The sequence below is a fragment of the Passer domesticus genome, chromosome 3 (genome assembly GCF_036417665.1).
Source record: "Passer domesticus isolate bPasDom1 chromosome 3, bPasDom1.hap1, whole genome shotgun sequence".
In the NCBI taxonomy this organism is placed as follows: domain Eukaryota; kingdom Metazoa; phylum Chordata; class Aves; order Passeriformes; family Passeridae; genus Passer; species Passer domesticus.
The window spans coordinates 109539365-109682161 of NC_087476.1; the positions used below are offsets into that span (position 1 = coordinate 109539365).

The 142797-nt window shown below is 43.3% G+C and overlaps 3 protein-coding genes and 1 long non-coding RNA gene across 10 annotated transcripts; 3 read left to right on the top strand and 1 right to left on the bottom strand.

Annotated features, from left to right (window-relative positions):
- The first annotated feature begins 1016 nt into the window (after window positions 1-1016).
- GPCPD1 (glycerophosphocholine phosphodiesterase 1) lies at window positions 1017-44175 on the top strand. 6 transcript variants are annotated; one of them, XM_064415038.1, is made up of 21 exons: window positions 2384-2404; window positions 9431-9516; window positions 13005-13089; window positions 14012-14105; window positions 20400-20475; window positions 22300-22341; window positions 23517-23640; window positions 26157-26400; window positions 27440-27602; window positions 27694-27826; window positions 28043-28097; window positions 29675-29767; window positions 30824-30901; window positions 31735-31774; window positions 32521-32582; window positions 33465-33530; window positions 34365-34501; window positions 35331-35466; window positions 35784-35944; window positions 38690-38790; window positions 42250-42377. In XM_064415038.1, exons 2-20 carry the CDS (start codon window positions 9468-9470, stop codon window positions 38742-38744), a joined length of 1893 nt encoding a protein of 630 aa, XP_064271108.1. In that variant the 5' UTR covers window positions 2384-2404; window positions 9431-9467; the 3' UTR covers window positions 38745-38790; window positions 42250-42377. The 6 variants fall into 6 exon arrangements, with proteins under 6 accessions (XP_064271111.1, XP_064271110.1, XP_064271108.1 ...); XM_064415041.1 differs by lacking the exons at window positions 2384-2404; window positions 38690-38790 and adding an exon at window positions 1017-1199 and having other exon boundaries at window positions 42250-44175; XM_064415040.1 differs by lacking the exons at window positions 2384-2404; window positions 38690-38790 and adding an exon at window positions 1634-1793 and having other exon boundaries at window positions 42250-44175.
- A 3927-nt stretch (window positions 44176-48102) lies between these two features.
- MAL (mal, T cell differentiation protein) lies at window positions 48103-53099 on the top strand. The gene is made up of 4 exons (XM_064415043.1): window positions 48103-48325; window positions 51589-51759; window positions 51898-52026; window positions 52255-53099. Exons 1-4 carry the CDS (start codon window positions 48239-48241, stop codon window positions 52327-52329), a joined length of 462 nt encoding a protein of 153 aa, XP_064271113.1. The 5' UTR covers window positions 48103-48238; the 3' UTR covers window positions 52330-53099.
- Window positions 53100-56285: 3186 nt separating this feature from the next.
- MRPS5 (mitochondrial ribosomal protein S5) lies at window positions 56286-83370 on the bottom strand. Of its 2 annotated transcripts, XM_064415044.1 has the most exons (11): window positions 83238-83370; window positions 82302-82439; window positions 72017-72142; window positions 71492-71725; window positions 69066-69100; window positions 61836-61926; window positions 61095-61141; window positions 60380-60437; window positions 59505-59567; window positions 58248-58384; window positions 56286-56847 (listed from the first exon to the last, which is right to left on the bottom strand). In XM_064415044.1, the coding sequence occupies exons 1-11, from the start codon at window positions 83302-83304 to the stop codon at window positions 56623-56625; spliced, it is 1221 nt and encodes a 406-aa protein (XP_064271114.1). In that variant the 5' UTR covers window positions 83305-83370; the 3' UTR covers window positions 56286-56622. The 2 variants fall into 2 exon arrangements, with proteins under 2 accessions (XP_064271114.1, XP_064271115.1); XM_064415045.1 differs by lacking the exons at window positions 82302-82439; window positions 83238-83370 and adding an exon at window positions 81698-81823.
- Window positions 83371-116492: 33122 nt separating this feature from the next.
- Window positions 116493-120546, top strand: LOC135298235 (uncharacterized). Its single transcript, XR_010360252.1, has 3 exons — window positions 116493-116592; window positions 117565-117608; window positions 119943-120546. It is a non-coding gene; the product is annotated as an uncharacterized LOC135298235 (long non-coding RNA).
- The last annotated feature ends 22251 nt before the right edge of the window (window positions 120547-142797 follow it).

Consider the following 142797-nt stretch of genomic DNA (forward strand, 5'->3'; position numbering starts at 1 on the left):
ATTTGGACCATTTGGATTAGGACAGTATGAGACAATAAGAACAAAGGGTTACGGACAGTCCAAGTACCTTTTTTCAGGGCAAAATAAACCCCAAAAAGGACACACATTAACCCTTAAAAGCAATAGCCTGTTGCATATTCATACAATTCATACAAGATGCATAAATTCCATTCAAACAGAGTATTCTGTCCAGTCAGTGTCAACTTCCTCTTAATCCTAACGGCATCATCAGGGCTGAGCAGGGCAGGAAGAAGTTAGTTTCTTCTGATAAGGGAGGAACAAATTCTTTTTCTCTGAAAGATTTAGGTGTCCTGTGGCTGCTGTCTGTGCGAGTCCTCTCCTTTAAAAAAGTATCTTACATAGCATAGCTTCTATTTTAACATTATGTTATAACCTAAAACTATATTTAACACACTAAGAAAATACAGCATTACTTTTTAACATAACACATATAATATTCATGTTAATATTTGCAAAAAGCCAATCATAAAATACACATTTTTTCCACAACAGGGACAGATGGCCACCATCAAATTGTTCCACAACAGGGACAGGTGGCCACCATCAAAACAAGGGAGACCAAAGCCCTTAAGGAAAGCCATAGCACCTGCTCCTTTATACCACAAAAAATCCATTGTGTCCTTGGTGCCATGGGCTAACAGCCAGCTTCAACCACGGAAGATAGTTTCCAGCTTTAGGAAGGGGAACTCCCAATCCTTACAGCAACACTTAACTGTCCCAGGCTGGACACAGAGGACACAAACAGAGGGAAGGGTGACCTCAGAGAGTATGGGGATGGCAGAAAAAACCCAACTCGCCTCAGCAAAGCCGCTCTCCCGCCCTGACCATCCCGGCCGGGGCCGCTCTCCCGCCCTCGCCATCCCGGCGCTCCCGTCCCTCAGCGCCGCGGCTTTCAAGGGAGCGGCGCGCGCCCTCCCGCCCCTCCAGCCCGGCCCTGATTGGCTGCGGCGGGAGGGGCGGGGCCGGGCCGCAGGGTGACGCGTCAGCCGGGCGGGTCACGTGGCCGCGCCCTCCCCGGTGCGCTCGGCGCTGCTGGATCCGGCTGCCGGCACCGCCGCCCCTGCCCTGCCCTGCCGTGCCCGCGCTGCCAGCGCCCGGCCAGCGCCAGCGAGAGCCCGGCCAGCGCCGCTCGCAGCCCCGCACCAAGGGCTGAGCAGCCGGCTGCAGTGCTCGGCCAGGTCAGTGCACGCCGCCTGCCGAGGGGGGCGCGGGGCTAGCGGGAGTGCTGTAGGGGCTTTATGGTGGCGACGGCGGCAAGGAGCGGTCGGTGCGTGCTCCCGGGGAGGTCTTGGAGGCTGGAGGAGCTCGGGTGGCGCTGCGGTGCCGGGAGAGCGCTGGGGGAGCGGCGCCGTGCTCTCTGCGGAAGGCACCGGGGGGACGGCGCGGGAAGGCGGCGGCGCTCTCTCGGGAGAGGCGGGCAGGGCAGAGCTGCCCCGCCGTGCGCAGGCGGCCGTAAGCCGCCCCCGAGCCCGCCGTGCCGCCGGGAGCCCCCGCGCCGCGCACTCCGCACGCCGCCCTCGGCCCCGCCCCGCGCCCGCCCCCCGGCGCTTCCCGCGCTCCCATTGGCCACGGCGGGAGGGGCGGGGCCGCGGGAGCTGTCACGTGGTCGGCGGGGGGCAGCTGGAACCGGTTGGGGCCGCGCCGCCCCCTCCCCACCCCCGTCAGGCGGCCCCGGGCGGCGGCCCCGGCAGGAGGGGCGGGGAGCCCGGGCACTGCTGTCCGCAGCTCCGCACAAAGCCAGCCAGCCCCGGAGCGCCGCTCCTTTCCGCCAGGTTAGTCGGCGCCGCCGGCCGCGTGTGGCGGCGGGACCGCGCGGTGGCGGCGGGGGCGGCTGAGCAGGGTCCGTCCGAGCCCTGCGCGGAGCGGGCGCTGAGGGCGCGGGGCCGCGCTCCCCGCAGGATCGGTGTGTTATCCGAGAGGACGAGCGGGCGAGGAGCGCGGCGGCCGGGCACCGGGACGTCCCCTCGGGCTCCCCGAGAGGCGGGCAGAGCGCGGCTCCGTGCCCCGGGGCGGGGGCGCCGTGCCGGGCGGGCTGCGGGCGCGTCGCGCTCCCCGGCCGGGCCCCGGCTGCCCCCGGTGCGTGGCTTGGCGGGCCGGGGAGCGCGGGGCCTGCGGCTCTGTTTGTTTACGTCGCCGCCTGAAGCGCTGGCCTGGGGCGGTCCCGCGGCTGCCGCATTATGCAAGCGGCCGGGCCGGGGCGGGCCGGGGACGTGGCGCGCCGCCTCCCTCCGGCCGGGCTCCGCCGTGCGGGGCGCCCGGAGCCCGCGGTCCGTGTCGGAGCGGGCGGGCCGGGCTCTGCCGGGCGTGGGGGTGTGCGCCGCGCTGCCGTCCTTTGTCTCGGCTCTGCGCTAAAGGAACGCAGCGGCGGTGCTGCCGGCTCGAGGTTTGATGTTATTGATCGCGTAGGAAATAGTGAGGCTGCTCTAGATTAAGCTGAACTTTAAAAATTAATCTGCTACCTGCACCCTAACCATGTACAGGTTCATTCTTCCATTTTTCCTTTTCTTTTTCCTTTTAAGTTAATAGCTTGTCTTGTTAGTATTAGCGTTTTAATTTATCAGAGCACGCAGTGTTAGATGCTGGTTAACCTTCAACATATTTTAAATGTTAACGGTAGGGTGAAGTAGTTGATAAGTGGAATTATTTTTGTCATATATATTTCCATTCTAGCGCTGTTTCCTGTACAATAACTATATAAGATGTTAAAAAAATAGGAGATTGTCACTGGTCTTGAATAGGCACTGGTAGCCCAAGCTGCCATGTAATTAGTCTTTCGGTAAGGCATGTAGCCCCTCAACAGAATGGATCCAGGCTTTGGAAACCTGTTAAAAAGTGGTTTGTTGAGAGCTGTGGGGAGCATTATACATGTTGTTTGTCCAAGTCATTCCTAAGTGAGGAATGTTGGTGTGATACAGAGAGCTAAATTACTTGCTGTCTAAGAGCTTGTCAGCCGTACGTTAATAGCACGCAACATTTCACGAAAGAGGAATCAGACTGATGCTGCTCTGTCTCACAAACGTGCCCCAGCTGTTTCCTGTCTGTTTCAAGAACTTTGCAAAACTGTGGCATTGCTGAGGCGGAAGAATCTGTCACATGAACAGGTATTTGCCAAATGCTGAAACAATCAACTTATTGTTACTTAAAACCAAGCAGATACATTGTGGGTGAACGGAGAGAATCATGGCTGATGTGGCCCTGCACGTGGGGAGCTAAATTGATACTGAAAATACAATCCTCAAGATATTTTTCTCACTTGCTGTATTTTAGTGTGATGCAGTTTCAGAGGTGTCACTTGGGCTTTGCTGTTTTCTAAATGTCAGCGTAAGGCTGTTGGTAAAATTTCAGCCTTTGAATCAGAACAGCATGTCCAGATCTTCTGTGCAAGTTTGTTTGCTGTCCAGTGTTAGCACTGCAATGCAGAAGGAGAGACCTGCTGACTTCGTCCTTGCTCCTGCAGTCAAGGTGCACTGGGGGGAAAGGAGGGGGCAGGAAGAACCCTCTTTGTCTTTGGTTGAACATGAAGGAGTCGATGCTGTAATGCTGTTTCTAAAAATTCTCTCCCAGTTGTTAAAGGGAATGCCCTGACAAATATATCCTCTGACGCTGTTCTAAAACCCAGGTGTCGTCAGCTACTGTTACATAATTTTCTTGCATGTCTAATTTGTTGCTTTAGATCTATGCTGTAGTATCTGATACTTCATTAGGACCAACCACAAGCAACAAAATCTGTTCCTCATACTACAAGATTAACCAGATACCACTCGGTATCTTTGCAATATCACAGAGTGTGACTGAGGCTCACGTCCCTTTGTTCAGCACAGCAGTAGATCTGGTGCGTGCTGGATTTTCTGTTGCTGTGTGCAGCACATCTTTTAAGAAGGGAAAATCTGAGCACAGTACCTTCTCCAGCAGTGCTGGGCTGTGTTCAAATTCATGGTTCATGAGGGAGGCTGTAAGAGGTCAGAGGCTGTGTCAGCCCCAGTGCTGCCAGTGTGTCCTCCCAGCTGTCAGATGACTTGGCTGGGGCTGTGGCACCTTTCCCCTGCTTCAGCGTGGAGTTGGACTCTCCTGGGTGTTGATACAGCTCGTGAGTCTCTTCTCTTAAGGTGGAAAGTGTCAGCTCAACATGACAAAAAACCAAAAAATACTCCAGCCTTCTAGTCCTTGCTTATTTTATCTTTATATGCAGTAAATTGAGAGCTATTTTCAAATAATTGGGCATGTGTATCTTTAGGATTGTGCACTTCCAGGACTGTGGAGCACGATCTGTGATGAAATGTGTGCTGGCATTATGAAAGAGCCTGTTTGTGCACAGAAGGTGCTGGTGGGTTGACCTTGGCTGTGTGCCACTTGCCCACCAAGCAGCTCTGTCACTCCTCTGCTGAGGGGGAGAAAGGTGGAAAAGGCTCAGGGGTCAAGGTAGAGGCAGTTAATACATCAAAAATAATTTATGCAGATGATTTTATTCTCTGCTTCCCCATTAGGGAAGCAGAGCTTCCATATAGACAGGAGCTGCTCTGGAAGACAAATGTCTTAAATGACAAACACCCTCCTTTCTTTTAGGTAGGTTTTTTTTTTTTTAAATTTAATTTTTTTTATTTAATTTTTTTTTATTTGTCAATCTCTGAGCTGATGTCATATGATAAGGAATGTCCCTTTGGCCAGGTTGGGTCACCTGTCCTGGCTGTGTCTCCTCCCGGGATGTTGGCCACCCGCAGCCTCCTGGTGACAGTGAGGAATGTTGGAGAGACAGCAGTGATGCTGTGTGAGCACAGCCCAAACTCTGCGTGTTATCCACACCTTTCTAGCTGCCAGTACAAAGCATAGCTCTGTGAGGGCTGTTGTAGGGAAAATTAACTCCATCTCAGCCAGGCCCAGTACAATGGGCTTCATTTTTCTGCAGCTAACTAAGCAAATTCGGTAATAGAGCAGGCAGAAGTAATCTGACACTAAATATCAGATGTCTGAAAGTACTAAAATGCATTCCAGGAAATTCGTGGCACCTGTGTACTTAGTTGTCTAATTACCTTTGAAAAATCCCATTAAGTACCTATAAAATGTATTATTTAAAAAAAAAACCCTACCCATTAAAATGATACTTTGTGAGCTGTATTTTTTCATCTCATTGTAAAAATCTGTGCTGCATATTATCCTGTCATTTTTAAATATAATGTTACCCAAGAGAGTTTTGGGTTGGTAGCTTTCCATCAGAATTTTTTACTTTTAGTTTATTAGATAGAGATTGGTGGCTTTTTGTGGGGAGAGAAGGGGAGAAATGTGACACTTTGGTGTGAGTCTGATACATTTTTACTTTCTTACCAGCATGTTGCCAAAGTCTGATTGTCCTTAATGGATATGCTAAGTGTAACCAGCCATTCTGCAGCCCTTACAGTCAACTTAGAGTTGATAAAATCAGCCTTTCATTCAGGTCAGTGCAGTTGCTTGAAGTGTTCCCTGCCTAATTTTGAAAGCCCTCTGTCCATGCAACAAAATTCAAGGCCTTCAGGCTTGTAAGTCTCCACAGTTTTTTAAAAAAAATCCCATTGTACTTCAAGCCTGCCCTTGGACCACTAGAATCAAAGCCCCAAAACCTGTTCAAGTTGCTATTAAAAATATTGGTTGTAATGAGTAGAGAGCAGGTAACCTGGCTGCAGGGCTGCTGTGAATTTTTATGACTCTGGAATTTGTTTAGTGTTTGTTATATTCCATGATTGCTCCAGATTACCTGGTGTGTATTTAGCTAATCCTGAAAAAACATATAAGATACGGTACAGCAAGCAGCCAGCACCTCTTAAATCATATTGGAAAGGTTGGGGAAATTAAGGGTGGGGCAGAATAATCCACTAAAGCTGAAGGCTTGTGAAGGGTTTTAATATATCACCAGACCTGTAAGCCTTCAAGGTTCACATGAACATCAAGATTTGAATTAATAAATCAAGTCCCTGTCCTGGTATATTTCTACCTACAACAAAAAAATATCGTGGTCTTCCCCATCCATGATGACATTTATTACCTCATTTTAGAGAAAATCTATGATACTTTGTGACATTTTAATAGTTGATTGTATTATGTCGTCTTTTTTTCCTTATCTGCATTTTCTAGAAGTTCTCTTTTAGAATCAGGGAGAGGAGAGTTTGGATTTCCTATTCTTTTCTTCCTATTAATGTTGGGGTTTTTTGTGTGTTTTTTTAAAGTGCTGATAAGTCTCCACCTGTGTGATATATCTTTCCCATGAGGAGAACTGAGGCTCAAGTGTTCACTGCTTTCTTGCAGGTGGTTGTAGTCTATAAAAGCTAACCAAAGGAAGAGGAGCAATTGTTTGCACCCAGGTTAGCACCTGGATGCCTGTTCCTGCAGCAGATGTGAATTCAGCTTTATTACTTTTGGACTCAGAGGTTGTTTAAAAAGGGTTGTTGCACAAGGATTCCTAGTTTGTAAATCGCCTCAATCGATTTTATTAATATTTGCTGATTAGGAAATGTTTGTCATTTTTAATGTAGCTCTTCTAATTTGCTTCAGTTCCCCAAGCAGTTATGACGTGACCCCTCTGAGCTGAAAATTCTTTGCATTCACCTAAAAGTCCATCATTACAGGAGTGGGGAGGAAAAGAGGATTTTGTTAATTCTTTGCCAGCTTCTTTGGCTAAGCAGTGCTGAAAATCTGAAGGAAGGAACATCCTGTTTCAAAGATGCCTGACACTTAGAGGTCAGAGGATTTGATTGTTTGAGCTTGTCATTCCTCTTTGGGAATTAAATTATTATCTCTTTTCAGGAACCATCAGTAACTAGACAGCTAAACTGAGGTTGTTTGGGGTTTTTTTTCCTCCCACCACAGTAAAATGTTTTTGTTTCATGTCTTGAAAACTTAGACTGCTTTTATAAGTGCATTATAATATACCACATAGGTTTAATTCCTTAACAAAAAGCAGACCTGGTTTTTCTTTCCTGTGTGTTTGTATTCAGTGCTCTGCTAGAAAATATATTTTTTTCAGAATGAGGGGTAGTACTTTGACCCTAAATATAAGAGCAATACCTGTACCTGCAGTTCTGCTAGAAAAAAAACAGGTTCTTGCTTGGTGAAGTGGAATTTTTCTTTTCTTTGTATACATCCCTTGGGTAGGCTGAGTAGGTTTTTGAGATAAAATGCATTTTGGGTAGAATTTTGACAATTTTGCAAAGCCAGTTTATCAAAACCTCCTTACAACTGGCTACTCCTATATAGAAAATTAAAATTATATTACTAGGCAGTTTAGAAAAGCCCACACCTGTCTGTAAAGTAGGTACATAGAATTTTTGCAAGATTGGCTAAAAGCTTTATAGACTTAGGAGGATTTTGGATGATTCTCTAGGAACAGTTGGGTAGTTAGTTAATTTGCAGTAATAGGACACATGCTGGTTTTTGTGAAGTTTAAATTTGAGTCATTGCATTGGCTCTGGATACAGCTTTTTTTTTTTTTTAAGCCAAAAACATATTCTTGCTTTGGGGAACTGGGTGCACACATCAACTTTCGTTTTCCTGCTTGACTTCCGCAAGGCATTTTTGCCTACTTCGTTTCCCCTTTGGCTCCTCTGCTCCTTCAGTTACAGGCTGTCCAAACAGGCTTGTGGTGAGCACAGCCAAGCCCCTGACTGCTTGGTGGCATCGTAAATGCACACTAGTAATTTATATTCTCTGCATTACACTGAGATTTTTTTTTGGTCACATTAGACCAGTTTCGTGAGTCCAGTCTTAGCTTCAGCACTGAAACGTGCTGTGCTTCTCTGTCTATAAATAAACAAGTGCTAGAATGTGTCACTTAACATACACAGGTGAGAAAGTTCCTAAAGGGCATGCCCTTCGTGGAATTCCTGTTTATCAGCTGTGCTTATTTCTAGTTTCAGTAGTCTGGGGTTTTATCGTTTGGGTTTTTATTGTTATAAAATTTGTGAAAGACAAATGCAGAATTGGAATATGTGACCGGAAACCTTTATATGTCTACTGGGTTTTTTTTTGTTCTCATTTTATTACTGAAAAGTCATCTTCCTTGACAGGGAGAGGGAAAATAAGGGAGGAGGAAAAGGAATGTAAAGTAAAGGCAGCTGTAGTTACAGTAGCAATAGAGGAGGAGAGTTAGAATTGAGAGGAGGAGGAGGAAAAAATCAAGAAGAAACAATTCTGAAGGTCGAATACCTGTAATAACATTCTAAATGCCCACAAAGAATGAGGTTTGATGATGAGCTTCTTTTTCCCCTCCTATTTAGTATCTGTCTTTTGCTTTCAAGACATATTTAACTGTCCTGTGCCCTTTGAAGGCAAGGACTTCCTCTTGTAGTAGTAGAGCTAATGAAAGGCAAATTTTTCTTCAGTGTTGTTAGTTCTTTCTGATATTGTTACTAAAAGATTGCTGACCAAGATTGTACTGAAATAAAGTGCTATTTATCCTGTTCAAGAACAGCAATAGTAACATTCTACCTCCTGGTTAAAAAAAAAAAAAGAAAACCAAACAAAACACACACAGAACAAAAATACTCCCACAGCATTGTAAAGAACTGGATTGAAAGCATTGCAAAATTTATTCTGCACATAATTAGTACAATTATTTTGTAGCCCATGTCCAGATAGATATACTTGGGTGGTGACAGTCTAGCAACATCCATATGTGGACTTTACTATGACTGCTGCTTTTGTAAATAATATTAAGGATGTGCTATATCAATAGTGTTTCTGCTGTAATGGTGAAAATGGGGTTCTGCCAGGTTTTTTTTTCAGTTGAGGTATTGTGCATTGGAGGAGAAAATTGAGGCAGTCTTCCTGCTGTCCTGGCTAAAGGCAGTCTTTCCTGCTGTGCTGCTTTGAAGGCTGCTTGGTGCTTCCTTCCAGTGGCTCCCGGTGCTCTCTGTGAAAGCCTGGAAGTAGGGGAGCAGAGTCTGCAGGGATGGACAAGTGACAGCAGAGAGCTGTCATCTCTTATGGTGGTTCCCCTTTTCCTTCAAGGTGGTTGTGCTTCTCTGTGGAAACTTTCTTGTGCCTTGTAGAGGATGCTGAAGAATAGCACAGATGAGGCAGAAGTTACTGTTTGCCAAGGATCCTAACCTTAAATCTCTTAAAACCTTCCAGTGGTCTCCTTGGAAGCAAAATTAGTCAGAAAGAGTTTTGAAAAAATCTCTGCTGAAGACTGATAAATGCTGCAGGATACTGATACTTGCATATGGTATTTCATTTAGTGGTCTTTTTCTTATGCCAGTGTTGCAGCTGGATCTGGGTCTGCAGCTACTTTTAAAGAGCTTTCTGCTTCTACTGCTCACTCAAACAGTAATAGCACAAGTGGCTTGCTTCCCTGTAAGTGGTGGGATTTCTGTTTCCTCTTACTTAGAGCAGCAACAAATGTAGTGATTGTTCCTCAAATTAGTTCTCTTTCTTCCCACTACAGGAGATTTCAACGATCCCAAGACAAAAGTTCTGCAGAAATGACCTCTTGTCAAGTCACTTTTGAAGTAACAGGATCATCAGCACCAGGTATTCAAATCATACATTCTCCTTTTTGTATGATTGGTGTAGCAGAAAACGTAATGAAGGAGTGTTCAAAGGCTGTCTTGTCTGTTTTCCTCAGAGACAAAAGAATGTATTAGATCAAATATCAAGGTGATAAATCATTGTAAAATGTATTAAGACATTTCAGCAATTAATTTGAAAATGACATTTGGGAAATAAATTTTATCTCTTTCTCCAAACAAAAATTTCATAATATGCTAGGGATTTTGATGCTAACTGAAATGGTTATCATTAGTTTAAAATCTTCTCTTTTTAGTACATTTATATTCCATGGAAACAAGCATTTGTATTCTGGCCCACGATACTTAGGTACACATTGATTTGTTTTTTCGTTTTTTTATTCTCTCTGCATCCCTGTTGAAAGTTCTCACAAGATGTGACCTCTATCAGAAGTTACAGACAGAAAGAATATGCAGCTTAATTCAGTATTCTGTCTATGCAAAAAAAAAAATACAAAAAAAAGCCAAAAAAAACAAAAAAAAAAAAACCCCACCCCAACAAAAAAACCCCTTCTGTTATCCAAATGAGGAACACAAGGTATCACATCAGGTAGAACATAAAAATCTGGTATTGATAAATTGTGCATATTACATTGACCTTCATCTTCAGGAACCTGGAAAGGAGTTGTATTTAACCACAGCTGGTAACTGAGGTCCACAAAACTGCTCCCAGTCGTGTTCCTTCCCAGCTTCTTCCTTCCCAGCCCCCTCTCTGGTGGGGAGAGAACAGAAAAGGCCTTGATGCTGTGAGCACTGCCCAGAAATAACTGAAATATCCCTCTGTTATCAGCACTGCTTCCAGGACAAATTCAAAACACAGCCCCTGCTAGCTGAACAAAATTAACTCTACCCCAGCCAACAACCAGCACAGAAGTTACACCAAAAAAGTAATTGATTGTTGCCTAACAGAAGCAGATGAATGTGGGAGCAGATTGGCAAAATTCCTGTGCCAGGCCAATACCAGATGGCAGAAGTGTCTCCTGTAGTTGGCAGGGGAGAGAATGATAAAGATACTGTTCAGGTTTTGACATCTGCCCTGTGTTAGACCTCTCCTGTGTTTCTCCCTCGTGGTTTGGCATTTGGGAACTGAAAACTGGTACTCAATGTAGTCATAAAGATGTTAGTAAGGAGCAGAGGTTTTTACAGCATTCTGGAGAAAAGTGTAAAAGTTTAGAGTAAATTGACCTTAGCTCAATACCTGTGTAGCTGTACCATAGAGTATGGCAAGCTGTGCTCTTCGTCCTGCTTACACTGTTGCTTCCACAGCAACACTGTCACTAGCAAAGCTGACTTTGGATGTATAACTTCTTCCTGTGCTAATAGTATCTGCAGTGAAAAGTAGGATTAATGAGAAGCACATCCTGCCTCAGTGGCTGTTCACAAAGAATTATCTGGAAATACAGCATCAAGAGATGACACAAAAGGGTGCTTCTGCTTATGACAATGTTGATATTGTTGGAGCTTTTGTTATTATTGTTGGATTAGTGAGGCTGTTGCAAGCTTTGAGTTGGAGCAGAAGGCTTAGATTAACCTTCTTTGCTGTATCTGAAGGAGCTGTGCCAGGAGCAGCCTTGAATTCCATGACAAGGAGAGGGGAGAAGCTGAGGACCCCTGAGCTTGAAATGCAAACCCAGCCCAAACCCCACTGTGCTCAGAATTGCCTATGGAGAGGCAGTTTGCCACACATTTTACTTTGGCTTTACTGGGACAATTAAGGCAGTGTTTTATAAATCCTAATTTGGCCTCAGTGCAGTGGTTGAAGGGAGTTTAGAGTGGCTGCACACCCAATTCAGGCATTGCCTTTTGTGTGTGGTGCCTTACTGAGTGAGAGGTGGTCACTGATGTTCACAGGTCTGTTTAAAATAGGAGCCCAGAGAACTCTTCCAGCTGGCACCTGGAATAGTTAAGAGGAATATAATTACATGGCACTTCAAAGCTTGGCTGTGTGTACACAAAGATGTATTAAGTACTGCTGTTTTAAAGAGATGTTAAAAGAATTTTAGCTTCTTTTTAATAGCTCTACTCAAAAATTCTACCTGTGTGATGTTCAGGTGGTCTTCCCTCCACACTTTATCTCCTCCCTGCAAAAACAAATCATCACGTGCCTCAGGATAGGGTGGAAAGGGAAAGGTGACATAGGCAATTGCATACTAAATATACTCATAATGTAGATTTTTGTCTGCATTTGTATGCTTACAGTGAGCATCCAGAAAGCTCAGGCTTCTTTTTTTTTAATGAATTGCAGCAAAAGATTAAAAAAAAAACCCAACTGCTGAAGTTCAAGGTGTTATGTAAAATGATTTCAGTAATCTGCTTTCTGTCTTCTGTAGATTTTTTCCAGTGCCTGGGTCTGCAGAAGTTTCTTTCATAAGCAGGCCTGTGGTATCCCTTGTTGGTTTAACTGGAGAAAAGGGGCACAATTTTAGAGACAAAAGGGCATCCTCAAAACTGTAACTGTGTACTTTGAAGTGTCAGCTGTGATTTGTGGCTTAGGGACAGGCAGTGTACACTTGCTGCATACAGCTGGTCTACTTTGTATCTTGGGATTATTGTGTCCCCCACACTGCTCATTTTGAGAACAGGAAATAAGTCAGAGATGCTTCTATCATTCTTTTGTGGTGCCTAACTGTACTTTAAAACTCCATATTTTCTCATTCTGCAACAGCTTTTTTTTATGTCTAAAAATCTTGTTGAAACCCTGTGAGAACAAAATACTAATTTGTTCTTTCCATTAGTATTTATCATTGTTGTTCTTACAGTCAGATAGATATACAGGTTTTATATTAAAAACAAGGGTAAGTTGCAATGGTCACTTGGGATATCCCAACATTAAATATACTGAGACTTTTGGGTTCTGTATATATGTATGCATTAAGATAAGCGTGACAATTTCATGTGGGTTTTTTGTGTAACAATGTTACATTTTGATATCCAATAAAAACTGAAAGTGTAGCAGCAAAATGAACTTTATTCCTCTTGGGAATCAAATTAGTTGGGTATGTTGCCTTGGGAATAATGCTAGCAATCTCCTGTTTGTCTGTGCTTTCTAAATTGTTGGTATGACTTTGAGGGAATATGGACGTGCATTAAAAAATACAGAGTATCTAGGGAAATAACCATGTCACCTTGAGATGAAACATTTTGCTGTGAAAATTTGCCTGCTGCATTCCCAGAGATGTTTTGAACACTATTCCTTAAGAATGGTTTGGAAGCCAACCCTTTTAGGGGCTGGGGTTGTCATTAGTCCCTCTCTCAGGGCCTTGGGATGGTGAAGAAAATGCTGTTGTAGTTTTGGGTGGGGTAAGATTCCTTTCTGGACAGGAGGGATTTTAGATGAGTGATACTGATATATATATTTAAAATACTTGAAAGTTTGACTGTGGCTGTACTTTTTAATGCAATCCAGTCTGAAGTAATGATGATTGTGGGTTTTTTTCTGTTTGGATTTTTTAGGAGAGGTTTTTGCAATATGTGGGAGCTGCAGTGCTTTGGGAAATTGGAATCCCCAGCTTGCAGTGGTCCTCCAGGGTCTGGATACGTAAGTTGGTTTTCATTTTTGGTTTTTTTAGGGGGATTTTTTTTTCTTCTGTTTTGAATTTTTTTTCACTTGTTCCGTTTGAAGTAGCTGGAGTTCTGGAGCAACAAATTAATTCTGTCTTTGAGTTTGTAAACTGCACGTACTATTAGTAGAACTCCAGAATTTCTTGTGTTGCCCTTGAGCACTTTGGAATATGTTTAAGAAAATATGAAACCTGGGTGTGCTTTTCTATTACAGATGGTGCTTCTGCTGTTGTAGCTGGGATTTCAGTAGTTTAGCTTTAGATATTTGGAGTAAGAAACTGCTCTGGGACAATTCTCAGTGCCATGGCTGTGCAGCAAGTTATAGGAGATATATAGGATAAAAAGAAAATAAAGACTATAAAAAAGTTATTATTGTGCAGCTAGAAAGTGATAGGGTGGAGATTATTTAAACTGAGAGTTACATTGAAATTCTTAAGGGGGGGGAATATGTGTGTAAGCATGAGTGTACATAAAGAAAGTTTAAATGCAGTGGAAGAATTTAGTGTTTTCTTAAAATTGTGCCAGTTTATAGCAGCTCTGTGGTGAAGGAAAATAAGGTTTGCAGGCTGTGTCTAATTCTGTCAGTCACTGGCTGTGTCATCTTGGATGGGTCTCTGAATCACTTCACCATGTTTTCCCCATCTGTTCAACGGGGATGAGAATTCTTGTTCTCTTAAATCACTTCAGATCTGTCGATCAAAAAGTTCAGTTTCAATTCTAAGGACATCTCCTGTTCTCTGCATGTTTGGCTGGGGTACTTTGTAATAACTTTCCTTGCAACAATACACTAGACTTTTATTTTAGAATATTACTTATATATGTGTCTGAGGTGGCTGTTAGGCTGTATTTTAGAACTTTTTTTTTGTTTGTTTGTTTTTTTTTTCTTTTTTTCTCCACAGTGTGTCTGAGGTAAAATGGACAGCTACTGTAGAGCTTCCTAGAGGAGTTCCTGTTCAGTATCGGTATTTTAAAGGATACTTTCTAGAACCTAAGGTATGTACAACCTTGGCTCATGCCTAGTAAAAATTCCCATACTTGAATAAAAAAAGGACTGCCTGAGATGAGATTTTTTTAGAAATAGGTCTTGAATTGCTACATGTGAAACACTAAAACATTTGTGGAAATACTCACAGTTCACTTCTAGAAATACATAGCCATATGCTCTTAACTGTAATTATATTCTCTTCTTTTAGCAGTGTTAGTGTTCTAAAAATTTCAGTGGTAAAGAAATCCCTGACATTATTATAAAGCTTAAATAATATGGTGAAGTTCTCATAGTTACAATATAGTTGCATATAGTCTTCAGCATGGATGTCAAATGATCTATGGAAGGAATGTGATAGTATGTGATACCTGTCCTATATGATAGGACAGAAGCAAGTGATAGTAGGAGAAAAATGGTCAGTGTAGGAGGTGCATTAAAATTTTAAAAGTTTTTAAAATCACTGCAGATTTGTTTTTGTGAAGCATGAGAAGTATTAACCAGATTTTGTGCTGCATAATCAACATAAATTAATCTCTTGAAGTGAAAAGGTGAAACAAGGGATGAGGCATCCCATTGTTTTGTGTATTTTTGTATATAGGAATTTGCACAACTTGGAGGGTAAAAACAGAGTCAAGAGACAGATAATGTTTTTACAGGTATTGATGTCAAAGCTGCATATGACTTTAAAGTTACATGAATTAGAGTTTAATGTATGTGGCAATGTACTGGTTTGTAAGCATTGCACTAGGGCAGGGGGAAGTTCTTCAGATGGGAAGAGGCTACATCCAGGAAAAAGCTGGGCTAAGTTGGGAAAATTGAACTCTTGAACTGTTTTTCATAATAACAAGTAATAACCTTAAGAAATTTAATGCTGCCTTTGCTGTATTTCTTATTCTATTAATATCCTGTAACTATTCACCCTGGGCTTTAGTTCCTCATTGAAACTGGGGTTATGAAGGCTGTAACTAAATGTGCAAAGGACTTACAGAACCATCTCATCAATATCTTGTAAAAATTTCAATTACTGTCAAGAGCATGTAAATTTTTGTCAGCCTTTTTTTAACTTGAAAAAACTTACATTTGATGGAGGTATCATTTCAGTGAAGGATACTAATTTCAGATGAAACACAGTTCTGTTTTTTTCATTACAGCATGTGAAATAGTCTAGTCAGAAACTGGTGTTTAAATTGGTACTTTGAGGCAAAGGAAGGGAAGGCCAGTAATAGATTTATTTTGCTGTGGTCAAACTGAGGTCAAAAGTAGGTTAATTCTTAGAGCTCAACAGCTCTGATGGGACTCTTACTTTTTTTTTTTTTTTTTGCAAATGCCCAGAAGTTTAAATGTAAGCATAAGTAGCACACTCAAAAAGCAGAGTTAGTGAGCAGAGGCTGAGCCACAGTTAAAAGACAATACAATTTCTGTTTTACCATTTGCAAAAGTTTACCCTCTGTGTTGGTGAGTGTGTTTCTTTGAGTAGGTGCTCTGTGTCGTGCACACTTTTGCACCGTGTGATGCAGGGCCTGCCAAGGTAAGTATGAATTTTATGCAATACCAGCATAAAGGGCTTCTAAGTGTAAAGAGCAGGAAAAAAGGAAACCACCCTACAAAACAAAGCATGTGAATTCCTGGGGTGCAGGGTTGTCAGCTTAGTGGTGTCTGACCTTTTAAATGCACAGGACTTCTTATAAACTAAAGTCTTTTGAAGGAAAGAAATCCAGGTACAATGTCGTTTTCTTCCTCTTTTTGTAAATCTCTTGCTGAACAATGAAAAAGTGCCCAGAATGCCGTGTACAGTATAGTGCAAGTGAGAGAGTACATGGAGAATTTTAGCATTAAGGAAATGCTGATAAGGAAAAGATACTTTTAAGTTAAATTATTCTGCATGTTTTTATTTCAGAATTTTTTTCATTAGGCATTGCATGTGATTAATCTAAATTTGACAAGCTGGCAATATATGATCTCTGACACTTAATTTTTTGTATCAATTTTATGTGTAGTGGAACAACAGTGCAATCTTAACTCTATGTTCAAGTCTGAGTGTATGAATTTGACATCACATAATTAGTAAATCGTGCTGAGGACAGATCCACCTGAAGTTTGCAACTTCTACAGCAACTGCATCTGTGAAGATGCTTGAGTTGGATGTGGTGGCAAAGATGGGGCTGATACATGTTTACACAGAGAAATGGTAGTTCCTAGATTACCCACAGTAGTGCTACAGCCTAGATGTAAAGAGAAAAGAGATCAGATAATGGACATTTTGCTAAAAAAAAGTCTTTTTCTCACTTCCCTTTAAGAAGGTCATAATTTGATCTTAAATTTTTTTTACTTGAGGGAAAGTATGATGTAATGGAAAGTCTTGTTTGTAGTGAAGCATATTGGTGTTAACATAGTTGTGGTTGTGTAATTAGAGCAAGGGTTTTTTTAAAATAATCAGTATATTGAAATTCATAGAATTGTTGCATGAATATAAATATATATACAAAGAACATTTTCCTATAAAATTTGTGTCAGGTTTTGGCTCCTGGATATCAAGAGATTTTACTGTGTTGCAGACATTTTGATCTTAAGCATTTAAAAAGAAAAATAAATACACACACTTGGATGAAATGAGACAGTAACTTAAACTATTTTTGTTGAGGTTGTTCTTTCATTGAACATAGTCTGGGACCAGTGAGCTCCCTGTGAGGGTCTTCGTGGGCTTTATTCTACACTCACTTTCTGTTTGTGGCAGTGGGTTGTGAGGGGGTTTGTGTGAGGCACACCAAAACTCCCTTGGCTGGAATTTGTCTTCTGTGTATTTTACATTTTAGAAGAATAATTTTACATGCATTGTTTGCATGATGCATATTGGAAAGCCTTAGTAAGGAACACACCTTAATCTTTTCAACTGTGTTCTGTATTTGCTTTTAAAACTGTAAATAAGCATGCAAGTTCAGGGTTAGTTCTTTCAAGGCAAGTGTGAAATAACTAAGCTGTCTGTGTATGTAGCAGGACTTTAAAAACTGGATTGGAGGACATTTTTCACACTTTCTGCTTAATTACAGAGGATTCAAATGAGAGATTTACTTTTATAAAGTGCAATTAAATTTAGTGCCTGGACTGTAGTAATAAAGTTGAAACTTAGACCTAGACTCAGTAATTAATGCCTTAGAAAAGCTTTTTGTAGATTAAGAACCCTTGGTTGTCATGATAGTAACAAAGGCATTATAATCTGCTGAGATAGCAGATTGTGTGTGAAACTGTTATTGGAAGTACCAGAGCTATAAAATGTCTCCTGAGCTCAGCATTTCCTGCCAGGTGACTTTTATGTGCTGCTGCCTTGCAAGTGGGATGCGATGGCTGAATGGCTTTAATTATTCAGTTTAGTGCTTAATTATTGTCTTCTACATGGTACAGAAATCCAGAGAGATTTTGGTCAGAAATGCAGCTTTAGCAATTAAGCCTAATTTAGCTGTTTCATATTATTGAAGTAGATTATTATTCTTGAAACATAGTTTTAATTAGTGAAGTGCACTTGGATAAATGTGTTTGTGTGGCGTTTTTAAGATTTGGTTTGGATTTTCCCCCACTCTAATGCCTATCTATTGTGTTGCCTTAAAGCAGGAACCCAGGAACTGATCTCCTAAATTACCATTTTAAACATCCACAGAAGTGTTTGCATTATTTAATTGTACTGAGTACCCAGGCACTTGGTGCAGATGGTGCATCTGCTTTCAACCTCCAGAACCATTATGCTAGATAGGCATTTTTCCCTTCATTTCAAAAGTGTCTAATGACTGCTGGGGAGGGAGGCCCCAGCTTCTCATAATGGAAGAAGACTTGATTTTTAAAGAAAGTTCTTGAATGTCCTTTAGAAACTTGAAAATTGAATCAGATGTTCAGCTAATCAAGATCAAGCAACATAACATTCGTGTTGGCTTTAAAAAAAATAAAAGTGTCTGTATTAGTAGAAAAAGATCCACACTGACACTTACCTCAGTGTACTGCCCATGGGATGCTTGATGTGACATTTGAATGGATGCCCTTTTAAGACTGTCATCTAGAATCTCTCCGTTTAGGCAACGTTGCCATACTGTTAATATTGATGAGACATCATTTAGTTCTGCTGCTCAGCTGGGCTGCTTTTCAGATGTGGTCAGTATATGCCGTGGAAATGACATTACTGTTTTGACCTCATTGTAACAATGGCTTCGGTTACATGTAATTAAAACGTTTTTTAAAAGCCTGTAAACTCAGAGAGGGTCTGAGTAGAAATTGAGAGGGTTCTTAGTGATGTCTGTGCCTGTTCTCTAATCAATTGCCCTTTTTTTCCAGGTAGCTTTGCTTGGCTCTTGTTAGTGTGGAAAGTGTTGAGGGTTCCTGGGATTAAATGCACAATCAGTCCATTGTATTCCTTTCAGGAGAGGAAATTGTGCTGAATGTATCTGGCCTGGTGTCCTTATTGTTGGGATAATGTCATTCAAATTTATTCATCATTTTAGAACCTAACTTTAGAATGGACAGTTACAGTAGTGTAAGAAATAAATTGGTATTTTCATACAATGCACTGGGGGTTTTACAAGGAAAAACCTTTGCTTACCTTCTGAAGGAAACAGCTTGGTCCATGTTAGGAAGATTTGCATTTCCCAGGTTCACAAACTAAAGCTGTACGTGTGTTCATGAGATCTTGCATGCCTGCATGGTGGGAGTAAATGGCAGCCTCCCTGCTGACAAACATGGCTTGCAGCTTTAGAAACTGTCATTGTGACAGGCAAATGTCACTGTGCTGTGAAAGGAGGGGAAAGAAACTTTTCATCATTTACTTTTCTAGAAATCCTAAGCATGGTCACTGTGACAGCAGTGACAAGTTGGGAACTAAAACTGCCCCATAACAGGAATCAACTGGAAGCAGTAATATAATTTTATTTATGTTTTGTATGCATTTTGTCTTTAAAACGTAACTAAGCATATGTGTTTTATTCTGACATGATCTTTAAGTGTGGATGCCTCTGAACTCATTAGGAACATTGCTTTAGCTGAGGCTCACAGAACAAAGCCATCCTACTGAACACTTCTTAAATATTTGGTGTTTGCTATTAACTCACCTTGCTTGGGAGATTAAATATGCTCAGTGTATGTCAAGAAATCCTATCTGCATGTAGAGAATTTATTGGGTGAGCTGTAATGGAACAAAGCATTGTGGTGCTGTGTAATTATACTGCTGAGTTTGAACCTTGTCTGGATGTCCCTGTGGGGCTGAAATCTGTTTAAACAAGAACCTGAACTGCTGGGATGAGCTGGCGTTGGAGTTTCCATGTCTTTGGCAATAGTAGCAAATTTTTTTGGAAATAAGTTACTTGGGCTCCAAAACATCAAAATGACAAATTGCAGCTGTTTGGTAGTGGTTTTTACATCTGAGAGTAACATCTGTGCCATGCTAGGAGAAACTTCTCAGGGTGACTGAACTGGTAACCAGGCATGTTCTCTGTTGTTAAATTGTGGTTACCTAAAACCTTTTATCTAGAAAGCTTTTTCAAAGTTAAATTGTTCTGAAAGAAGAGTTTGTGTTACTTTTCTGGTTATCTGAGTCTTGGCTATGTTTGTCAACAAATGTATTTTTTTGGTGGACAGTATTTTTTTTAAATGAAAGTATCTAATTTATCCTGCTCCAGTTGGAATAGACTGCAGGGTCTTCATTGCTGGCTGATTGGGTCAATTATTTATGTTTTAATTAGATGATAAATAATTTGCTTTCCAGTACCACAACTAAAATAACTGTGTTTTATAGTCTTTGAATTTAGTAAGGTAAATTTTGAAGGAGAACTCACCCCTGCAACTGCTATGTGCATGAGTAGGTGCTGAGTGCTGTTTGGAATTAGAGATGTGGGTTTTTCATAAACTGTTGCTGTAGATTGAGAACAAAGTGAGCACTCTTAATGAATTCAGAGATTTTTTTTTTTTTGGTATTAGAAGGAAACTAAAGTAGTCCAGCAGAGTATCTGTTAGCAGTAAAGGTTTAATGATTCCATGTAACTTCTCTGCCATGTCAGACTGTCACAAGTTTTGTCATATGTATTCACAACACATCAAACAGAGTCATCAGCAGTTGCAGGGGTAAGAAGCCTCATCTGTTTTCTTTCTTTCTTTCTTTCTTCTTCAGTCTTTTTCTCTCTCTGTTCCTCTCCCTTTCTTCTTCTCCTTCTTCTTTTACTTCCTTAAATCTCTTAAGTTTAGTTCACAACCATCCCAAACAGTTTCATGGGTACAAAGTCAGATCTAACAAAAGAAATTATTGCAGACATTTAACTTTTAAATTACAGACTATCGATGGTCCCTGCGAAGTCATAGTTCACACGTGGGAGACTCATCTACAACCACGATCAATTACCCCTTTAGGTATGGGCATCAACTGCATCTGTTTGAGGCATATGCATAAGATTGCTGATATGCTGCACACTGGTTTAGAGGGATTGATACCTGTAGTTTTAAAATACTTAAATTTATTAATGTGTGGGAGGTATAGACTTTTTTTTTTGCAAAACATGGGCCTTACTCTCAAAATATATATGTATATATATGTAAGTGGCTTCAAAATGGGAGTGGATGTGAAATTCTTTGCTGTCATCCTTAAGATTATGTGGGTTGGTTTTTTATTGATTTGAAATTTTAATAATTTTCTGTAAGCTTAATTCTTTGAGACTAAGGATCCATATGATCTCTTTAAAGAAAATGCGGGGAGGGTATGATATTCACTGGTATGATATTGATGGTTTTTTATTTAAGTACTATTTAATTAGTAAAATTTTAAACGAAAAATGTTCAATTAGGCTCCTGTAAGTAAATGGATTAATGAAGGTAGAAACATGAATGCACTTATTTACCCGGCAATTTAGCAGAAATGTATTTTGCTGGAAGAAAGGGTGGCATGCAGACTTGCATATGAGTTACTAATGCTTTTCTGAACAGGGAAAAAGTTTGGGTTTTAAGAGTGACTGAAATAACCTTTGAATGTAGCTTGTAGTTTAGATCTCTTATGCTGCTATGGCATGTTTTATGCACTGTCTTTTCTAGCACATAAAAAATACTATTTTCTCCACACTTAGCAGTTCACATTTGTTAAGAAACTTTCTAATTATTTGAAAAAATGTATTTTAGAAAGAAGGCGGTATCAAAGAATCTGTTAGTCATTAATAGTACCATGATCATGTTCTGTTCTCCCTTTGCCTTTTTTTTTAAATTTCAGTTGAGTCAGTAGTGTTTCTATTCATGTAAGAAGGTTATTTCTGTATTTGTCAGTAGCTGATAAGAGAAGCAGCCTATCCTCTGCTAGGGCCTAGACTTTATCTCTAAATTTAGGTTACTTCATTCAAAGTAGAGATTTTTTTTTTTTTACCCCAGGTAATACTGAATTCTTCATAAACAGTTTTTAAGAAAATGCAGCAATGCACAGTATGTTAGCACTGAGTCATTTTGATCCTAAATTGTTGCTTGTGGTTATTAAGAAATTAGATTAGGAGCCAAATGATTCTTAGGGAAAAAAAAGGGATTAACCACTGGAGAGGCAAAATTATGTGAAGCTTTGTGTTTTGAGAAGTGGATGGTTTGTTTAGACTATCTTTTCTGTTAATACTGATGAATTTACTTAGTGCCTTAGGATTTCAGTTCTTAAAGCTTTGGAAAGAGTAAGGATAAAAGTAAGTGTGCAGTGAGCGTTTTCAGTATTTCGTGCTAGGTTGGTTTCTGTCATGTGGGCAGAATAAGCATTTTAATTGTGACTGACTTGATTTAAAAGCTTTGAATGTGCAGCAGCAGGACAACTTTCTTGTATGTTTGCAAGAAAATTTAATGTCTTTGACACTATTTTGACACGTAAAGCATCTTAGATAATAGTGGGATGTAGTTATCAGCAAAATACTGCAGCAAGCCAGAAAATAGTGCAACCTTTTTACTCAGTTCAGATTCTTAGAAGCGAAATGTGGTGTTTTGTGTGTTGGTTGGTTTTTTTGTGCAGAAAGTGAGAAAACAAACATAAATTGAGATCAATCTTTAGAGAAGGTTGCAAAAAACATGCTGCTTTGTCTGTTTCAGTTCTCCTGCATTTTTTTAGATACACTTTTTAGAAGTGAAGTGGAGAAGTAGAATTAATTTAATTTGGCAATGATTTTTAAATGTGAATACTAATTACTTTTTTCCATTCTTTTCCATTCCTTTTAATTCTAGAAAATGAAATTACTGTCGATGATGGAAACTTTGGAATCTGTAGTAAGTGAGCTATATTAACCTTTATTCTTTACCTTTATTCTCTATGAATTTATTTTAAGCAAGGTTAAGTCTTGTAACTGAAAAATGTTTGAAATGATAGGTTTTGAGAAGAATTGCCTATGATAGTTTTCTATGCTTTTACAGATATTTTTGTAACTAGCATTTGTGAATTCACACTCAGGCTGTTACCCCTTCTAACGTTAATAAAAGAGTGCTAGGAAGAGTTGAAGTCTTGTCACTCTGATGGTGTTAAAGGTTGAAATTTGGGAACTATAAATCATGAGCATGCATTTTTTGAAAGTACAGAATAGGCTTAGCTTTTTCTTAATACCTAGCTTTAGAAAAATTCTCATGCCTGCACAAACATAATCACTCACGCTGAATGTTCCCACTCTGCCTCTTCAGTCAGAGATGCAGCTGCCAAAGGGTTCTTGTAAGCCCACACCTCATGTTCTTGTGTGTGCACCAATGTCTCACTTCTGACAGTTCTGACCCACCTCTCACTTAATGTTCAATCCTCTAAAGTAGCTCCTTATCATACCTCATAAATCTTGTCTTCAAGCTTTTCCATTTTCCCCTCATATCCTCATCAAATGATGGGTTTGGCTCTTTAGGAACTCTTTAAAACTGTAGGGTTTGCTTCAGCACCTGCTTTGCAGCTTGTGTTTCTGGTCCTCCTGCTTGCAGGCTTTCCTTGTTTTGATGGTCAGGTGAGGATTCTCCACACTTTTCATCACAGCTGTTGCTGTAGCCTGTCCTGCAGACTTGCACTGCTTTACTGGCACTGATTATGATGAGCTAATGGACACTTGTATCTCATCAGAAACAGGGAGCCTCTGACTGCATTGGAGCCCTCAGAGTTCCTGTCAGTATTATTCCATGTGCTGAGAGATCCCAGGACAAGGGAATGTTCCTCAGTGCTGTCCTGCAGATAGTTTATACATGATCATTGTTGCTGTTTAATGCCATTAAAAACCAGCAGACAACTGCAGTTCTTGGTGGCTGTTCTGGGTAGTTCAGAAAGTCTGGGGAAAGGCTGCACCCAGCTTCTTGCATTACTGTAGATCACGGCTGGTGATAAGGAGGATTATCTGGAAGGTGATGGCAAGAGGAACTGCCTAGATGTCCCTAAAATGAGTTACTAAAATGTCTTCTCTTTGTTTGCCTTTTGATAGATAGTATTGAAACTGTGGATGCTGGGTGGCTGACATGTCAGACAGAAATAAGGCTACGTCTGCATTATTCCGAGAAATCCCCTGTACTGATTTCTAAGAAGAAATTTAAAACATCAAGGTTTAGGTAAGAGCCTGCTCATCTCAGTATGCAATTTACCTCATGTTAATTGTCAACACCAGGGATATATATTTTTTTTACTTAATTGATGTAGCCTTTAAGTTAATTTTGGGTTACTAATAGCCCAATTTCCAAGTGTTAAAGCACAAATATTTACTCCATAATTGTCTTGGTGTTTCTTGCTTTTTGGCTGGAAGTGTAGTGTTCTTAGGTTCTTACTAGGATCTTCTTAATTTCTTACAACTCAGATTGGTGCTGTTCTCTGCAGAGATGCCTCAAAAAGCAGGCGTTTTTATAACTCCACAGTTAATTGTCAGAAATGGGTGTCTTAGCCCTGGTGTTTAGAGCACTCCACTGTTGCACACAGTGAATAAGGATTTGGCTGGGTGGTTGGCCTGGATGTTGTGGTCAGCAGCTTGATGTCCCAAGTGAAAACCAGGGATGAGGGGTGTCCCTAAGGGGTTGGTGGTGTTTGTGACATGGAAAATAGGGTTGAGTGTCCCTTCAGTAGTTTGCTGATGACAGCAGCCTGAGGGGTGCAGTCGCACTGGAGGAAAGGGATGCCATCCAGAGGAAGCTTCACAGGCTTAGGAGTTCAGATCTCACCAAGGCCAAGTGCAAGGTTCTCCACTTGAACTGGAGCAATCCCAAGTGCAGGCCCAGTGGAGAATGGATTGAGAGCACCCTGAGGAGAAGGACTTGGGAGTGTTGGTGATGAGAAGCTCGATGTGACCCAGCACTGCACGCTTGCAGCCCAGAAGGCCAAGTGCATTGTGAGCTGCAGCAGCAGCAGCAGTGGGGCCAGCAGGGTGAGGGAGGGGATTCTGGCCCCCTGCTCTGCTCTGGTGAGACCCCATCTGGAGAACTGCATCCAGCTCTGGGACCCGCAGGATAAGAAGTACATGGAGCTGTGACAGTGAGTCCAGAGGAGGGAGACCATGGAGGTGCTCAGAGGGCTGGAACACTTCTGCTGAGGACACAGGATTAGAAATTCTGTCTTCTTCAGCCTAGAGAAGAGAAGACTCTGGGAAGACCTTTGCAGCAGTCCCTAAAGAGGGCTGAAGAGGGGCTTTGGACAAGGGCCTGGTGTGATAGGACAAGGGAGAACTGTTTTAAACTGAAAGAGGACAGGGTTAGATTAGATATGAGGAAAACATCCTTTAGTGTGTGGATGGTGAGGCACTGGCACAAGTTGTCCAGATTTGTAGGTGCTGAGACCCAAGAAGTGTTCAAGGCAAAGTTGAATGGGGCTTGGAGGAACCTGGTTGAGTGGGTGTCCCTGCCTGTGGTGGGGGGGGGTTAGAACTAAATGATCTTTAAGATCCCTTCCAAACCAAACCATTCCATGGATCTGTTATACTTGATTTATTTCTTTCCTTCAAGTTTTGATTTGATTCCCCCTCCCACCAATTCCAGATTTGCTGATGAGGGGAAGATTTATTTAATAGGATGCTCTTCACTGAGATTTAATACTTACATTGTGTTCTGTACAGTTTTGCCTGTTTTCCTTGCATGTTATAGCAGGTAGAGCAATTTCTGAAGCCAGCTTCTTGTCCAAGTTAAATGGTTGAAATAAAACTCAATAAGCTAGTTGCATTCACTAAATACTCTGTCCTAAAATGTTGGATCTGTCCAGTAGTTTCTGTGACTGTCACTTGCTATGGCAGTGTCATTTTTCAAGTTTCCGGAGTATCTGTGTTGTAACTTCTTTTATTTTTTTTTATGAGGATATATTTCAATGTGGACTTGCTGTAATAGATTTCCATTATTGTAATTATTTCTTTGAGATATGACTTCAGTTTTACTGGTGACTTGGCATCTATAAATGATAATCCTATATCTCATCTGCTGTGTCTGTGATGCAGGAAGGGATTTGGTTTACTCATGTATGCTTACTTCACTGACATAACTAATTTTGTCTGGGAGGTTTGCTCTCTATGATAAAGGACTTTGAGTCTTATAGAGGTTTATGCTTCTCAGTTCAGGATTTTTCAGAAATCCATTCAGTTTACATGCTCATTTAGGATTTTTCAAGGGACGTAATTGCATCAGCCTATATTACTTATGTCTATTAGAGTATATTTGTCTGCTTTATCAGAGAGACATAGCAGCAGCCACCAATGTTCCAGTCTTGATCTTGATGATGACTGCTGTTTTCAGTGCTTTTCCTTAGCCTGTTGGCATTATGGGTGTCATCCTGTACAGGAAGGCTGTCTATTTGGCAGCCCAAATAGTCTAGTGGAGTGTAGCTTTTCAGACCACTAGTAGAGTTTTCCAATTTACCCAGGTTCAACTTCTAGCAGTGACTTGAGCACTGCAATCTGACTAAAATAGGATTTATACAATGGCTGCAAACTCTTGCTCGTGTGAGGACACTGTATACAGTCCTGTTCTGTGAGTGGTGGAGTTGAGAAGAATTCTTGTGTCATACGAGCTTCTGCTCAGGCTTGTTCCTAAATCTTTATCTTTTGTAAAGGCACTGCAGTGACTTAACCATTTGTTTTGTGTTTCTGGTCGAGTAGAGTAAAATTGACCCTAGAAGGGCTAGAGAAGGATGATGATGAAGAAGGCCAAGAGAAGACATCCCCTACTGTCCCTCAGAAAATGGCAAACACGGTGGAGTTCTCCTGGATCAGTGACAGCGACTACATATGTCGGCGCACTCAGCCAGACTGTGGCTATATTTTGCAGCCAGACCGATGGATAGAATACACAATACAAACCATGGAGCCTGATAACTTGGAATTAATATTTGATTTTTTTGAGGTATGTCTCTTTACCCCTAAGAAGCAACTGCAGTCTGCCTTTTGGAGCTCAGTTGTTGTGAAGATTCCACTGTTGAAACAGAGCTACTGCCTGATGTTCTTTATCTTTTGTTTACGCAAAGTGTGAGACTTGACTCCCAGCCCATTGGTAGAAAGGTTTTTGTGAGCCTTCTTGATGTGGCACAGGAGGTTTTTCAGTTCTGCTTTTATTTAGAAGTCAGTACAAATTAGACTTGAATCTGTGCGTCTGCAGTATTGCATGCTGTTAGGTTGGCTTGATATTAATCCTTTATCAGAGCTAAGTTATGCTTCTCCTGCTTCAGACTGTACAATGTGTGTATGGATTGGTTATATCACAACTATCGAATCTAAATTTTTATATTAGAAGCAAAAGACATTTTTTTGAACTAACTCATGCAGATTAAAACTGGATTCTCACTACTGTGTCTGTTATTTTGCACTGTTTTTTCCCCTGAAGGGTCTTAGTATTTGAAGTTCTTTTTAAAAGAAAGCAACTTGCACAGAATACAGCAGAATAAAGTTTTTTAAGCATTCTCTTTTTGGTCTGAAAATGCCTTCAAGATCACTTAGTCATAATTGTAAAGTGTCTACATAGTTCCTGAACTTGACTGTGGTCAAGTGCACATTCTGTATATTAGTTCTTCCCTGCAAATGCATACTGCATTTTTTAGCATTTTAAGCATAAATATTCTTCCAGTTCATTTTTGTTCTAAACAGAACTTGGGCATTTTAGAAGACAGACTATTCCATGCATGCTATTTTGATGTGAAAAGCTTATGAGATGTAAGGGGTGTCAAAGAAAAATGTGAATTTTGTAGATTTCTGTTAAGATTTTCATTTTCCTGATAGTAATTCGTAACTCACTGTTACATTAAACAATTTTAGCTGAAAATAGTGTTTTATGTAACACACAAGAAAACTTGTGTTGTGTCCTGAGGAGCAAGCCAGAAGAGTTTGTGTAGAATTCTCATTCACAACTAACAGTGGGGGCTTTGGGTTTTTGTTTGTTTTGTTTTCAGGAAGATTTAGGTGAGAAGGTGGTACAAGATGACGTGCTCCCAGGTCACGTAGGCTCTGCCTGCCTCCTGTCATCCACAATCGCAGAATTCGGAAGGAGTTCTGGAGTTCTTACACTGGCTATCATGAGCAGAAATCCAAGGAAGACAATTGGAAAAGTTAGAGGTACGGTTGATGGCAACAACAGATGCAGATAACTTTCCTCAAAGCTGTCTGCTGTTTACTGACATGTGAAGCATTGCTGTTGTTCTTGCAGTGGACTACATCATCATCAAACCCATCCAGGGATATGCTTGTGATATGCAGGCTTCATATGCAAAGTACTGGAAACCAAGAACAACTCTGGATGTTGGACACAGGGGAGCAGGGAATTCTACAACAACAACTAAGTAAGTTTGTTTGCATTTTAAACTGAGGAAATTGTTTTGTGTTACTGACATCAGTTGAGGAAGTGGACAGTTTACAAAGCTGCAACCCATAGTTATTTACTTCAGTATCAAGTTGTGGGTATTCCCTAAAACTAAAACTTCTGATTTGTGTTTCTGTTGTTTTAATTCTGTGCTATAGTGCGTCTAACAAACCCTTTTTCTTGGCTGTTGTTTCAGGCTTGCTAGAGTTCGAGAGAACACCATTGCATCCCTGAGGAGTGCTGCTAGTCATGTATGTGCACACATTTTCATACACACAGCACCTGTCTAGTGCAAACTAGGTTGGCTTGTACACTTAATTTGCATGATTCAATACAGTGAATGATAATTGGACTGATGCAAATTAGATAAAATCACTATGGAAATGGCCTGAGTTATGGGAAGTTAATAGTAGGTTAGACTCTGATTCTCAAGTCCCTTTAAAAAATCAAAACTTCCCTTTAGTGTATTCTGCTGGTATTCTAATACAGGGAGAATTTTAATCTCAACCCTGTACAGACAGTTTGAACAAATGAATCAAATTTTGCCACTGCTAGAATCTGTCAGCATCCTCTCATGTGGCAAAGGTCTTGCTCAGGGACTGCTGTGTACTGAAACTTGCTGTCTGAAATTGTGACTTGGGAGCTGAGCTGGTGGAATAAACCAATCCTTGTTTTGGTGCTTGCTGCAGTGAAGACTTGAAATCTTAAGGTAGAACTTCCTGTTTGGGAGATAATAGCTCTATGTGCCTAAATTCTGTGATGGAGGTGATCACCTTTATTCCTTCCAATAATCTTGATCACTGAATAAAACCGTGGCTGCTAAATGACGGTTTTGAACAGTAGTTCTTAATCCTCAAATGGACACTACAGGTTTATAGACAGGCTTTTAGAATGCTCACAAGAAATATGCATTGAGGCAGAAATTTCCTGTGAAGTCATAAGCAGCATCACCACAGAATTGCCTTCATCTATTTGCAGATTGAAAAGGCTGACAAGCCACCACTTTAAAAATATTTCTGCTGAGAAAAGGGCTGAAAAAAACCCCATGTCCTATTTTCTCTCTGTGCTGATTGAAAAAGTGGGTGTCAGGGTGATAATTTGATGAATGGTATTCTTGGAGGCCTTCAAAGGAGTGACTTGCAGAAAGTCAATATAAGTAAAAAAATCCAAAACTTTTCCTGTCTTACTCTTTCTTTCTGGCCTTCCCTCTTTTCCAGAAGACTGTACTTCGAGCTTTTGGATCTTTCTTCCTTTTTTAAAGCCTAACAGAAAATCATTTACAGCTGAAAAGGGCAGGAGAGTGCTGGATGCAGCTATTTCTGCTCTCACAGATTATAACACACTGCTGCTGTGTTACTCACTAGTGACTCCAGAAGTTTGTTCCTGTATGGAATATCTCCCTAAAGCCTTGGCCATGTGGAGCCATCACTTGTCTCTTGGTGTGGTGGTGGGAAGGAGGGAGGAAGATGCCTCAAAATTATCTGTGTTTAAAACATTTGTGTCTAAAAATATTGTCTTGGCCTTTCTCTGTAATCAGGTTCACAAGACTTGAATCTTATTAGAGGGTTTTACAAGATTAAGCAAGATATATATATGTGTGTGTGTGTCTGTATTATGGTAATTAGGATAATTTGCCATATATTTTTTTCATCTTTAATAATCTATTGCTGAACATGATTTAACTGGTAGCAGCTAGGTGTATTCAACTTCTGCTTGATGTCCAGGACCTGTGAATACTTGACAATACTTGCATGCAGTTCTATAGTCCTTGTGTATAAGTAGTTAATGGGCTTTTGTTTTGTTCTGTGTGATTTTCAATTTTCTGTAGGGAGCAGCATTTGTGGAATTTGATGTACATCTTTCTAAAGATCATGTGCCTATAGTATACCACGATCTCACGTGTTGCATGTCCATGAAAAAGGTAAAGAAGATAATAGCTGTATTTTATGTATAGATATGCCTATTCTAGAAATTTAAAATGTTAAGCTCTCATAGAAATAATTCTGGACTCTCAAGGGATAGAATGACAATAAATATGCAGCATTACTAGTGTACAGAGCAGGGAAGTTGAGTTTTTTCCTTTGATGTTGTAGCAACAGCATTTCATATGCATGGTTTGGCACTCTTCAAGCTCACATTGTAATTACTATTTAGCTTTTTTCTGACCTAAGATTTGGAAGAAAAAAAGCAAACAGCTCTGCTATATTCTGTGGTGCCTATGGGGCTCTCTTATACTGAGGCCTGAATGTTTGCATTCTGTCCTGTTCTGCTTATCTTCCCTCCTGGTGCTGGCAGTGAATCCAGAGAGAGATTGCATAGCACTTTTTGGCACTGGGTCTTGTGTTTTCAAACTCCCACACTCATTGCAGTATTGCACTTTATAGGAAGCTTGGTTTAGAACAGCTGTGGAAATGGACCTTGACTGAGGGGAATGAATATTCAGTGTATCTTCACTCAGCATTGTCCTGCTCAGTAAAAATTTCTTAGTGAAGAGGGGAAGTGAGAAATGGACAGAATTTTTTGACACCAGATCTTTATTTTGGGAGTGGTCTGTGTGTGTGAATTTTACCCCAGGATATTTATCTTTTTTTATTAATTTCTGAGACATTGGATAAACAGCAGTAAAGTGAACTGCCTTGGAATATTTTTTACTGCATTTCTTTACTTGTAAACATCTTTCCTGAATACATTAACCAATCAAGTTTTTACAGAATAATTATGCTAACATTTTGGGAGGCAAGAACTTTAAAGCTCTGACTTGCATGAAAGACAAAACACTAAGTTTCTTTCAAACTGTTTTATGCTTTTAGGTGCCAGTGTTCTTGTAAAAACTGATCATCTTATTAATAAGATATCACTTGTATCTTTATCAATATAATATGAAACATTAATTGCCTTTATGGCTACTATATGAAAAGTGTGTAGGCTTTTTTGTTGTTTTCAGTGATGCTTAATTATGTGTTGGTTCTCTTCAAAGAAACTGGACACGGAGCCTTCAGAACTGTTTGAGATTGCAGTCAAAGAACTCACATTTGATCAGCTGCAGTTATTAAAGGTATTGTTTCCTTGCCTAGTACAATATGCCATGTGTCGAATTTTATGAAGCTTGGAGGTTTTGGGAGTGACTACAGATAGTTTGGGAGAGTACAGTTTTAAAAACTGTACAAACAGAACAATTAGGTAATTCCAAGAAAAATACTTTTGCACCGTTTTTACAGCTTGGATAAATGTTACTACTTTTATCCTCTCGAAATATGGTATCTAATTTTCAAATGATAAAGGGACCGTGTTGAACTGCTCTACCTTCCAAACAGAAGTGCCCTGTCTAGGTAAAAAAGGGATGAGTAGGCTACTGAAGACCCTGCTGAGATACCTGCCCTCAGTCAAGGAAACCATCTGGCTGGTCCAAGTACCATATGATTCTTTTTACTTAAAATTACTTGGCCTGCTCCCTTTTGTGAAGAGAGCATTTGAATGGAGCAAAGGAGTTGGCTGTGTCTGGCCTGATTCTAGCTCAGTATGTGTGACTGTAATATAAAACAGGTCAGCCCTTTGCACTGCATTGAAACACAGAGGAGGGATTAATGTTCAGACTTCTTCACATCTTGATATTGAATTATAGTTTGTATGGGTTTACCCTTAACACGATTCCTGAATTTTCAGTGAGCATGTTTTCAGTTTGGTTTTGAGCTTTTCTTGAAATCGTTAAAACAAAGTTTGAAAGAAAATTGTGATATGTACAATATGGTCTTTTATTCTTTTACAAATTACTGTAACTATGTCTGTAATAGACTTTTAAATTGTAAAATTATTTACAAGCAAAATGAGTTACGTTTTACATGTAGGAAGATGTGGGTAGAGTGTTAATGTTGCTCTTATGCTCTTCAGCTGGCTCACGTGACGGCCCTGAAAGTAAAAGATCACAATGGTATGTACTAGTTTGGAAGAGTGTTGGGATTGATTTGTTGCCATGTAATTATATAAATTCTGTGGTTGCAGTTGCTTATTGTAATCACATTTGTCCTGAACATTTCTAAATGCTTACGTAGTTAATTTTGTGCATGCTGTGGAGGCCTTTACTGGGAAGGAAATATCTGAACAGAAGTTACTCCCTTGGGAAGCAGGGACAGAAGGGTAGAAGGCAAATATATAGATCAATATGTGTTTCTGAATAATCATAACAAAATTGCCACTGATGTTTCTATCTTATGCCTCTCCAACTGTACCGTCAGCTCTTCAGACTTGCTGGCAAGAACTTTGGTAACTGCTGTAGGATGTCTTATCAGTGCTGTAAATTTTTGGCCTTAATTATCCCCTTTGTAGGGACAGCAAATTATCTCACACATCCTACCTGTATAAGAAAATATTTTTTAAACAAATAAGCATTGATAGCTGAGGCTTATTGTGGATATAATTCTCTGAGTGAAATGGTGAGGGATGGGAGAAGCCATTCTGATATATAATGGCAAGGTTTTAAATTCCAAACCAGGAATTGCCAACACCATCATTGGAGTATGTCAGTGTTAGAGGAAAAGGTGTAGGTAATCAAAAGGGAGACCTGATTTCATTATTCACTCCCAAAGGCCTTACGATTTTGGGCCAGTCTTTTCTTGCTGGCATTACTGGGATTATGCTTCTGTTTGTTTTAATTCAATATTTTATCTTTCTTTCCAGCATCTTTTAAAGAAGAAGAGAACTTTGCTTTTGAGATGCAGCCATTTCCTTCTCTGCAGACAGTAAGTAGTGAATATGGAGCAAGATGACTGGGGAACATGAAAACCTGTGTTTTACTTTCAGCTTTGCACACGTAGCAAGGGGGATATTGATTTTTGGGTTTAGACCTCTGGTATCAATACTGGAACTGAGAACAGGGGTTTTATTGTTAGACACTGGAGGGTTTTCAGTGCTTACAGGTCTGTGTGTATTTCAAGCTTCTGAATTTGTGAGCCCAAGTTGTGTAGCTCAGGGTGCACTCAGTTTTACAGCTGCCCCAACATGTGGGCATTGCCTGTTAATGCATTGGCAGTTGTTTCTAATTGTGAAAGAAACCACACCTGGACTTTGGCAGTTCCTCACAGTGTCTTGGCCATCTTTCAGAGCCAGACACTGAGAAATGTTGAGTGAATTTCCAGTGAGTTTCCATTTAGGACTGGTTTGTGTTAGCTCCACCTCTTGAAATCACCTTGCAAAATTCTTTACAGGAATTTCACATGAAAGAACTTTTGTTATCATGGTAATGGCAAGCTCCTGGATTTCATGCTTAAGATGCATTTTGCATTCAAAATAACTTTCTGGAGAAATAAAAAAAAATTTTTCTTTAGGAGTACAAATGGGGCGTTTCTTACATGTGTTAAGGTGAATTGACTCACATCTGTATGTTTGTCAAAATCTTGTCCTTAAGATTGTATCCACTTTTATATATTCATTAGATTTAAACTGGAGTAGAAAAGAGTGTATATGTGTGTTGTATAAATGTTAAAAACCGAGGGTTTTGAATTTTACTGTTAGACACCATTAGAATTAAACTCCAATGTATTCTCCCAGCAATTACCTTCTCAGTGCTTTGTTGTGGGGTCCTCCTTTGCTGTGGTGTCACTTGATAGTAAAATTTTTTTTAGGTCCTGGAGTCTGTTCCTACAGATGTTGGGTTCGACATAGAAGTAAAATGGATCTCCCAGCAAAGGGTGAGTAAACATACATGTGATTTACTTTGTTTGTTTGACGTTCTTATGGCTAAAGCTTGTAATTTGATGTGACAATTTATGAGCTGCAAAGGCATAATTTTTGTGGGGATTTGTGCCTTTTTAAAAAAAAAATACTGCATTATCTTTAAACTGGGAGTATAGGAGTACCACTCCAACAAATTAACAATTTTATTCTTAAAATGATAAAATTTATAGGATTGAGTTCAGACTGCTTTTGGCAGGAGATTCTTTTTAGAGTCAACAGCTCACAACAGGACAGGCAGGAAAGTGCCAAGAAGTTCAGCCTTTCCTGGCCCTGTGCAGGAGCAGCTACAACATGGTACAGTAATGCAAGCAGCTGCTTCCTTCTAGTCAGCAGGGTTGCAGACTCAGCTGGATTGTGCAGCAGTCAGTCCAGAGGGAAATGGTTGTAAAGGCTGGGATTGGAAGCCTGGAGTGGGGGAAGGAAGCTCAGGACAGTGGTAGGTGGGAGTCAGTATGCTAGAAATAACAACAGAGAGTAGCTGCTGTAATTACTGGTCTTCAGGGAATTTGTGTTTTTGTAGCTGTAATAGGCATTCCTAGGAATGCATTCCTTGGATGGGGAGACAGGGAGTTTTTCAGTGAATTTCATTGCTGCAAGAATTCAGCTGCACCTCTCAGGCTGTCAGTCCTGGAGAGCTGGAAGCAGCACTGAACAGACTGAGGGATTGATTCTGCATTCAAACTGGCTAGCTGAGTTCTCACTTTGCTCAGGTTGATTGAGAGACCATTGCTGGTTAAAATAATTTTAGTAAGCATTAAGTGACTCAAACTTGTGCTTTCTTTTTCCAGGATGGACAGTGGGATGGCAACTTGTCAACTTACTTTGATATGAACACTTACCTAGATATTATTCTGAAAACTGTTTTGATGAATGCTGGACAAAGAAGAATTGTGTTTTCTTCTTTTCATGCAGATATTTGTACAATGTAAGTTAAGAAGAGAGAAATAATGTACTTTGTTTCTGAAATTTATTTTATTTGGTAAAATTTACTTTGTATTTAAAAATACACACCAGGAAATAAATAACAGGTGTTTTCCGTAGACATAAAGTTTGGATATGGTTCCCAAAATAGTTGGGAACTGAAATGAGACCACTTTGCTATCTGGAATGAGCCTGAAAAATAAAAATAGGTGAACAAAGTCATAGTGGATATTTTTGTCAAGCGCCTTTCTGGATGCATCACTCTTGCTTAGCACAACAAAAAAGATCAGGGTTTCTTCTGGTATCCCAAAGTCTTTTCCAGTCATACTTGAGGGCTATGTAAGCCTAACTTAGGAACAAATAATCTTCTTACAGTATTCAGCTTGAAAAATGCATTAGTAAAGTTAGGGGTTTATTATTAAACATGGTGTATTAACCATGTTTATAAATTCCTGTCATGGATCTTCATGATCATGAATCTGTGCACTGAAGAAGAAAATTACAGAATTAAATGGCCTTTGGGAAATTATATATAAACATATTGAGGATGTAAGGCTGAGTTCAACATCAAGTGTAGCTTCCCCTAGCATGTTGTGTTAATTTCCAGTAGTGGCAAAAGGACTCAGTTGAGCAGTCTGTCAGCACAGTTTGATGCTAAACTGCAAGACCATCTCCTTGCACCAGTTAGGAATTAGAAGACAGGACACAGGACTAGAACATACAGGAAAGAGAGGAATTCCCCTTGAAACAGTGAGATCAAATCAAATGAGTGAAAGTTGTTTTTTCACTTTTTTTTTCTTCCATTTGTTACTTGTGGACTTTTTTCCTGGCAGGATCCGGCACAAGCAAAACAAGTATCCTGTGTTATTTCTCACCCAAGGGGAATCTAAACTCTTTCCAGAGCTGATGGATCTCAGATGTCGCACAACTCCAATTGCCATTAACTTTGCACAGTTTGAGAACTTGCTGGTAAGCTGACAAGTTAAAATCAAACTGAATTATTACTGCTTCTTTTAAATCTATCATTTTTGGCAATAATGCTTTAAATTATGACTAACCTCACAAAAGAAATACACTAATATTGGGTAACTGCCAAAAAAAGTCCATTGTTTGAAATGGTTTTTAATACAATGTTTTAAAAATAGCACTGTAAATAAACACTCTAATTGTATTAAATATTTTTTATTATCATGGATGAAACAGTAAGGAGCTGCCGGTGTTAAAAGATTAAAAAAGCTGATGTAAATGTCTCAGGAACATGGATTTTAATTGATTTTGTGTTTCAGGGAATTAGTGTGCATACTGAAGACCTGCTGAGGAACCCAGCATTTGTTACACGGGCCATATCCAAAGGCCTGGTGATCTTTACATGGGGCGATGATGCAAATGAGCCGGATAACAGGAAGAAGCTGAGAGAATATGGTGTTCATGGGTTAATATATGACAGGTACTTAGCTGTGGCTTTTTAAAAGAATCATCATAATCACCACCATCATCAAGCTTAGAAACTGTTGTAAATTGATTCTGGTGAAATTTCATGGTGCTTCTTGGTTGACTGGGTGCAGAAAGTACCAGGACCCCATAAACCTGGGCCAAGAATAAGTCTAACACCAGTTCCCACTCTTTCAGCTGTATCTATGAAGCAAAATAACTTTTGTTTTTCCTGAGATCAACATATATGTAATTTGGTCCTTTAAAGAATCAGTGTATGGCATACATGTTTAAGATGCTACTAATATTCATGATAGTAATTTTGAAGTTACGTATGTGATACAATGAGGAAAATGTTATTGAATTGTTTGACTGGAAGTTTCAGCATTCTACATTGAGCTGTGGAAATAGTTAACATTCTCCTGTGTTCCAAAGCTGTGAATTCACATTTTTCCTATTAAAATTACCTTGGAGTGACTCCAGGGCAAACTACCAAATTAGTAATTTCAGAAAGTAGCTGTTACATCCAAAAATTCAGGCAGAAACATCAGAATACTGTGTTAAATATTTTAACAAAAGTGTTGTTGCATTATCTGGTTGCTTACAACAACTCAAAGTTTTTAAGTCTTTTGTCTTTGAAGATGAGAAATTCATCATTATGAGATGAAGTTTAATTTGAGAAGCTGTATTAAACTAGAATTTCCAATAGATAAGAAAGTAATTGGGAAAACATTAAGTGTAACTGAAGTTTGAAATTACAGAAGGCTTTCAAACCTTCTGCTTTAGCAAGAGTATTGCTTTGAATATTGTTTTACCTAAAAAAAACCCCAAAAAACAAGCAAACAAAAAACACAGAGGAAGGGGGAATCAATAATTGTCAAAGCCTTCATTTTATAACATGAAAATGGAGAGTCAATTTAATCAACTCTAGGGGCAGGAAATCAAATATGTTTGCTCCTTGGGGTTCTGGGCTCTCAGTGTAAAAAAAAAATAGTTAACTCTTTTCAATCTGTTCTTGACTGCTGAGAGTCCTTTCAGGGTGGTGAGTCCACTGCTGCTCAGTTTGCCAGAGGTGCCACTTCTTGTGCTGTACAGAATGTCTCCCATTCATTAGCAGTAAAAAAAAAGGAATAACTAGGTTTTTACACTGGGGCTCAGCTTCAGACTGAGGACATGGATACATAAGCCCTCTTTCCTGCTACAGCAGTGCTGTGTGCTGCACCTCTGCTACAGCTCAGGATTGGGGCCCAGTTTAGTCGCTGAAAAATACCTCTGGACTAGAATGTAGGTGAAAGAATCCTCTAACTACGTGATGTGCAATCATAGGGTAATGAAATTTTATGCTGTGGTAAGCATAAATTAAAGTGATACATTATTGATGTGGTGTTTTAATCAAACACCACTGCATAAAGCGTTTGTGAAATGTTCATCTCATGTCTACTAATCCAGTCTTCCAGAGCTGTTAATTACTCCTTGTGCAGTAAATATTCACTACTGAGGTAAAACAGTAAAGCAGGGGACAGCCTAATTTCTGACTTCACGTTGCCTTTATTGCTTTAGATGCTCCATGCTGCTTAAATGTTGTGGCATTTATGTTGAGGCTGCAAGTCAGCTACTCATCCCCTTATGTGTCCTGTTGTACTCTTTGGTGTGCTTTAAGTTGCAGTAGGACAGTAGAACACCTTTTATCTCTCTTTCTGATAACCAGCCAATTTGTATGAAGGCTGAATTCCCTTGTGGATTTCACTGAACAAAAAATTTCTTAATCTTCCTTCGTTGTTTACATGATCTGGATCCTTAACAGTGTTCATCTCTCCTCTCTCTGCTGCTCCTCTGTCACTTCCACTTCAACATCTTCCCATTTTTTGGAGAGGAACTCCAAAATTAGTATTAACTCCAAAGCTGTTATTGCAGGCTTGTTAAGTGTAATTTCTAAATGTAATTTCCCTTTTTTTTTCTGTAGGCCAAAACAAACAATGGGATGTCCCTTTGCAATTCTTAATTACTTTTCAAGTTTTACTAATTGTGTGAGTAAAATTAAATTTACTCTTAATGCAGGTTAGGGATATGACAATTTCTGAAAGTTGCATCAGATGTCTCAAGGTGGGCATTTTGAAATGCAGGTGGTACCTGCAAGTCCTGGAATGTAGGGATGTAAAACCCAGCAGCAAATGTTTCACTCACAGCTGGAGCTGCTGGGTAAAGAGCCAGTCTCTCAGATCACTTGAGACTTGAAGTTGTTATTTAGAGTTTAAATAGATATGGTGTCATCATCCATATCCTGTGCTGTTTGGAATTCAGAAATAAATGTAAAACTAAATTTAAAAAGCAGAACTCAAGAGAGATGTACATGACTGTTCCAAGGACTAAGTGATAAGTAGGGACTGCAATAATCTGTTTTAGTGTAAAGCCAGTTAATGCTGTTGTTTTGTCTTCAAATTCCAGAATATTTCCAGGGCTGAATTAAGATGGTGCTTCTTCCATGGTTTCTGTATTTTTGTTCTCTGGATTTATGGCCAAGTCCAGATATCTATCAAATATGGTATTTTGTGTTGCTGTTTACTAGGCATTTACTTACACCATGTTAAGTGCTAATTGTCTGAATAATTTAGGAAGTGAATAGAGGAATTGTAGTGAATTTTAGGTTGCTTGTATGTGGTCCTGAGTTACTGTGTGCAGTAGTTATTTCTGAGATTATGAACTGTGTGCATAGAGATTATTTCTGTAAGCTATTTTTTCCAAACTTTAATCATCCATGTAGAATTGACCAAAACACTATAGCCAGTTGTGAAGATGGCAGAAAAACTGTGTCCTGAATACCAAAAGTTGGTGATACCAAGCACTGGGCAAATAAAAATGCAGGTAGGGGGTCTGGCTTTGCTTTGCATGGAGAAAAGCTGCAAGACTAAATCTGGGAAGCTTACAAATGCCAAAAATTTTAAAAGGCTGATCTCACTGGGGCGGAGGAAAGAACACAAATGTATTCCCTCCCCCCATCCAGGCCTTTCTCCACTTGGGCTGCAAATTATCACAGCCAGAGTCATTAATCCAAACAGATGTTCTGGGATGCTGGGGTGATATTCTCCATTTTTCTATGTTCAGCTACCATTCATCTCAGGGTTTAACCAAATTATTTGAATTAAAAAGGCAGCCTCTACAGAAAGGTGCCATGTCTGCCTTCAGGCTTTTATTTGGGCTCTTAAACAAGAAAATACTTTATGTGCATGACTGGGTATCTTCTGTCTGCACAGAAATCATGTCCTTAAAATGCTTTATTAGTCTGATGTTTCAGTTTTAATTAAAGAAGAAATTTCAACCTATTGTGAAATTCTCTGGCTTGGTTAAAATGCTGATTTTTAAAGCAGGATTTCTGAGGTGATTTATCTGGTGTTTTTCTCCTGGGTAGGCTTTGGAGACAGTCCAGAAATATTTCTGTATTTAAAGATACTTAACTGAGTAAGAACAATGCAGCCTTGTGTTTTTACACCTGCTGGCTGTATATTGAATACCAATGTGGAGAGGGGGTGGGTGCTAGCTTACACTTGCATCATCTTTTCTCATTCACTTTACATTATCTGAATTTTGTTTGTTGAATACTACACAGAGCTGCATAAAAATACTAAATCACTGTTTCCCAAACATGGATGCTGAGAGCTTTCCCATGACAGCTTTGTCCAAACACTGGAGTTCCTTAGGCTGCATGTTGCATTTGCAGGCAAAAGCTGTGCTTGACTGGTATTAGTAACTTCCCAACACTTACACAAATTTAGCTGGCAATCAAATCAGAAGCATTTTAAACACTTCTCAAAAGCACAAGACTGCTGAAATCTGGGCTGCCCTGTTTGCCTGAAACTGCATGTTACTTAAATAACAGCATGGATATGTGGAGGAAGTGTAGAATGAGTTGATTTATAATCTACGCAGTGACTGAATTAAGATGTTGTGCAATGACAGTTTAAGTCTTCCCCATTTTGTAAATTGCAAAGTAAACTCGAAGTTTTCCTCGAGATCTAAAGAAAAGTGAAAAGCTTTAATCAAAAGCTTCAGAAAATCTTTTGAGCATGAAAACAGTATTTCAGTGCTGCTGCCTCTTGTCTTGTATGTGTTGTCAGAGGAGCCAAACATCAGTTTTACACCCACTGCAGAGCCCTGCAACGTCCTGCAAGTCTTTTGTAGAAGGTGCTTACTTTATAAAGTAATGTTTAAAGGACTTCTCAGTCTTCTGCAGGGCTTGCTTGTTAGCAGGAGGTTGGATGGAGAAACTTTGGTGCATAGTTGCTTACAAATTATTGTCCTGTTGAAGAATGGAGGATAGGGAGATGAGAGTTTATTCCTTATCTTTACAGTGGTGTTGGAAATAATTGGAGATGCACTGGAGCTCTGTTGCTGCAAACTGATCGTGTACTTTTGTGGACCCAAACAAAAAGTAGGGAAATTCTGAAGTTCTGCTTTGAGTTGTCTTCTCTGCCTTTGGTTTAAAAAAAACCAAATACCCACATTGGAGTGGACTGGCTCTAGTGGACAACTTAAAAGGAGCTTGGAGGGTTGAATTCATCCAGAATCTCAATTGAAAAGAATTTAGAATGGAGCAGGAATTGAAGAGTTTATATTTGTTGCAGTAAAGAACTAGTAATAAAGTACTTGCCAGAAGGTGCTTAGAACATGCTTAGCCATGTTCTAGGAATAAGGGGCTTAGAAGAACCATTCTTTTGCTCTCTAACTCAGTTAGAGTCTAACTGATGGGAAAGATTTCAGATTCTTAGTTTCTAACGTATTTTATATAGAATACTATGCTCAAGTTTCAGTGTTCTGTCTGGAATTCACAGGGAAATTCATATGGTGTCAGCTGACTCAACTGAAGAAAGCACAGGAAGGTAGAGCTGTTATTTTGCAGAAAACTTCCATTGGGCAAATTTGGGTCATATTTTAGGCCTGTATTGGATTACAAATGTGTGCAAGTAATTCAAGTGCTATGCCTTCTGTTTTGGATTTCATCAAACTGGACAGCATCTATCCTCACTTCTAGGAGTTCCTTCACAGAAATTGTCCTTGACCTTACTGTGATCCATATCAATATTTCCTGTGGAAGTGTTTCCTCACTTGAATCTCATTACTGTACCCATCTTTGAGCTGCATGTTGGTTTTGGTGTCTTGGAGTTGCCAGCAGTTCACAAGTTGTCCTGTCAGGGTAAAAAGGGCACCTTGCACTCTCTCACTTGAGCACTACATTGTTTTGTTAGTGGCATTGGTTCCTTTTGGGCATAACTTGAAAATGTGTGAGAGACAAAGGATGATGAAATAAAAACAAACTACTTTCTTGAAGGAATCATAGTGAAGTATGATCATTCTTAAAGACTAAGGCAGAAGCCATGGTAACTTCTTGCAGAAGTTTTCATTTGAAGGAGAAAAACCTGAAGACCTGCAATACCTGGAACTGTGTGTGTGCAACAACTAAAAGTGAGAGCAGCTAGGTTCCAGGATTAAAATTTTGAATATAAACATGCAGATATTAAAAATTACTGTTGGGAAATCAAGGTATATACTTATTACAATATGTGTTGTTCCAATGTTAGGTTACAGGAGCACCAATGCTTTTTCTTTGTAATGAATTACACCAGAATAGTGTTTGAGTTGTGCTCAGTGCTTGCACTGTCTCTCCAAGTGTGGTTTGGATTTGGACAATCTGGTATGATGCTGACATTTCAAATCTGCAGCTTTGTTTACATGTGTGAAAACAAGAAAGTGAGTAGAAGATAGACTGTTTAATGTAGTGTAGATGGTTAAACCTGCATTAGGTGTGCAGAGAGGTTAAATTTTCTATTTTTCACTCTTCATTTAATATTGTGGTAATGATGGTAATTTAATAAAGAAAAAATACTGAACTGGGGGAGGTGAAATACTTCTTGAAACAGTAAGTATACACTCAATGCAGTATTATGTGCAAGCAGTATATTACAGTCTGTTCAGATAATCTCAGGGCTCTGAAATTTCTTATGCTTTGAACTTTGAATCGTGGAACACTGCTCTTGTTTCACTGCTTTGTGCCACCTGTAAAATAACATTTGTCAAGAGATTCAGTGAGTATATGCCAGTAGGTTTTTAGTTCATATCCAGTGAAACACTAACCAGTCTGTGCAAAGGGAATACCATTTTGTATTGTGACATAAGCAGCAAAACTTAGGGTAATAACCCCAAACAAACTGACTTTGGAACCTAATTTTGCTCTGTTAAGGAAAAAACCCCAGGTGCTTGATCTGGTGTACATTTCTGTGGACTGCTAGTTTATACTGATCAGTGTTTTTTCTTTTCTCATTTATTCAGAATATATGACACAAATCCTGAACAACCAAATGTGTTCCAGGTGGAGCAGCTGGAGCGTCTCAAGAAGGAGCTGCCAGAGTTGAAAAGCTGTGTGTCCCCCTCAGTTGGCCACTTCAAACACATGGCTCCATGTAAATGCCATCATTGTCACTCCGAAGAGAAAGTTGTAGATAACTTGAAGAGTGTTCAGATGCAGAAGGACTAATTGTAGGCAGAATGCTGTTTTGTATCTATAGAATTTTCACCATTGGAATAGTTCTGTCTATGCTTTCAGGTTGGTTTGGTTTAATTTTAAGTCTTCAGATAGCAATAACTGTGTTCCTCCTTCCTAACAGTACTTAGTAAAATTTCAAACAATGTTAAAATATTCAGCCAGTTACAGTTATTGTTCCAAATTACATGTACAATTTTAACTTATTCCTCACATCCTATCAAGTCTTGAAAAAGAAAATTATTATTATATTATTTTGCTTTTTAAAAAACCAAAAATTAATTAAGTAGTCTCAGTAGTGAAAGCTCAGAAGCTAAACTGTAGAGAAATTACAATAATCTCATATTGAATATGCTGAAAATTTGTTTTGATTTTGATTTTACTTACAGGCTGACAAGCTGTAGCATTTATCTGACAGCAGGAAGTTGAGTGGTTTTAAGATACATATAAATGGATCTGGCCTAGAAAAAGATCTGAACAAATTGGTACCTCATGTATATGTATTTGCACTGGTAGATCCACCTGTACAAAGCTTTGTGCCATTTTAAAATATTTTATTTTTTAGCAAACTGCAGCTCCTTTTTCCCCATTTCATTGGACTTTGAGGCTGCTGCCTTTGTTTCCTCAGCCCCCAGTTCAGGGGCACAGCAATCAGGGGGGAAGCACAAGTACAGGTTTTTCATTAATCACACACAGGCCTGCTAAACTTTAAAAATGTTGCTAATAATCATAACAGAATTACAGAAACATCTTCAGTGGTCGAGAATCTTTTTTGCACAGTAACCTTAATGAAGAGTATGTACCCTGCACAAACTCTACAAAATGCATGCTTTATCTATTAAGCATGAATTTTAGGTGTTTGCTGAGGTCCTTGCATCTTTATGGTGCTAGTTATGTGTGAAGGGTGCAAGGACCAACTCAACAACTTAATCTCCTTTGCCTGAGAAACCACAAGCCTGTTATTCACAAACATTTGGAGAAGAGGCTACACCATACGTGGTACGTATGTATACCATACGTGGTTTGTCTTACTTATAATGCAAGCTAATGGCTTTTGTATTTTGCAAAATTTTTGGCTTTTACCATGGAGCAAGAATCACAAATGTACTGGATTCAGATAATCAGTATTCTGTTGGCTGGTATCTGTCCTCTGTAATTTATTACAAAGTCATAGTTTAGAGTTCTTAATAGATAAGTATGCATGTCCCTTCTCCTTATGTTGCAGGTCATGCCAACACAACAGCTGTAACTTTCTACTGAAATGTTAATGTATAATACGAATGGAAAATATTTATTTTTTTTTCTCTTGTAAATCAACAATGAAAACAATAGTATGTACTATATTCTTTATATACAGTCATTGCTACATATAGAACTGATTGTACAAAGAGTAAAGCCATTGCAAATAAGTGCTTGAGCCTGCACTGCTGAGCAGTTTGAAACAGCTTGTTTTGACTTGTGCATTTTAGTATTTAAAGTTTGTTTGTCCTGCACAAACAGCACAATAGTATTAGGTATCTGGAAGCCTTCTTTTATTAAAAAAAAAAAAATCAAATGAAAGCGCAAAACAACCCTAAACCAAAACTGGAAGTGTGTGAGCTGTGTTTTTCAGAAGGGGAGGGGGCACTGAACCAGAATCTTGGCATCAGGAAACCTGTGGCTGTTACTTGATATATTCCTCATTATGTGATAAATTCTGTAATTTCTTTTCTTAATTTTTTCTCCTCATTTGTGTACGCTGTGGGGTCCTTGACAGGTCTTGAGGGCTTTGCCAATTCTTACTCAGCTGCTAGCAGAGTTTGTGTCACTGCTTGTGAACGCTGGGCAGCACATCCTCAGAGATGCTGAGACACCTGTTCTGTGCAGAGGGGGTTTGAAAGCTGTGCCCTCTCAGACTAATCCCAGTGAGATGCTCAGGCACCCTTAAAATCTTGTTTCCCAGCCTTCAGTGCTCAGGGAATAGCACTTCCCAGTTCTGTTTGAGGGGAGTGGGGGTGAAAATAAATCCACCCACTGTGATGATTTTACAGGACAGTTTTTGAGCAGTGTTAGTATTGGTGTTTTCTTGCTGACTCCTTTTTTTCTGAGTAAGTTGTGTCAGCAGCTTCCTCCAAACCTGAGGAGCTTCACCAGCTCTCCTGCTGTGCCAGTTCTTGGAGCTGAGCTCACAGCTTGGGCAGGCTGAGCAGCTGTCACTCTCCACTGGCGTTGCAGAGGGGATAGAAGGAACCAGAGAGCAGGAATTCGGGATCTGGCAGGGGAAAGTGCCCCCTCCTGCTCTGGAGTCCTCGTTGGAAACCAGTGTGGTCCAGGGCAGAGATGGCTTTGCTCCAGCCAAGGGACTGCTGCAGAATTTTATTCCAGAGATGTGGGAGCTGTAGTAGGGGAGACAGAATTGCTCTCTTGATTTTGGAACATTTCCTTCTGGCCCACCCAGAGACTTTAGGATTGGTTGCTGAATGACACTCCCACACTATGCCTGTACTTGTGTGTGTGGATATATATATGTATGTAGTGTGGGAGCTGGTCATGACAGAGCTGGTGTGTTATGATACACAGTTGGATGCTACCTCCAGAATGTCTCCAAATAACCGGGCCTTCATGTATTTTCAGCCACACAGATCTTGTACCTTAACTAAACATGCAGCAAAAGTCTTGGTCACAGCAGCTGCCAGCTGAGGAAACGCTTGCTGACTCCACATTTGTCTCACACCTCTGGAATTACACCCCACATCCTGGAGTTTTGCACTTTCCTTCTCAGCTGTATCCATCATGTCAATCTCCCAGAGCCCAACTTTGAAGCTTTAAACAGCAGCTGCTTCCATACTGTTCCTGGGGAAAAAAGCCAGCCCTGGCCTTCCCCTCATCTTGCACCTGTAAACTGCACCACACGCAGGTCTTTGCTCTTGCTTTCCACTGTGTGTGCCATCAGATTCTCTCACAGAATCTGTGTCCAAAACTGAAAAAATTCCAGCAGCTGCTCCCTCAGAGAAGGTCCTGGAAGAAAGAGGCAGTGCTGAACTACACCTTTCTTTTATAACTTATAAACTGCACTGAGGTGATTCCCTTCTTCAGGATCCAGACCTGAAGCCCTCCCCTACTTGCTCCCACTAAAGTGCCAGGACAAAAAAGATGTTGGCATTTACCTTCCCACTGTCACCATTCAGAACTGCACCCTCTATCCCTGTGTACTTCCTAGACAATTAAATGTCCTGTGATGCTGCCTCAGAAACCCAAAGGGCAGATCTGGAGCCAAAAGTGTCTAGACCCTACTGGCAAAATGTGCCAGGACAAAAAGAAATACATTTATTTTGGCAGGCAGGCAGCTCTCCCTGGTGCTCCTGGTGCAGATAAGAGGCTCCCCAGGGAAGGTAAATGCTAGCAGCTGCTTTTTTCATGGCACGTCCTGTGTGGGAGCAATCCCCTCCCAGGAGCCCTGCCCAAAATTTGAGTGCTGCCTCCAGTGCTGAATACAGCCACCAGGGACTGCTCTAACACAGAAGTTCTCTCCAAGGAGCTGCTGCTGGATTGTGCCTCCCTGGGGCAGCATCTCCTGCACCACCGGCAATGGGGTGAGGTGCTTTCCTTAGCAGGTAAAGGCATCCTCATCCTCTTTCTGGAGCTCACCTCCAGTGTTTGGATACCAGCTCCAAAACTCTGTGTGTCCAGGGATCTCTTTCAGAGAAGCTTTTCCAGAACAGAAAACTCTGGTTTATACCTCCTTAGGGAATCCTGTAATGTCATCCTTTTCTTTCAGGTGGCCAGTAGCTGACAAGGATGAATAAATGTCTGCTTTATTTAAATTGACAATGATTGGATGAAAATATAAAAAGAGAAAAATGCAAAAAGGCAAAACTACAATCTGATCAGAGTTATTTACTACACAGTAGAGCTGCTAATACAGTGTTCTGTTTATTGCACCAATAACATAGCCAGCTTAATAATTTTTAAATAGAGGTTGATGTCACTCACCCATGTCAGTGACCATGGGCAAGTCTCTCACTCAGCCTGCACCTCAAGGAGATGTGCTGGGAAAACTTCTGTAGTATGAAGAGGTTGATTGTCCTGCAAAGTTTAGATTCTGTGTTGTCTTTAGCAGAACGTGTTGGAGTCAGATCTTACCAGCTCTTTGGTTTCTGCTCAAAACTTCCATCTCTCACTTCCCTACCAGGCTCTTCCACATCCCTGTTGATGATCCTCAGTCAGGAGGAGCACCCTCATGTGGGGTCTCATTTAAGAGAGTTTGGTCAAGCTGGCTCAGCATTCTTCACCACTGAACCCAGGGTTCTACTAAACCCCCTGGTTTTTAATCCATCCCCAAAAAATTTTAAATAAGACAAAGAAGGGGTTATTCAAACCTGTCCCAGCTCTTCCAAATAGATCAACTCTAGTGCCCCTGCCCTTCATAATGCAGTTGCTTGTTCCTCACACCAGTCCTGTGGTTCCAGGAACAGGAGAGCTTCATCTCCATCCCTTACAGAGACAGTGAGACCCCTCTGGAGCTGTGTCTGTGTCTCCAGCTCCAATCCCTACATTCCCGCTGCTTCCAGCTCTCCCTCTTTGCTGACTGATTTCTAGGTTTGCCTCATATCCAAGTTTTCATCCATTACATGTGGCTGTGTCACTTTAGGGCAAATGGAATCTCACTGGAGAAGGGGGAAGTCAGGTGGATGCAGCAAAAACACTCTCCCACCTTTGAATAAGTCATGAAGGTCTGCACAAACTCTGCATTTAAGTGAGAAAAGGCCTCCAGAAGAAAAAGAAAATTGGCATTATCTATTTAGATGGTTTTGCTTCAATAGACTGGAAATAATAGAGTTCAAGGTCTGGGTAAGAGGCTTCCATCCCACCCCTTCACTGCCCCACCAGCCCTGTAGTTCTGTGCTTGCTCTGCCATGTAACCCTGCCCCTCACTTAATCTGCTTATTAAAAACATTTCCCCAGTTTTTCTGATGTTGCAGCCTCCTCCACTCATCTGCCCCACTGCTTTCTCCAAGGGACAGGTTTTACCCTGCCTTCCTTTCTCAAGGAAAGTCCTTTCTTTGCACTTTTTGGCCTCAGCTTCTGGAGTTCTGTGGTTTTTGCTGTGTGCCCAAGTGTGTTAAAAAGGAGTAAATATTCCATATGAAGAAGAAGGGGAATGACTTGCCCCCATGGACTGCAGACAAAGAGATAAAATTTAAAAAGTGAAACTGCCTGGGAAGCCTCATCATTTTAGGTCATTTGTGTCACCTTGGCACTTCCAATCTCCTGCAGAGATGATGGAGGTGCAGTTTGATTGCCCTCATCCCTGGATGTCTGTGGGACATTTCTGGGCCCCGCTGCCTGCCCCGTGTCACATCCTGGCCTGCCCTGGCCACCAGCCACCCCTCAGGGCTGCGGGGCCAGGCTGGCTCACTGTGCAGGTCCAAGGGGACTCGAGGCTGTGCAGGTGCATGGGCACAGGTGTCCCCTGCTGCCCGCAGCTGTCACCCCAGTGCCACTGGGCCCTGCCTGGCAGGCTCGGCCGTGCGGGGACAGCCGAACTCTGCTCCAGCGCCCCGGGGCTGCCCCTGCATCTCCCATGTGACTGCAGGTCACAGGGCTCGGCCACACCTGTGCCACTCACTGCTGTCTTCACCTGTCAGCAGGAAGCAGGGCGGAAAGGAACCAGAGCAGGAAGGGGAGAAAAGAGGAAGAAACGAGAGCAGGAAGGGCAGGAAAGGAGGGAGAGAGAGAGGGAGAGGTAAGGAGGCTGCATTCACAGAGCGCCGACGAGCACCGTGCCAGAGGCTTCCAATGTCCTCCTCAGCTTCCAGCAGCACTTTGCCCAGCGGCCTGGCCGTCCTGACGACCTTCCCAGATGTGCTCTTCATCCCCGAAATCGTGAGTGCTGGCTTGTCCCTGGGGGAGGGCCGTGGCTGCGGCTGGGGGCTCAGCACAGGTTGTGCTGCAGGTGTCCGAGGGGTGACACTTGTCCCCAGACACGGCTCAGGAATGTGGCTCAGGTCCCTGAGCCACAAGGGGCTGGAGGGCATCTCATCCTCGCAGAAAACCACGGGCTCTGAAGCTCTCCTTCAGTCTGCAGTGGGATTTTCTGGAGCCTTTGAAAAAGGCTTTGATTTCCTGCCTGAAAAAACAGCAGGGATTGCCGGTGGGTTTAACCAGGCTGCCGAACGGGGATGGTTAATTACCCGGCGGTAATTAACCCTCAGCACAGGCAGAGGGGGAGCTGCTGGCTTGGAGCAGGGGCTTAGGGCAGCCGCGGGAATTGCGCTGCTCCATCGCGGCATTCCCGAGCCGCGGGTGCGGAGCTGCCGGGCCCTGGGGTGTGGGCGAGCGAAAGGTGGGCAAAGGGTGAGCAAACACCTCGTAACTTCGTTCCACATCGTAACTTCATTGAGCAGGAGGAGATCGCAATCTTTAATGGATTTGGCGCATGTGGTTGAAAGCTGAGCATGGCTTGTGGGATACAAAGTCTCAGCCTGAACTTTTCCCCCCTGTCCTCTGCCCCACTCGTGGAACGTGCTCCTCTCACAAGAGCTTGGGAGGTTTTTTCCCAGATTCCCAGCGCTTTGGTCCAGCTTTGAAAGCTCTGGCTGAGTATTGTGAGGATGGCGTTCAGATTATTCCCTGCTAAAAACTTCAGCTTTGCCATCTGGCACCAGATCCTTTCCTGTCACCCAGCTTGGTCCGCGCTCCTGGGATTGACGGCGTTTCCTTGGTTCTCCTGGTGACAGCAATGTAGCAAAGAGGATGTGGGAAAGGCTTTGCTTCAGCCGCTCCTCTGTGCTCTGCAGGCCTGGTCCCTGCCCCAGAGCAATGCCAGGTTTCCTGCAGCCACAGGAAGGAGGCTGTTGGGTGCCTGTGGGGGTTTTGGCTGGGCTGACACTTGCCAGCCACCCCTGCCACTGAGCTGTGTCAATCCCGCTGGCCTCAGAGGGCTCATTCCCCTTGAGCTGTTTGTTTGTGATCCCTGTCTCCAGGGGATTTGGCAGGGCAGCTGCTGAAGCGAGCACCCTGTCCTTTGGTTTGGGTAAGATCTGGAAATGTGCATCCTGAAGGCCCAGGAACCGCCCAGGAAGGAGGAATGCTGCATGACTGGATTTCTCCATCTCCAGGCAGATTCTGGGCTGTGCTGCTGTGTGACCTCTGCTGTGTACAAAGGAGGTGGCTGCTTGAATCAGAGGGATAGAGAGTTTCTCATTCCTTAGTGGAATCTCAGATTGCCTACCATGGGCCAAGATAGTAACATAACAAAATAAAACAAAATTGGCATTTTAAATGCTGAGGGGGTTGTGAAATTTTCATAAGATCCTGCCTGCAGCTCAGATGATGGCCACATTTGCATGGGCTGATCAAAAACTACCATTTTTAATCTGTGGGGCTCAGTTTAATTATTGTAATCCATTTAATTTGAATAACTTTCTGCACATATGAATACCCAGACCTATGGAAAACCTGAAACAAGCTGAAAGCAGATAAGTTTTCTTTGTAAAAGCTGGTTAAAGGATGAAATTTTTTTCTTAGACTGCTGTCCACATCCTGCTGTGAGTTATTGAAAGCCTCTCAATCCTTCCTTCCTTTTTATGAATCTTCACCATAAAACCAAAGTCAATAATCAAACCACGTCAAACAGAATTTTCTGAGTGGGTCAGCACAGCTGCAGGAAGGAGAGATGGCGAGTGGTAGGAAGTGAGTTGTGGTGCTTCTTTCCCCAACTTTGTATCTCACCATAACTTGTGCTGGATTTTAATGGAGCAGCCGTAACGCTTTCCCCCAGGATTTTTAGCTGCAACTCGCTCATTGTGTCAGCACATGAGTGATTGAAAGGACTGGATTAGTGCTCAAGGCTCAGCCTTTGGTTGTTACAAGAGGGCCCAGAAGAGCAGCACTCTGGAAGACCCATTTTCACTCAGGTCTTTGCCACATCTCAACCACATAATTGATGTAACGTGTCAATTTGCATAATGGCACCAACAAACTTTCCTACAACTGTGGGGTGACAAAAATGATGTAACATTTTCTGAGTTACCATAAATCAGAGACTTCCTTTCCACTTGCAAAATGATTGGAAGGAAATGGAAATGGAAATGGAAATGGAAATGGAAATGGAAGAGTATGAGCTGGCACTTGGATGCTGACTGGGATACACTGGCCATACAAGGATAAGAATGACCTCAGAGTCAGCAAGGCTCTCCTGCCTCTGGACATTTGCCTGAATCCCAGAGTGGCTGGTGGTGAGGGATAGGTCCCCAGAACAGCACAGGTCCACAGAGTGTGGGCTCAGCTGTGGAGCTCCTTATCACAGGACACTGCACAGACTGAACTTTGCACAGGTCCAAGGAACAGCTGGGCTGATCTGTGGCACAGAACAGCTCCTGAGGGCATTGCAGTGCAAAGGCATCACTTGCACTCCAGGCACTCCACAACACTGAGCATAATGCTCCCATCCTCTTGTGCAGGAGTTTGCTGGTGAAGGGATGGAGCCTAGCCATGGCTGTCCCTCTGTACCACCAGGAAACCCATGGCAAGCTCCCAAGGCTGGCTGAGAAGGTCCCACCTGCTCCCACACCAGCACCTGGGACAAGGCACAGCTCTGGTGTAGGCAATGAAGGATGACCCAAAGAGCAGCACTACAAGCTTCCTTTCCCAAGCAGGAGCTGGGGGCCTCAGACTCTTTTCCTCTCCCCAGGTTTGGGGGAGTCAAACCTCTCCTCAGCCTGTTCTCTCCTTTCAGAGTGACATTTGCATGTGACCTTTGGGAGGGCAGGTGTCTGTGCTGCTTGTGCAGGTGAGCTGGGTTTGACATTGCCCTGGCAGAGATCTGACACTCTGGGTGTGAAGCAAACACAAATCTCCTAAATCAGCCTCCCTGTTCACTAAAGCCAGCCCTCAGAAGGGTCTGAGCCAGCCTCCTAAGCACACTGGTGTAGGGAGGGTGTGAGTGGCAGTGGCACCAGTGAGGAATTTTTTCGGGTCAGGATCAGTGACAGAGACTCCCAGCTGAATGCCCATTTTCGAGTGGAGGCTGGGAAGAACTCATGGGATGCTGCCATGTGCAGTGCCAGAGGTGTGAGTGGCTTTTGGCTCTGCTCTGGACAAGTCACCTTACCCCACACTCACCCTGTCCCCCACTTTACTTGCAGATCTTTGGGGGCCTTGTGTGGATCCTGGTGGCATCCTCAAGGGTCCCAGACTCCATGCTGCAGGGCTGGGTGATGTTTGTCTCCGTGTTCTGCTTCGTCATGTCCATCTCCCTCCTGTGCCTCTACCTCTGCGGGGCTCACGGCGGCAGCGGCAGCTGCTGGGTCACCTTGGTACGTGCCTGTGGCAAACCCTGGGGGTGGGTTTGTCACCAGCAGGGTGCTGCTGCTGCTCTCCAGACTGCAGCCCGGGGATGGCTGTAGGGGCAGTGTGACTCCCCCCGAGGTGACTGTGTGATCCTTGTTCCTCAGGATGTCATCTGCCACTGCACGGCAGCGCTGTTCTACCTCAGCGCCGCGGTGCTGGAAGCCTACATGACCTATTCCCTCAGCTTCTTCCCGACCCTGGCACAGCAGTACAGGGAGAACATTGCTGCCGTGGTGAGTGCCTGGCAGGAGGGCAAGGAATGGCAGCAGGTGGCTCTGGGGTGGCCTCAAGTGCAAATCTGTATTTGCACCAGCAGTTTGGGGAGGGGGGACAGAAACTGGTTGCCATCTCAGCGTGCACGGGTGTCCCCAGACATGTGGCATGTCACGAGGCGTGGGCTCGGTGCTGGAGTGGCACCGTGCCACAGAACACTGACGGGCTGGTGTGTTTTTCCATCCCAGGTATTTGCATTCGTGGCCACCCTGCTTTACGTGATCCACAAGGTGTTCTCGCTCCTGCGGTGGAAATCGTCCTGAGAGCCTGAACAACCCCAGGAACAATGGCTGCCATCTCCGGGCTGGGTTTGGGGTTTGGGTTTTAATGTATAGCCTAGAAACAAGCAGCTTTTTATGTGGGATCTTGGTGATGAAGACAAGGAGCCTGCCAGAGAAAGGAATATCCTGGCACAATCTGTTTCCCTTCAGTAGTTTACAGGCTGGGTACAGTTTGATGCTGGGGCCAAAAAAAAAAAAAAAAAAAAAGCCATCCAGCTTTAAAAAACCATAATGTAGTTGGGTTCAAAGGGCTAAAATATCCCTGGACTTCACCTTTATGTGTCCAGGGTTGTTACTGGAATTACAGGAAATGTGAACAAGCACCAAGAGGCACAAGTGTGAAACTGTGTCATTTTAATTGCTGTGTGCCCGTTTAAGTGTGTTTCCCCCTCTAAAACCACTGTACAAATTAACATTTTCATGCAGTTTCTGAAAATGCCTTCTCTGACTTGCAATGAGCAATGGGAATATTTACCTCAGCTCGGGAGCAATGTGGGTCACTGCAGCTCCTGAAGGGTGCTGCTGAATTCTGAGGCACGGCTGTAAGGCCAGGAATTACCACTGCCCTTGATCCCATCCCTACAAAGCACAGCCTGGAAGGGGCCCAGTGGGCTGTAGGAGAATTCCCTGGGTGATCAGAATCAAATCCTCAGTGAGCAGAAGCAATCAACTCCTGCATTTGGTGAATGGCTACTCTCTCACACACTGCCACGGTGTCACTAATAAAGATGGGTTTGCTGTGATTTTGACAATGGGTGAGTCCTTGCTGCTCTTTTTCCCTTTGCTGCACCCAGGCACAGCCCCAGCAGCTCTGCACCCTGACAGGGCAGTGCCACCACGGGGGCTGAGTGAGTGGCTGTGTGGAGCTCAGTTGCCAGCTGGGGTTAAATCTTCACAATGAATTAATTGAAATGGGGTTTAGACCCAGGAAAGGATGTTTTCAACGTTAGAGGTGCCTAAAAAACAGTGGTGCTAAATTATCTCTTCCAGCTTGTGGGGCAAAGAATGCCTCCATTTTAAGTCTGAAGTTCCTGGATAACAATGAGGACTAGAGGACAAGAGGGAAATAAAAGTTGACTTGGAGGCTCCTCTGCAGCTTCATAGCCGGGGAAACTTTTCACCTGTGACCATGGGTTTGGTTTGAAGCTTTTTAATTACAAACTAAGGAAAACATTTGTGGAGATTTTCTCCTCCTGAGAACCAGCCTGACTTGTTTTGCTTGTGTTACTGTGACAACAGGGAACTGGTTGCAACAGAGGTGGAAAGAGAAATCCCTTTTCAGAGCAGGGAGGGAACTCAAAGCCACTTTGGACAATGGGAGACACTGGCAATGGACAATGGCACATGGCTCTGAAGCTCAACATCCACCCATTGAAACTGGTTCCATCATCCCATCATCATGGGGTGTGTGTGGGGGTGTTGGTGCCCAGGCTCTATTAACGCCCCTGAATGTGACAAGGGAACACAAAGATGCCTTTCTGCTTGGATGTGTTTACAAAGGCAGGGATCTGCAGCCCTGCCCTGGGCCTTGGGATGAGCTGTCTCTGTTCCACCTGCACCCAGGTGTGCCCAGCACCCAGGGCAGCCTGTCCCCTCACATCCCTGTGCCTTGTGGCCATCCCATTTACAGCCCACGGCCTGGCACGGCCCCAATCTCCTTCCTTCTGCTTTGCTTTGCCCTTTGCTTTCCCCTTGCCCACCACACACCAGCTCACACCAGTCTGCACCAGTGCCCCTCCGTGTCCTTCTGTCCCACCCTGTTTGCTGAGTGCCTCCCCCACAGCATGGGCCCAGCCTTGCTGGAATCCAGCACTGGGAAAAGCAGCCAGGTGCTGCTGCCATGGCAGTGTCAGCAGCTGGAGGGACACCGAGGGAGGCTCTGTGGCCCCAGCTGGCATGTGGAAGAGACACCCCCACCTCTCACAGAAAATGGAGCTGGAACTTTGACACCCTCCTGGTGTGACCCCAAGTCCAACCCCAGGCAGCTGAGCAGGGGGGAGGGGGGTCCCTGCTTGGCACAGGGCGGCAGGGCCAGCACGGGACAGTGACACTGGGAAGGGTGGCTGCTGAACTGCAGCAATGTGCACCTTCCCTGCAAGGTGGGAAGAAGAGAAAATGACACAAAAGAGGTTCATCATGCCCAGCTTTCCTGTCACCTCAACGCAGCCCCAAAGACTGCCATCCATGCCCTGGAAGCTGGGCAGCCCAAGGGGCCTGTCTGGAAAATGGCACTCCCCCAGCACTTCCTGAAGGGAAAGATGCTGCCCAGAGCTCAGAGAATGTCCCAGGACCTCCAGACCACGTGTGCAGCACATCTCTTCCCCACAGGGAGCCCTGAGGGCAGCACTGACCCCAGAATTTGCTGACACTGCTGGAAACATGGGGCATGATGGACACTGCAGGCTAGCAAGCCTTTTCCCTTGGGAACAATTCCATGGGGCCAGTGGCACTCTGGCAGGGCTCCCCAGGATGTGGGAAGGCTGGCCCTGCAGTTTGTTCAACACAGACATTGCAGTCCCTGCCTGCAGAGCTGCTCGCAGTCTGCCCCAAAATCCCATATTAATGGGGGATTAATAATTAAATCCCACATTAAAAGCCCTGCATTTGCTCAGGAATTCCCAGAACCCCCCAGACTGATCCCCCTCCATCACTGGAACTCCCTTGCAGATGTAACTGGATGGAGCAGGCCATTTAAAAAGCCACAAATCGGGGTTTTTTTCAGGGCATTTACAAGTCCCATTCACACAGCTGAAACACTGAGCCTATTGTGCCCCTGCAGCCACCACCAGGTTTCATCTGGTTGTGTAAGTGGAATCCTCATCTCTGCTCTGCCCCAGCTTCCTCGGCAGGACAAGGTCTGCAGGCATCTGCTCTGGAGAGCAGGCAATTACATGGTAGTTAAACCAATCTGTGCACCTGAAGGCAGGCAAAGCCTCAGTTCCTATTAAAAACAAGATTGCAGACATATTCATTAACTATGCCCAGATTGTAATCTTGGTTGCTCTTGCTTAACTAAGTGGTTTAACCACTCTGTTAACTATTCTCCAAATATTTGCATACTGGATACCTTGCCTCCAGCAATGCAATGAGTTAGGAGAACCTCCATCTTCTCCTGAATTGCAGGAGAAGAATTTGATTTTTAATAGAAAATTATGACCAGCCCCATGGAAAATGCAGGAATTTCCCATTTTACAGCCAGCTTTTTCTGTGAGCAATGAGCAATCTGTGTGCTGGGTAAAACATCTACAAAAGCCCCTGTGTTAATATAAACAAACCTGTGGGAACAGTAAAGCCACAAAAGATTGATTTTATGTAGGGACCTAAGCTCAACAGCAGAGATGCCAGCTGAAGCTGAGCACACATCCCCCAACAGCAGCTTGATGTGCTGGGACAAGAAACTTTGCAACCTGAACACCTGGAAATCCCTATTGAAGGTATCTTTTGACTGAGGTATTGAAGGTATTTTTTTCCTAGTGAACAGGGAAAAACCCTTCATCCCACTGCTCAGCAGGCATGGCCTTGGAAATAGAATTTTCATTGCCAGAGTGAGATAAAACTCAACTAAATTCACCCTGCCTGTCTGTATATACACAACTGCTGTCTTTAGAAACCTGCATTGAAATCAGTGTAAAACATGGGTCCTAAATGTCTTTAACATTAGAACTCCAAATGCAAATTCCCAGGTTGGTTCTGAAGAATTTCTAAGGTATTTTCTCCCACACCAACAAAAGAGGTGGCCCAAGCATCTTTCAGAATTTGGGGAAATGCTATGACAGGCACTCTCAACTGGGAGGCACAGAATGGAGCTCCTGAGCCCTGGCAGTGAGACACAGGGTGCACACATGAGCTCCCACCCCTGCTGCTTGCTTCAGCATCTCCCAGACACCAGCATGTAGCAACAACAACAACAACAACAAAAAGACCCAAACAAACCCAAATTAAACCCACTCTGATGGTTCTTTATTGCTTTCACAATCTTGTATTTTCAACAGTTTCCCAAGAGCTTGTGAAAGAAACATGGACAAACCATCCTCTGGAATGGAGTAAATGCATGCTCGAAGCCAAAGACTCGTTCTCTGACTGCTTCCATCTGAACATTCCCACTTGGACAGGCTCAGGGGAATTGTGGGAAAGCAAGCAGTGCTCCTGGATGGCAGCAGTGACATGGATGGCACGAGAGAGCTCCTGCTCCCTCCCCTGAAACTCAAGCCCAGACCCCCTTGAGCCAGGCTTTCCCAGCTGTGCTGAGCCGGAGGCGCGGAGGGCCCGGAGCTGTCAGCACGCCGCCCGTCTGACACTGGCCCAGGGGGATTTCAGCATCCCCTGGGCTTCCTTCACCTCCCTCCACTCCAGCTTCGTGTTTGGAACCTCATCCTCAGGCTCAGGCTCCTCACGGACGGGCCCCTGGGGCAGGGCCACCACGATGGGCAGAGGGCCCTGCTCCTCCCGGAACTCCACCACGTAGAGGCTCTTCTGGTTTGCCAGCTGCTGGTGAGTCTCCTGGGAGCAGGACAGGGAAAGGACAACCAAACCATGATGGCTGCACTTCAGGCCAAAATCTACAGAGGATGTGGGGCAGGGGAAAAAGGCCCCAAAGAGTAATTTCCTAATAAACTGTAAATGAAATTATTTGTCAGGCTTATCTTACTGGGCAAAAATTCTGATAGCCAACCTCAGATACACTGCTCAGCCCTACAGTGTCATCCCAGAGGAACTTCCTTCTGGAAAGACAAATCCTGCTCATAAACATGCTGTTGGCAGGCTAGTGTTCCTGTTGGCAGGAACATTTTTATGTCTTTATGTGGATATAAATTTTGCTTTGATAACAGAAAAGTGCCTGTTAGTGCCCAGACAGGTGTCATTAACTAACATAAAGATACATTCATAAAGATATGAATGTAACATTATTTTCAATTACACCTGTCCCTTGCCTATGAAGTGTTTTCATAACACTCAGATTTTACAAAGTAAATGTTTACAGGTGACAGGAAAGTTTTCTTTCCCAGGGCAGTGAAGAAAACCTATCAAGTGCATAACTCCAAAAGCAGTAATTTATACAGCAGGCCTTTCTCCTGTTTGTTCTGTGGAACATTCTCAGAGACACTGATTGAAAATACAGTGCCAGACTTCCCCAAGTGTGACTGCCCTGAGGTATTGCTAAGCTGGGAGAGCTGTGACTCCCATCAGGCAAAGAGGATCACAACCCCCTCATCTCCTGAGGCTGAACTGGTGACATTGGCCAGGACAGGGTGACAGCCTTGACAGCTACACCTCTGCAGGGCTGTATTGGGAATGGAAGCAGCCAAACCTTGGCAGCCACCAGAACTGCAAGCAAAGGAGATAACCAGGAATTTCCAGAGGGCTGAGGCTGCTGTTCAAAGGAAGTAGGATGAAATGCTGCATGTTGGAGCTTTTCCACCAATTCCAGGCAGCTGGCTCAGACAGAGACATCTCCACTGTGAGCACTTAGAGGTGGAGGCAGCACCACCACCTCCCTGACTGAATTCAGAGATCTCAATTACAGCAGCAATAGAAGCAGCTGGGGCTTCAGTCCTTGCTCAATGGGAACCTAGAGCACAAACAAGCAGCAGCAACCAAGCCTGGCCCACAATTCCCTCTGCCCAGGACTTTTCAATAGTCACCAAAACCCCACCAAATGAAAGCCCAGGAATTCAGATGTCCCCTGCAGACACCTGGCTGTGGAACAGGCAGAGTTACACACAGCTCTTCTTGACTGACAAATCCATAAAACTGCTGAGGAATGACCCATTTTGCTGATTTTGTTTGCTTTTTGTAAGATTATATTCCAGGCTTAAAATTAAGTAAACTGTTTGCCCATGAACTATTACAACATCCATCCCCTCCTGTCCATACCTAACGGGCACTGGGAGTGCACCCACCTGTAGGGTCAAGCCTCTAAAGAGAGCTCTGGTGATGTTAATCAAGTTTTTGGATCCAGTGACCTTGGCATACATGTCCTTAATGCCAATTAGCCTGCAGATGGTGATAATGGCTCGGTGGCAGTGCAGACCATACCCTGGGGGGAAAAACCATAAATGAGCACTGTGTGATTATTTGTAAGCACACAATTTACTCAGAAGACAGCACTGAGATCTCTTCTTTGTTGTTGTTTTTGTTACTCAGCATGGTAGAACACATTAGATGTTGAAAATGGCTCCAGGGGCTGTGCAGAGGCATCACTTCCCTTTTCCTGGCCCAGCAATTGGAATGAGTTAGACTTTGTCATAATTTTAGTGGCACAGAGTGAAGGAGAGACAAACATATTTCAAAATCCACAAACACAACAGAGGTTTGTGTGTCTCCTGCATCCCTCTCCATCGCAGAGATGGAGATTTTATCAGCTCCAATGCATAACTGTACTACACTAGCATTAATTGCAGATGGTTTCTTACACTTGCCAGGTTTTAATTGAGCAGATATTTTTTGAAGAGTCTACTTTTGTTCCAGAGAGGTTTGTTTCACATGGCTTAGCTCTAGTAATCTTTAAAAACTGCAGGACAGTCTTGCTGCTGCTGAGTAGAGGACACAAAAAAGAAATACATCCTGTGGACCAAATGGCTGGAAAGCTGCAGAAAAGGGCTAGAATGTTTATTTTAGTGAGGTTATCTGATTGGAGACCTTGCCAATTAGGAAATTGAGGGAGAAAGGAGAAACCAGAAACAAAATATATGGAGCCACAGATCTAAAAGAAACTCAAAGAGACAAGGAAAAGAAAAAAACCACCCCCCCAACTGATGAGCTCTCATGAAACTTCAGGTGCCACTTCCAGGAAGACCAAACTGACTTCACCACCCCCAAGGCTGTAATGAAAGGGAGACCTGGAGTGGGAGGGGTGTGAGAACCTGGAGCTCTACACAAACCCCCCAGTGGCTGGAGCAGGAGCAGGCTCCACACCTAGGTCATTGAGAACTGAAGGAATTGCACTTGGGAAGAGTGAGAGAACTCCCACCAGTGTAAAAGGGACAAATCCCAATTTGCAAGAGCAAAGCCAGGTCAGCCACAGTAGGTATTTCTAAAGAAGAATGACTGATGATTTTCAACATTTAAAACATGGTAGATTAGACACTACATAAGTAAAGTTCATCAAATAAATACCAGTCAGTAATTATGAAAAATTAAAATTTAAACTTAATTACCTTTGTTTTGTTTCTTCATGCGGATTTTTGTCCTTTTAAATTTCACAGAAATGTCATGGTAAACTGGAGGGGGCGGAAAAAAAAGGCATTACAGATAAATTCTTTCTTCTGGAAAAGCTTTAGTTAGTGCCTTTTTTTTTTCTGAACTGTGAAGTTGGTTTTACTCTCCCCTAACTTCTTTAAAGAGGATTATTAGTTCTGGAATAGATTATGAATGCTGAAATACCTGTGAATACATGTTACTATTGAAAAATAGGTAGGTGTGCCTCCAGTGAGCCTCATTTAGTTTTGAGCTGAGCTCACATGACACAATTTGATTAATATATTTTTTTAATAATCTAGTTTTTAACCTAAGATTTCCCCACAGGCATCAGCATTCTTGGATTTTCCATACAGAATACTAACAAAAAACTACCAGGAAACATCAGGCTGACCCTCCAGCCCAGGTCCTCCCTGGCTGCTGGGTCAGCACACATGGGCTGAGTCACAGGGAATCATCTCCTCTGACACAGTAAAGGAAAAAGCACAGGAGTTCACTGTAAAGAAAAATGCCCTGACAGTATCTGACTCCCTTAACTCAAACTGTGCCAGAAAAGATCTAATCTTGCTATTAAGAGCCTGAAATAGTATGCATTAGGTATCCAAATTTTAAGCACAGAACCATGGAATTGTTTGGGTTGGAAGGAACCTTTTAAAGGTCAGCTGGTGCAACTCCTCCACAACAAGCAGGGAAACCTTCAGCTAGACCAGGTTGTAAAAAATTATAATACAATGCATCACACCAGAAAAACTTAACATTTTTTTATGCTTTGCAAGTAGTTGCAACCAGTTCTTGCTGGCATATTCAGTGCTTACATTGAAAGAATAATACTTACTTGTGTGGTTCTGATACAGCTCTATAAAGTGCAAGGAGCTTATTGCTTTATTCTTTGCCTAGGGAATAAAAGCAGAAAACATTTTTCTCCTTGAATTATTCTGCTAAGCATTTGCAATTTACCATTATTCAGTTAATTAGATATAAAAAAAAGAAAGAGAAAAACAACTTAGGAAAACAGATTTGCCACATCTAAACTCTGGAAATGAAGATGCTTGGTCTGGAGAAGAGGAGGCTCAGGGGAGACCTTACTGCTCCCTACAGATACCTGAAAGGAGACCCAAGGGAGGTGGGGGGTGGTCTCCTTTCCCAAGTAGCAAGGGATAGGATGAGAGGAAACTGCCTCAAGCTGTGCCAGTGGAGGTTTACAGGGAAACATTTCTCCCCTGCAAGGGTTACCAAGCACTGGAGCAGGCTGCCAGTGAAGAGGCTCAGTCACCATCCCTGGAGGTGTCTGAAAGATGTGCAGACAGGGCACTGAGGCTGGTGGAGGACTTGGCAGTGTTAGATCAACAGCTGGACTGCTTGATCTCAAAGGGCTATTCTAACCTAAATCATTCTATGATTATCTGGATCAAGACAGACAAAGCAAACACATGGACTTACTTCTTTGCAAAGACTACAAATTATACTGATTATTAGGGAAAAACCCCTTAAGTGTAGGTATGAATTATTTGTAATTATCATCAAGTAAAAAAAAAATTAAATCTACATACTTTCCTTAAAGCATTTGTCCTGTCACCTGCCTTCCCTATGGCAAAACCTGCAAGACAGAAAGAGGCATTTTATTGCTGAGAAACAGATGATGCAGATGATCTTCAGAAAGAAAACTGGAAAAAACCAAAGAACTTCACAGCCATGTTTAGCATTTAAATTTCCACCCCACTGCAGAGGCCATAGTCAAAAAGTGGTTCAGAGAAAATCACAGAGACAAACAGTTTAGGAGTTGTGAACACCTAACATCTGGATGCCAACTGCTTGTTGTAAAAGGAAAAAAAATAAGGCTTAAGCTGGTTTTGTGTGTTTGACCAAACTTTGTTTCAAACAACTGAATAGTGGTGACTGCCTCAGACAAAAGAAATAGTCCACTCTGTTTAAACATAAAGAAGGGAATGAAGAAAAAAAGCCTGGGACAACTTCAGTTCCATCATTTAGGACATCTGGATTACAGTGATAACACATTCCATGACAAAGCTTTTCAAAGAAGAGGCAGGAGGAGTTTTTTCATCTTTCTGCAAGAGAACCACATTTTCCTCTCTTTGCAAATATTCCTCCACTCCCAAGTGCAAGCAAAATTCAGCTGGAGGAACTCACGAGGCCTTGAATCTTTCACATAAGCAAAGTCCAGCAAACTCTGGCTGACCATGAACACAGCTGTCTTATTAAAGCTGCCACAAAATGTGTCATCCTCAGATGTTACCTTGTACATACAATAAATACATACACACAATACATACCTGCAGCCCCTTTACCATTCCCAACAGCCACCAAGGCACGCACTGATTTTTTTCTGCCTTCCTTTGCCTTCATACAAAACACATTTCTCACCTGAAGAAAAAAGTAACACAAAGTTTCCTGTTGTTGCACATAGTCCAAATGGGTTGGATTTTGTTAGTTTTTCTTTCTTTCTTCTTTATTTTTTTAAGAGAGTCAAGTTTGCAAAAAAAGGTATCAGAGGTCTGTAGTATACACTCAAAATACCCATACTGTCTTTGTCAATGGGTAGCATCTGCAGTGGGACACTGGCTTCAAGGCATTAAATACATAAAGGTTAAAAAGTTACCTCATGAAAGTTACCTTTCATGAAAGTAACCCCTCTGTTGTGTTCAGCTGCACAAGAGATAATGTTCTAAGGCTGCCAGCTTTATGTGTGGTTTCAAGCATGATGAAAAAACATGGGAAGGAAATGGAAAATAATGCTAATATTGAGAAAGTGACACCAATATTGAAGTGCCACCCTCATATTTTAACCTAATTTAGAAGCACTCTCGGGAATTGCTCAAGGTCTGTTGTTTCTCTGCATGAATTAAAATTTCGGATTGAAATCTACTTGCATGCTGCAGAAGGCAGTCTCATTACAGAGATGACAGCTGCTGAAAAGGAGATTCCATTTAAGAGAGGGGAAGAAGAAGGAAACAGCCTGAAGCTGTGTCAGGGACGCTTAGGTTGGATATCAGGAAAAAGCTTCTCACCCACAGGGTGCTTGGGCACTGGCACAGGCTCCCCAGGGCAGGGGTCACAGCACCAAGCCTGACAGAGCTCAAGCAGGGTTCGGAAAACAATCCCAGGCACTTGGGCTGTTCTCTGCAGGGCCAGGACTTGGACTCAGTGATCCTGAAGGGTCCCTTCCAAGTCAGAATATCCCATGATTCTATCAGCAAGCCACTGCTTACAGCCCCCCACCTTACATGGTGTAATACATCCCAGAGTGGACAAGAGACAGAAGTACAGGTGGGAGGGAGAGCATGGTCTGGTAAAAGGGAGGACAAACCTGACCTAGAGAATGCAGAATGTGGCAAAAGGTCACTAAAATGATGAGATAAGGTGAAGAGACTGGTTATATGTCAGCCCAAACCAGCTTTGGTCTGCTGGGGTTTAGAAATACTTCAGAGTTTGTCCTTTGGTGAACCTGGCTCATTTTGATGTGCAAACCACAGCTCTGAAGCTGAGGCTGCCTGTCTGTGAGTGGGGACCCCCAACATCAGACAGGAATTCAATTAAATCCATGTTAAATCCAGTTAAATTAATTAAATCCAGTTACCCTTAAATCCATATGAGAAACAGCCAAGCAAGGAGCAGCTTAGCCAAGCAGTGACGTAGATTCATGATGGAGAACTGTAAATAATCAAACTGTATAAATATGTTTGTATTTCTGGCTTTCAGTGTGCCAGCTTTACCCACAGCACCCCTGCTGGAGCAGAACTATAAATAAATCAAATAGCTCCACTGTGCGTGCATTGATTTCTTGCACACTGGGTGAGAGAACCCAATTTTGGGAAAACAATCTGAGATCCTTTGTCCATCTGTTCTAGTTCCCTTGGTTTTGTTTATATATTGAACTAAATGTTTATTTAAATACAGACATACAGTTTATATGTAATACGTTAATTATAGACCAAGTATCAAAAGATAATACATAGCATATATAAAAATCCTTTTCCCTATATGTAATTTTTCAATAAGCTACTGTGCTTGTAGTGTTATGCATCTGAAAGTAGATTATTAGAAAATACTTGGTCATGGTTTAAACATTCTTACTAAAATTCACCATAAGAAATCCAAACCAAAAAAAAAAAGCAACCCGAAACCACCAACTCCCACAAAATTCCAGTGTCTTTACTAGGTAAAGATTATGGTTAGGGTTTCAAAAATTTCACCTTGCTTTCATTACAATAAAGATGCTGTTTAATTCAAGGTGCCCACACATTCTAGAAGGTACTTTGAAGAGATATCAGCCTTGCCAATTGCTTATTCCGAGCTATTTTTCTTTCTTCAAACTCACTGCTGACAAGAACAAGCTAAAACCCACACCCCATAAGATGAAAGTGCCTGTGTAAATGGGCTATTTAGGGAAAATGCAAAATAATAATGGAAGAAAAGAGAGTGAAGCAGAGTCATCTCCCCAGGAGCATCAAGAGAATACTATTTTTGCTTTGCACACACTTTTATCTTCTGCTGCCAATCTCAGTAGGTATCTGTACAAAAATAGAGTCAGCATGTCAAAAATAAAGGATGTGATGTTTGTAGAAAACTCCTCATGGATTATTCCTCTCCCTTTCCAGAATGTGGCAATAAAGACACATGCAAGGAGCTCCTGTGCCACTCTTCAAGCAGCACAGCCTCTGAAAAGTGACTGAAACCCAGGCACAACCACCCCTATGATCAGACTGCCACTCAAGTTAGACTGAAAGCCAAGTTTTAAACTTTGAAAGCAGATGCAGCACATGCTCAACCTAAATCCCAGTGTACCTCAAACTAACTGTTTCCTTCTATCCACTATCCAGTGGTGAAATGCTGCAAACTCAGCTTTCTTTCCAGACCTGAGGGAAGAGCAGCACCTCAAAACCAAATGAAACCACCTCAAACATCCATTAAGAGGAGAAATGACAGTGTGGAAGCAAGTTACACTCCAAGGCTGCTAAACATTATTATGCTTTCAACTGTTGCACTTGGTTAAAAAAAGGGTCAAAATCCAACACTTTCTGCGAGGTTTTGTTTCTGTAAGAGCCAAATGAATGACTGGCCAGCTTGATTGCCCTTGGGAATCCCTCCTTTCTAGAAATCCTATTCTAGTCATGATTTCTAGGAACCTGTCACCTCCAGGCCACACTCCTGACACTGCTACTCTTTTGCTGCTGCTATGCAGAGAAATGTCTGCCCAGGCTGACCCCTCATGGGATAAGAGCTCTGGTCCCAGTAGTTCTCCAAGGTATGAGGGGAAATGAGATAAAATGAGGGCAGGGTGCAGTGCTGAAAGAAAAGCACTTCCATGCCAATGAGCCTAGACAGGCTCAGGGGCACAGCTAAAAGGTTTGGCAATCCAGTTACCTAAAAGAATTTTGCTAACAAAACCCAAATCCATCATGTCTCTATCATGTCTACATCATGTCTCTATCAGCATTCTGTGCACCAAGGGTAGAGCAGATTGGTACCACAATGGCAGAACACCTCCCAGCTGCAATGCTTACACTGAAATGCTTCTTAACCTTGCACCCTCAGAGGGGGAGATGCTCTCCCCATCCAAGTACCCTCACAGAAAGATGGGGATGCAATCCCACACTGAGCCCTGCAAGCCAACACAAACAGAAATAGCAACACTCACACAAACACAAGCAGCACTAATAACCTTGTTCTGTTCCTCTCTCTCCTCTCTCAGTGTGGCCTTGTACTACTGCTCCCAGCTGAGTACAGATCCTTTGGATTGAGCCCCCAGTATTGCATCCTCAAAGTCATTCTGCATCTGAAATGGCTTTTTTTCCTTTTCAAAGGATGAGCCATAATTATGCCCTATTAGAAGTCACTCAAAAGCTTCTGGGTGTTCTAAATGCCAATTATTTCTTCCATACAGCCTGACAGGTAAGAGATAAAAATCATCAAGTATTTATTAAACAGAACCAGTTGAGGCTAGTATTCCTAAACTCTACTTTTAGGGCAGGCCAAAATCTTTTGAGTACTCCAAGAATATCAGAAATAGTGCACAGCTCTGACCTCTCATGTTTTCATGTAACAGGCAGCTTCAGGTGCTATGTTAAAAACTGCCTGAAATTTTCACTGCTAGTCTAAAGACACTGTCAGCATCATCTAGGGAACAGAAGACTTACCTGTATTCTAAAAGCAAAATCTAGAGCCTACAAATACCCCAAAAGTACTTCTGAGGCAACATCCCATTAGAAGTAAATTATTACTCAAAGAGTATCCTTTATACCATGTAATTTTTTAGTCAAGGCTGTCAAACAATGGATCTCAGACACTGTAATTCATGCAGCATTTCTTTTTCACAAGCCTTTTTTTTTTTTTTGCACTCTTTGCGAAAACAACTTCCAATGACTTATGAAAAGAAACAAAGGGGTTTAGCCTGTGCATTAAAGAATATTCTTTTTGTCACAAGCAGCAAGCCTACCAAGATGAGTCAAGAAGAGGCCTGATGTAGGCAGGGAAGCAGCTTCCTCATGTCAAAGTGACAGCAACAAGGCAAACAAGATTTCCAGGAAGGAACAGAATCCATTATGCAGCCACTGCCACCCAGAGCTTTCTGTCCCCTGCAGCCACCATCCTTCCATGCTGTGTGTCTGGCAGTTCCTCAGAGTCCCCTAACTGATGGCAAAGGCACAGATCTCATTTCCAAGCTGGATGACACCAGTGACAGAGGTGCCTCCCAGTGCCACACCTGCACTGCCACACAGGAGGAAGGAGGAACACTCTGACTGTCGGTGTGGCAATTGTTTTCCTCTCAGTCATCAATTATGAACTAGGAACTGTTGAGTTAGAAACCTCATTAATTAAACGAAGAACTAGTGAATTCCTGTCCAGATGAGTCAGTACAAAGGGGATTGAGTGCTTGGTTGTTTTCCTGCCTAGCAAGCTCCTGAAATGAACTTTAATTTACAGGTTATGTTGCTCTGCAAATCAGAGTGATCCAAATGGACTGAGACAAGAACACCTATTGCTACTTTGCATTCTGTAGTTTAACACTCAAGCACAAATCTCTGAGTGTTTTTGTTGGTTTATTTAAAAAGGACAGTACCATACCTGAACCATCTGGCTCAAAACTGGATCTATTCTGACACTGGAAAACTTGCACTGACCCTGCTAAAATGGAGCCGTGCTTGCACAAAATTCTTCAAGTTGCCTTCACCAGAAGCAGGCAATGGAAACAAAAAAAACATGAACAAACCAGCAAGTAATCACAAAGCACAGTTTTCACAACTAGTAGGAGGCAATTTCAGCGCGCTAGACAAAATCCCTTTGAGATCTGTCTTTTGCAAAGGGTTTTATTTATAATTTTATCTTCTCCCTTCAGAAAGCTCCCCTTAATGAGAGACTCCAAGGGCCACTAACCTCATGCTCTGTGCCTTCAGGCCCTACTGAGTACAAGGTCTCACTTTCTAATTTTAATTGCACTACAAGGCAATTACTATTACTGCACAGGATGTCATGTAGGCTACTTTTTTTTTCCTATGTTACCATGTTCATTTTGGAGAAAAATAAAAGAAAAATTCATCTGAGGGTTGATGACACATGAAATGAAGCCTTCCAGTGAAAATAATAATGGCACATGTCAGCTGCACCTGTAGATTTTAATTACCACTGTGATTATGTTAGAACACCAGTTAAGCATTACCATCAGTTCTATTTAAAGAGATTGTTCTTATCTCTAATACATGAGCAGAAGAGGAAATGTTGCCTTAGGCTGGCAGGGAAAGTAAGAAACAGTTAACCCAAGTTCTCTATAACAACTTTAGTTCTAGTTGACACAAAAATCTGAGCTTGACTATACTGTATTTTTTCAGTCAGGAGAAATCAAATTACAGCTTTTCTGTTTCTACAGTATAAGAAAACACTTTAATAAGCAATTTCTTTCTTTGTTTAGCAAAACAGCACAGCCTTTTCAGTAGCATAATCACAACAGAAAGGGCCTATTATACCTTTGTTCATAAGGCAGTCCTTTAAAAATGGCTCTGAGTTTCTTGCTGTGAAGCACAACTTCCCAGCAAACATTATTTTAATCTCCTGTACTGTTGTGAAGGTAAAGAGAATGGAAAACATCCAGAAATAGCAGCATGTCTCCCACCTATTTAAGCCAGAAATGCTAAAATGATCTATTTATTTCAAAACTCATACTTGTTATCAGAAAATTGTAAGACTCAATTATCTTGAGCTCACTGCTGATTTTGAACAGAGAATTTTTGCTGCTGCTATTTTTCTGCAAAAGCACTCCACTTTCTCAGTTCACATCTGTGGCAATCTCATGTAACAGCAGAGCCCCAGCCTGCTTCTAAAAGCTTTTTTATTACTCAAATATAATAAAGCATTGAGACAGACTTCTACAGCACATGGAACCACTGCAGAGCAACTCAGCTTTGCTGTTTGTAAATAATTCTGGCTGTGCAGCAGGGCAAACTCCCTTGCTCTGGCACCCAAAGTGAGAGCCAGCTCTGCCAGGGCACAGCAGCAGACCAACTCTCTGCTCTGCAATCTGCCCCTTCAGGCAGCAGAAGGCACTGCCAGCTGCAGGGCTTGGGAACAAAAATCACTTCTTTCAAAACAGTTCCCGTGCAATTCAATTTTTACAAACGGCCTTCAAACACAGACTCAGCTAAAGGCCAAGTGCTCCAAATGGTCTTTGCTGTATCAGTCAAAGCCCATAGTGTGGCCCAGTCCACTCCAAAAACCCACTGAGATATGAAAATGGGTTAACAGGTCACAGATTTTGTTTCTCCATCCCTTCTGGCAGATTATCTAACTTGTTTTTAAAAAGCTCCAATGACAGACATTCCATATACTCCCAATCCATTTCAGTATTCAAATTCCCATTTGCAAGTCATTCTTTATGCCTAAATTTATCTTGCTTTTTATTTATATCCACTGCTTTTTATCCTTTGCTTTTTATCCTTACAGCAGACGTCTAAAACAGTTTACATCTTTCCCCTCTGCAGGATTAAAAAAAAAAAAAATAGAAACCAACTCATGATTTTAAATTACCCAGACTGAGATTACAATACAGCATCATTGTTTTCCACGTCTCAGGAGGTACCAAACCCACTGCCACAAGCAAAGATTTGGATTTATCTAGAAAACACTCAAGCCACTGGACCGAATTCCAACTGATGGTCATCTCAAAAAATGCAGAAAGATAATCAAGGACAAGGAAACCCCTTTGCACATTTATCAGAACAGGAGAGAAGCCTCAGATGCTTTTCTGGAGTACAGCTGTCAGGTAGCTCAGCTTCTGACTTGCCTGATTATTCTTTTAACTTTCAGACAAGGAGCTGTTGTGAATCAGGCTATTTTGCTAAGAAAATCTTTCTCTTAGCCCTTCTCTCTCAAATGAAGAGACAAGGTAACTCAGTTTCTCATAGGTTGTGCAGCTGAAACAGAAAACCAGACTAATTCCTACTGCTATAATACTGACTTGGCAAAGACTTGTTAAATAATTCCAAGTCCCTGGAAAGATTTGCAATGCTTACCTCAATGACTCTTGTTTCAAAGTCTTCATAAGTTTCTGTAGGGAGAAAAAACAGGGTGTCACATTTCCTTGTGTTACTTGTCTATCAGCACACCCCTCTGTAGGTGGTACAAATTAAGAAGGACACAACTTCTATGGAGCTGTAATTTCTAAAGCAGTCTCAGCAAGAAGTAAAAAAGGTAAGATAAGAATAATTTGAATGAGTAGTGTAAACTGCTTTCTTCCCTAAATACTGCTCAAAAACTGCAAATAAACCTCAAATTTCATGTATACAGAGCAAAAGCTGTAAATCATTAAAATCACAGATAGGTCACTTCCATTATGACTAAAGTATTATCCAATATTTTCAGAATATTTGGAAGCTTTTATCATACAATTAACAAGGATTCAAAAACATTTGGGGTTTGGGCTAGATTACCTGTAAAAAGCCTCTTCCAACTCAACCTACTCTTTGATTCTATGGAAATGCAAGTACTTCTTTATCCACACTTTTGTGAAATTCCAGAAAGGGGAGGGGGAGCATGAAACAAAACAATATATGACCACTTCAAATAACCACAGTCCTTACAACTTCTTGGTTTTCCAACCTACCCCATGAACATTTCAGTATAACACAGAAAACCTTTACTTGGTGTAGTTACAGTGAGATTTTGGAGGAAAGCTTAAAAGCCTGTAATGGTGTAGAACTGGAGCCTCAGTCCTTGACCAAACACTGGTTTATTATTTACACAAAACCTCCAAGATGTTTATAAACATGATCATCTTGGCACAGTTTAGAGATGTGTCAGGCTGCACAAAGCAGATTTCTAGCTCACAGTAAGGATATGAATCCCAGCTGCACTCTGCTCCCTCTGAAGCTCTTCAGTTGCTAAAGAAACACTGCAAACTTGTGAGAAAACTCATTTGATTTCAAAGTGGAAAATACTGTTCTTCCTCTACTCCTAGCTAGCACAGTAAGTGACACCAGGGAATCCAGTCATGCCACAGTCTCAGGCCAAAAGAATTCATTGGGTTTGGCAGTTTCAGGTTTGCTCTTCCTATCACCTTGACATTGCTTTGCACACAAGGATTGTCCCAATTCCTCTGCAAAATCATAAATCCTCTGAATAAAAAGAAAGAAAGAACTGTGGGGGCCTGAAGAGCCCCAACATTTTTAGAAGATTAAAAGCAAATCAGTGGATGCTAATCAGAAACTGCTTTTTCTCCAACTCATTTACAATACAGGCTGACAGCCTCATTCTCCTATTTTGATTGCAGTGCCCTCTCCTCTTTTTGGCAGAACTTGATCTGACCAGAACAGGCTCCACACTGACAACTTTAATGCAAGTAATCCATATCAGTAGTACCAGCCAAAAGCAAAATCAAGGAAAACACCAGAAGGCAAAGTTCACAAATGCATAAACACTGTTTACAACAGCTGTCACTTCTTTTAGTGGGATAAACTCAACACAGTCTGGTGTTCAGAGTGTGAAACTAGAACCATGGCACTTCTTGACTTGCTCCATGTTCCACCACTGACTTATGGGGAATTTGGAGCAATTAATCTCTCAGATCTCCTATTTTTACATTGAAAGATTCAGTGACAGTCGGCCAAGTCCATTGTCCCATGACTGCCTTCCACAGAATATTTGCTCTTAGGGTAACAAAATGAAATGCAACAGTGCTAGAAAATACCACTTTTCTTTCTTAGCTCCTCTTACTATAAAAGTGTACAGAAAGATGTCAATAAGCAGAGTTTCACAACAAAAACAGCCCAAAAGGAGCTGACAAGTCTTTTTCATGTTTACTTAGTTGAAAAAGATGAGGCTTCCAAACTAGAGACTATAGAATCTCTAGTAGTCTGAATAACAGCACTGTAAAAAAGTCACCTCTCTGCTGTACATGTAAAAGCTCTAGCTTCACTATACTGAACTACTTAGGAAATAAAAAATAACTTTTATAGTTATTATGGTAGTTATTTATTGCAGCTTCTTCTAAAAGCTACATTCAAACTACATAATCTTTAACCCTATTTCATTATTTGAACTAGAATTTCAACAAGACTGATTTATCCCAGAGAATCCTTTAAGAAACTATAAAAAAAACATGACTATACTTCAAGACAATTGATGCTGGACTCAGAAGAACATTTCCATCCTTCAAGACTCCTGTAGCAGCTGTGACAGAACAGAGTAGTCTGTAATACCACATAAAATCATTCACTCTATAATGTAACAGAACAGTCTAACAGCTGCAGGAAATAAAGCAGTGTTTTAACAGATTTCACTGGTGTGAGCAGCACCTGCTCTTTGATTTAGCTTGCTTGTGTGTGGGCCTTGAACAAAGCACAAACCAATTGTCAATCACAGACAAAGTCTGGATCTCACTTTCTCCAAGTCTCCCCTCAGAAAGGTGAAGGGAGATGAAGAAGATAATTGTTTTCCTTACCTCCATTAGGGCCAGGGTCAGGAGGATCCAGAATGACACCTCCCCAGCACTTCCCACTCCATCCTCCCTCTCTCTTAATTTTTATTTTCTTTTTCTTCTCAAACGTATCTCTCTGCTGAATGATTTCAGACTGAATTCTCTCTCGTTCTTCTTTTTTCCGTTGGGAAACTTCCTGCACTTTCCCAGTTTGCAGCACAGGAGCATTAAGGCCAGGCCAGAGGAAACCAGAACGTCCTTAGAAATAACAGAGAAGAATTATGCTTTGCTCCAAATTAGAACTGCAACTCTGCACTCAGGAAAAATGCAACAAAATTGAGAATTCTCACGTATTTCAAATGCATTCTATGAAGCAGAATTTATAACTGGAAAAGCAAAACCAACATTAAATAATCATATCAAGATTTTTTTTGTTTGAAGAAAAATATCTCAAGCAGTTCTGGCATCACAGAAAGGAAAAGGAATTTGTCTACTATGAAATCAAGAAACACTATACACAAAAACACCAGCTTTGTATTTGTGATCTACCTTCACCAATCTCCTGGCCTCTATTGAGGTTCTTCCTTAGCTTTTTCTTCTTTTTCTTTCCTCTTCCTTTCTTTACTCCCACACCAGTCTCTGCCAAAGCTCCTTTCCATAGCTGATCAGCTGTCACTGAAATAAAAAAAAAAAAAACCAACTTCCTTAAGTTACATTCAAGTACAGCTTACACTGGAAACTGAAGCTGAACAAAAAATAACCCCAAATTTGCAACCTGCTTGATCTTTGCTTTGCTGGAATTTAAACTGTAGCATTACTGCCTTGCCAAGAAAGTAATTTCCTACTCTGTGCATATGTATTTGGTGCAAAGATGTGTCTGTACTCCTGATTCCTGCACTGAGAGAGGCCCATAGCCAAGGGCATGTTTTTTACAAGGTTTTTCAAGATTGATTTAAAGACAAATACTCCTAACAAGTAACCAGTATAGTATTCATTTCCAGGTCATGAAACAAAATCATTCATTGGTAACTCAGAGCAGCAATACCTTGCAGTACTTATCCAAGGACATTGATCAGTGACAGTCAACTTGAATCACCCCTAAAAATATCCAAGGGCTACCCTGCTTTAAAATGCACAAACCACAAAAGATTAAGCAAAACATAAACTTGCTGTTTTTCTCAAGTTCTGAAAATATAATGTCCCCATTACTGCTTGTGTAAGTGGAAAGGAATGTAAAGAGAAGGAATACAAAAGACTTTAACAGCATCACCACAGAGCTCTGGCTCTGTCAGGCCTCCTCAGGCAGTGGCTGTGGCCAGGACTGCCTTGGTGCTTCACCCAGCACAGGACAGCAAGACTTAGGAAACATATTCAGGAGTTACCTGCAAGCCCCTACTCACCCAGCTGGTGGCAATACAGGACACCACAGCAGCTTAGACAAAAAAAAACCCCAAAAACCAAAATAAAAAACTGTACCAAAAAGAAACTGCTTATGTGAAAAGACACCATAGATAATATTTCACAGAATCACAGAGGATAGGTTAGGCTGGAAGGGACCACCGTGGGTCATCTGCTCCAACCTCCCTGCTCAGGCAGGGCCATCCCAGAGCACATGGCACACGAGGGTGTCCAGATGGTTCTTGAATATCCCCAGTGAGGGAGATTCCACCACCTCTGGGCAATCTGTCCCAGTGCTCGGGCACTGCACAGGGAAGTTCTTCCTCATGCTCAGGAGGAGCTTCCTGAGCCTCAGCTCCTGCCCCATTGTCCCACTGCCTCTTGTCCCATTGCCCAGCCCTGCTGAGCAGAGCCTGGTCCAGGCTCTGGCCCCTCCCTGCAGGCTCTGCAGACATTGGTGAGGCTCCTCTCAGTGTCTCTTCTCCAGGCTGAGCAGGCCCAGCTCCCCCAGCCTCTCCTCAGAGCTGAGGTGCTCCAGTCCCTTCATCATCTTTGCTCCCCTCTGCTGGACCCTCTCCAGGAGCTCCACGTGTCCTGAGGATCCCAGGAGTGGGCACAGCACTCCAGACTGGCCTCCCCAGGGCTGGGCAGAGGGGCAGGATCTCCTCCCTGACCTGCTGGCAGCGCAGCTCCCAATGCAGCCCAGGCTCCCCTTGGCCTCCTTGTCCCCCAGGGCACGGCTGGCCCATGGACAGCTCCTTGTCCAGCAGCACCCCCAGGTCCCTCTGTGCAGAGCTGCTGCCCAGCAGCTCACCCCAGCCTGTGCTGGTGCCTGGGGTTGTTCCTCCTCAAGGGCAGGGCCCTGCACTTGCCCCTGCTGAGTTCTAGGAGGTTTTTCCCTGCCCATCTCTCCAGCCAGAATGCAGAAGCATCACCAAGGTTCTGTTTGCAGATCAATGCTATTGTGTGCTTGACCCAGGGGCAGCGTTGCTGTGGCAGTGTAAATCTTGTCTTTGGATTACAAACTGATTTTGTTTATTTAAAGTAGACAAACAAAGTCAGTAAAAACTTTTAACCAGGACAATTAAAATAACCATAATATCACTACCATTTTTTCCACCACAATTAATTATTTTCAGAATAATGCGCTTGAGAGATCCTGCCCCACAGACTGGAAATGCTTTGGAACTGGGCAAGCTCTGCCATGCTGACAACACAGTGAGGGACAGAAACAACCCAGAGATGCCACTAAGCACCCACATTTATTTTTGTACTAAGTTTGCTTAAGGTGTCAAGGTGGTTCTTCCAAGAGTGTGACACATACCTATTCACTCAAATATCTTTTTCCAAGTAGGAAGCATAAGTGATTCCTTTTTAAGAGTCCTGCATCCAGCAATCAAAGCTCAGTACATCGGAAAGCAAGTACACAAGGAAGGACACACAACTCTGCAATTCCAAGCAGCTACAAAATATTACCTCAAGACAGCCAAGAGCTGAGTGGCCTCCAAAGTCACTATATACCCAAAAAACATGGTGAATGAACAGCTCAACAAGGCAAAACATGTAACAGAGGTTTTGGCTCTACTGCAGACAAGTGGAAATCTGTGTATTACAGACCAGCACAAATGCCCATGGATAACACCAAAATTTATCCCACTTCATATATGCTGTGATGCAAGAATTGAAAAGCCTCCTGGGTGGGCTTTAGTCTCTGTAAAAGAGAAGTTTTTGTCTGAAATTACATGCTCTTTTCTGGACATTCAAGTGAGCCCCAATGTCCAGAGGCTTGGAAGTTAAAAAAAATTCCCACAAGCAGCAGCTGCATCAAGTGTCTCCAGTGTCTGAACTGTCAGCCACTAAAAACCTTCCAGCTGATTACAACACACCACTGCATGTAGCTGTGAGCTAAATGTGTGTGGGAAACAAAACCAAAAAAAAAACCCCACCAGAACCAACAAAAACTTATATAAAAATGCATTACTTCCTTACTTCAATTTTTTTAGGGGAAAAAAAGCAGAGTAGTTAATGTGTTTTCCAGTAAATTCATGCTAAGTGAGCTATGGGGCTGTTCCATTAGGTGGAAGACTGACCATCAATCCTGTTAAGGATCTAATTCTTAGCTGATTCAGAAAACACTGTGTAACTAGCAATTCTTTTTAAAAAAAAAAAATTATAATCCTGCTAGCCTGGAAACATGGAATCACAATAAAGGTACTTATATTTTTCTTTGCAAGGCTATTTTTAAGCTGGAACAGTCCTTCAATCTGCAGTTTGGGTGACCCTACAAAAGGTCAAACAGCTACAAAGGAGGCTGCACAGGGGCAGCAACAAACAGTTAAGAGAAAAGAGCAGCTCTGGAGCTGGTCATATATGCCAAAAAAATCCTGCACTTTGAGCTGCACTCCAAATATACATACAATCAGATCACTTTAATTCCAATAGAGGAAAGTAGCAAAGGTCACAGAGTAAGGACATTGTCTTGCACCAGACGAGAACATTCAATGCCAACACATCCATGAAGAACAGGTCAGGCCGAGTCAAGCTTTGGCCTCAAGCACTGCACAAATTCTGACAAAATTAGAACCAGATGAAAACATCACATTTGGTCCCAAAGTGCAGTTCATCTCATCAGTCTATAATAATCCCATCATGTGTTTGGAAAGCAGCTGCATTTAATGAAACACATCAGAAGCCTGCAGGCTGCAGAGCTGAGTTCTTTATAGGATGGAGGTATCACGCTGATTTTAAGACGAAGTGACAAGAATGGGATGTGAAAGGGATAGGCTGTCATCAGGAAGATTGCAGTGGTGGGGACATTGCTTGTGACAGACAGACAACACACCACTGGTGAAAATAAAAATCTGTGTGTAAGAAAGGTCAATCTGACTTGGCAGCAAAGCACCAAGGTGATTAGTGAGCACACACACAGGCAGGAGGAATGTCTTGATTTGGAGGAAGTAACTGCAGACAGAAAGGAGGACCAGTGCACTGCTTTCACACCTGTGCAGATGCTCTGGAATGAAGACACTACAGCAGATATGCAGTCTTTGAGATTTATGGGCTTATTTTATTTTGCCTTTGTAAAATAGGATGTTGCATGCACTCCTCAAGAGCTAAAATAAAACCAGTCATAAAAGCCACTACACATTTTTAGTCAGTTACCCAAAAGCACAGAGCTACTGAGTGGGGGGAAAAAGTGTCATCTGTAAGATTTTATTTTATAGACTAGAAAAAGATCCACTACAGAACTGAGCTGAAAGCATGCTTTATGCAAGCTGATCACTAACAACAGTAAGTCTGTGTGACATCACTCCATTTTGCTTAATCTACACAAAAGATATTTGTAATACTCTGGGGTTTGTATTTTTATATTATCCCTGAATATCAGGAATGAGACAGGTAATTACCAGATTAATATTTGGCCACACCTCAGTAAAGCAAAAGTATTGAAAGACTTGCTGTAAGCCACATCAGAAACCAGTATCCTAGATACTCATTAACTGAGATTAAAATCAGATTTCTTTGTCTCCTGCAAGATGAGTTCACAGCTTGCTGAGCATACAAAGAAAGACAAAGAGCAGCAAGCTGGAAAACTGAAGGGAGTAAAAGAAAGAATCAATTTTGTAAAACAGCTAAGTAGGCTCACTTCTTTCCAATACAAGTAATCTTTCCCGAAGGATTTTGGTGACAAATAGCTTGTGCCAGCACAGCAGCAGAGATAGAAAGACATTAATATTGACATAATAAAAAGACTAAAGAACTTGTTATAATAATCATACTTCTACTTATAATAAACAGTGCCTCAGTGCACTGTTATCCACTAACACCATTACATTTGTGCAGCTGTATTACCTAAGGAAATCAGTAAGGTCTTTTCAACCACTTACATTCTCTTCCAAGTTTCAGCCTGGAATACACACTTTTATTAACAGATAAAATCTTAGAAGACACCAATTGCCACCATCTCCAAACAAAAACAGGATTTAGAAAAAAATGCTTCATGCATATGGAATATGAAAGAGTAGAGAATGTGCTGCTACATATTCTACTACAAATTTAATGATAAATTACAGTCTATACACAGCTGCTTAATGACCACAGTGAGACATTTCTTCTTGGATGCAGGCCTTCACTTCATTACCCCTTACCCCCTTTACTTAATCCAGAAGTTTAACACACTTATCTGGAACCTGGAGACACACACACTTCCAGATTTGAAGGACTTCAACCTTGGTCTCCCATTTTCTGCAGGAATATACATCTCTCTGCTGTTTCACAAACACTATTCCAAAAAATAACTTTCTGCTTTTAGCTCCCTTTCATGTGTACTTCAAAGATTCCTGGGACAGAGGCTGGCACAGAGCAGGCCACATCAACCACTCTAACCACGATCTGGCAAAGACCTGCAATTTAAGTGGCTTAGGTTAGGAAAAAGAGTGATCCAAAAATCTAAACTTATGATGTCATATTCTCTCTCCACCATCTTACAAAATGTGCCTGACAACAATATCCTTAACTACAAAGCATTTAGGGTAAAGGTGCTAGGAAAAAACATACACAGAGCAGCTGTCTTAAGAGCAAAACCTACAACAGTGGCTGAACATGACTCAAATAATTTAGATGTCATTTCCAATTGCATGTATTAACATTCAACTTCAACCTCAATTCTTATGAGTGGCTGCAGTCATTCTCACAATTACATTAAAACCTACTTCCAAAACAACAGCAGTGAACCATCCAAAACAAAGATGGAGCTTGACTTTATACACCTTAATCATCTTCAGCTGAACTCATACACTGTTCAAAACCTGTCAACTCGGTTCATGCCATCTGTTATTCCTGGGAAGGTGTGTTTCTAATATATTTTCCTCTTAGCTTTAAACGTGGAAGTCTTTCATTTCAAGACCTACTCAGGCTTTGTAAAGTTACTCATGGAAATTGTTTAACTCCTCTAGGTTGAATCCTCTCCTCCATGATTCAAAAGGGAATATTCTGCAGATGAAAATACAAAGAGATTTATTAATGAGAAAAAAATGGAACAATGGCACTCTAACACCAGAGGGATCCCTTTTAACATGTGAGATTCTACAGCAGACTCATCAACATCAGCATGTTCATCCCAAATGAGAACTGCTCTTGCCACCTGACCTCTGACATGCAACTATCTGCCACCACATGACATCAGGTTCTTGATCTCCTGTCTAACCCTGGCCCATGAGCAGAAAAGCATGGATCTACAAGATCTATAAAAAATGAAATATAGTGCCAGATTATTCTCAAGTGTATTAAGTCACCACACTCAAAACATTCTTTTCTTCAAAGAAAGAGACCATTTCTCAAAAGAGACCTCTCAGCCTTGTTAAATGGCAGCATGTGATGCATATCTGATATTGAGTTCTGCTGGAAGACAATGAGAAGACAAAAATCTCCCCCTACCTGGTGAGGCCATTAAATACCAGGGCTGCTTAAGCAAAATACATGCTCCTCTTTGCAATTCTGCCTCCACCCCCTGCAGATGTCATCTTCTGAGGGCATTATCTGTGAGCTCTCCAGGGCCTTTAGACAAAGCTGGGAAGCCCTGCAGACTGTGAAGTGCTCAGTCCAGACAGCCACTACTGAGTCACACAGCATGACCTGCACATCCAGCTGCCCACTGCCACAATCTGGGCTCTGGAAAGGTCTCACCAGGACAAGGGCTACAGTAACACCACAAACATCAACATGAGGCCATCCAAGAGATCACTACCACGGGACAGGTATAAAATTGGTTTTAGATAAAAGTTTGCAGATTAAAAATAAGAACTGCACATACCTGGTATGTTTCCACTGAAAACTTAAGCTCAGTTCTGATTCCCACTGATAGAGGGATTTCCACAAGAGTGAAACAGGAAAAACCCTCATCTGCTACCAAACTTTCTCTGTTTGATTTTGTTAATACAACTCTGAAGCTCTTGGGGCTACCTACTTATTCATAGTAATTTAATAATATTGTTAAAAATGCAAATGTCCAATTATGTGGATTGCATTAAAATTTTGTTTAGGTGGGTCTGCAAATTTGTTGGCAAGACATCTAATTTATTTCTTCCCCCCCAAGATAGAATGGGAAAGTTTTGGGCATTTTCCTCAAAATCCAGAAACAAAACTTGCATCCTGATAGTAAAATAAAACCTGGAAAATATTCCAAAAGATGCATTCACACTGCTACACTGACACAGGAAAGAACTCCACCTAACTGCAAACCCTGAGCACACTTCCACAGCACACTCAGATCAGAATTTCACATTTTCTAAAACTGGCAATTTGTCACAATGTCAGCAGAAGCTGTAGATGTGGAATGTCAGGTTGGTTGTCAGTCTCAATTCAAGCCCTGAATAAATCCAGCTACAATTCCAGCATCTGAGAAACTGTATTTTTTTTTCTTTATAACATTTTATGAAAAACCAAGGACCTTAGATGTGGCTAGTATATGTTGTTGTAAATGCTGCTGTCTTTTGAAGGTTGCTTTGATTATTAAAGCTTTCATTTTTTATTTTTAGTAACTATCATGTCTCAGTGTCACCATATGGATATGGAGAAGAGAAATTTCAGTGAGGTTTCTGCAAACTAAACACCTTTGGCTTGGTTCAGTTCCTCAAAACAAAATGAAAATCAGAGGCTAAATGCTTTTGAAAAGTAATATCATAAAACTATCAAAATCAATACTGTAAAAAAAACCCCAATCAAAACCCAATAGAATTGTATCTCTCCAGGTACAATTAACTATAAGGCATTCAGTCCCCTTTCTTTTGACTAAAAGCAATTAACTATTCTTCAACATACAGACAACTCTCTTGAAAAGGAAAAAAAAAATTAAAAAGCAGTTGTTCAGATGTAACTCTTTACATCCTTAATGCTGAAATATCAAAACTCTTCTTATGGTACCACTGACAATGACAAGAGGCAGCTCTGTAATTATTTATCTGGAATGATCATACTTCAAGAATAATTCTTTTTAGATTGAAAAAGTAAATATTTTTAAATTCTGATCATGGAGTTAGACATGGGTGTCAAAATGAACAATTTATGCCAAAGAAAACTCACATAATTACATTTTGTACCACAAAAACATGGTACAAAATGTAATTAAGGAGCAGCCTCAAGGAGCAGTGGAAGGTGTCCCTGGCCACAGAAGTGCCTTTGGAACAAGATGCTCTTTAAGGTTCTTCCTGCCCAAACCATTTCTATGATCCCATGACAGGCTCCCAAGGCTGATGGAATGACCTGTGACTAGGAAAGTCTAATTTTTATATAGTCCCAGTATCAAACAAAAGCTCTTTATCTCCCTTGCACTTGGATACATAACAGATGTTGAGAAAATCATGCTGGTTTGGATGCCTGGGGTCAGAGATAATTCCCAAGGCTGGGAGACAGCCAAATCAGTAAATGAAAACTGAACTGCTTCCTGAATTGGTCAGGAGGGTGGAAAGGGGAAAGAATAAGCCTGGAATAAGAAGATAATTTTACATTATTTCATTAAAAACTCACTGAAACATGTCACAGGACAGGAATAAATCCCCGTGTATGTTTTTGTGTCAGAGCTGCAGGAGAGAGCTACCTGGTAAGGATCAGAGACAAATCCTAGGGTAATTGCAATTTTTCCTATTTAAATGAATTCCTTCTATTTAAAGCAGTCAAACCATTAAAAATAACAGTTATGTTGAAGGTACAGATGACCCAACCAACAAGAGCACAGTACTATTGCCCAAGGAATGATGGAAGATCATTAAGCATTCACTAAGGAGAGAGAACAATCCAGTCACCCTTCCCAGGCACAAAGCTCTGCCATTTGGCTGACATTTCACTTGACAGCTACTCCACATAAAATGGTCATATCTGCATTTTAAATGCTGCCACTTCTGAAGCAACTGCACTGCTAAGGATTTCAGTGATTTATACTGTTTGTACCCACTTCATTTGCATTGGGAAGATTCTGCTTTTTACTTCTGTAAGAGAAAGCATATTTCAAATTATATTGAAAGTATATTTCAGCGTATTTCAAAATACAATTATTCCTAGAATAATTGTACTTTGAAATGCAAAACCCTGAGTCTTATGAATCTCATGGATGTTGTCTCTGTCTCATACATAAAGGAGGTACACTTTCATTTTTCCAGGTTGTTACATCTCATTAAATAAGCCAACAGTTTTAGGTAGTTTGCCTAAATGTATCAAATTTTACTAAACAACACGGATGCCATCACAGCAAATATTTGTAATTCAGTCATTTAACCAGACATCTGGAAAAGCTCCTGGTAAAACAGAGCTCATCCAGAGCTTGTGAATATGAATACAAGGCTAATTAAGGAAATAATCTAACCTACAAATCCTAATCACACTGCAATCACTTGTGGTGCTACACGTTTAATTTAAGATAAACAAAATAACAACAGAGGGAGGCTTCTTACATATTCTCATCTTGTTGCTGCTTGTCAAACGAGTTCTCCCTGCAGGTGGCATCCTTAGAAAGCCTTTTCCATGCAGAGCCTGCAGCTCACACTGCAGCCTTTCCCAAGCCTTTGGAGACTCTCCACCCTCAAGTACTTGGAATCAGTCAAGGGTCAAAATTTACTGGAGAAGATGAGCAGCAAGCCCAGCCTGAATGTTTAACCCCTCTTCTTGAGCAGATGTAAAGAAAACAAATGCAGCATTCTGCACCCAGATGTTGAGAATGGGAAGAGACCACCAGTTCTGAGAGGCTGATTCTGCAGAGCTCCTAAATTCTATGGAATAGAAACAATCAAATTTTGACTCTCTGATTGCTGCAGCTACCTCTGCCAGAGATTGCATCCTTACCATTTCTTCTCTTCCCCATGGGACAGGACAAGGAAGCACAGAGCAGGTGGAAAAGCCCCCCAGCTACCCCAGCTCACAGCCCTGAGTGTGAATTTAAGCAGCATCATTCCTCAGCTGTGGCAAGCATGGCTGAAGCTCCTTTCAGGGCAGGAGGAAAACACTGCACCAGAGCAGACAACCTGCAGGGCTGTCCCCAACAGCTCCTGTGTAACTCCTTCTTGCACTGCAGCAGTTCCACTTTTGGGGCAGCACAGCTTGAACAGCAGGCCTTGCCCGTGGATCAAAAATAATTTAGGAGATAAACACACAATTTAAACTCTGAATAAAGGCCTAGGAAACAGAGGGGAAGCTGCTTCCTCCTCCCATCCAATGACACAATTAGATGGATTCACTGTGACACAAAGCAAACGTTTGTTTGCTGTTAAAAGATGATAAACTGATTTTGTGCACACACTTCTGTCAACACCTGCAGCTGCCACTGTAACCTCAGGAGACACAAAAAGTCAGTATACACAGATTTTCATGACTGTCTCCCTCCAAAGCAGTGCTTTCTTTCCCTCTCCTGATTATACAGTTAATAATTTTCATCCAGCTCAGGACTTACAGGTATTGAAGAAGCTGCTTTTCCTGCACTGCTCCACAGTCCCAGTCCAGGGGGCACAGAGGGAGCACCGTGTCTGCAAGGCCCATGCCAGGCTGGAGTAGGAACTGCAGCTCCCTTTCACTGGCACGGAAGCAAACCCTGGGAACAAAGACAGACAGCTGTTTAGAGACAGCACATTTCATTCCTTAAAAGTGTGTTTTCTGCAAATATAGGCATGGGAATGTGGGAGGGAAAACACTGCAACACAAAATGTCACAAAGAGAAGGAGGCACTCCACCTTGCTGACAGAGTGATTTTAAGAAATTATTAAGAAGTAGTTGCACATTTTAATTTCCCTGGTTTACCTGCAAGAAATGGTTGGGGTTTTTTAAGGATATTCTTGTGTCTAGGCTGTGGAAATGTTTCCCTTCACTAAGGAAAAACCACCAGCCTGATTTCAAGCCCTTCTTAATGCTCAGGCTCTAATCACAGTTTGGCACCACTTCATTACAGACTGCCCTGAGCATCTAAAGAGACCTGAAATTCATTGACTGCTTCCATTGTGCCGCAGCAAAGAAAGGCCAGAAAGTATTTAGAGCACTGTAGAAGACAAAGACATTTTTGTTTCCTTCTAAGTATAATGCAAAAGATGATACATTTGAGTTTCGAAAAGTGACTGAAGAGGATCCAAGTGCCCATGGATGCCTGAGTGTGCCCATGGATGTGCCCAGGATGTCTGGATGTGCCCATGGATGCCCGGCTGTGCCCATGGCTGTGCCCATGGCTGTGCCCATGGATGTCCCCATGGATGTGCCCATGGACAGATGTCCGGCTGTGCACCCTGAGCGCGCTCCCCTCGCCCTGCAGGGAATCCCCCCGCCTCCCGCGGCCTGCCCGGGCCGGTGGCCGCTGCCGTCCCCGCGGCGGCGGCCCCGGCTCCCCTCGCAGCCCCATCACCTCGCCAGGCCGCTCGCAGCGCGCCGCGGGCACAGGCCCGCCCGGCCGCCACCACCGCCGCCGCCATGACGGGCCCGCACCCCCTCCCGGCCGCCGTAGCGAGGCGCCCCGCGCGCTGCCTGACGGCAAAGCGCGGCGAGCGAGCGCGGCTGGGCACGAAGCGGGGCGGGAGGCGGAGGGCAGCGGCTGCCGCTCAGCCGGAGCCTCTGTGCCGCTCGAGTGGAGCCTCTGCTGCCGCTCTGCCCTGCGCCGTTCCCCATGCCACGGGCAGGCGAGCGGTGAACAGGCGCGGAGGGAAAGCCCCGGCAGGCCCCCAGCGCCGCCATGGCGGGGCCCGTGCGTGCGGAGCCCGCTCCGGGTTTGGGTTCTGAGGGCACTGAAGCCTCTTTTGGAAGCGATTCTTTGTAGGTGCTTCTGTTCCAGCTGCGCTGGTGCCTCATAGTGCGGACTGCGCCTTTGAGGCTGTTAATGCTTCGTTTCCCGATAGCTGGAATAAATTCTGGCACTGGGGAGGCGTTTAGGGCTTTGCTCCCATTTCAGTTCTGCTTGTGAAAAATGTGTATTTTATGATTGGCTTTTCGCAAGTATTAAAATGGATATTGTATTATGCTAGAAAGTTATGCTATATTAATTTTCTTAAGTAGGGTATTAAATATAGTTTTCGGTTATAACAGAATGTTAAAATAGAAACTGTGCTATGCAAGATGTTTGTTTAAGAAAGGACTCGCACCAGATAGGAGCCACAGGACACCTAAATCTTTCAGAGAAAGGGAATTTATTGCTCCCTTATCAGCAGAAAACGAACTTCTGTCCACCTCACTCTGACAGGAAGACGGCATGAGGATTCAGAGGAAGAAGCTGACAGTGACCAGACAATCCTGTGTTTGAATGGAATTTATGCACCATGTATGAGCTGTATGAATATGCAACAGGCAGTTGTTTTTAAGGGTTAATCCTCTGTTAACCTGGGTCCTTTTTCGGGCTTGTGTTGCCCAGAAAAAGGTACCTGGATGTCCATAACTCTTTGTTTTTATTGTCTCATATTGTCCAATCTCAAATGTTCAAATTTTATTATTCTAATTATATTGCTATTTGTATAACCATTTTATTACTATTAAACTTCTAAAATTCCAAAACCAAGTGGTTGGTGTTTTCCCCATGCTGCTGGCCACCAGCGCCGGCGGAGGAGCCGCTGGGCACCCGCCCAGGAGAGACATCCACTGTGCATTTCAGAGCTTTGCCAACCCGGGCAAGCCTCCGTGGTGCTCCAGAAATCAAGGGATGAATGCTCCTTGGCTACAAGTTGTGCTCAGGCTTTCCCTTGCCCTGAGGTGGGCTGTGGAAAACCAGAGCACTGGGAATATTTCTCTGCCTGCTCTGGGGTGCCCTGACCCCCAGGGCAGCACTGACTTTGACCCTCACTCGTGGAGAAAGTTTCCTACACTTCAATACAGACTAGAATCCACAAAAGTGTGAAATAAATTATAGAGAGCAGTGTAGGTGTGTCACTTGGTGAGAAAATCAGGTTTGGGGATTTTTGGTATGTTGTGGATGGAAGCAAGATGGAGGGCACAGGGTGCTGTCCTGGGTTGCTTCTTCATCCTTCTTTTTCCTTCTTCATCCTGGGTTTGGGTGGCATTTTGTAACTGGGCAGAAAAGTCTGCATTGTGGGCTTCCAGGGATCAGTTATTGGGTTAAAAGGGAAAATAATCCAGGTGTCAGCTCTTAATTGGAGAGTTTAGTCTTAAAAGACCTTGTAACAAGAGAGCGTTGGCCATTTTGTGCCTTTTAATGAAAAGCTGCTGAACTCACGGTTGTGAGACTGTTTCACTGATAAGAAATATTAAACATCTGAGTCTGAACATGAACTACTGTCTCAAGAGCCTTCACTGCAGACCCAGAGAAACCAACAACTGGGATCTGTCCCTGCTGGAATTGCCTTTTACCCGGGCAGGGCTGATTCAGCACGGTCACTGAGGTGTCTCTGTTGGTCTCTTCCTTGTCTTGGGAGTTCTGCTCAGTGTCCTTGGGGCCCATAAATTCTGCATTCTTTGTGTCCACTATCAGTGGTGCATCCTTCTCCCCAAGCCTGATTAACAGAAATAAAAACTATATCTTTATAACCAAGTTACTTTAACACTACACGTGTAAAATCCATTTTAATACTTGCAAAAAGCCAACATTAACATGTGTATCTCTGACAAGCTGTGAGGAGTGCTGAGGTCACCCCTGAGCCTCCTTTTCTCCAGGTTAACCCCTCAGCTGCTCCTTACAGCACTTGTGCTCCAGATCTTTCAGCATTGTCCTCCTCTAGAGTCTCTCCAGCCCTTCCTGTCCTTCCTGAACTGTCACCTGTGGGAAGTGAATCTGTAGAGAGTTTTTCAAGTCAAGGTTTACATGGTATGTATTCGTGTGTAAATTCTGAGATCAGAAATATTGGTTTAGAAATGTTATGGAATAGGCTAGATATGGTTGAGAGAGAAATAGAATTAGAAATAATTAAAGGATGGTTTTGCAAATGAGATGAGTAATTTTGTCAAGAGTAATTTTAGATGATTAGCTTTAAAGTATTTATAGTATAGTGCAGTAAAAGTTGATAAGCTAAGAAATGTTTATAATGTATTGTAATTAGGAAATAGTTGTTTTTTGATTGTAATGGTGGGAATTATAATATTTGTATTGTTTTATTTTTTATATGAGATTGAAAATGGAATAAAAGTTTTTAAATTTTTTTTTTTAGTTTAGATGCTGTCTTGAGTTGTCTCTGTAGTGCAAAATCTTTGATTGTGGGCGTTTTTGTTGGGTTAAAGATAAAGTTTTTGTCGTGCAATATTGATAGATAGTAGGTGAGGTGTCTGTCCTGAACGGAGGGCACAACACTGGACACAGCACTGGAGGTGTGCCCTCACCAGTGCCAGTGCAGGGGACAATCCCTGCCCTGCTCCTGCTGCCCACACTGTTCCAGATCCAGGCCAGGTGCCACTGGCCTTGCTGGCCCCCTGGGCACACCTGGCTCTGTTCAGTGCTGCCATCCATGCCCAGCTCCTCTTTCCTGAGCCCCTTCCCAGCCCCTCTGCCCAGCCTGTGCTGCTGCAGGGGCTCTGGAGGCCAAAGTGCAGGACCTGGCACCTGGCCCTGCAGAACCTCACCAGCTGGCCTCAGCCCATGGATCCAGCCTGCCCAGGGCCCTCTGCAGAGCCTTCCTGCCCTCCAGCAATCCACACTGCCACCAAACTGGGTGGCATCCACACATTTACTGAGGCTGCTCTCAATCCCCTCATCCAGACCATTGATACAAGATATTGAACAGGACTGGGCCCAGCAGGAGCCCTGGGGACACCTCTGGTGGCCAGACACATTCTGGGGGCAGAATTCCCCATTCCCCAGCACACCCTGGGCCCTCCTTCCAGGCAGATCTCACCCCAGCAAAGAGAGCCCCTGCCCAAGCTGTGGGCTGCCAGCTTCTCCCAGAGAATCCTGTGGGAGATGGTGTCGAAGGCTTTGCTGAAGTCCAGGTGGACACATCCACAGCTTTTCCCTTTTTCCCAACCACTAGTTAGGTCATTTGGTCATGGAAGGAGAGCAGGCTGGTCAGGCAGGACCTGCCTTTCCTAAAACCCTCCTGGCTGTCCTTGATCCCTGTGCGTGCCCTGTGATCACACTGGAGATCTGCTCCATTTCCTTCCCAGGCACTGAGGTCAGGCTGACAGGCCTGGAGCTCCCCAGATCCTCCTTCCAACCCTTCCTGTGGGTGGGTGTGACACTGACCAGCCTCCAGTCACCTGGGACCGCCGTGGTCAGCCAGGACTGATGGTGAATGATGGGGAGTGCCTTGGTGAGCCCTTCCAGCAGCCCCCTCAGTGCCCTGGGATGGATCTCATCCAGTCCCATAGACTGTGGGAGTCCAAACGTGCTTTAGGAGCTGCTCAGACCCTGGAGTCCCTCACAGCAAGGGTGAGAAGGTGGCCTGGCAGTCCAGCTGCACACACCTTGTCCCCTGGGGTGCAGTCCTCTTGGGGTGGGATCTGTCTCTGCACAGTGCCTGCCACTGTGGCTGTGGGCCATTGCCCTGCCAAGGATGAGAAGACAGAATGCTAGGGAATAAATTCTTTCAGAACATTTTTCTGAAGGGAAGATGTTTCTGGAGAGGCTTCACAGCATTTTTTTTTTTTTCCTTCTTATTTTCTCCTTTCTGTGCAGCAAAGGCAGTGGAGTTGTTGGTCTGAACAGCATCTTCTACAATAGAGGCATGTCTGTATACTGCATTACCAATCTCCTTGCTGATGCACTGGTTTCAGAATTAAAGACTACAGGAATAACAAATTGCTTCATTGGCATCAGTGAGCAGGAGCACACAGCCTACAGTGTCCTCAGTATTTGTCATACATTCAACATGCAACACAGTGATTGCTTTGTACCTTATGGGACAAAAATACACCCAGAAGCTGTAAGGAAGAATTTCCTGTAGTGTTCTGGCAGATTAGCTGCTGGCAGAAAATTGATGCAAGACATAATCTTTTAAACAGGATTTTTATCTTACCTTCTGGCACTTTAAATATGCCCATTGTCACAGTGTTAAGATATCACATGTGCCAGGACGTGACCCTGCAGTGTCACCCTGGGTAAAACCAATTAGTCCCTCATAAATTCCTGCAGATATGTTCACTGAGGTCTTTATTTCCAGTTCTTCCTTTTGGAAGTAATTGTGTCATGTAGAGAATTAAACCCTCTTTTATATTTATGCACTGGGTGATGTAATGGAAATGCCACTTTCTGTGCATCACTTACCAAAGAGAAGGAATTTGCCTTGTACAAATTTGTTACCCAGGCAGTGAAATGGCTCTTTAGTCACTTACCTTGTTACACTGGGACAGCTGCTCAGTGCCAGCAGTGTGAGCAGGGCTGAGTTTTCTTGTCTTGTGCCAGTGGCAATTGCTTTATGCACTAACTAGCCTCTCAGAATGCTGCATAGAATAAAAAAGATGGAGAAAAAAATAATATACAGTCCTGAAAGCCAGTTCCTAAAGTTCAGCTTAAAGATTTAACTCCAAGAGGATGAATTTCCTCCTTCTTGAGAGATACTGCACTTATTTTCTTCCCACCCCCTCTAAAAAATGAAGCTGCATTTTAAGGAAAGAATTTCTGAAAGGCTCTAAACCATCTTGGAGCAAAAGCTGCATTTAGTATCCCACTGTGCTCCTGTGAGACACGTATCAGGTCTGCCCTGCACTGGAATGCTTTCAGCAAAGTGATGTTAACAGCTATTTCTTTGCTGTCTCAGGGCACAGAAAACAATTCCATCATATCTGATAACTGATTTGAATCAGGATTAGTCATCGATTTGTGAAGGGTGCTGCTGCTGCTGCTGGGAGGGGCACAATGCAGGCTGATAATGGACCATACAAGGGCAGGCTTCCTGCTCCAATAAAGGAGGAATTGTACACTAATGCTAGCAGACAAAAATTCCAGAGGAGATGTGATTTTGATTAGGGTTTTCCCCATCTCTGAATAATAGCCAAGTCTCAGTCTAGTTAATTTGTATCTGCTAGACTGATAATTTTAAACAACTGATAACATAAAACCCTGGGGTTTTTTTTGCCTGGCTCATTGCTTGTAACGCTCTAATCTTTTAAAGTCACTCCCTAGTGCACATTTTCCCGTTGTAAAAGCAGTATCAAACAAATGCCTCACACTGCTTTGGCTCCTCCTTGGTAGGAACTTCAGATATGCAGGGAGAAAGCAGAATAGATTCTCCATGGAAACCTGGGGTTTGCTTTTGTACATCTTGGGGGCTGATGACTGAATCCTGTTTCAACGAGGTGCTATGAAAGATGCCAGACCAAGGCCATCAACAGCAGCCATGAGGGTGTGCCTTGCCAGAGTGCAGATGCCTTTAGTACCAAAGTGGTTTTAGGGTTTCTGCCAAAAACCTGCTTCTTGTCAGCCAGGCAGCAGTGACTGACACACCATCTCCTAGCTGGTCATTCCTTTGTTTTGTGGCAGCAAAGTCAAAATTCCCTTTGCAAATGCTACCCCTACAGTTCCTGCCTGTGTCATGGTTTAACCCCAGCCACCAAGAGTTGCTATAAGGTCTCTGGGACCAAAGATCAGATGCCAAGGAGAGTGGCAAAGCCAATACAAATCTCTGCTAATCTAGAGGTGCTGTACAGCTGCTGAAAGCAGGCAGCTTTCAGTAATTTGGAATCTTCAGGGGGTGTTTAATAATACATCTGCTCATTTCTTATTATTTGGGCATAAGCCTCAGTTTTATGGAGGTGGTGGTGACACGTGAATCCCAGGTGTTTTCATGGTCAGGGATATCCACAACAGAATTGCAGCAGCTGTAGTGATGCTGCACCCAGCAGCACTGTGTGATGTGACATCAGGTGAAACCCTTGCTGTCTCTTCCCAATAAGAAATGATACCAAAAATGATATCAATGTTCATATCTAAAGCACTTGCTGGTTGCTCTGCCTGGCTGCTCCTTCACTTTTGATACACAGGTGCTCAGCTTGGGCCTTGCAACTGCTTTTTTGTGCTGGGAGTCACGCAGGAAAATCAGTCATTCTTAACAGTTAACCTGTTTTGAAGGCTGTGCAGTCAGAAAAATAGTCAATCAGTTATACAGACCAATAAACAAAGCAGGATCCTCCCATCCAGGATAACATTCATCTCACCCCTGCTTGGCCACACATTTCCTCTGAGATCTAAATATGATTGTTACCTGGCACCAAATGCATTGCAGTTGGATTCTACATGTATGGCAGCAGCCAGACACACAGGATTGGTAAAAAAAGCAACTGATCTGCTCTTCACATTATTTGTGTGCTGTCCATCCCATTGCTGGCAGGAACAATCCATACTCCACCTGTGTCACACAGATTATTTGCTGAGCAGAAGGCTGCTGTCCCCCAGAATCAGCTGCTGGCACTCAGGTGTACAGTGGGCACATCCAAAAGCACTGGCTGAGCTCTGCACTGGCAGCAGAGCTGGGACACACAGACACTTGCTGTGGCAGTGACAGCACACCTGACCAGCCCAGGGTCTCTGTGCAAGTCCTCTTGTCACTGTTGTGCTGGCATGAGCAGATCCCAAGAACAGGAAATCAGAGGGGTCTGTCACACCAGGCTTCAGGTGATCTGCACTTGACTTCCCCAGGATCTGATGTGAAATAGGGGGTGCAGGAATTCTGCAGAACAGTGAGGAATCCTGCAGGAACTGCTGCTGCAGTTAGGCTGGACACTCCTGTCTGCAAACCTCCTCTTCCAAAGGCCCCTTGCCAGGGCCACTGTCACATGGCAGCAGGAAATATAGCTGCAAGCTGTTGCTGGCAGGCTGTGACCCCTGCCTCTGGCTGAAGAATGAGTGTAGACAGAAAAAAACAGAAAAGGAAGTTTTGATACTGGTCACCCTGAGGGATACCAGTTACCACAAAGGAAGGCAGAAACTCTGTACAGGACCAAGACATTCTCTACCAGCACTAAACCTACAAGTTGGAACCTCTAACTTGGAACCTCCAAACCTCTAAGTTGGAATTTCTCCTTTGACTATGTGGGGTCTTTGTTTTCCTTCTCTAAAAACATTGTACTGAGGGAAATAAGAGCAGTGTTTGTCATGGAGTCACTCCATGGGGAATTTTTACCTATGTGCTCTCTGCCAGGATAACAGGTTATTTATTGACCTGCAGGATCTCAGTTTTTGCAATGACTACAGGACCCTCAGGACAACATTCTCTTTCATATTCTTGGGTTGTTAAATAAGCTCCAGCAGTCAGTGCTGGGGACTCAGGTGACTCAGAGCTTGCAGGAGAAGATAGCTTAAACAGTTCTGCACTTACTTGGGTTTGCTTCTCTCCTGTGCTGGTGGCAAGGACGGTCTTGCCACAAAGTTCACCTTCCTTTGGACTGCACTCCTGGGCTGTCCTGCTCCCTGGCAGCCCAGCACCTCACATTGACTTGTTTCCCATGGCCAGCACCTCACATTCACTTGTTTCCCATCTGCATGACTTATCTGAGCCACACCCAGCTCAAAGGCTTATTCATGAGATAGGAAATATAGTGAAGCACCAAGCCAAAAAGTTAAATCTCATGTTGGATGCCTGCGATAGCAGCAGCACAAAATTAGGAGGCTGGAGTGCTCAGAGCTGGTACTGGGGGACTGCTTCTCTCCCAGCAACAATGACAACCAGCCTGCCTTGTCTTCCTGAGGAGGAGCCCAGCGTTTTCCCAGAAGTCACTCAAGGTCCCTAGGAATCAGTCCTAATAAGAGTGACATGTTGCCAGGGACTGGGACATCTCTAGAGAATGTCAGGAAGCCAAAGGGTACATTGTGAATAACAGAGATGAGGAGTTATGGCTCAGAAAATAGATGCTTTCAGGCACAAAATGAATGTTCATTTTGCTTGAGAGAACTTTAAAAAAATTAAAACATACTGTCATCTCCTCTTTAAACTACATCTCTAGAACAGAGGTGAGGTTCTTTTTTGCCTCCTTGACAAGTCAGAGATTAAAGAAATTTAAAATTAATGCAACAATCAAAAAATTAAAAAATTAAAAGTAACTCCCTGTCTGCCAATCCTGTGAGCTGGTGGAGGTGACCTGGGCCAGGGCAGCTGAGCTGGTTTGTGTCAGGGTCTGAAATACAGAACAAAGGCAGAATAGCTGTCAGACAGGTCTGAACTCTGCCTCAGACATCCCAGCATAGTGAGTGGGAATCTCAGCCCCTTTTCTCTTGGGTGTGGTAGGTAAGCATGAGCACACTGTCAAAAAAGGATGTGAAAAACTGCTCTGCCTATGAGGAAAGGCTGAGAGAGCTGGGGCTGTTCAGCCTGGAGCAGGGAAAGGGCTCCAGGGAGACTTTACTGTGGCCTTTCAATACTTAAGGGAGCCTTAGGAGAAAGACCGGGGCCCACTGTAGAGCAGTTAGTAGACTAATTTTTTATTATTTATTTATTTATTTGCAATAGAATGGGGGATAATGGTTTAAAACAGAAAGAGGGTAGATTTAGGCCAAGTATAAGATATAGTTTTTTATAATGAGAATGATAAAATGCTGGAACAGGCTGCCCAGGGAGGTGACCCATCCCTGAAAACATTCAAGGTCAGGTTGCATGGGGCTCTCAGCAAACTGGTCTAGTTGAAGATGTCCCTGTGAATTGCAAGGAGATTGGACTAGATGACCTTTAAAAGGTGCTTATCAACTCAAATGATTCTATGAGGGCTTTCAGAAAGCCTGGCAGGTGGCTCTGGGAAGGGAGGCTGGTGAGAACAGGCTTCCATGAGGCACCTGAAACTGGCTGGGGAAGATTCACAGCAGGGACAGACAGCTGCATCATTTCTAACACAGGCTGTGAGATGTTCCTCCTTCTTTTTATTGCTCCCTACTTATCTGTGTTTTCCACTTTTCCTCTCCAATGCTGGTTTACCCACAGCACGAGGCTACCCCTGGAGGGGCCCTGGCTGATGCTGTGATGTGTTTTCACAGGCTGAGATCTCCAGGCAATTACAGACTGACTGGAAATCAGTGGAACAACTTCACAGCCACATCCTGTCAAGATTTTGATCTAAGCAATTGTACAAAAATTGAGAACTAGTATCTTCACATGCATAATGCATGCTTTGATTTTCTGCTTGCTTGGCATCCTTCTAAAGAAGCTGTTGAAATATTTCATCAACAAATGAAGATCTCAGCAGAAGCCTGGGATAACATGCTGAAGGAAAGGAAACAAAGCAATGTGAGACACTAGGTTTTCCTGAAGTCAAGTCCTGTCCTGCTCCTCAGCATTCCTGGGGCAGATCCTGACCTGTGAACAGTCCAACCCACTGCTGAGTGCCAGAGGTCAGGCTGGTGTCTGGCCCTGGAGTGCACAAGGATGTCCAGGCAGCTGCACCAACAGCAGCAGCAGCTCCCAAGGGCACGCCTGGAAGGATGCCCACAGGAGCACATCATTGCTGAGGCCAATGCTCTCTTGAACATAAAAAGAGGCAAAGAACAAGGCAGAAACCTTTTACTTGTACTGGCCTTTGGGAAAAAAAATAAAGCAAGAATGTTTGGAAGCCCAAAGAAGAATGGTCTCCTAAGAAAGAGGTTTAATTTCCATGCTGAGAAATTTCCCTGGAACTCCAATTACTGGGTTTTGCCAGTGTTTATAGCCAGAAATAAAATAACTACTCATGGTAGCTTCTCCCTGCCTCCCCAAGTAAAGCAATGAAATTTAAATTACGTGCAGTGAATAATTTTTAAAAAATACTGCATAGAAAGTTGCTTGAGCACTTGCAAGCAATTGAAAGGGATTATTTTTAGCAGTGTGTTTGGGGTGCTCTGCTCCAGAACACACCCTGTGGAATGCTATTAGCACAGTGGGCCAAACCTTTCACTGGTGGGAAATGGCATAGCCCCACTAATCCCACAGGTTACACTGACCCCACTGCTTCCCCTTCCTCCTCCTGCCTTGGGAAAAACCTGTCTCCTTTGCCAACAGAGGATACTTCAGCCTCAGAGAGAAGAACTCAGTTACTAATAACTGAACCAAGTGCAATATATCCAGTCCATGGCCTGCAGGCTGTGCAGGCCTTTGAAACCACTCAGGGTGTGCAAACGCCTCCATTTTACAAGGAAAGAATCCCATAAGTGCTATGGGGTAGTTCAAGACCATGGACTGAGGCTAAAATTTTGGGATCTTCAGGGCCTGAAGTGCAGAATAAACTCTAGTAAGAAAATTTGGTCTTTATACCAGATGACCCATGGTGGGACAAAGTCATTCAGCAAAGAACAGAGATCTTTCTTGGTGAAGGCACGTTGTGTCCCCAAAGATCCTATTTCCAAGCAATAGGAAATCCATGCAGAGAAATCTGTTCAGTCTGTATCTTCAGACCATCCTTAGAGATCCCCAGAAGAAACCATGGATAAAAAGTTCTTGTCATTGCATGGCCATGCTACAGAAGCCAACTGGGAGCTTTATTCTCTGTTTTTGGAAGGCCATTGAGAAAATATTGTTTTTAGATATATCCTTGCAAGAGTGTGAAGCTGAACACCTGACTTCAGAAAATAGCAATTTTCTGTCAAGGGAAACAAATGAGGGAAACTAAGAGCAATGGACTTCCCTTCCCTTCCCTTCCCTTCCCTTCCCTTCCCTTCCCTTCCCTTCCCTTCCCTTCCCTTCCCTTCCCTTCCCTTCCCTTCCCTTCCCTTCCCTTCCCTTCCCTTCCCTTCCCTTCCCTTCCCTTCCCTTCCCTTCCCTTCCCTTCCCTTCCCTTCCCTTCCCTTCCCTTCCCTTCCCTTCCCTTCCCTTCCCTTCCCTTCCCTTTTTCCATGTTGTCTTCAGCACAGGAATGAAAGGCACATGCAGCAATAGCTGTTCCCTCTTAGGGTGGGTGAGGATAAACCCTTAGACTGAGCTTTTCTCCTGGCAAATATTAGCAGGAGGTGGAGGTCAGGATTGATTGTGGAGGTTTCAAAGGTCTTAGAAGGAGCCAAGTGTCCCAACCCTACTGGCCATCAACAAAAAATATATCTTGACAATTGTTTCAAGAATCTTCTTTTTATTCCTCTGAATGAGGCAGTCACAGACATCCATTGCTCCACCCACAGAAAATAACACACAGAAATATGTTAATGCTGGAGACTTAGAACCTTGAAGACTCCAAGGGTTGCTTAGATTTATTGCTGGCTTCAAACCAGTGCACCTTCTGCTGTATCACCAGAGTGAAGTAATACTAAAAACAAAAGAACAATGCTGAGAAGGTAAACCATTGCTGTGTTTAAATCCTGAAAATAATGCATTTTAAAGACTGGGTTAGTCACCAGACCAGCCAGAACAATGGGGAATAGAAAAGTGAGTTATCCAAGCTGCTAGCAAAAACCTGCTCCAGGCATTGTGAGAAAGGCACATGTTGACCTGTAACAGGTTCACAAGAAGCTCCTGAACTAAAGGGCTCTCATGCAGAACTGCAGAGCATTTGTCAAACTGATGAAAGCCCAGAACAACATGAGGAAAGGCATGAACTGGCAGAGATGGGCAGTGTAAGGAAAACAGACCATCCTGCTCCACTCCTAAAATCCTTTGAACTCGCTGATGAAATATTGTCACAGGAAGAAATAGAGACTATTGCCACTGCAGCCAAAAGCCAGCAAAAGATAAGGGCATGTCTGTGATTTTGTGAAGGTTTCAGATATTGCATCTCATTGTCATGTCTTGAAACCAACATAGACTCACAGAATTTTAAATTAGTCCAATTGTAACATCAGCTTGCTTGAGTTTGAGCTCTCCTTCCTTGAGGATCTCCAAGGTAGAGGTGGGACATACATCTGCCTAGATCTGTCCTCATGTAGCTTGGGAAGCTCTTGGAGTGATCCCTGCCTTATCAAAGGGGAACAGGTTCCTGTCCCAAACGAGAAAATACTCAGTGTGAGATCCCTGTCAGCCCCCAGACGTTCCCCATTTTGCTTCAGGGTTTTTTTTAAGCTGTGGCTGTCTCAGCAGCTACGTGAGACTGACTTGGATCAGCTGCTGAGGGATGTAAATGCTTCAGGGTGAGCAGAAGTGACACCCTCACTGAGCTGCCTTGGGGTTTTTTTGTGTCACTTCACCCACCCAGGGTGTGCAGCCGAGCTGACTCACGTCTGGCACAAGAGCTGCACAGACCTTCCCTGTGCTCCCAGTGGGCTGAGCCTGCCATGCAAGCCTCTCACCCCTCAGCCAAAGAAAATCTCAATTATTAATGCCATCCCTGTTGCCCCATCTCCTCTTGGTGTCTCTGTGGGTTTTTGCTGTATCTGATGACAAAGTGTTAGCATGTCCCAGGCCCTGGGGTTCTCTCAGGATGTTTTACTTCTGCTCTCACCAACACCTGCAGTATTCACTCCTGAACCAAGGGAGGCTTTTCTCCGTGCACTGCTGATCAGTCTTCAGGGGCAGATTCCCCCTGCCATGGGACAGAAGTTCTGCCCATCCTGTCATCCTCACCTTCTCCCAGCACCCGCTCTGCCCCAGGAGCAGGCAGGGACTGCACAGTCCCCACTACTGTCACTCTCCCAGGACAGGGCAAGACCAAAAGCTCCATGAAAACAAGAATGAACCAAGGGATGTATTGGCTAAGAGGATGAGCAGGAAACTGATTCCTGTTTCTCTGCTTTGAGTTCACCAGGAAGGCTGGAGGAGCCTCTAGAAGTCTCCATGGCTTTCCTGATTCTCTTCCCTCTGTTTCCTTCCTGCCTGGATGATGAGTTGGGCAGCATCCAGGGAATTGAACCCCGAGCTCAGCCAGATGAGTGGAAAAATCCAGGACATAAAGACCACGATGGAAAATTTGTCTGTGTTCAAATGATCATTAGATTTCACAGAACAAGAGGAATACTTTCCCCTAAGAGAATGAGTGTCTTGTTTTTGTGGGATCTAGGAGTTGTAGGAAATCTGCCAAAGAAATAATATCTCTTCTCCATTTTCTCTGCCCCTGCTTCCCCCTGCCCCCTGCAAACTTGAGTGAAGAGTTTGGAGGTTTCCATAGTTACACAGCACCATTAAGCAAGAGGGAAAAATAATACCTTGGGGACTGTGCAAGAAAAAGAAAAAAATGTGTTTATTAATAAGTCCAGTTTCACTGCTCCCTGTTGACTACACCACAATTAAATTAGCTGTGTAGCAGGAGGAGGCTGCTAGTGAAAATCCTGTTCATTTGTGGGTGTCAGACTTTGCCTCAGAGTGTGATGTCTGTGGTACTTCTCTGCCAGCCTGGTGCTGCCAGTGCCTGAGCAGATAACGACCAGTTCTCCCAGATTCCTGCTCAGCAGCACATTAAGTAGTGACAATGGGGACCTCTTGTGGGATCCCATTACAGCTCATCACCAACAGGCAAAACACCATTCCCCTACCCAGGGAGGGAAGCCTGGCAGCAAATTTACAGTAAATTCTCAGAAGACGAGGCGAGTTTCTCATCCTGCTCTGTTTTCTGTCTAACACTGAGCTTTGCAGGCTGCTTTGTACTAACAAGGCAAAGAGGTTCCAGTCTGTGGCAAACTATTTGTTAGGAAAAGTGGATTGATTCAGGAGTTTTCCATCTCCCTTACAAGCATCATGCACTGGTGGAAGTGAACAAAACAAAGCAAAACTTTTTTAATGACTCTAGGACAAGGCTTAATATTCCAAAATAAGATTTATGCCAATTAACTTCCATTCTCTGGTTACTAAACAACATACAGGAAAGCTGCTAAAAACAATATTCATATTATTATTATTATACTTAGTTCTGTCTTGAGGTTGGGATGTGTTTCCCTTTTAAATTTAGGGAGTGTCCCATATATCTTTAGGAGCATTGGACATGATGGTGTAATAAAGTACTTCATTTTTTCAATGGATGCCATATGTTATATTAATTGTTAGGAAAAACCAACCCGTACCACCATTTATGAACAACACAAGTGAAATGATGGCTTTGATGCTCTGCAGATAAGGTACCTGGAAGAGGATCTGTGCAACAAAGGTCAACCCACAGGGCAGCAAATGGCCCTCAATGAAGAGAGAAGCAGCAGCAGCACAAAGGGTGAAAATACTTGGTACCTATGGACACAGGAGGAGAAACACAAAAGTCCAAAAGAGGAGAGCAAAACGTGGAGAAATCCCAAGATTGCTGTTTAGAGGAGTAGGGTGGAGACAGGAGAGAGAGAAGGGTGTCAAGTCCAGAGCAGATGCTTGATTTGCAGGAGGACCTGAGGTGCTCAGATGGAAAAGTCTGCCAGGGCCATGCAGTGGCTTCACAGGCAGCATGCCCCATCCTGTCTGGATGTTGATCCCCTCCTGCCATGCTGTCAGCTGGGAGGACACTGGATTGAGATGAATGAAAACCACTCTCATGAGGAAAGCAATATTAGTTAAAATGTCGTCTCATACATTTAGTTAATTACTAAGTGAATTGCTTTAATGCTGCACAGAATACACAGCTGTGTTTAATGAGCTGCTGAAAGGCTTTCTGGGCAAACTTTAATAATATCAGTATTCTTACTGAGGAAAATTGCTGCAGGGAAAAATGCAGCTGTTTGCACCTCAAATGTTCCAAGTGACAGCTCGCCAGCTATTATCTTTAGGGCACATGAGAGTCTGTTTCATTAATATGAAATGTTAAATATTTATGCTTATCACCAGTGTGCAGTGCCTGGGCAGGCTGCAAGCCCAGTCCCTCTGGTGACAATTTCCAGGATAGGTTAAATAAAGCCAACCCCTCCTTTTCCTGTCACAGCTCACCTTTCCCAGGTCTCAGAGCTGGAACCACCTCATGCTTTCCCTGGGACTCTCTCCAGCAGGCCTACATCCCCTCCATGAGGAATGGACACAGCTCATACCCAGCTCCCCAGCCCACAGCTGACCTGCTCCAATTAGCAAAGGACCAGCTGATTGATCACTCAGGTGCAAGGAAGCCTGTGGTACATCCCAGTGCAAGGCACACCGTTGTTGTGATATTTTATGAAAAGTCTTTTACTAAGGTTTTTCTCTTATTTTAGCTGAGAAGCTTCAAAAAAGAAATGTAAATAATTAAATATCTGATAGTTACAGAATGTAGTTTAAACATTGTTTACTAACAAGTGCATCTGTGATTGGTTCATGTAAGTTGTTTCTACTTAATAACCAATCAAAGGTGCAGCTGCGTCAGACTCTGAGCGTCACAAATTTTGTTATTCATTCTTTTCTTATTTTTTCTAGCCTTCTAATAGATTTTTTCTTTCTATTCTTTTAGTATAGTTTTAATATAGCATTTTAATATAATATAATATTATAATATAATAAAATCAGCCTTCTGAAATGTAGAGGTAAGATTCTCATCTCTTCACTCGTCCTGGCACCCCCGAACACAACCATAGCACACCTTCCCTGGGACAGCACAGTTGTGCCCTGTCTGTGCCTTGGGTCACTTCAGCAGCTCTCCAAGCCAAGCTCCTGCCCAGGTAGAGCCTGCAGTGGGCTGCACCTCGTTCATGGCTCTGGCTGGCAGGTGGGAAGGGCAGCATGCTCACAGTTTTCTTCTGAGAACTCGCCCTGGGAGTCTTCTGCTGCCTCAGAGTGACTTTGGGTACCGTGATGAGTTGAGACAACCTGAGGCACTCAGGGATCTGAGAACACTGCGAGAAGCATTTGTTTATCTTTGCTTGGAAGAAGCACAGTCACTTGGGAAAGATGAATTTCAGTGCTGTTTTTGACATCTGTAAACAAAGTCAAATATTTTGACTGTAGCGATGTAGTGACTGCCTTGCATTACAAATACAGTCAGAAGCACTTTCTGCTGAGCACTTGAGCAGGCTGGTGGGTACTTGGTCTGCCCTCTATTTGTTGCCTCATTCAGAATAAAGTACCAATGTTCTGAATGTAATTTGTGAATACATTACTCTATTTTGAGCTCAGGAAACGCTTCAGTCTTTTCCGATTTTCGGAGTACTTGAAGGACCAAGTGCAAACATTCTTGCCTGTATCATTTATTGAGGAAAGAAACCATTAGCTGCAGCAAAAGCAATATCTTAGCTGTGCAATTATGCTTATAGCTTGTCATCTGCCACTAATGCCTGGGGGAAAGAGAGCTTTTATTGCAGAATTATGCTGAAAAAGAAATAAGCACCTGTGTGCTGGGGAAATCTTGCCTTAACTTGCTCAGCAATAGTGGCCAGGTCTATTTGCTCCTTCTCTTGATGAACATTCTTGCTATGGGGTTGTTCTGCTTGATGGCTCTTTGCTCAGGTTGCTATAGATCATGAGTGAGGGAATGCTGTGGATGCTCCCAGCCCACTCTGTTGTTCCCCTGGGTGCCTGTGCCCCTGCCTTGCAACAGCTCTTGGAATTACAGCCTGCTCAGGGCATAAACGTATTTGTGAATATACATGGGGCCATCAAATCCCACTTTACACTCTGCAGTTTTTAGATCATTGCTTTGAAGGAGGCTCACAAGATATTTAACTGGCTGAGATGCTGGATGGGAAGTGGCTTGTGGATGGAGCTAAGAGCTTTCTGGAGATTTTTTCCAAACCAGGCAATTCTTCTCTGAGCCTCTTTGATCTTCAGTAACAAGACTTCCCAGGAGACTTGCAGCTTTTCCTGGCTTCTGCCAGCCTAAAGAGAACAGTATTTTTCTCTCCCTTTTTTCTCTTAGTGAAGCATTTTGCCTTCTGGACACAGTTTCCCTTCATAATAACCTGATTTTTCTTGTCTTGTGGGGTTTTTTTTTTTGGTGTTGGATTTTTTTCTTTTTTCTTTTTTTTCTTTTTCTTTAAAGGAGACATGGATTGGAGAAAAAAAAATAAACCAGCAAAAAACTGAGGCCAGCCTAATCTTTGTCAGGGCAGATCTAATGCTGTGACCTGAAAGGAGATTTAAGAATGAGAATGTGTCCCTAATCAGTCCTATGGAGAGAAGAAGAGCCAAGGACAGGCAGAGGGGCTGTGCACCCCCTCGTGCAGTGTGAGCCAGTAGCACAGTGCAGAGCTCCAAAGTTCACAACAGACACCTTGGAAGTGATGCTGGGAGTTCTTCATCTTCTGCTTTCTCCCAGCACTGTTCCTGCAGCAGGTGACAGCACAGAGAAAAACCAAGAGAAGCCTGGATTGTCCCCTGAGCCACCAACCTGTACAAGCCCAGGACCTGGATTTCCATGGCACTCCTGAAGTGACAAAGAGCACATCAGCTCCACAAAGGAACAACAAGTTGTTCTCATCCCTCATGCCCAGAGCAGAAGTCTTGTTTTCTTTGCTCTGCCTGTGACTCATAGAAATTTTCCTCCAGGTGTGCAACAGACACCAACAAGGAGAGGAGCTGGCTAGTGACAGTCTGTAGGACCACCATTCATACAAATTCCTGCAGCTCAGTTGGATTCATGCACTAATTTAACTGTCTCTGACTCTCTTGGGTTTTTTGTTTTGTCTTTTTTTTTTTTTTTTTAAATAAGAGAAGAGCTGTCTTGTCCAAGTGAGTAAAACATTCCAGGCCTGAAGGGGTTTGCCAAGGGAATTGACAGTTTCCTGTAAGAGAGCACATATGTGGAAGTGCCAGAAGAAGCAGCAGGGCACAAGTCAAGGAATGGCAGATATGCAGCAAGGCAAGAGAGCAGCTGTGCCATCCAGAATGGAGCACAGACCATTCCTGGGAGCTGGCAGCAGGTGGGACTGTGGGCACTGCTGGTGCATGTTGGTGCTGGAACACCAGTGATGTGACTTCTCCCGCTGTTGCTGAAGCCAACTGAGGTCTGGGTTGGGTTGTAAAAGTAACAGTGACACAGTGTCATGGGTGCTATCAGGACACTTGGAATCTCTTTTTTCTGATCTTCTGTGTCCCCACAAGGAACCCTGGACAGCCACGCCTAGATGCTTGTGAGTGCTGAAGAATGGGAGAGCAACAGAAATGTGTCTTTCCAGAAACCAGAAATGGTTTAAAATCAGCTTTGTCTTCTTTTACAGTGCCTCACCATGAGTTTTGCCACAGTCCTGTGAGCTCTCCACTGTCTGTGCCCGTTTAGCCCCCGGGGAGAAATGCTCTTCTGACAGCAGGAGCTGACCAAGGTGCCAGCTCTTGTTTTTGGGAGGATCAGTTTGGCCTCTTCCTGGGAGGCCGGCATAGCCAAGCCCGGATCTCCACAGAGATGGGGACTGCCAGCCATGGAGGCTGCCGGGACACAGGCAAAGGCATGATCTGGTGTTGGCACCAGCCCAGCTGTGGTCAGGGGCCATTCTCATGTTAATGAAACCTCCCTATCAGACCATGCAGGAGCCACTCTGGGGTGTCTCTTGCACCTCCTGAGCTGGGACTGAAGGCCCTTCCCAGCTACACCCCCACACTCAGAGTCAGACCAGGTTTCCTTACCAGCTCAACCACAAATGTAAATTCTGTTAATTATATGGGATGGCTACTGCATGACCTTTATTCCTAGAGATACTCTGGACCTCTGCTACTTTGTGCTCTTCTCATTTGTGTAACCACATAAATGCTTAATAGGAGATGACCTGCAGCTTCCTAGGTTACCAGTGGCATGAACAGCTGAATCTGGCAGCTGTGAGCTTTGTCTCCAGGGACTTGTGCCTAACAAATGCTGAAAGACTTAAAGACCAACTCACCTGAACAGATAGCTTATTATTCATGTATTAGAAAAAAACAAACATTAATGACTGCCTAATAAATAAATGGTAAAGCCATTAAGTGATGCATTCTTTTTATTGTTGGTAGAAAAATCCATGTGGGTGAAAGATGTGCACAGGCATGGCCTAGGATGCTGTGTCCTGACCAAATGTCAATGGCATGGAGGAGAAAAGATCTGTTTGCTCTTGTGTCTCTATCTAAACAAGAGCCCTGGGGCTGACAGCCCTCAGCAAAGCTACTTCCCACCTAGAGGAATGCTGGTGTCATTGTGTTCATTCAAGTCAGAGCAAGAGCACACCAGGAGGCAGAGCTGAGTAGCAGAAAAACGCCCTGGAGACAGCTTGGAAAAAGTAGGTTTATTCTCAGCTGCAGGACAAAACTTGTGGTCGAGCCAGCTCCTTCATCTATAAAGCAGACATCTGTGCTTAGAAAGTCAGGTGCTGGAATTGTGTATTTGTTTATATATGTGGATATATACATACATACACATATTCATGTGCAGAAATAAATTGATTCTGTGCAGGACCAGAATCTCAGCTTGTGCTATTCTCCTTCTCAGTTCTCCTTCTTCTTCACTTTCTCCTTCTCCTCCTTTTCCTTCTTCTTTAATGAAATGGAGTGAAAAGGCTTGAAACTGTGAAATGAGTGCCAGGAGGCAGAACAGAAGGCCTCTCTATCTGTGTAAGGATTTAAATAACCCAGCTTTCAGGGGCAAGGCTCAGAAGTTCTGAATGCAGAGGGCTGGTAGATTGCCCTGCCTCTAAAAGCAGTTCTCAGGCTGCCCTTCCTGTGGGTTCTTCCAGCTGACATCTTGCTGTATTAAATCTTGCCAAATTAGGGGGAGATAAATGGTGAGGTGTACAATTTATATGGTGGTATTTATATGGTATTTATACTTCTGCCCTGCATAAGAGATCTTTTGGGCAGGCTTACATCAGTGACCAAAGGAAGGTCACAGTCCTTGACATCATGATTTGCTCGTCCTCTGATCAAAAAACCATTTCCACATAGGGACAACCTGCAAAATGCCCAGGTGAGGTATTTTCCTTCCCCTCAGCTCGTGAGGGGTTCTCTGCACAGCTGGGCTCAGATCTGCCACAGTGGTTTCACCACAGAGCTCCACCAGTGCTCAAAACCTGTGCTTAGGTCTTTAAGAAGCCTTTGAAGTAGTTTGCCCATCTTTTAATCAATACCAAGTGTCTTTGAAAGACCTGGAAACAAACCAGAAAACTTCCTGCAGTCACTAAAATCGAAGTGTGTAACAATGGAAGAAGAGAGCAATGGCACCTATCGAGCTGGAAACAGCAGCATTGCACATCCAAGTGTGTGCCTGCCAAAACAAAGAAAACCACAGTGCATGGAGCAAATTCCCAGTTCTGGGGTTCCCAGAGCAGTGTGTTTGGGTTAGAGACCTTCCAATGGCAGAGGAGGCAGTCAGGGGTTAAAGAATCAAACATGTCATCGCCAGCTCTTATTCCAGAGCCCAAGAGAGGAGGAGGCTCTGGGCTCTGTGCCAGGACCCCATCACACAGTAACATTATCCAAAGTTCTAGTTAGAGCTGACTGGGAAGATTTAGACCAAGCAACAAACCCTAAGAACATGCCTTTCTGTCAAAGCTGGAAAAAAACTTGTGAGAACTGTGTGATTCTGACACAGTGAAAATGTTTTGCACTTCATTTTGGAATATTTTATTGCATCTGCTGTTATTTCTTGATTTTGTTTTTAATATTCTGACATCATGGGAGAAAATATGGATTCAGTATTTTTATGGGAAAATGCCATGATTGAAAATCTTTTTTTCTGTGACTCTCCATTTAACAGGGCAATGGATTTTTCACAAAATGTGCTGGAACAGGGACCAGAGTGACTGTGGGATTGCCATCCCTGCAGATACTCACACCTCAGCTGAACATGGCCCTGAGCAAACCCTTGTAATTGGACCTGCTCGGAGCAGGGAGTCAGACTTGAACTCCTCTGAGCCAACCTACATTATTCTCTATTCTGTGATGCAAAGGATGGGAAGAGGCTTGCTATGGCACAGGAGAATGAAAGCCTAAGGAAGATTTTTTTCCCCATTTCACTCTCTTCTCCACAGAAAATCATGAAGTGCAAACCATTAAATTTCAAAAACCTAAAAATATTCCACAGCGCTGCCTCCTCTGGCAGAAGGGTGGTGGGGTCATTTGATCTTCCTTTTAACACAGAGTTTTCTGCTTTTCAGTTTAACATCAAACAGCTCCAGTCAGAAGTGGGACCTGAAGGATTTGCCCTCCTTGGACCTGGCCTACTCCTGCAGCGCTGTGACGAGGCAATCCAGCCTGGAAGTTCACAGTGCTGGGTGGAAGGCTGACAGCAGGGACTGACAGCAGCACCAGCTCCCCTTCCTCAGCATTTCCCAGCTGCTTTTTCCACAGAGCCAAACAGGACTCTTTGCTTTTGCAGATGGATCACCACAAGTCCCCGTTCTTTCATGTTAAAGGCAATTAGTGGATATTTATAGTGCACTCCACCAGGAGGGACTGCTTTGGATTTAAGTGCTTTGGCCCAGTCCAAAAAGAGATTCGTGACTGTGGCTGCCTCTGCTGCCATTCTTTAACTTCAGATTTAGTAACCCTCAAACAGTTTCTATTTCCTCTTTACTCAGTGCTTCAGTACATCCACCTTGACATCCCCACCTCTCCGAGGCCCCAGTGCTGGTGGTTTGGGAGCACAGCAGCTCCCAGGGTTTGGAGCAGGAGATGGAAGCAGCTGCCAGACCCGTCCTGTGGTGGGCTCTGGATGAAATGTGCATGGAATATCCCTGATGCAGTGCCATGCTCTGGCTACCCCTTGCAGATTCCCTTGCTGAAGGCACTGATTTAAAGAGACCCCAGTCTAGAATTAGTCCTCTCTCTCTCTTAATAACACTCTGTACTCCATACTGCACATACTTCTTCCTGTGCTCTGCTACATGCAGAGAAAATTAAGCAGCACGCAAACCTTTGCAGTTCAAGCGTCCCAAATACCATTACACAGCCACTTTCAAATTCTCAGCATTTGCCATCCAGGCTGCTTAGAAGGAACTCACATTAACAATATATTATAGTTAAATATGATGCAGTTAGAAAATCAAATTTGCTCCGTAAGAGAGACATAAGCACTGTAGAAAAAAAAAGCAGTTCATGACATTGCAATCAAGCACTCTTGTGGGGTGGGGAGAGTACAATGAAGTTCACACAGGCAGCATTAAATCTGTTACCTGCTAAATCATGGGTACTTGATTTTTACAGTAACAAACATTTTCCTTTAATGCCTTTTCTTGTTATGCATTTACTTGAGCCACAATTTATCCTGGGCAAAAATCCCCACAGATTCCATCTCCAGTGGTTATTTCCCCTAGGACAGGTTGGGAATGGCTGGAAAAACTGAACTATGGTTTAAAATTTTAATTGTAGCAGTGCACAAGCCTGATGGGCAGGTTGAAGCAGATGTGGATGGAGACTCCACACAGTGAATTACAGACACTGAGGAGCCAAATTCTGGACCTCAAATCCTGCAAGGGATCCTGTGAGGCTCCTGGGACACCCACTGACTCACCAGCCACTGCCCCACCTGCACTCCAGCTCTGACAGCACCTCACACTTGTTAAAGCCAAGCAACAGCTTTCTCCTGCAAATCTCTGTGCTAATCTTAGTTGAATTAAGGAAAAAAAAAAACCAACAACACCTTAAGATTCAAATAGCAATGCCAGTTAAGACTTCTGCAGATGTTAAAGCAAGCATCCTCCTGATTTTAATGCGTGCCTGACACCAGGAGCCTCTGAGAGGATGGTGGGATCTGTTCCCTTGTTCATTTGCCTGACCCTGGTAGAGGCTTGTGCTCAATTTACTGCACTCCATTTAAATTTAGCTGAGCCATCGTGAGAGGAGGAGGCCCAGGAAAAGCTGCCACCACCAGGCATCTCCTTGCAAGTCACCAAGCTTCCATGGCCCTGCCCTCTTATCTCTGTTTAAAAGTATCACGGTGACTTCCCACAGGGAAAAGCGTACCTCAGTGAGGTTTAGGAGGAAAGCTTAATTCTTGACATTCTCTACTCTCAACTTCTCCAGCATTCACAGATCCTTTCTCTTTTTTGTTCACTTTGACCCTGCTCCAAAACTACTCCTGCCTCTTGATGTGGATTTCAGCACTTCCACTTCTGCCTTCTTTTCAATATCTGCCCAAACATGCACCAGCCCACATGCACAGCCACAGGAGCTCCTTTTCAAGAGAACTTTGGGCCCTGAGAGAAATGAAAACCCCAGTTGCTTATTCAGCCTGCCCAATACAGGGAGACTGTTCCCTGCCTTGCTTTTACTCGGTGTGAGTAATTCAAGTTTGACAATTGCGTGGTCTTTTTGCTTCTGTGATTACAAATTTGCATTTGTAAAATCTGCATGAACTGGGTGCTTCTTAATGACTTATAATAATTCTGAATCACATTAGAACTTGGGGATGCCCCCTGATCTCCTCCTTATTTTAGCTTGGCCCTCTACTTCTTATTTCGATGAGTTGCTTATGCTGGGCATTTCTGACATTTGAGAGAACACAGTGATACTTTTGGAACCTTCCTTTTCCTGAGCAGGCACATCACAGCCAAAATCTCAGCTATTTCTTGAACCAGCCCTGCAGAGGCAGCACAAAATGATGGCTGTGAATTACCAATAGTTATAAGTAGTGTTTTACAGAACATTTGCCCCTCTTTGCAATGTGTGTAGATGTGAAACAAATCAGATCTCTGCTGCCAACAGGCTGGGCAACTAAACCACCTCTGTGGTTATTCTAATGGTCACCATCAGAGCTGCTGTTCTAGAGGGAAGAAAGCAAGTCTGAGAGGAATGATGCTTATCTCAGCAGGATGCCTCTTGGTTTTCTTTCCTTTAATGCTCTTTTCTGTCTCAGGAAGTGATATGTTATTAAGTGTTCTTTGTGTGAGAGTTCAGGGAATGATGGCAGCGATCTGAGTCTCTTTTGCTGGTTGCTAATGCAAACAGCATTTCGGGTTCGGTTATTTAAATGGCACTACTCTAAAATCAGCATTTACCTTAAAAGCACTAAAAACTTCCTTCTGAATAAATGATAGCAATAGATACTGAAAAAGCCCAACATATACTTTTGTTAGGAGCACACAGTGTTGGCCCCTGAGCACTTATGATGAACTTCACTTTCCAAATTGCTTCAAGAAATGCTTTCCACTCAGCTGCAGGACTCATCTCTCTTTATTCTCCCATTGCTTCTGTGCAGAGCAGTGCAACTAATTGATGTTTATTTCCCTGGCTGTTAAGAAAATGAAACAATTTCCATTGCTATTTTTGTTTTTAACTGAGGTCCCTACGAGTTAAAAATACATTTCACATTGACCAATGAAGTTTAGCTGGAAAATGACTAAAAAATAGAAGTTGACAAGAATATAAATTTGCATTAAAAGTCCAACATAGTGCATTAAAAAAGGCAAGAGTAAGATTTTCTGAGCTGCTGTGAGCAATCTGGTGAAACAGCATAGACTCCATAGGACATTTTGGTGTCAGCTGACTCTGCTTTGCTGCTTTCCCATTTTTGGGAACCAATTACACTTTCTTCACCCCACAGATTGTGGACTGCTGCTCTGGCCACAGACCCCATGTTGTGGTGAGCAGAATGCAAATGTCCTGTCCTGGAGAGATTTCTTAACTGCACTGAGCAAAGGCCTTGTAATTGTGGATCTGATTCACAAAGCAGACAGGTGTTGGTGGAGCTTTGCCTTCAGCTAAATCCTGCTGCCTGCAACACAATTGAAAATCCTCTTCAGTGTTGATGCTTGGGAGCTTGATATCTGACTGCTTGGAGGAATGCTTAGTCATACTCAAACGTCACATTTGGATTCTGCTTGCATTGTGCTGGGGTGTTGCTCTGTTCCTCAGACAAAGAGTGGGCAATATCTCCCAGGTTTTAAAGGGTTTTGCTCCCTGCAGACACACACAGGAGGAATAGATATAGGCTCCTGTAAAAATCATGAGCAACCAGGCCCTTACAATACAGTAGGGTCTAGTGTTTACATCCCAAAAGGGTTTTATAACATGAAGTTAATTGTATCTGATGTATCAACTCCTCTGTTCTGTAGAGCTCGTAATGAGAGTCTGGCAAACAATTTCTTCAGAATAATTTGCTGCATGAATCCAACCCCTTTCCCAGCTGACAGAAGCCATGAATACTGTGCAATTCCTTCAAAATATTCAGTGCTGCCCGAATTAATGGAATTATTTTGTTCCCAACTTGCCCTTCTTGGTTGGGAGGTCAGGTGTAAAACCAGCACTGCCAGCTCCTGGCTACTTCACCCAACTTTCCCTTCCTTTGGTGGGGTAGGGCAGCCTGTCTGCTCCCCAGGTGAAGGGGACCAGGATTTCTGTGGTAGCTGCTCTCTGCTGCCTGCCTTTGGAGCAATATGGAGCACCAGCAAGGAGCAGGGGCAGGATCTGGGCAGGAAGGATCCCGACAGAGCAGGCAGGTTCCAGCTGCACTGCCCCCAAGTTCAGTTGCATCCACACTCTCTTAAAATCAGCCTAAAGTCCCAGCCTCAAACCTTGTGTCATCCAATCCAGCATCTGAGCTTTACTTCCCTCTTAGGGTAGAAAGAGACCTGGGAATTAGTCTGAAGTTGGCTGCAAATAAAACTTGCCAGAACTCCAAAGTCAACCCCAGAAGAGGGTTGTGGTTTAGGTTTTGTTTCGAAACTATGAAAGCTGATATCCAAAATATCTTAATAGCAAGCCCTGCTGGAACAGAACAGGTGGGTGGTTTTTCCTCTCTCAGTCCACTCACCTAAGGTCAGTCTTGGATCATAGTTAAGAATTGGATACTCCTTTGCCCTGATTTTTTTTTTTTGGGGGGGGTGGGGGGGTGGGTTTGTTGGTATATTGAGTGGGGTTGTGGTTGGTTTTTATTTTTATTTTTTTAAACTGATCACCCTCCAAATAAAACACTACTGGAGAAGACCTGTGACTTTGTGAAACACTTGGTGAGAGAAGACTGACAGAAGTATCTCCTGACCCCATCAATCCTGATTAAGAGGGCCAGGAGAAATTAGCTGTTGATCTTAGAGTAGTAGATAAAACACTGCTGTTGAAAGCAACTGCTAAACAAAGGGGCAGCTTCTTTCTTGTGGAACTCTGGCACTGTGTCTTTTTGAACAATTACATGGTACATGGTGTTGCTGTGTAAACAGCTCAGTGCCATAGCTTGTCGTGTTCTGGTACCTTCCAAAACACAGCATAAAGGCATTAAAATTAACCTTAGTGATACACCAGTATTCAAACAGCAATCTCTTTTTTTTTTTTTTCCTTGAGATTTCGAAGCTCTGTTTTACCCCATGGCAGTGTGGTTAAGGGCTAAGTTTGGGAAGATGCAGTCAGCTCCTTTCAACAGGAAGAGAGGCCATATTCTTTCAGGGCAAATGGAGCATTAAAACTCCTCACAGGTCAGTGGAAACAGAATTTCAATTGTTTTGAAACAGGTGGTTTCAAAAGCAAAGACAAAAAGAATCAAGATGATTTTTCACCTGCTGCCCCCAAGACTGATAATTCAGTTTGTGACTGTGACTTTGGGTGGAGAACAAAAAAATATTAATTTTTTCCACCTGAGTGAGATTTACAAAATGTGCCCATTGAAGGTGTGAGAATGCCTGAAGGGATGTGATGCTGTTTACTGTGCAGTATTCATGACTGGTGATTTTATTTCTTCTTTCTGCACAGAGCTCATTCCACTTGGTGCATGAATCTCTCAGCAGCATTCATCTTCCAGCTCACCCAGCTCCCTGGGATGCACAGCTGGTAATCTGGTTTCTAAAAATGCTTCAAAGTCCCCAATAATACTTTAAAACAACTAAGAGGAGTGAATAATCTCTTTAATTTAGGCCATCATACTACCTGAACCAATAACTCCTTTAGCTCAGAAAATCCAGTGCTGCCTATTCCCTCTTCCTTCTCTTCTCTGTTTCAAACTGATGGAAGAGACTCACTTGCTACGACTCCCACACTGCTCTGCTCATTTCAGACCTGACCACGCTGCAAACATTTCTCATCACGATTGTTTAATGCTTACTTTTTCCTCATAAAAGGTCATATTAACCCAATTTCTTCACAAAAGAAAAATTATCATTCTTGCAGATGCTTATGAGGTGCTAGCTAGGAGCCATGGCAAGGTGTTTGCAGCACACATATTTTTACTGTCTGAAAAGTCAGAGAAGAGAAGAGAAGAGAAGAGAAGAGAAGAGAAGAGAAGAGAAGAGAAGAGAAGAGAAGAGAAGAGAAGAGAAGAGAAGAGAAGAGAAGAGAAGAGAAGAGAAGAGATTTCAGTTGGAAGGGACCTACAATGATCGTTTAGTCCAGCTGCTTCAGTACTTCAGGGTTGATAAAAAGAGAAGTTACAACTGGAAATGAGAAAAAATGTTCCCCATAAAAGCCATGCCATTGTGACATGCCCTTTCAAAAAACCCAAAGTCTATAGAGAAGTTCTTGTGTCCGTGTGCCATTTCCAAGAAGTTTAGCTGGCTGATCAAAAGAGGTTCTTTCCTGTCACATGACTTTCCTGTGCGATCACTATCTGTGATAAAGAAGGCTGAAAACAGCATTTAATTGTGATAAAGACCCATCAGCCTCTTTCCTCTCGGTGGAGAAGAGCTTCCCACTGCACTAATTCCAGGGCCCCTCCCCAGCACTGCTCCTGGAAGATCCCTGACATGGGGATGGAGATGCAGCACAAGCAAGAGCAGTGGAGAAGTAGAAAAACATTGGTTTGCTCTTTATGGATTCTGTGCCTGAGTCCTTCAGCCCCCAGAATATGAGTGCCCTCTAGAAAACCCTGAATGTTTTGTTATAACATTAATTATAGTCCTTCTGGACTCGCTCTACTTGGGCAGCACCCTGCTACAGAAGTACCCAAAATGACCCAGTCTCCTTGAGGCAAGGTCCATCTCTGCTGTATCTGGATGGCACCAAGCACAAAGTGGATTTTAGCCCCCAACTATGCATCTTTGGCACAACCATAATAATATCCAAGAAAGAACATTTTTCAGGGATATATTCAGGGGGAGAAGTAGTATCTGAGTTGGGATCCATTGACTTTTCTCCAGGCTTTCTAAATGTGCAGGGATTGCTGAAAGCCTCTTAGCCACAGCCACGTACTTGCCTGATGCAGGATGACTGTACAAAAAGTCCAGTTTATTGGGGCTTGCCATCTAAAGTGCATCTCCACCTCCCTGTTCTTGTCTGGACATAAGTGGAACAGCTTTCCTGTGCAAGACTTTGTTAAGATTGAAGAATTGTTGGTGTATGCAGAGATATTTTATGTAGCAGGGCTTGGCTATGACTGATGCTTTATATTAAAACTGATTAGTGTTCACAGCAGAACAGATGTGGAACTCTGATTCCTTCCTCTGTGTTAGTTCTGCTTTTTTGATTGTGATCCCAAACAACTTTTTCCTTCTCTAGAGAGAAGGTCCATGGAACTATCCCAGCAGCACAAGGCTCCTGGGGCACCACGCTGTGGGCAGTGGGAGAGGGGCGCCGAGTATGGGGCAAACTCTGTCCTCAGGGTGCCTTGGGCTGGCCCAGGTCACACAGCACATGCCAGGACAGGACACTGTGCCACCAGCAGGGCTGCACTGCAGGGTGGGAAGCAGAAGAGGAGAACAGGGCTGAAATGCAGTGCTGACTTTAAAAGAGGTTCTCGAGGAAGAGCTGAAATTCAAGTCCAGTATGAGCCCATTTCCCAAGACCCCTCCACTTCCTGGGGGCTCTCCATATTAGATGTAACTACTTCCCTTGGTTCTTGGCAATTTCTGAAAAGAATGGAGTGAAAGAAAAATGTTTCTCGATGTGATTTCAGGCGTGGTGGCATTGCAGGACAAAGCTGGAGCCTTTCCTGCAGCAAGCTCCTGGGGACACTCCTGCCAGAACACTCACTGCAACATCAAGCTGAAAACACTCCTGCTTCTTGCAGGGGTTGGACTGAATGGCATTTAAAAGTTCCCTTTGAACTCAAACCCTTCTGTGATTCTGTGATCCCAAGGGTCAGAAGCCCCATTCTGCTAGGAAAGCCAAGGAGGAAGGAAGAAAAGCGAGATCCATCTCCACCTGTGGACAGAGGGATTCCTCCAGGGCAGTTCATTATCACCTGAAAAAATTCTACTCCCATAGAAAATTTTTATTAATGCCACAAACTTATTTTATTATTCTGGCAAAAGCTGAAGTGAGCACTCAGAGCCTTTGCACCCAGTGTGGCAGCTTGGAGAGGCACCTACACCTGGCAAACAAAGCTCATGACTTTTTGTTTTTTATTATTCAGGTAGGTTTTTCAACTCCGTAATATTTTTCTGCATAACCTTCTGGAAGGCATTGGGCCCCTGAACCCCAAAATTGAAACAGGCTGGGTGTCTGCTGGCTGAGCTGGGGGTGATGAGTCTTTAGTATGAGAGTGGGTTTAGACAGAGAACAAAGACAATGTGCTAAAATAATTACAACCTGGCTAATGTGATGAGTATCAGTGGTGTTATCAATGCTGATAACAACTTCAGATGAGCAGGAACCTACCAGGAGCTACATACAATTAGGTACACCTATGTATAATAAATGTATAATAGAGTGCCTAATGAAAATGATGGGCCACTTAGTTAACTTGCACAGTAAGTACATCCCATTTAAGGAAGTGCATTTTAATTAGGGATGGACAGACAATATCCACCATGAAGGAAATGCTAATGCTGCAGTGCTTAATTTAATTATGAAGTGGAAAGAAAAACAATATTTCAGCATCATTTCTGGAGAATCAATTCCCCCTCCGGCACAAATTCTTTTAACTGCCTTAAAGGCATGGAGGGGCAAAAGTCATGCTGTGGTTTTACCCACTAAATAAAGTAAAGGGGTGTGGATTATGGAATACATCATTCTTTGTGAAGAATATAATTTCTTGTTGTATTTATATTAAATTCAGATTAATCAAAAGACCACATACAACTTTATTTACGTGAAAGGAAAAAGGTGGAGGAAATGGGGTGGGGGGCAGCTGCTTCTTGCTTGAATTCTCAGTTGCACAGGAATGTTCTCTTTTCTCTGGTTCCAGTCTTGGTCTCTGTGCTTTTGATCAGCAAGCATTTTCAGAAGGGAAAAAAAAAAAGCCTTTTTTTCCAGGTCCCTGTGTTAGTGAGGGACACAGAACCAGGAAGAGTAAATGGGGATTGGATGGGATGCAGTGGTGAAGAGGGGCATTGGCACCCAGCTGTGCCAAGGAGTCTGGCCCTGAGAAGTTTGTGTGCCAGGCCCAAACCTGTGTTTCTTTAAAGGCCGCTGAAAAGCTTGCTAAAATCCAGAGGAGGACAATAAAACTTGGCTAACAGCTGGAGATGATACTTTGTGAGGAAAGAGAGCTTCTTCTGCTCCAGTTATTGAGAGAGAGTGGTGCATGAGCCTTCAGGAGATGCAAATGTTGGAAGGATTTTTCACTGAATAGGGAAAGAAAAGCCCAATGTTTCTGTTTGGGATTGGGCTTGGGGCTTGCTTTACCAGAGAGCAGATTCCTGAGACCAGTACAAGGGAAATGTATGATGCAGATGACCACTTGGTGCTGCATGCACCAAACCATCCTGGCTTTGGCAAACCAGGGGCAGCATCTGGCTACAAACGACTCAGAAATGGCTTCTTGATTTTTTAATGCCATTTCTACATCCCTGTGCATTGCACTGCTTCATCTCCTCCAAAGTGGGACGGGGTAAGGCTGAGCCTTCAAAACATAAGTAGATTTAAATGACAGTCCCACTGCTTTTGTTTTAAACCTATTATGTAATGCTTAGATACCTTGACAGAAAGTATGTTATAAATTTGGATAAATACACCAACACCATGTTCCTCTGTTGTGTAAGGTATCCTTGAAAAGCTTGTATTCTTTAGCCTTTCCCTCTGAAGACTGCCACCTTTTCCTTTTTTGCACCACAACTATGTTTTTCTGCCTGTAAACACCAGGCAGCTCTGAAGGATCTGCTAAAAAGAGCAAGTCCATTCCCAGGAAGCTTAAATGTACCTGCACAGGAAAATATCTAAGGGCCCAGAAGACAAGAAAACTAGATGTCAGCTTAGTTGGCAGCTATGAGTATACAAAGAAGGAAGATCTATTGTAGTCTTTGCAATGGTGTTCAATATTTAAAGTTAAATGCCCATCAATTAACTGGAGAAGAGAGGTCTAAGAACATTTCCCTGAAGTGACTATAAATATAATTTACTGTAATTATGAAGCCCTTTCTGTTGCCATAGTGATTTAAAATGGCTTTAGTCTACCTGAGAATTTGGTTAATAGATTTTGACTTTAGCTCACTGTCGTGGTTTAACCTCAGCCAGCAGACAAGCCCCACACAGCCACTCACTCACTCCCCCACCAGCAGGGCTGGGAGAGAATCAGAAGAGTAAAAGCTGGAAAACTCATGGCTTGAAAGCAAGACAGTTTAATAGGGAAAGCTGTACACCCAAGAAAAGCAGAACAAGGAATGGGCAGGCAGAAGTTCAGCCATCTCCAGGAGAGCAGGGCTCCATCACACATAATGGTGACCTGGGAAGACAAGCCACATCACTCCAAATGTGGTCCCCTTCCTCCTTCTTCGTCCCTCTTTATACACTGAGCAGGATGTCACATGGTCTGGAATATCCCTCTGGTCAGTTGGGGTCACCTATCCTGGCTGTGTCTCCTCTCAACCTCCCCTGCACCTCCAGACCCCCCATACCAGCAACTCCAGTTTGAAAAGCAGAAAAGGCCTTGGCTCTGTGCAAGCCCTGCTCAGCAGGAACAAAAACATCTCTGTATTATCAGCCCTGTGTTCAGCACAAATCCAGACACAGCCCTACACCAGCCACCGAGGAGAGGGTTAACTCCCAGACAAAACCAGCACATTCATGCATCCATTTTCAAGGAGCTGATGGATTTTCATAGGGTTTTTTTTTTGTTATTCCAAGGTAGATAAGGACACTGATGCCTTGTGAAGGCTGACCTAGAACAGAGACTAGATAGAGCTAAAGAATAAAGCAGGGATTTATTAAAAGGCCTCAATAGATCCACCTTGGGCAGCAAAACCCAAAATGGCCACAAAATGCCTGACCGGTGATGGGGTCTCACACTTTTGTAAGTTTTGGTCCATTAGCATATTGGAGCTAATTGTCCAATTACAGCTTTAGCCCATGAAGTCCCATCCTTGTTTTCTCTCTTCATTCCACTGTTGTTTATGCTCTTGGGCCTGAGATCTGGATCAGCTGTCCTTGGTCCCCAGCTAGAGAAGGAATTGTTTTGCCTACCTGCTCTGTGAAGAGAGCTTACCGTCCCCTAATATGAAGCCCAGACTTACACACTAAAGCAGAACAGAATCTGAAAAATAGAAAAGCTAAAACCTGAGGCATCAACCCCATCTGCATTTGGTGCCCTGTGTGAGCACAGAGCACCCCAGGGCAAAAGACCACTCCAGACAGAGCTGGTCCAGACAGAGAGCTGGCACCTTGTTGGACTGTTTGTCCCCCAATGAAACGAATCCCTCTTTGGAATGCAGCTGGGATTAGATGAGGAAGGTAGGAAGGCATTCATGTTTTTAGTGAGATTGCAGGGAGAATATCCATAGCCCCTGCACACTCTGTTGTGTAACCATGACCTAGATGACAACTTGTGGGCTAAGCTTTTGTCAATGCACTGTTTTGATTTAATAGGGCACAATCTGTTTAGCTGGAGCATTTGGCTCCTAGGTATATGAGCTTGGGAAATATCTGAATGTTAACTTCCACACTCCTGTCTGCTTTCTAAACGTGTCTGAATGCTCAAATACATGCTTGAAGTTGCCTTTATCCCAGATGGCATCTCATTGGAAGCAGTCATGCCCAATGTGTGCAAACAGGCTATGATGTGCAGGAATGTTTACGAGGCAGCCATAGGTCATCCGGCTCCTGCGGCTGCTGCCAAGGGCCCAGCACTTTCTCCCAACCAAAGGGAAAAGCTCAGTTTCTCCCTCCTCAGCTCCAGCGAGGCTCTGGACACCACAGACACCATCAGTGGTGCACGTGGCTGAGGGTGGCCTGATGCAGTCCCCTCCAGGTCACCGTGTGTCGCGGGGGACTGCGCGTCGCAGTGAGGGGCAGGGAGCTGCCTCCCGGGCAAGGCACCTGAAACCTGTCTCAGCAGATTTCCACTGCCAGCCTGCCTTCCATCCAGGAGAGGAGTGAGGCATATGGAGGCAGGTGAGCACAAAAAAGCCCACCTCGTGCTGGAGGCACCGGGGCTGTGCCTCGTGCGCGTGAGGCTGGCACGCTGGAGCTACCTTGCTTGGAGGATGTGACACAGCCTGTAAAGTTCCACACTGCTGAAGTCTAGGGCAGCTCCTTGGGGACCAAAGATGTGGGAAGCAAATGTAGTTGACTTTCCATAGAATATACATTCCCACGGAATATGCATTCCCAGTTGCTCCAGGAGCATTTGAAAAATATCTGCTCTGAAAGCCCCTGAGCCCTGAGCACAGCCTTCCCTATGCATGGATGCCCCTGTGCATTGTAATTTTTCCTTTGACAGGAGTGACATATCAGGCCATTTAAGAAGGCTGCTATAGATTCCCCTTCATGCTGTGAAATTAAGTCTCAGGTAACCTAGGTTCACTCATTTTTTCCATTCTTAGGAAGAACTACAGGAAAGGTATAATAAGAGTGATCAGCCCCAGGTATAATACCTGATATTTCCATGTCTTATCCAGGGTCAGATTTCATCAGATCATTACAGTCTGACCTTGGCACATTCCAAGATTTTTTCCCCCTATTATTGTTATCAGCTTCTCTGCTCTTTAAAAAAATTCTTCATCCACGTTAACGAAGCGTTCCACTAGTTAGAAAAGTTGAACATATTTTAAGAGCTGTGTGGCCAGGGGGTTTTTTCCAAAGTGCTCAGGTATCTGCTAGGAGTGTTCCAGAAATATAGCTGTCAACATGGAAAAATGCTAACAGCAAAATGCTCGGATGAAAATTTAAGATGTACAGAGGGGAAGATATTAAATTTCTGATGCCCTGACGGAGGTCAGGGAATCAGAGGAGTCAGTCTCTCAGCCTGCTCAGTCTCTGTCTCCTGGAAATGCTATTGAGAGAGAAATATTACCAGCTCATCTCATTGTGGGGCTGCTTTGTTCCCCTCCTCCTGGCTCCCTAACATTTCACTCTGTCTTGCAGGCTCACCATCGGTTGGAACTATTTTTCTGTGCATGGGGATGAAGGTACTGATTTTTTTAGTTTTCCCAGTGGACTAGCTCCAGGAAGGGCAAGGAGCTGAAACTGTGATTTAAGTGAATTCCATCTCTGATTTGGAAAATCCAACAGCCTTTATTGCTACATCCATTCTCCTTTATGTTTCAGGCCTGGATATTGCACTGGTAAATATGGGTCCCAGTTCCTTTTTTTTTTTTGGCACAGGAAATAGTCTACCAGTGACAAGTTAATGTCATCATCTAGACATTGATATTTTAATATATGGATATAATTCTGGTATTAATTAGTAATTTAGGCTCTTACAGCATTGAAGACCAAGTAAAACCTAAGAGTCTTGCAAATCACACCTAAATTTTGTAGTAATTTACCAACCACATGTTTAGCAGAGGGCAAAGCTGACATGAAGTGGTAGGGGACTCAAAATTTGTTTACATAACATTCTTCCAGTGCAGGACCTTCCTTTGCCCTTGCTCCCTCATGTCCTGGTGCCCTGTAGGAGATGTACAGCCCGCACACACGGGGCCCAGCTCTGTGCCACCATCCCTCTGAGCTCAGAGGAGCTGTTGGAGCAGCAAATCCACAGTGGCACCGGCCACATCCCAGCTGCCCGTAGCCAGTGCAGCCCATGTGGTGGCACACGGACACCCAGCCTTGTCCCTGTCACTCCAGTGTCACTGTACACAGCACTGACATCCTCCACCAGTGCAGGCCATGGGCTGCTCTTCTCTGCTGCAGCTTTGCTGGGGACAAGCAAGTGGCCTCCAGGGCCGCCTGCAGGTGCACAGCAGGAGCTCATCAGTGATCTGGTCCCCAGCAACATCAGCCAGGCCAAGAGAAGGTGCTGCCTGTCCCTATGAAGCCTTGTTCTGCTCACATGATCAAACCACAACAGCTGTACCCCCCAGCCATGACAATTCTTTTTATGCTCGCTCTTTTATGGGCCACTCTGATCTCTCAGGTGTAGCTGCCTGCCAGGGCTGGGCCAGCACAGCCTTGTGCATGCCTCAAGGTGGTTCTGGTGCATGGAAGCACTGGCTTCAGGAGGCTGAGACAATTAACAATTAAAGTGAATCAATTAGAGCAATGTCTGTGTTTTCAAAGCAGCTTCAAACTTAATTCTCATTGATTTTAGTTTTGCCAGTTGATGGCAGAGAGGCAGTTGGGTAGAAGCTTTGGTGGTGAGAAGAAATCAGTGTCCATCAAATAGACAGAGCCATAATAAATGACCAATTAAGATTAGCAAGCTAAAAATGGATGTGATTAACCAGAGGGAGTACAAATGGGAGCTGTGAAATTGGAGTCACAATAGCAGGGCAACGAATTATTAATGAGATGTGGCAGCAATCAGAATGGCCTTACTGTATTAAAGCACTCTGCCTCTCATGGGTCTGTTAGCTGACCTGTCAGTGGCACACTGGAAAAAAGAAAAGCAAAACAAACAATCAAGCTTCATTTTAGAGACTGGGGATTGTAACAGATGTGGTGTAAACACATTTGCTTCAGATGTGACCACAGTTCAAGCTGCTGTTGTGACATAAAGTCAGTGTGTATCAGCCTGTGGAGGGCTGTCACAGAAGCCATCGTGTCCTCAAAAAGGCTCAACTTTCACTATTCTAGTGAGATTATTTTCCAAGGCAAACTGCTTTCAATTTCTTTCGTGGCTTGTTCTGGTATCTTGTTAGTTTTAACAGAAAATACCACAAGTGCTGCTTCTCTTGTAAGAGCACCAGAGAAGGGGCAAGAGTGGTGCCAGTGGGAGATCTCTGCTGATGGAGACCCCAGCCCCCTCCACTGGGCCCTGCCTTGGAGCCATTGCTGGATAACCCTGCACATTTCCCCCATCCAGCAGCCCCTCCACTGGCACACCCATGGAACAAAGCCATGAATGGCAGCCAGGCACCCTTTTCCAGCTGCACTCAGAAACATCCCTGGTAAGCTCTTCTTGGAAGATGGGGAGTGAATTCAACATGGCAAATTTTCAGCTTTTTAACACAAGGAGTTTCACTTTTTCTACTATTTTAAGACTTCTGCAGACAAAGGCAAGTCTGCTCTGCTGGGGACAGCCAAGCATGGCTGCTAATTAGCCCTGTGAGGAAGAGCATTTTTCTTTTATGCCCAGATTGGGATAATGTAATCTATTACAAGAAAAAAAAGAGTACATTAAATAATCAAGGTAAGAAACTACTGTAGAGCGGGAGTCTCACATAAGCAGAGCAAGAGTTGCACCAACCCCAGATCTGACTGATGAGAAGCTGTTTAGGCAGTTAAAAACAGCAATACAGTTTCTGCTTTCTTTTCTTTTATTTTTTTTTCCTTTTTTTTTCTTTTTTTTTAAATTGCAGATAAGGGACTGAATGCCTTACAATCATAAAGAGTGTTCAAGAGCTGTGCATTAAAGGGATCCAGAGAAGACCCTTGCTGTGGAAAGGAAGGAGAGACAATTTAATCTCATCAGCCATGGGATTACTGGGCTGTGCATCTCCCATCAGTCTTACTCCTGCTGATGGGCAAGTGCAGCAGCAGGAATAATCCAGCCTGACTCCCACCAGCAGCTCTGCCAGTCAGCTCCTGAGCCACGTTTTCAAGGAGAAATCACAGTGCTCAGCCAGGAAATGGGCTCCTGAGAGGAGGGAAGAAAAGGAACATCAGGTGGAGGAGCAGAAATCCTTCTGAAAGGCTGCTGTGCAGGGAGACGAGGAGAGAGACAAATCACAGGGAAGGATGGGCCAGTGGGGGTGCAAGCTCTCTGCCAGGAAGAGGCAAGAGAAAAATGTCTCAAATTGTAACCCAGACCTCAGTCTCCTGTAGATTGGCAGTGACTTTACAGATGCACTTTCAGGTGAATGAGATGTCAAACTCCCACACCTCTCAGCAATTACCAATACCAGTGCCTCACTAGGGTAATGGTACCCAGTCTTGAGTTTTTAATGTCAGTCAGGAGGATTCAATATTACCAGCCTGGTTGTCAGATAAAGCTAAATCCTAAGAGAAAATCTTCCTGCTGTCTTAAACTCTAGAAAAGTGCAGTGTGTATTTTTCTGGGTAATTTCCATTACATGAAAAAGTGACTCTGCCTCCCTGTAAAAGCAGGTGATGGGGATTTGTTGTGTTTTGTGATTATTAATAGGCATAACTTGTTATCACTCAGGGCACTCTGAACAGTCACAGAACATAACGAGTGGAAAGTCAATGTAAATGGTGACATTTCAATTGGAAGAGCAGTTCTAGTCTAACTATAGTCTACTTTCAGTAGCAGAGAGCAGGCCAGCTCAGAGGGGTCTTTTATGATTTCTTCCTTTCTTTGATGTGACATAGGTTTACAACTTAATGAATTCCCATTGTGTTTCTAGCTCCTTTCACAAGGTTTTTAAACACAAAAAACCTGAAGGCTAACTCAGTTACCTTAACCAGTTTCTTTGTGCAATGGCCTTGCAAAGTGCTTCAAACTGGCTCAGTGCTGGAGGTTATCATCTTGGGGGTCTGGTTCCGTGGACAGAAGAAAGGAGAGAAAAATTCTAGCAAATTTTCATATTTCCTGCCTGTTACATGAAGATGGAGAAACACAAATGAGCCAATTTCCTAGAAAAAGCTGCAGTGCACAGAGAGATCTTGCAGGCTCACTGTTACTAAATTTGCCATGTCAAAAGATGCCAAAGTCATTATGACATTACTTATTGCTGCAAATCTTACAGATGGAAAGCAAGGATAAGGTTCCCTGAGACTAGATCACAAAGTTCAAAAGTTTTCCTTGTTTAGTAAGATTATTTAGAGTTATTTTGACAGAAATGCATTGTGGGGTGAAGGTGTGGTACTTAGGAACAGTGTGTTACCCTAAGAAAGGAAATGTTACAGCAAAAATTAAACTTACCACAAAATTGCCTTTTCAAAACTCTCTTTTAAATACCCTAGGAATTGCATTTTCATGCTGTTTCAGTCAGAATATAAAGCAAGACAAAGATTAGCCAGTTTTCCACAAATAAGACATGGGTTTGGACTGCCTTGCTGTATATGCTAAAGGACAGAATTCTGGTATCCCTTTGAAATCCACAGTTATCTCAACACTAAATCTTGATGTATTTATAAAACTCCCTCCCTCCTGGGAACTGCCAACATCTGCCTTGTGATTTCTGCCCACAAATGAGTCCCACTGCTCTTGGGGTTCTTCTCGAGCAGGTCATGCTTTGTCCTTTCACCTCATTCCTGGGTTAAAACCACATTTTCTCAACCACTTTCCAGACCAGCTTTTCTAATTCTTGGCTGCTTTTCTCGGCTTCCTGGGTGGTTTGGGGGTTTTTTGGTGGTTATTTTTCCCCCCGTTTATTTTCAAGAAAATAATCTCTTTGTGTGTGTAACTTTGGCTTGACCACTGGGGGAGCATTACTCTCACCATGCAGATTTCCATTTCAGCCTGCCTTATTCTTGTGACAAAAATATTCAGCCATGTTTCAAAGCTTCCCTGAGAGCTTTTTGCAATCCATGGTGCACTCCAAGGAAGTCCTTCAGCTGGTGCACAGGGACTCTCCTGGATAATAGTAAGTTTGAGGGTTTTTTTTTCCAGGTTTTTGGCAACTTGGGGGAGCGCAGTGCAAACATGACTGCAAGAATACTTGTCTGAAGATGATTCCTTTCAGTGCACGTGCTGCTGAGCTCCTGAGAAATAAACTAAAATTTGATGCTCCTTTCCCTTCTCAGACATGGAGATTGTTTTGGAAGGGAAATTAGGTTGTCCTGATGGGCCCTTAATTGAGATGTGTCTCTTTTACTCCTCTCCTGACTGGGTTGTCACCTGCAGGACACAAATCCTGTCCTTGGTACAAAATACTACAAAATGGATGAGTACCTTCAGGACAGAGTTGGTGTGCCAGGAGTCTTCTTGCAGAATTCTTGGCATGTTTTCAAAACCGTGGCCTCCTGGTGAGACCTGTCAAACCCTGCCCTGTTCTGCCAAAGGAATCACAGTCCTGTGAAAGGAAGAAAGAGGAGCTTGGTGCTCTCTTTAAGCTCACAACAGCTTTGCCTTGAATACTGAGTGTGTACATAGTGCTGGATTTCACTGGGGCTGGCAGTGACAGAGCAAGGAGCCCAACTCCACATATTTCAAGATGAAGGAAAAGCTCTCCAGGCAAAGCAGACCAGGGAGAAGGAGAGAAGAGAAGCTGAGAGGGCCTGGGGCTGTGGTGGAGGCACTGTTAGCTCCAGTGAACCACAAGTGAAGAGGGACAAGAGGACTAAACAGAGACCATGGGTACAAATCCTCTGCAGCACACCCCATGGGTATTTCCATCCTGCTCAAAGGCACACACATCAGCCCTTGCTGTGATCTCGTGCTGGCTGGGAGCTGCACTGCTTGGCCCAGGAGCCAAGCAGTCCCATCCCTTAGGAGGTGGCAGACACCATATGAGGATCATGAGCAGACAGGGCAAATATGGGGTCAGTGCCTTCACTGCAACCTCTTTTCAAGGTCCCTTGCAAACCTTTCCTCCCACTTTGCACCTCCTCACCAAGGAGACTGACAGCTCTCCACCCCAGGCCTTGTCACACACCTCAGATTTCTCTCTCCCTTTCCCAGCAGTTGCCTTTCCTTTTTTTCTTAGACCTCCCCCACAGCTGTCTATGAAGACCAGCCCCAGGGTCTGGTGTCAGCACCCTTTACTGTCACCATTGCTGCCAAGGACATTTGCCTCTGTCTGTGATTCAGGGCTTTTTCTTATCTTGCATGGGGACTGTTCAGTCTCTCAGAGGACCTTGTACTACTTTAACAACACAACCTGTTACTAATGAGGCACAAAAACTGGGGGATTTGTGCCATTGTGCTGGAATGGAAGACTCATTTGGGTCTTATATATTTGACACTCCCTCAGAAGAGCTGAAGATTTTTTGCAAGTAGGTAAGAAACAGATTTTAACTTTGCTGTGACCAGAGATAAAAAAAAACCAAAAAACAAACAAAAAAAAAAGGCTAAAAGTGTTAATTTCCACCAGCACTTTTCTATGGCAAGCAGCTTTCACTGTTGGTGTTTATAATTAGAGAATATGCAGATGGCACTGTATGCAGGGGTGAGGGGCTCTGTCAGGATATAAAGCTGGGCTCCTATTCCACACTCACCTCCAAGCACTGTGGCATTGTGAAGGAGCCATCCCTTAGGAGGTGGCAGACACCATATGAGGATCATGAGCAGTCAGTGCCTTCACTGCAACCTCTTTTCAAGGTACTGGGCACAGATCTCCCCAGAGCTGGGATGTGTCCCTACATCCCCCTCTCCTTTATTCCCCATCAGATGGAGGCTGCATCTGTATGGCAGAACACCAGCAGTGCTGTCAGCCAAGAGTTGCTAGGCAAATCTGAGCAGTGGGAGGATTTTCATATCCTGCAGCCACCTGAGCTGCTGCCTGCCACTCTCCTCCAGCTCTCTCCCCTCAGGCTTCTCAATCCCGTTTCTCCACCCTTGTGATGCCCCTTTCCGTGCCTTTTCTATTTTTAGGGCAAGCTCCTCTCTAACTCCCTCTTTAGCTTGTTCCTTACCCTTCCCCATGGGACAATCCACATGTGCAGCCAGTGAGGAGCAGCAACTTTCAGTGCTCTGAGAAAAGACTCGCTTTCGCTGGGTCAGTCCAGGCAAACACAGATCTCTGTGGCTGTCTTAGGTTGGAAATGCAAGATGTGGCCAGGGGTGTGTATTCTATTGCCATCTGTTGGAGGTGGGGCAGTTTTCTTCTGTTAATGGGGCAGTTTTTCTTTATCTCTTCCACAACCAATTCTCCTTCTGGGGAGACATCTGCTGTTCATGGGCCAGTGAGTGTCACTGCATGACTGATAAAATTACATCATCTCATTGGGAGATGCTCCGCCCAGAGGGAGGAGCCAAGCATTCCTACCTGGATATAATCTGAGATTTGGAACACCACAGGCAGCCTTTCCACTGGATTCCCAGAGGAAGATCAGGCCCATCTATACCACCCTGGACCTTCAGAGGAAAACTACACCCTTCTACAGGATCACTGCTCCAACAGAGCCACACCTGACACTCCAGGAGGGCTGCAGCCACCATTCAGTGGGGCTGCTACCAACACCCTGACCCACAGGGTGCCAGGTCATATTCTGACTTTGTCAGTGTTGTTTTGTATTACTGCATTTTAATTTAATTTTATTTTTTTTCCCTAATAAAGAACTGTTATTCGTACTCCCATATCTTTTCTTTAAAGCACCTTCATTTCAAAATTATAATAATTTGGAGGGAGGGGATTTACACTTTGTTTCAAGGGAGGCTCCTGCCTTCCTTAGCAGACACCTGTCTCTTCAAATCAAGACAATGACACTGAGGTGAAGAAAAGTGGGGGTAAGGTCCCTGAGAGAGACCCAAATGTGGCACAAAGCCCACGAGTGGAGCCTTCCTGGGTCTGGTGGTGCCCCATGTGCTCAGCAGGCTGGGGACACAGAAGAGGCACTGACTTCTGGAGGTGCTGGCAGAGGAGTAAAGCCCCTCTGCCAGGAGGTCATCAAATACTGAAGGAGGAAAGCACCCTGCACTGAAACTGCTGTAACTTCTGGCCTGGGGATAGAAAGCAAAAGGTGACACAGAGCAATTAAAACCCAGCCACTGCAGAATGGCTGAGCAGGGATCACATCCTGTCAATCCCTGCTTGTTTTTCAGTTTATTAGCAAGAAAACTGAAGAGAGTGCTGGGAGATGATGAAAGAGCAGCAGTGGGAGCTCATTTGTAGGATGCCAGCCAAAAAAGAAGGAAATTTGTAGGAGGAGCTCAAAGGATGGAAATTAACTTGTTTTTTTAAGCATAGTCTGAAAAAAATAATTCCAGGGCTCAGGGTTATGAGAGGGGTCTGCAGAGCAGAATAATCTGCTTGGCTTTAAATGGACAGGTTTGAAAGAAGGATACCCCCCTGCCAAATGAAGGAAAGACTGAAAGAATAATGCACATTTGCTTTGTGTTGCACTAAAATACTCTTTTTTCCTCTCCATTTTTGTGTTAAGGAGATTTTTTTTCTCTCCACAACCTCCAAAATGCCCTTTGTAAATCATAATATCAAAAGTTTTTGAAGAACTTCCAACTCATCTGGATGAAGCCTCAGACTGATGCTGCTGATACCAGAGCTGAGAGCAATGAGATGTTCTACTGGCTGGAGCAGCTCCATTACTGCATCATTCTGCAAACTGGAAACAGAAATGGGAGAGGGAGAAGGGGGGAGATTCCTACACTCCTTTAGACCAGCCATGATGGAAGAAATTGTCTGCCCAGCAATCATTCTACTCTGTGAGTGGAGATGCTGGCTACAATCCCTATATCCAAGAAGTTTCCAATGCCAGAAAACAGAATAAAACACAATGGAGGCGTCCACAGTAATTTGTGTTTTGCTAGATCTGAGATTATGTTTAGGACTGTGTCTGATGGGTGGAGGGAATAAAGCAAAAAAAAAAAGACCAAACAGCTTTAATAATAGATTTTGGGGGGCTTTGAATTGTCAGAGCCATTTTCTAGTGACAGTTTGTCTGAATCATACTTGGCACTCGTAATATACCACATCTCCTGTCATTCTTTTAATTAGTTTATAGCCTTTTAAAAGAGCATTTCAAGAAATTAATTAAGAACACCTCTGATTTCAGACTAAGCATGAAAAAATAAAATGTCCCCACTGTTTCATTTTAAGTGGCAGGTTGTGCTGGTGCTGAAGATAAGCTCTCTGAAAAATCTGACATGCCAACACTGGAACAACCCCAAAAGACAACCTAATTTTTTATCCATTTAAGGGCTTGGGAAGTGCAACATTTTTGAGTTTAAGGAGACAAAGGACCTCTGTTAACTAATTATGTTACCAGAAGTCTGCACTAGATGGATTGGTTCCACTCTTCATCAATTAAAGCTTGAAAAGGAACTAAGGTTAGTCTAGAGCTGGTTGTAGCCTGTGGTAGAAATCACTTGCAGATTTATTTTGTGCAAAACCAGAGGATATGAACTCTTTGGAAGACAGTAGAAATATCAGCATTTTAGGAGTCATGTTAGAGTTAAACAAGATGTTTTTGCTTTAACAGCTTATTTAATGGATTTTGATCTCTGCCCAACAGATGTGTCTAACAGCTATATTCATGCAGTTTATTCAGGTGCAGGTTTTGCAGTTTATTCAGGTACAGATGGAGCAGTGTTACCTGTTCTGCAGCACAGCTGTGTTGCTTGGTTAGAAATGGTCAGCTCCATCCTGCAGAGGAAGGTGTAGGAGGGAATCTGGAGGATGTCCTGTCCCAGTATCACTGTGGGTATATGGACAAGTAAACCTGGTTATCTGCTGCAAATTGCATTCCTGTGCCCCCAAAAAGGGTGTGTGTGCCACGTGTGTGATGGGAGGTATCCCAGGGCATAATTAGGATCTCAGACAGCAGCACCTGAACCACTGGCCCTGCCTTACTCCATCTCACACAGGATCCAGCAGCAGGACCAATTGCACCAAAGGGGGAGAGGAGAAACCCTGAGGGAAATCTCACACGTTCACTGGATTCATGAGCCACCTTTGAGCGTCTGTGCAGCAGGCTGAGCCAACACCAGCAAGGCAGGAGTGTCTCTGCTGTCCTTGTGACATCTCAGGGAGAAAGAGACAGCCTGGTCTGGAGCAGTGGGGTTATGAAAGGCCTGTGTCTGCTCCTGGTTCTGCTGCCCACTCCAGCCCAGGAGGCTTTAATTTAACCATGCCCCAGCTTCTAAGCTAGGCCAACAGTGACACCTTGGTTTGTAACCACACTGCTGCCAGGTTGTTACCTTTCTTCAGAACAAGACTGCCTGGTGTTTAGTGGCAGTAGGTGAGCCTTGTCCAGCTGCTCAGAGCAGACTGGGAATACCTAGTTGGCAAGATTGCAGCACCTACATCCAGGCCAGGGATGCTGGCAGTCTCCATGGCTCCTTCCTCCTCCCACTCCCGAGCACTCAGAAGCAGAGCAGACAGAGTTGCCCTCTTCTACAGCTCCTTCAGCTCTGCCAGCCTCATTGCCTTTGTGCAGGGGCACAGTGTGAAAAGGTTGGCAGGGAAGGTTGCTCTGAGCTGCAAGAAATTTTCAGAATAAAAAATCCAAATGTCTCCTAGACTGCCTCCAACATCTGGTGAGAACCACCTGCCCACCAAGAACTCTCTTTGGTCAAAGGCTCCTGTGGGCCAGCTCTTCGGGCTGAACAAATCAAACCAGGCTGCACAAACCTGTTTCAGACTACATGGGACTCATGCAGATGCTAACTGTACTCCCCTCCAGAGCAGTCTCTGATGCCCAGCTGCAGTGCTGAGTTTGCCAGCACAGCACTGGTGACTCTGAGCAGCTGCTGCCTCCTCACAGCTCTTGGGAGCCCACCCCCAGGCACAGGAGAGAGGAAATGAGCAGAAGGCTCCTTCAGTCCTGGCATCCTTGCTGAGAGCATGATAGGTCAGAGCTGCATGATGGCAGGGAGACAGTGTGAAAATTGTTTCCCTCTCCTTTCTGTAAAAAGTAAAAATAATCATAATGAGTAAGACCTGGAGCTCAGGCTCGCCTGTGCTGTCCACTGAGAATGTGGTTGGGACACATCACCCAGTGCATGTAGCACATAATCTGTCATCCTTCCCATGAGGGTGACAACTCTGCCTGAAGGTTCTTTTCTTGTTTTTCTCAGCATAGCATTGATTAAAACCCTGGCCTTTGATATCAGGAATGCTTTTCTCCCAAAGGAGAAAGCCAAAGGGCTGGGTTAAATTTAGGTTTGCCCTCAACTGTTCTGAGCACCAAAAAAGGTCTGTGCATATTCTAGCACTGATGACAACTTAAAGGAAAACAACTGCAGATCAAACCAATGGCAACTGGTTTTCAAATAACCTTTTTGCAGAGGTAACAGATTAGCTGGCTGAAAAGGAGTAGCTCTCTCCCCTCCTCCCTCATCTCATGTGTGGAGCACACTAAGGCTTTCAACAGACAAAATATGTTCAATTCTTGACCAAGAACTGCTCAGCAGATAGGGAGAAGAAAAAAGAGAAAGCAGGATATCACTTTTCCATTTCCTGAATGTGAGAATCCACCTGTCTTCTACACCCAATGTGTTCCCTGTCATTTGCACTGCAAAGACCCAGAGAGCAGCCAGGCAGCTCTATCCTGACAGCAGCTAGCCAATCTCCTGAAATTAGCGGGAATAGTTGCCTGTGCTGTATGAGAACATGTTTGATGGGAATATGAACTGGTTGCACGTAAAAGGCTGCCTCCACTCAAAGCAGCATATTCTTTACCTGGTTGTGCTGGGATACAAGATGTCTTTCTTTCCTGAATTACTTTTGAAGCTGACTCTTCTTTGAGTGAGGCGCTGGACCACAGACCCTCACAAATCCTGTCCTGTACAAACTCTAGAATAAAAGTTTATGTTTTCAACACTAGATTTTCAATCCTGCTGGACTTTTCCTTCAAAATTTCTCTATATTGCAGGTATAAACTAAAAGCGTTTAAGTTATCTTGCTGAACCCACAATCTTTTCTTCTTTCCCAGCTCCCTTCCCACCCCAGTGCCATTGTTTCATCTTACCAGAAGTCGGTGACATTCACTTACAACAACCTCAGTTCAGAGGTTTCAGAACCATCTGTAAAACATAAATCCATGGTTTTGGTCAGCTTTAAACAGACATGAGTGAGTCAGGGTGATTCACTGCCCTGCTGAGGCACTATTTTAGCCACAGGTTAGTCCCTGCAGATGTAGTCCTCTTTGCCTTTGTTCTGTGGGCACAATTAATGAGTTTTAATTGTCTTCAGATGCCCCAAACTGCAATTAAACCAGTCTGCTCCTTTAGGCACAGGTCCTTCAATCAAAGGTGCCATTGAAGAAATCTCCTGTCCAGCCACTTCTCTGTTCCAACCTGGAAGTTGTGCCTTGAGCACTGATGGAAAAAGGAAAGCAGATCCTATCAGCGCTGGTACCAAGGCTCCCTGCTTAGGTTTTGTTATGCCCCATGGTCGTGGCCACGTGGAGCAGGATTTCCCAGGCACTTCTCAGGCCCAGCTCTTCACAGCTTATGAATAATAAACCCACTGATCTCTTCAGTTCTCAGTTTTGTGGTAGCACAGCTCACACAGCCCTCGTGTATGGTCTCCCTTTGCAGTCTGTCATCAAAGGCTCATCACAAGCATCACTCATAGCCACCATCACATAACAATGATTTATTAATCTCTGGTTGACAGGAAGGAGCAAGGAAAACAAACAGAATGACTTCAGCTATTTCTCTGGTTTATTCAGCAGATATTTGAGGAGACACACAACTATAGCCTTGCCATGGAGCTGAAACCCAGTTGTGGTTTCATTTGAGAACTCTACCTGTTCTGCTGCTGGCTGTGCAGTGTTTGTGAAAAAAACATGCAAGGCTTAGCTGATATCACTGCAGCAACACTCTCAGCCAGCTGGGAGGAAATGGGGCAATAATTTACAGAAAGAGCTGACTATTTCTGTTCAAAAGCATCCATGCCATGCTTGTGGCTGCTGCACTCTTACCTGAAGGCTTGATTGTCTGATGCAGTTTGGAGTCATGTCAGTTAACTATAAAGTTTAACTAATTGCTATTTATAGAGAGTGCTTGAAGGTCTGTCACTGGAAATGTTAATAAAAGCTCAAGATAGAGTCGTCTAGTCATCCTGCATGTCTTTTATGCTGGGTTTTTTTGGGTGTTTTTAGTTTGGTTTTTATTGGGTGGGCTGATGCCCTCTGCAAACCTTCCCCTGCATGACCTTGGCTCTCTTAATAAACAAAGTTAAGCCCACAAATGAGAGGGTCTTCAAAATTCACAGAGAGAATTGATCTCAGAACCTGTTGGAGTTCTCCTGGTTGTCATAAACCTTCCAGAAACATATTTATTCCCCCCACCACTTCTATGATTGGACCTGAGCCCTGCTGTCTTTCTGCATGCCCAGCTTTCCATCAGAGCTGCAGTGACATGTGTCTGCCTCCTTTGTCTTCAGCACAATGACTGATGTACACAACCTTGATTTCAGTCAAGCTGCCCTTGAGTAAAGTCACTGTGCCCTGCCAAAGATCACAGGGCCAAGCAGTGAGCTGCAGGTGGAAATATCTTCTGCAACAAGCAGAGTGACCTGGGCTGGGAGCAACATCCATCTGGGACCTGTGTCTGCTGGGCCCTGGGTAAGCCCCATGGCAATGGGAGTCTGAGCTGCCAGCAAGGTAAGGGAGAGCTCGGAGCCAGCCACACACTCCAGGGAATGATGCCTACAGGAATTAGAAGGAAAGCAGGAAATAACTGGTTGTTATCCCCATTGTCACACAGGTCCCTGCATTAGTCCCCCTATCGAGGAATTCACAGAATTCACAGAATGACCAGGTTGGAAGAGAACTTCAAGGTCATCAAGTCCAACCAATGCCCAAACACCTCAACTGAACCATGGCACCCAGTGCCACATCCAGGCTTTTTTAAACACATCCAGGGATGGTGACTCCACCACCTCCCTGGGCAGGCCATTCCAGAACTTTTTCATTTTTTCTGTGAAAAGCTTTTTCCTAATATCCAGCCTATATTTCCCTTGGTGCAGTTTGAGACTGTCACTCAAACTGTGACAGTCTCAAACTGCACCAAGGGAAATATAGGTGCAGTTCTGTCACTTGTTGCCTGGAGAAAGAGACCAACCCCGACCTGGCTACAGCCACCTTCCAGGGAGCTGTAGAGAGTGATAAGTGAAAGGAGTGTGCCTCCTTTTCTCCAGGCTAAACACCCCCAGCTCCCTCAGTTGTTCCTCACAGGCTTTGTGTTCCCAGCCCCTCACCAGCCTCGTTGCCTCCTCTGGATGTGCTCAAGCATCTCAACGTCCTTCCCAAACTTCTGCCACAAGTGGGATGGGCTTTTCCAGTCATGGAGTTTGATCCTATCTCTGTTTCAAGGGCAAAACCACACTCTAGGTGTGGATCCCTTTTCCATCACAGCCTGTTCTGTCCTGGCAAACATTGTTGAAAAGGTTTATGTGTCCTCTGAAGAGTGTTCCCATAATAGCACATCTATACATCATTGCACGCTCTGGGATTTCATGCAAATCCTTTTTGGATTGAAACACAGAGACAGTAAATGAATCATGGATACAATAGAGATGCTGGTTTTGGCTAGATGAGTTGTTCTGCCTTGCAGTCAGAGAAAAACTTGCCAATTGGATAGAGAGGGATAAAGTCAGAGAGTGGAAGATGGGGACAGGTCTCTGTACTGACAATCTGGAGTTAGTGAGGGAGGAGATGATGCCTCTGTCTTCTGACTGTTGCAAAGTCTCTCTTTCTCACTGCATGAAATCTTAAGTCTCTGATGAAAGTGCAGCACAGCAGTGCCCTCACCCATCTTAATGCAGATTCACTTTTCATCGATTGGCCATTCAGAACTGCTCTGATTTCGGGTGGATGTCACTTCACTGAGCACTCATGGATGTCAGATTGATTTAGCTACACTGCTTATTTTTAAATTTCTTTGCAGCACAAGTTCAAGTACCTGACAGAGCCTTTAGAGAATCCTCTGTGGATGCTGGATAGATGGCAGGAGTCAGACTGCAAGGTGAGGATCACTGACTGACAGGAAGCTGAGCATCTCCTGTGAGTCACTGCTGAGACACCAGGGATTTCAGTATGGCAGCAGGAAAGGCCAGCCTGCATGTGAGTCACCAATCCTGGTACTGGATTTACACAGGAGCTAGTACCACAAACTCCACTGCAAGTCCAGGCAAAGCTTTTCCCACAGCAAGTTTTTCATTCAAGTTTCAGAAAGGTGTGCTTGCTGTCCTTTAGCAGAGCAATACTCAGTACAAGGAACGAAGAAGCAAATATCTACATGGAAAAAAATAGGTGAAAACAGCTTAACCTGAATATTTTCCTGTCTGGCTGCTTTCCACTCATTCTCAGACTTTGGCTGTTCCTCCACCACTTCTGGTCTTTGCTTTGTCTTTTCTACTTGCCCAAGGGTCCTAGTGGATCTCTTAATAGTTTTGGACCAGGATTCATCAGAAAATCTGCTTGCTACAAAAAATATTCTATAATGGCTGGCTAAGCATTAAAAATGCCAGTATAGCTTTATGAGAACTTATGACATTAAAAAAAAAAAAGCAAGCAAACAAAACAATGCATAAAACATCAACAGCCATGAAGAATATGGCACCTCCCTCCCCAGCACTTCTCATTCCAAGAAATATGAATCAGTATTCTTCTAGCTTGAGCACTGCTGTGAAAAAAGCACGGTCTTCATTTACTTTGTTTGTTGGAAAATTGTTTTGCTCGTTCCCGTCTCAATTTAATTTGTGCCATATGGATGTTGTGTACGTACATATGTCACCATCCACTTGAATCTTAGTGGCAAAACTGAGGATTCCTTGGCCTGCCAGCCACATCTCTCATTTCAGGCTCAGCCACCTCTCCCAGCCCTGGAACTGGTGCTGTGGCTGTGTGTCCATGACAGAGCCAGGCAGGATTGCACGGGGTGCGCTGCTCCCAAGGTGCAGAACTCAACACAACATCCCCCTCCATCTCTGAGAGCCTCTTTGAGGCTGGATTTCTGCCTTGTTTCTCTTAATCTTCCTGACTCCTGAGTCACAAACTGAAATACCCATCAGTTCTCTGAAAAGCTTATGCAAAATGGAGCAGCTTATTGGACAGACACTGCTCTGAGAGATTTCATCCCACATGGTTGTTTCTTCCATCTTCTCAACCAGCCCTCTCCAGGTGCTTTGCTAGGTATTTTTTAATGCAGGCAGGATTTCCATTTTATTAGCTGGAAAATTGCTGCTTCAGCTACAGTTCCTGCAATGATGAATAACACAACAAGAACAACAAGCCAACAAGGCCTCACATTTACAGCAGTACATTAGAAAAATACCTTTTTTTTTTTTTTTTTTTTTTTTGCAAGGTATTACACAAGAGGGAAAAATCCTTTCAGAATCTCTTTGTTGTTAGACACATAATCTGCTTGGTAAGGTATTTAAAAACCAACACTTATAAGGTATGTGTCAGCCTCCAAAAATAAATAAATACCTAATCAGATGCTTTTGCACTGGCTTGCAGCAGTGGCCATGCACCTTGCTCAGGCACTCCTGTGTAGGAGAGCTGAGCAGGGAAGGAGCAGAATTCCCCAAGCTTGTGTAACAGCTTCAGTCTGTTATATACATCAACATGTAGGATGTATAGACACATCACTGAGCAACAACTGTGGGAAAAAAAATCAACTTCCCTCCCTTCTTTTGGACAAGGATACAGATTGGCTTGCACTGAGGATTAACATCAGTTGTAAAACACATCCATCCACAAGTGAATTAGAGATAATTTTTCTTCTTCATTTCAATAAACTGTTGGGACCATTTAGACATTTTGCATTTTCTTTTGAAAGGTGTTGTGGTTTTTTTTTGGGTTTTTTTCTGTTTGGTTTTTTTTTTGTTTGTTTGTTTGGTTTTTTTTTTTTTTTGTTTGTTTTTGGTTTTTTTTCCCTCTCTTTGCTGGTTTAAACTCCTTGTTTCAATAGGCTGCACTGGTCAGAGAGAAAGGAGTGGTGGTGGTTTGGCAGAACTTGATGGAAGCCCTGGACTCCTGTGTTTTGAAGTGCTAAGCTGAAAATAAGAATCTGCTGCTGAAATGCTTTTACATTATTTTTCGAAATATATTTTATGTCAAGAGATTCCAAGCAGCCAGCCTTTTTCAGCTGAAACACAATAAATATTTCTGAAAACATCTGGAAATTGTCAAGATAATACAAAAGTTAGGACATATTTAAGAATCACTATCTTGCAATTAACTAGACCTGTAATTGTTTTTAAAAACCCCAATATTAGCTTAAAAAGACACACAGAGATGGAGTTCTATAGCTAAATCAGCTCTCATATATACCTGTAAAATTCTGAATACTTTATTTCTCAGATGAAAAGTCTGTGACTGGCTTTCTACCAGTCACAGAGCCAGATGGAGCACATTTTTCGTGAAATATTTCCATTTTAACTAAAGCAAAAACAATGACAATAATTTGGGAAACAGGCTACCATAAATTCAACCACTTCCTTCCAGAGAAGCCCACTGGAGACTCTTAATCCCTCCTGCAAGTAGTGGACCCATAAACCAAGGACCAGAAGCATAGAAAAGTAATTAATAAATATGCTCCTGCTTCTTTATTGTTTCAGCAGAGGAAAAACAAGGAATGCTGTGAATTTTTATTTTCATGGAATACATAGGAAACTACCCAAACAAACAGTGTGTGGAATATTATGCATTGAATTCAGTAGTAATTAGTCAAAATTTGGGTTTCTGGTCAATTTAAAAACCTTTTTGGGATACTTCATCTCCTCCCTGTGTTTTATGAGCCCAGAGAGATAATTGTCTTTATTTCCTCTTTGATTAGTCACCTTCATCCTTTCTGTGAGGATTTTCACCCAAATCTTCCCTGTAAGAACCCTTCTTGTTTGGGACTCACATTCTAGACTGGTTCCCATCCCAAAACAACAAGACAGCCCCAAATTTTTCCGCCTTTGTGCTCCAGGTCACTTCAGGGAAGTGAGCTTCCTCAAAGAGCTTCCTGCATTCTCCACCCCACACAGGCACCACCCATCCCTTCATTTAATTTAATCAACTCCAAGCTCTGTGATCCAAGCTTGGTATTTCTCCTGCCTATCAAGCTGAAAATAGCAGAGAGTCTTTGATTGATCATGAATTTCTTGAGCAAGAGACCTCCCAGCTGTTGCATTCCATTATGATTTTTCCCACCCTTTTTCCTCCTCTTCTTCCTGGAACTTTTTCCCTTTCCCATGAGCCTGCACTGAGCTGGATAAGAGGAGTCCTAGCCCTCCCAGCCCTTGGATTCTGCAAGGAGCCAGTGCTGAGAGGGGCTAAGTTTCAATTAATTCAAGTGCAAAAAATGGCACTGAAGCAGCTGGTTCATAGCAATTACAGATGTGCTGGTGGGGGGAGGCTTCTGCAGGTCTCCACTCTCCAATCTCTTGCTCCAGGTTGGTTGTGCCTTTGCCTTGGAAACCTCTAAGGACAGAGAGAACTCACATGACACAAGCCCACATCCAGCTGCTTTACTGCTTGAGGAAAAAAGAGGCCTGGACAAAGCCTTTTGTACAGAAACCACAGTAATACACCACAGAGCAGAAGTCCTTCACTGTTTTGTGTTGTAATGAAACCCTGTGGGGAGAAATCACAGCTGTTTTTATGTTCTGGAAACTTCTCATCTGCTCAAGAACTTACTCATCCTCACCGTGGCTCATCACAGGCAGCGAGGCAGCAGAGCAAGCCCCTCTGTGCCAGCAGCCTCCCAAAGGGCTCCAAAGAGGGTCATTCATGAGCAGAGCATGCAGAGCATCAGGAGAAGGTGGAAATCTGTCTGTAGGAACACACCACTGAAAAGGAAGCAGCCCCTGACAGCCAAGCCCGGTGCTGCCCTCTTTGCTCAAGGCTCAGAACTTGTTGGGAGAGCAGCAGCTTCGTGGTGCAGGGCAGTGACCATGGTGTAATGATCCCTGCCAGCATTTCCAGCTCTCTGTGCTGCCTTCCCACCCAAAGGTGCTGCCAGACAGACAGACAAGCCAAATGCACAGAAGGAATACCCAAAACTTGTGACCCACAATAGCTGGGGTCAGCTACCCTATTTTAATTAATTATGTGTCAGTTCATATAATTAAAAGTGTGCCAAATTAATTGCTAGTGAAGGCTGCAGAAGATTTATGCTAAAAGAGGAGTAAGTAGTAATTTGGAGCAGAACAGGGCTGTGTTATCCCACAACTGTTCTTGTCATTACACATGAAACAAAGCTTTTTTCTGACCCTTTGTTTCTTCACTTGGCATTTGAGAAGATCCAATTAGTTGTAAATTACACCAAGCCCCAAGCTCTCCTTTCTTTTCAAGCATAAATTTAAATCTGGGTCTAAGGAATCCAGAAAGCTGGCAGGGTTTCATAGACCAGAAAGTATCAGCCTGTCTTTTTGGAGGAGCTTGATTTCCTGAGGGGGTTTCCCTCCAGCCTCTCCAGTCCAAAGCAGCACATGGGCACACTCATCTGCCCAGCTCCTTTTGAAACCCTCTTGGCTTGCATGAGGACCATTTCAGTCAGAGGCCAGGGTGTTTTCACTTGCCAGTGTTACTTCCAAGTCTCAAGAGCTTCAGGTGGTCTCCCTCGAGCACCCAGGTGTCCAAAACTAGGCCTGCCCACTGACACCTTGCACTGGTTTAGTGTCAGGAAGAGGGCATGTTGTGGTAAACACAACCTGAACAAAATGATCAGAGAGAAGAGTAGGAATGTGAGCCAATCACTCCAAAACTCCCTTGTGGGCATGGTGTTCAAGTTTTTCAGAAAAAAACGAAAACAGGGTGGGAGGGGGTGGGGGTAGATTCCCTACTTCCCAAAATGACACATTTTGGTATATACCACTTCATGCTGTTGTAGATCCAGTATTCTGTTAGGAAAGAGGTGACTCCTTTTTTTCTTTCAACAAGTTATTAAACAACTCACACTGAAATCCTGCAATTTCACTTAAAAGACTGGGGAAAACAGCTCTTGTAATATGGAAATAAGCAAAATTCCATTTCAAAGATTTACCCTCATGCTATGCAAATCCTAGAAAGTCCTCTGAAGTGCACCACTTTCAAGCTCAGCTTTAATGTCCCACATGTTGTCATAATTCTGGAAACCAGGCAAGATGAAAACATGACCAGGATTGCACAGAAGGATGAGCAATGGGAGAACAGGGTATTTACTTGCAGTATCTGCAAGCTGCTTGAAATTTCAGGCTTAGCCTTGGCCATCAGCTTGGCCTTTGTGTTTTAGCCTGCTCTTCTTGTTACATCAGAGCAGAGTAAAATATTATTTGCCTTGGCTGGTCACAGTAGCCACCCTCGGTAGGGGGCAAAAAGTAGTGCACTTTATGGGTTTTGAAACTGGGGCACTGCTGCCCCCAAATCCCTCTGTGCAACAGGAAAAAAATTTGGAATGCAGAGGATGGAGTCCTGCTCTGCCCCAGGGAAGTCCTGCTCACAGAGGTGTTTCTGCCCACAGGATTTCTTCTGGGGGTTGCCAGATCCTTTGGCAAATATGGAAGGAGGGAATTCTGTAGCAATAGCCCAATCCTGACTCCAGAGAAACCACCTCTCTTTGCAAACATCAGCCCATGACTGCCACTACAGCCCTGCAGCCTTGCCCAGAAACCAGGTGATCAGAAAGATCTTGCTGCATTTTATTCCTTTAAACCATGGGCAAAAGATATCTGTGGATGGAGAAAGACAAAGAGAGAAAGGACGGAGAAGGACATTTATGGTTTCTCCATCTATGGATGGAGAAAGACAATGCTGGAGCTCCTGCATTTCCTTTTCCTTGATTCATGGGCACATCTTTCCTTCTTACTCTAAATCTGAGAGGGTTTGACACCACAAAGCAGTGAATTAGTGCCCTTGATGGGCCCATCTGTGATCTCAAACTGCTCCAGGTCCATGGAATGGCAGGGGTTGGATGGCTCTGGGAATGACAGCATGCATTTCTGGCCCTGCAGAAGGAACTGGTGTTAGGCTTGTCTCAGTTTGTCATTCTCAGACTGTGACCAAGAAAGATCTAAGATTCACTTCACATCCCTTGTTCAGTGCAGCCAAAGATGTTTTCCAGGGATTAATGAGCAAACTGACTGACAGCTCGGGGAGCAGCAGAAACCATTAACCTTGTGGAATGCTAATTTTCTGCTACCCATCAAGGATGTTAGCAACTGGAAATAACTCCCAAACAGCAACTAGATTTGGGGTTGTTTGAATGGGTAATGCTGCTCTGTTCCTTGGGTCATTTGTAGAAAAGCTGGACTTTTTTACTTCAGCTACTACTCATGTGTCAGGTTTTAGCTTTTCTATTTTTCAGATTCTGTTCTGCTTTAGTGTGTAAGTCTGGGCTTCATGTTAGGGGAGAGCAAGCTCTCTTCACAGAGCAGGTAGGCAAAACAATTCCTTCTCTAGCTGGGGACCAAGGACAGCAGATCCAGATCTCAGGCCCAAGAGCATAAACAACAGTGGAATGAAGAGAGAAAACAAGGATGGGACTTCATGGGCTAAAGCTGTAATTGGACAATTAGCTCCAATATGCTAATGGACCAAAACTTACAAAAGTGTGAGACCCCATGACCGGTCAGGCATTTTGTGACCATTTTGGGCTTTGCTGCCCAAGGTGGCTCTGTCGAGGCCTCTTAATAAATCCCTACTTTATTCTTTAGCTCTGTCTAGTCTCTGTTCTAGGTCAGCCTTCACAAGGCATCACTACCACCTGTCCTCTGTGCTTGAGACAGCCCAAATTTGCAGCTTCCATCTTGACAGGACAAAGGGTTGACTACCTCAGTGCCCTGCTTGGGTGGCAGGGATGGTGCTTCACCCCACATTGCACATCCCAAGCTTTGAGTTGTGCCTCCATTTTCTTTGCCAGAGACTGGGAGCAAGCTGGGAAGGGCATGAGCCTCTGCCAGAACACAACAATTTTGTCATCAACAGCTGTGTTTCCATGGCTGCAAAACACACTGCATTGACCTGGCCTGCACTGCCTTATTCCATCCCACTGGCTCACAGCATCACACACTCTGCTGGGAAGGGACTTTGGGAACATCCAGGGCAAGGCACCCTTCAGATCTCTGGGTGTCTGTACCACCCTGGGGCAGGACTTTTGTTCACTGTCAAATCTAAGCTTCCAGAAACAGCTTCTGTCTGTTGCACCTTGTTATAATATCTATCACAACCACCCTTACTGTAAAATCCTCTCAGGAATCAAGCAGCTGCTCCTAATTTTGGGGTCCATAGGAGCAGAAGGGAATAAGGACAGAGACAATCAAGTGCTTCACCTTACATTGGATAAATACCACCAAGAGAACCTGTAAAATTGCCATGTGGGTGCTGAGATGAAACGCAGCAGAAGAAATACACAATGCCAATATTAAAAAAGAAAAAAAAAAAAAAAAGCAAGGCATATTAAAATCGTAAAACCGTCCTTATGAAAGTTATAAATTTTCATTTTCTGGTCCTTTTTCAGAATACAAAGTGAAAAAAAAATCACATTTTTCAAATGTTCTAGATAATACACCTTTGAGAGTATGAATCATGATTTTCTTATTTTTATTGCTCAGGACTAATGTACTTGTTTAAGGGACTACAAAAAGTTTTGTTGCTTTCCCACTCTTCTAGGTCTGAAGATTTTGGGTTTTTATTCTTTGTTATCTTCACAGTCAGAGGCAGAAAGCAACTAAAGTACTTTTTCTTCTTATCTCTATTTTTTTTAAAGTTGCAGATATTGTAAAAGCTTGCAAAGAGAGAGGAAGAAAAGAAAATCCCACTCCAGGATAATCCATCTTCTAACATTCAACATGACTGTGTTAGATGTAGATAACGTTCAAAACCAAAACTGAAAGAGCAACACTTAGTTCAATACCAAACTTCTTTAGGAGCAATTATTTAATAATTTATCTCTTGAAAGGTGGAATCTACAGCCTTTGGTATCAAACCCAGGTAACTCTGAAGTAAACACAAAACAGCCTCTTCATTACAAATGGGAAGATAGGATTGCTCTGCCTGTTTTTATTGCACATGTGCTGCCAGAAATAAAGCCATGAGCAAAGGCCAGAGCCTGTAATAGCCATCTCTGCAGCAGGCATCCAAGGAATAGCACGAGGCTGGAAGCCAAAATCCAGGCCAGCTTTGCCCAAAGGGATGGACTGGCCTGGCAGAGCCACCCTTGACTCAACCACTGATTGATACAGGAGTTCAGACCAAGCACAGCAGAATCACATTAATAAATAAGTATTGTCTTCTAATTATCCCATCTCACAAACAATCTCTGCCAGAGCCCCAGGTTGGAGAACAGAACTTTGCCAGCAGAGATGGCAGTGCTTGTGTAGATAAAACCCTCAGCATCCCAGTCTCTGAGGTCTCAGGGCTGCTAAACTGGGCTCAGAGAGCATTAGGACCTAGGACACCCCATCACTGCTGTCACACTTCCCCCAGCAGTGAATAATGCACTCAGATGCTGAGTATTAAGGGCATTTCTCATCTACTGGTGCAGGATCCCCCATTCACTCGTTTTCAGAAGTAACCAGCACAGGGATCAGATGTGAATCCCTTTGCCTGCAGAAAAAATGAGGCAGACATCAGCTGGAAACCTGCCCTGGGGGAAAGGTTGGGTAATTAGACTGTGCTGCTAAAGACAACAGGGGAAAGCTGGGCAGGAACTGCTCAGATAGTTTGATGACCAAAATCCTCACATTTTGGGGAAGAGGAATTGTTGCACAAAACTGCCCCTTTCCCATTACCTTAAAAAAAAACCCAAACTCAGAGACCTTGAGGAAAGACAAGGCACTTTCCTCACATTTAAAATGGACTGATTTTTAAAAGTTTTAATGACACCATTGATGTTTTGCAGGAACTGGGATCTAATGCAAATGATAGTGGAGCTGGGGTCTGCATAACTTCTCTGTGGCCCATGGTTCTATTCAATTCCCTGCAGAGATATCCAGGTCACCTGCTTTTCTTCTCCCATTTCCCTGCCTTACTACAGCTGCAGACCAGTGCTCCCCTTGTGTGTCATGGATAGCAAAGAGGCTTTCTCTCAGCAGTGTGGCCAGGAGAAGCTGTTCCCACTGCATATAACACTTGCTCCAGGGGTTACAGACTGGCTGGAGTTTTCCATTAAGCCCCTTCCAGATGTCAGATCTCTAGCTTTGACTCAGCATTACAGAATGCAGGTTTGTGCACTGGTGTTTCTGTTCTTTGCTATGCATTCCCTGCCCTTCTCTATGACACAAATCACTGTGGTGGGATATGCTTTGTTGCACTGGTTAGATGAATGGGCTCAGTTCTCCTATAATTCAATTGCACAGAATCATAGAGTCATAGACTGGCTTGGGTTGGACCTTTAAGATCATCCAGTTCCACCCCCCTGCCATGAGCAAGGACACCTTTCACTAGGTCAGGCTGCTCAGAGCCCCATCCAGCCTGGCCTTGGGCACTTCCAGGGACTGGGAATCCACAGCTTCTCTGGGCACCATGTGCTAGTGCCTCACTACCCTCTGAGCAAAGAATTTCTCCCTATCCTCTAATCTAAATCTCTCCTCTAAAAGCCTTTTTGGCTGCTGGAAAAAAAGCCCAACCAGAGAGATAAACATGATGACAAATACAAGGAGGTAACATATGGTTTTCAACTCCCTGTGCAGAGGGAATTCTCTCACTGGCCCTGAATCCCAGCTTCCCAGGACCTGAATGTTTTTTGTGTCTTACTAAACCACAGACTAGGACCTATCACTTTTGAAACCCTTGCCTCCACTGCCTCTATTGACTCACCACAAATATTTACCGTGTGTTAAGAAATAAAGGCAGGATACAGATAGTGGAAAACCATCAGGATACAGATAGTTTAAACCATAGTAACTGGGAGACATTTTGGAAGAGAATTCACAAGGCAGGGGTGTTCTGTTCTCTTCCTTTTATTATTGCAGAAGGGCAGAGAAAATGGAAAAGAAACTGGAAGGGAAGGAAAGAAGGAAGGTAAAAGGAATGCTATTTTGACGATGATTATAACACTAATGCCCCAAAAGTAAAGAGATTTAAAAAATTCCATGGAAACAGTTGACTCATGGAGGTATTAAGGTACTCACAGAAACTCCCTGACAAAGTACACTTTTTGAGAACACAGCCAAATGGAGATCTTCTTGCATGTCCTAAAAACAGCAAACTAAACAAAATTTCTGCAGGGAAGTCATGTAGTTCTGTGCCATGGCAGTCGCTATCCATCTGCAGAGCTCCTGATCTGCTCCTCAGAAATAGTCCTAGAGAATCAGGTCTCCACAAAAAAGAATCTGTCATTGCTGCTGTTGAATATCCAGTGTCACAGCCAACACACAGTATGTGCTTATGTGAATAGGAACAAATAATTCGACGCATATCTAATCTTTGATACAATAATATTATTTCTTTCTGCTTTAAAGTGGCAAACGGGAGTTTTCTTTTTGTGTTTCTTGAAGGCAGTATTAAGTGTGAGTAGAGGGCAGGGTCAGGAGCTGTTGGGCACAGCAGATGCTGCCAGAGCCCCACCTCTCCTGGTACCTGTAGGTGCGTTTTCCCTGAGCTCATACTGTCAGGTCCTAGCAGCAAAGTGAGTTTCCAGCCATCAGCTGACTTGCAGGAAAGCTGTCCTGTGTACACCTGCAAACCCACAGGAAATGTGAGCTGACTTCC

Excerpts from the sequence above, each read along its gene's own strand:
- MRPS5 (XM_064415044.1), bottom strand. The coding sequence starts at position 83,304 with ATGGCGGCGGCGGTGGTGGCGGCCGGGCGGGCCTGTGCCCGCGGCGCG. Across the intron at positions 61,927-69,065 it reads TTGAAACAAGAGTCATTGAG|GTGAGAAATGTGTTTTGTAT; the intron begins GTAAGCATTGCA and ends TTTTTTCTTCAG. Across the intron at positions 61,142-61,835 it reads GAATGGTAAAGGGGCTGCAG|GTTTTGCCATAGGGAAGGCA; the intron begins GTATGTATTGTG and ends TCTGTCTTGCAG.
- GPCPD1 (XM_064415039.1), top strand. Across the intron at positions 31,775-32,520 it reads GAAAGTAAAAGATCACAATG|CATCTTTTAAAGAAGAAGAG; the intron begins GTATGTACTAGT and ends CTTTCTTTCCAG. Across the intron at positions 34,502-35,330 it reads CATGCAGATATTTGTACAAT|GATCCGGCACAAGCAAAACA; the intron begins GTAAGTTAAGAA and ends TTTTCCTGGCAG.
- MAL (XM_064415043.1), top strand. The coding sequence starts at position 48,239 with ATGTCCTCCTCAGCTTCCAGCAGCACTTTGCCCAGCGGCCTGGCCGTC. Across the intron at positions 48,326-51,588 it reads TGCTCTTCATCCCCGAAATC|ATCTTTGGGGGCCTTGTGTG; the intron begins GTGAGTGCTGGC and ends CTTTACTTGCAG. Across the intron at positions 52,027-52,254 it reads GGGAGAACATTGCTGCCGTG|GTATTTGCATTCGTGGCCAC; the intron begins GTGAGTGCCTGG and ends TTTCCATCCCAG.